The following is a 116,017-nucleotide window of genomic DNA, read 5'->3' as shown; positions in this document are numbered from 1 at the left end:
AATGTATGTAGGGATGTGTGGGATGAGTTCACTTTACCAGGCCCAGGTGCCAGGATATAAATGAATAATAGGTTTTATGGGCTCTAACGGGGAAAAAAGCACATACACACATAATCACACATGCCCTCTTGCTCAAGTGCATCTGTGGTGAAGGATGTTCAAATTCCCACAGCTAGCTTGAAAAGAGATTGGGCATGAGAATAGGTGGTGCCTATACATAATTCAGGGGTCCATGCTGAAACAATTATGTTTGCTTACCGCTAAGTACTTGTGCTCAATAGCCTGCTTGCTGTCTAGTTCGGTGCTTTCAGATGTAAGTGCTATGTGCTAAAAGTCGATGGAACACGGCTTTTTAATAAAATATAGAAGCTGACACTTGAATGCTTGAATACAAGAGTGGGAGGGGAAAAAAACAACAAATGCTCTTCATGTTTTTACTTGAGCTTTGCATGCAAACTAAATTGCACTTGTAAATCCAACAGTGTTGGCAGAAAACTAATTAGCAATGCCAGGAAAAAAAGGAATGCGGACAAAGAGGACATTTTAATGACAATATCACAGATCACAATATTTCAGTTTAGATTAATCTAAACACACTTTTAATCATAAGTCCAGTGTGGACCGTTTCTTTTGTTGCCACAGAAAAATGCGTGACCGAAGCTCAGGTCACTTTGTCAACAATCGATGGTGGGAGAAGCCACCAGAATGTTTTCCTTCTGAATAATACATCCAGACTCAAAAATACAGATACACATACAATTACACATACAAATATTTGTTCCAGCTATTAAAATAATCACTTTATCGTCTATGAAAAATAGTGGCTCACTTTGGCCGTGATTTGATTCAAATTAAAAACTTGTCCCCTACTTGAATTTCTATGTGATTTGCAACACAGGATTGCATTCAGACAGCACAAAATGTCATGAAGCCTCGTTGCGGCAGCTTTTACAGTGTCACACGTGCCTGGAACCTGCAGCCGTGGCGCTCTTTTCTTCGCGGCCTGTCTCACACTTGCACTCTTCCACCACCATCACTCGCTTCTCCCGGACGTCGGCTCCACAGCGCAGAGGCACAGTAACAGTCTGAGCTTTTGATGGTGCACAGCGGGAGCAGGGGGCCCGCCGGTGGAAGGCTCCTGTCTCAGGACTCAGTCCTTCAAACTCTCCTTCAGACGGGACAAAGAGGGAGCTGCATTGGCCGAAACACAGCTTGTTGTGTACTGTCACTGTTTCGCATCCATCTGCTGTCACATGCTGGGAAGATGACAGCGAGGGTCAGGTTTAGGGTAAACACAGCAGCTATGGACATAAATGTTTCCTTTACCTCTGAGAATGTAAAAATCAGCGCTTCAACACCACAGCTAATGCAGACTGTAATAATCATTTTTAAAAAATCAACACTAATGTGACTGACAATGAGAAATTTCCAGTATTCTGTGTAGCCGTGGAAGAAGTCCGTAAACCTGACGCTGATTTGCATGTGCATATTAATGGGGAAAGAACTGAAAACGTATGATTCTTTGGCTCTTACCTGAGTGAAAGGTACTGCGGTGCATGTCTGTTTCATGTCCTTCAGGTTCACTGGCAAAGACATCTTGCCGCCTTTATCAATGACTTTCTGCCACATTTGCAGGCCCTGCTTCTTCTTTAGCTCCAACTCAGTGGGGTTTTTAGGGCGCAGGTTGTGTAGTGGATTTACAGGAGCCTTGTTGCCCACAGCCTGACCTGGACGACCGCGAGACAAGAAGGAAGGGAAGGGCAGTCTGGTACTGTGGGAAGGGGCTCTTCTGGGGGTCAGTCCTCTTCTGAAGAATCCAGACTGGGTCAGGGTATGATGGTCCAGCTGCACAACCTTGACAATCCCCTGGACAGGTTCCTCTGGTCCGCTGCCAGATGACTCAAAATCAACCCTGGATCCTTTCACATACGAGCTGTAAGGAAGTGTAACAGCCGCCGCTGTCCAACTTGACAAAAAGATAAAGGCGATGAGGAGAGCCATACTCTGAGGAAAAGTTGGATAACTGTGAGAAATGACTTGAAACACTGAAATTATTTTAAAATTTACCACTATTGACTTTAAAAAATTAAATTAAAAAAGAAATCTTTGTCTGGTAGTTTGTGGTCCAAGGTTCCAAATGGCAACCTTGCTGTCAGTGCTTTGCCAGTATGGCGGAGGGAGTCTTTTTATGTAGGTAGCTGCCAATTCTCACCTGCGTTTAATGCAAAGAAGGTGTCACAATTCCCACACCAGACCAGACATCACACCCAGCTTAAAAGTCCAGGTCGTGGATGGTTGCCAGACTGAGAGGATTTTAGTTTCAAAGCAAGTGTGGAAAAGACGGTCATAAAAACATAACATTTGAAAGGTGAGCTTGATCTCGGAGTTCAAACTAATCCGATCTGGGCTGATTCCACAAACACTAATTATGCTGCGACTTTTATTTAGAATGCTTTTAATTAAAAAATAAGAGAGAATATTTACAACAACAACAAAAGAACATCAACAGATATAGAAGTTTTTTTCAACAGTTGAATGGAAAGACCTTCAGTCTCCTTCAGCATAGAGGAAGTATGAACGCCATTCTTGTAAAACATGGTCTAATGTTTGCTATTTGCTGCCTAACAGCACCAAATATCCCATAGGTATTCATCTGGTTATAGATAAAACATATAAGATATTAATATGTTTTAAATAAAAGTTTGTTCTTGTCCTATCACACAGCTGCATATAAATTTTTATTGGCAGAAATGACTGCAGTGCAGATAAGAAAGAATTAGAAATAAATAAATATAATAGTAAGAAAACATTAACAGTTGCGGGAATTTATTAGAATGAATCACTAAATTAGAATTCTTGATGCACAATTAACCTAAATTCAACCTGGAGGTCTGGGAATTTTACGTGTATGCGTAAACACACAAAGTATACTCGCACAGTTTCAGAAAGACTTTTGAAACACTATCTCATCAGCTGGGCCGGTCATTCAACAGGTGTTCCTGCTGCCTTTGACTGTAAAGCAATAATGAGTTTATGTTCCCCGTGTAAACAAACAGTCTCCTTCCCATGTATTCCCGCAAGCAGTTTCTTAGCCTCTCCCTTGGCATCCCATCATTGCACCATTAGACTTGATTGTGCTCTCTCACCTGTGACGTGATCACATGCTGGCTGTTGAAAGCAGACTAGCTGACAGTCTTATAACAGAACCAGTGTTTAACTTTCTCATATACAAACCTGGGCTTTAAAAGTCACTTTCCCCTCCCTTCTTCTCAGTTTCTGTTTCCCAGAATCACTATTTAACATTAGCGCATACAATGAGAAAGATTAGGAAAGGTAAATGAATCTGGTTTATTTGTAGTTTTTTTATCACATGTGCTCATGTGGGTGACATTTGTAGTATCAACTTTATTTACCAGCAAGATAAGTAGTAATTCAGGGTTATGCGACTGTGTTTAAAAAGCATTCAAGGTCTATTCCTCCAGCTACAGCATGAGCATTCTCCACAAGAGGGCACAGTTTACAAACTATTGCCTCCTTCTTCCATTCAATTGCCCCTCTTAGTATTTAAACAAACCTCCAGACTGTGACTGTGTGCATTTTACAAGCAGTATTTTTGTAGAGCCCCTCTGTTGTTTCACTGCTTTTCAACAAAAGGCTGTACTGACAGGTTAGATCTGCTTTTCTTGCTTCCTTATTCTCAAGGGTCGCCACATCAGGTAGCTCCGGATGTGTGATTTGGCAGATATCTAAAGGCCTTCCTGATATAACTGCAAAAGGATTTGTGTCTCCTCCCAGTATTGAACTGGGAATCTTTGGACTCCTGTTCATTTATACCATTCTCTAGAAAGACACCAGTAAATATTTGAATAAACCAATGCCACGTCAGCAGCTTGTTGTGGGGGTTAAAAGCTGAACAGGCGGCTTTTGTTTCTGTTTATTTAAATGACAAGTACACCATATAAAAGATGGCCTGTCATAAACTGTGACAATAAAGTTACTCCAGGAAGTACTGCATTAGAATTATTCACATACTGGAAGGAAACGGTCCATGAATGTGTAACTTTGTGAAAGCCGACTGCCAGCTTTTTCTGACAATACCAGATTTTGATGAAAATATGTTTATCTTCCAAGTATGCAGTTTGGGCATTAACTTTCTGGACAAATCCACTTTTTTGATTTCTCTATATGTCATATTAAATTACATTTTAAATCAAAGAATGGAAACGTGACTAAAAAGCAGACTTTTAACTTTTATTCAAGAGGTTGAAAGTAAAAATATTGCATTAACTGTTTCGGGATTGCAGTCATTTTTATATGCAGTCCCCGATTTTTGGAAGCTCGAAAGTAACTGGTCAGAGTAACAATTTCAACACAAGGAGTGATTGAAACCATAAACATCACCAACTGCTGTGTTTCCTTTCTTGAAATGCTCTGTTATGCCACTGCGGCCTTCACCTTCAAGGGCTGCTTGTTTGTGGGTCTGTCTGCATTCACTTTTGCCATCAGAAACTGAGCATGCTCTGTTGGGATGAGATCAGATGACTGACATTGACATTGAAGAATTTCTCTTTTCTTTGCCTTTGAGGACTTCTTGGGTTACGTACATTTGTTTTGCATCATTATCCATTTGCACTGTAACACAAAGTCCTATCAGTTTTGCACCAGCTGGTTGCATCTAAGCAGAGAGTATAGCCCTGCATACATCACAGTTCTTCCTGCTGCTGCTATCGACAGTCATATCATCAATAAACATTAGTGACCCGATTTCACTTGCAGCCATAAATGCCCATGAGCCGTTTCTTTTCTTCTTCATACTTCTTCCTAGGTAAACTTTGGTTTCAAATGCCCAAAGGTTCCTTTTTGTTTTTAGAGCTGTGCTGACTCTTTAGATGATGTCTGGCAAAGCCTAATCTAATGTTCTTGAGTGTAACCAGTGCTCCCTACTGTAATTCCTCTGTATTTCCATTCATGATTCATGTTGTGATTGTAGATTTTGGCACTGGTACGACTTTCAGGACTTTTGGTGCTGCTGTCCAGTTCATTCCTTTTTATGATTGCAGATTGTTGATTTTGCCACTTTTAATGTTTTTCTCTGTGATCATTTATTGTTTGTTTTTTTCATTATTTTTTTTTCAGTCTAAATGGCCTCATTCACTGGCAGCTATATGTCTTTTGAAATCATATTGAGAGTTCCAATCAACCACCAACAAATTGAGACTTAACATTTAGAATCAACTGGAGATGTTATACCTGCTTAATTTGTTATGAAAAACTCATATGGCCATTAAACTGTTTGTCGGAGACTTTGTCTCTAAAATTTGTCCTCAGGAGATTTTATTCCTAAGTGTATCTACTAAAAAAGTCTATATTTTATAAGAATTTTATAAGAAATCAAACAAACAATCAATCTATGATCTATGACATTTTGAGGTAGTATGATCACATTGTACCACATCAAGATGTTTTACATTTTTTATGTCATCAGGACACCACAAAGCCAGCTAGAAAACATAACATACTGTACTATAGAATACTTCTGAAGTTTATAAGTTGGGGACATTGATCAAAACTCTTCACTACTGTCTGTAACTTTAATCCAGTTCATATTCAACAGGCCGGGCTTCAGTCTTCGGTGAACAAAGACGGAATGACTGTGCTTAAGAAGAGTTTTATTTTCCACAATAAAATGTTCAAGGTTTAAAGTTATTGTTATTGTCCCACTAGAAGAAAGTTGTTGCCAAGCTCATATAACAGAATACACAACAACAATGTAAGCCTGTTGTACAAATGCATGCAGTAAATGTAAAATCATACTAAGCAAAAGTACAGAAAGTAATATAATCAGGTTGCAGATAGGTATGTAAGTGGGAAAAAGAAAAAGAAAAAGACATGGAGTTGTTTAGTCCTCCAGGCAGATTACTAGAAAGACAACCTCAGGGCAATAACTGAGGTTATTATAGTCAACTAAAACTCAAACTCAAAATTGAAAACATTTAGGAAAAAATATTAGAAAATTAAAACTACAACACACCAAATAAAAAAAAAATATAGAAAATGTTGTTACTTTTGGTAATTTTGGTCAAATTTGTCAAAACAACCTGCATGAGGAGACATTGGTTCATATATTTACTGAAAAAGGGAAGGCTGTTTGTGAGTCAGCTGCCTTGATAAAACGTTGTGTTTGTATGCATGTCTTTAGTTTTTTTGACCTGTGTAGCTAAAAGACAGATGGCTCTATGGTATAGTGGTTGACACATTCACCTACACATAACATTTCCCCGATTTGACACAGGCACAGCAGATTGGTACTCTCAGTGTTGATACGAGTCCCAGATAAAAGGGAGGGTGGGATCAGGAAGGTCACCCTGTGTAAAATCTGTGCCGAGTCAAACTTGTGGATCAAATAAGGGACTAGGTGAAAGTAACTTAGACAAAGGAGAGATTCATTACACTAAGTCACAAAGCCATCGTCTAGTGCAGGGGTGGGCAATCTCAGTCCACGAGGGCCGGTGTCCCTGCAGGTTTTAGATGTCACCTTGGGTCAACACACCTGAATCACATGATTAGTTCATTACCAGGCCTCTGGAGAACTTCAGGACATGTTGAGGAGCTAATTTAGCCATTTAAATCAGCTGTGTTGGTTCGAGGACACATCTAAAACCTGCAGGGACACCGGCCCTCGTGGACTGAGATTGCCCACCCCTGGTCTAGTGTCTCACCTTCTGGAAGACCGAAAAAACACAGTCATCACAAACCTGAAAATGCGCCTGTTCTTGTAATTGGTGTTGCTCTCAGTAGTGTATATGATGTTTAAATATGTATTTTAAATCTTTAGGGCAACACTAATATTTCTGTGTCAGTGCTGAAACCACAGCTCATATGTCACATCACATTTAAACTTCTCTTACTTTCCATATGCTTGAAGTTCTTATAAGAACGTTGACCTAAAAAAGAACTTAATAATGTCATAACGCAAACATAATCACATGTTGAGGTTTATCTGTTTTATGATGTTTATGATGGCTGTGGCAGAACATGTGACTGTAAAACCGGCTGCGTCACCAGCTAGCACACACACACACACACACACACACACACACACACAACCCCATTCAGCTCTCTTAGTGAGGACCTTCATTGACATAAGGGTTTCCCTAGCCCCTAGACCGGTGTGTGTGTCCTCACAAGTGACTGTTGGTTCTCACAAGTATAGTAGAATGCAGATTTCAGTCCTCACAAGGATAGCTAGACAGGAACACACACACACACACTCTCTCTCTCTCTCTCTCTCTCTCTCTCTCTCTCTCTCTCTGTGTGATCAGTCCTGCTTAATATAAATTGAAATGTATCAAATAAAATTAACCTGTGGAAATATAATTTACTTTACTTATTAAAGTGTTTTAACCACTTGGCTACACCATACTGATCAAATATACCTTTTCATCCCTCATGCAATTAAACACCTGTTTGTTGATATTAATATGTAACTTATACACTTTGTTAAGTCTACTTATTACCTGCCACTATTTTTTTTCTTAATGCCTGAATACTAGACATTTTCCATAGCTTGAAGCAGACTGTTGAACCACGAGATTTAACTCAAAAGATTAAATTGGAGTGGATATACTGAAAAATATGAGTTAATTCAACACTAACATGACTGATGTTCAGGGTTGTGTAAGGACTTCATACATAGATTACTTTTGAAGTCTGTCTTATCACCAGTGTTCATGATAACTTAACTGCTTTCTGTGTCCTGCAGATAAAAGCAGCAGCATTAATGGAAAATTCAACTCTTATCAAGTCTTTCTTTAATAATTAGCTTACGTGTTATCTCCGGCCACTTTATTGGCACCTCTTACTAAAACCAGGTTGGCCTTACATTTGCCTTCAGAAATGACTTCAATCTTCATGGCATCAATTTAAAAAGGGACTATAAAAACTTTTTAAAGATTTTGGGGCTTATTGACATGAGAGCGTCACATAGCTGCCTGAGATTTGTCAGCTGCACATTCATGATGTAAATCTCCTCTTTCACCACATCACAAAGGTGATCTACTGGATTTGGATCTGGTGACTCTGGAGGCCATTTGAATACAGTTAACTCATTGTCATGTTCAAGAAGCCAGTTTGAGATTACTTGAGCTTTGTGACATGACACTGTGGTCATAAAGAGAAAGAATAGTAGGGTGTGGCATTTAAATGATACTGAGTTGACACCAATGGGTTTGATTCAATGCAGAATGGATCCGTGGTCTCATGATGTTTACATCAAAATGAGGCCCCACCATCCATCTGTGTCACAGTAGAGATTGAGACCCATCAGAATTTTAGTCAGAAAATTGTAGTTTGTTTCCTGTTCTTGGCTGACAGGTGTGGCTTTCTACTGCCGTCACCCATCTGCTTCCTACTGCCGTCACCCATCTGCTTCAAGGTTCCACATGTTTTCTGTTTAGAGATGCTCTTCTGCATTTTTGGTTGTAACAAGTGGTTATTTGAGTTACTGTTTCAGCCAGAAAACTGTTGCTCACTGGATATTTTCTCATTTCTGGACCATTAATTGTAAACCCTAGAGACGGTTGTGTGGGAAAATTGACAAGCCTGTCTGGCACCAACAGCTATGCCATGTTCAGAGTCACTTAAATTACTTTTCTTCCATATTTTGATGCTCAATTTGAACTTCAGCAGGTCGTCTTGACCATGTGCATACGCCGAAATTCACAGAGTTACTGTCATGTGATTCATATTCGACTTACCAAACAACTGAGAAGGTGTACCTAAAAGGTTGTAAAGTAGTAAGATAAAAAAATTCAAGTAAACTACGATCAATTATGGCACAAGTTCAGTTTGTTCTTTTTATTATTTAGAAGTGATCATACATAAAAAAATAAACTCATAACATTAATTTAGTGACTGTAAACCACTGACACAAAGAAACCAGAGTTCTCTGCACTGTGCATCATTTCACATTTTAGGTTAAGTGTATCAGCACATACAGCAGGAGACCCTCACACAAACATAAATAAATCACAGTATAAGTGTGTACAGATACATAGTTTTAAAAGTAAAAAGATGTTACTACCTTCTCCTCTATCTTTGTATGAAAGCTTTAAAAACCAGAAGAGGCAGAGCATTCAATCTTCAGCTGAAAATCTGCTTTCAATCAAATACTAGAAAACTTTCCACAGACAAAACCGCTTAGCAAAATTTCTCCAAAGTTGAATTATCAATTTTTTCCAGCCTTGCAGTAGAGAACCATTGAAACCACCATGGCAGCGATCTGCAAAGACAACAGTTAATCAACATTAGATCTAAATACAGTGATCTGAGATGAGATACAAGTTACAATGTGGACAAATTCTGTGTCATATTCTGTACTCTGTAAGATGCAAATTGCTGAACAAGCTGTGGACTTTGCTGCAACTGTCATGCCATTTATAAGGTTAGGTTGAGTCAAATTATGGGATGTTAACTGAACTGTTTATTTTATTCAAAAATAAATAAGGTGTTCATTTGGGCTGAAACTATTTCCCCTTACTTCAAGAGTCAAATCGGTATGAAAATTCACTTTTTTTAATATGTTGTTTCACAGTAATAAAATTCAAATGAATCACCCAGAAAAAAAGACACACACACTGTGTCTTCTAGTATCATTTATAAGTATATGTAAGGTATATGGCCATAAAGAAATTGAAGATAAAAATATACACAATAGATGATAACTTTGTGGTACTAGCTTGCAGTATATAACTGATGGATGATGGAACGTGAACAATACCTCGAGAGCAGCGATGCCCATTGCCACACCTGCAATGACCAGAGCGTTGTCCTCTATCAGCTGCAGCAGTTTGTCAAAGCAGCCATCGATGTTCTAAAAGTAAAACAAATGCTTTTAGCTGAGGATGGGAAACACTGCTGTGCACTGTACATTGGATTAATTCTGTTGCTGACATGCATAAAATTAGGCCAAATGTAGGCTGGTCTCATACCGAACGTTGCGCTTTAGCTTCATCGCATTTCTCAGCACTGATGGTTGAATTACAGCATGGGGCTGGATAGAGATCTCTCCCACCGTTATTATAAAAAGGTGAGGCTGTAAAATCTGTGTAGTTCCTGTATCCACAGCATTTAAGCTAGAAGAGAGTAAAAAGTGTTAATGCAACAAGTTTTTAATTACCATAACAACAAAACAAAGTTACTACAAGTTTGATAAATGTGCAAAATGTGAAGTAATTCAAAACGTTAGTCTCAAAAGTTTGATCAAATAAACTTCCATGTGCAAATAGATCACAAACCTTTCTCTTAAATAAATAAATGGGTACAGTACCTCTTCCATTGTGTTGTTCCAGACAGAAGTCAGCTTCTTATCGTTTCCATAGTTGGTTTTAATGCTCTTTTGGACTTCTTTCTCCAGTTCCTGAAGAAGCTCACCAGCCTGAGAGACACAGACAGACAGTAGCACGTTATCATACTTTTTAGTTTCTAAATCTGACCATAGGCAGCTCTTGCCATATTTTGCTCTTCAGAGCCACTTACCACATCTTTGAAGACAAAGAGCACAATGGCTCCTGCAACCTCGATGAGGAAGATAATCAACACAATACTGAAGAACTAAAAGGGGGGAAACGAAAAAGCATACTGTAAAACATTTGATTCTTAACAGCATACTCTTAAGGTGTCAATAGAGAAGCAGATGTATAGTTACAAGAAAGTACCTGCTCAAATATGAAGCTAAAGAAGAATCACAACTAAGTTTTTAAGATGGCCATTTACTGTGCATTTCTATGTCAGTGTAACAGCAAAACCAGCCCTAAAACACATTTATTTCCCGCAGTGTTTGTTTTTTTGTGTGCAGTACATTAATTGGCTGTTGGATATGCCTTTCCACACTAACTGCCATTTGTACACTGTGAGTTTTGTCTTCTTTATCCACTCACATCTATCATATTGCCTTTAGCCTCATTCATTTGACAAGAACTAGCGCCAGCAGTCATAAAGTGTTGGCTCTGGTAAATCAGACTGTTGAAGAATCTTTCAAGAGCACCTGCACCTGTTTTCAAATGTATCGATAACACACGAAGAAGAAATTTACTGATGTGTCAGTATTTGGTCACATCATGTGTGAGGACACACGTCTTTAAATGAATGGCAAAAGGAAATACTAAACACTTCTTTTAAACACTTTTCTGACTCAGCTGACTTCAATATAATTCTCTCTACTCCCCAGTTATAAACTGAAATTGTCATCTCAAGGAAAGACTTTGGTGGCAGTTATATTTTATTGATTTGGGCAAAGTTTCAAACTTTATTATCCTACTATTACAGACACAGAAGACCATATCTGCTGTTCTTTCTTTCTTTCTTTCTTTCTTTTTTTTTACAAATGTTTTATTTATTTATTTTTATTTCAAACTTTGCTCACCGTCAGCAGCATGCACTTGCTCTCCCTGATGGCACCACAGCAGCCCAGGAAGCCAATCAGAAGTAGTACAGCACCCACGGCGATGAGCAGGTAGCTGACGTTTGCCAGTTGTGATAACGAGGAGGCGTCTTCCACCTCATCCAGTATATCTAGAAAGGAACTCCTGTCCACCTGCACCCAAATTCCCACACCCAGAATGACTGCACCGGCTAACTGCAGGTTTATGAAGAAAGAAAGGAGAGAAAGAAAAAAACTGTAAGATAATGTACACAGACGATTAAAACATGGAATGCTAATGGGAAATTAAACTAAAAAACCGAACATGAATGATATGAACTGCACTAACTTTTTTAATAAGTAACAGTGGCAAAATAAATTATTTTATTTATAGCTGTCAACATTTTAAGAAAAACTGTTTCTTACTACATGTTAAATTCATTTTCTGATATCACTGAAGATCCGAAGGAAAAAGACAAAAATAGGGAACAACAGACGTAAGAGGAAAAGTTGGCAACAGGATTTCTTTAGGTTTGCAAAGACATTTCACCTAAAACTACTCAATCTACTGAAAACTACTCAAGACTTCCAGTTGCCTCTTTTTACGCTTGATCGGGGTGACTGATAAATTACACAGACATAAAGAAAAATACTCTGGAAATGAGTTTGTTCATTCTAGCAACATGAGTAAAATAAAATGACAATGTAAGAAGTGACACTGTTACAATAGAAGTAATGGGAGCTGTAATTTTTCTGCATGCGCACAAAGTAATCATAAAAAGAGATTGATAAAACTGTTATAGTGATGAAAAACTGTCATAGTGGAGGAAAAATTGTCTCCAAGCATGGAGGGCAATCCACAGATCAGCGCTCCTGTCAGTTAATGCTCACCGAAACTATTCGACCTGAATGTGACATGTTTGCATTGAGCTGGAGCATAATTGGTGTTATGTTGTAAGTTAGTTAGCTAAGGCTAAGCAGACCATCTTTTCTCTTCGACCTTACATTCAATAGACATAATGTTCAGTGGTACTGTTCATCTAATCTGATTTATGGGGAAAAGCAAATATTCATATTATTGAAAACTCTGGCTTAAAGCCATATCTGAACAGAGAAAGTGGGCTAAAATGTATGTCTTATTGAGACTACCTATAAAAGAGAATAATTCATACAGCCAAATGAAACGGTTTGGCCTTTTTTGATTCACTACTCTCTGTAAAGTCTTCTTTGTAGTCTGGTGTAGGATGTGAAACCAAGCTGTTGAAGAGATGCAGAGAAACAGAAGTTCTCTTTTTTCCAACTTACAAAGATGCCGCCATTGAAGATGAACATCATAATTTTGAGAAAGCTGGAACAACACATTTTGGCTGATTTCTGTTTTTTCACTCTGTTGAAAAAACAAGAACAAAAAAAAAATATGTCAGTTCAGGTGAAAACAACTTATCTAGTGTAATTACAATTATTCTTTTTCAGCATTTAACATGGGGGACGTTTCTTTTACTTCTGAAATTCAAATCAATAGCAAGAGGCAGACAACACAAGCAGTGGCCAACATGGGTCACTCGGCATTCACTTGGGTTAAACATTAACCAAAGTAGCTGGCAGCAAAAGAGAGGGGGGTCGTAATCTTCTTTAAATATACCAGTCGTTTCATGCTGAGGTCATGCAGAGTTTCGGTTGAAGCATTGCCCAAGTCTACATGTTATTTTTTATTCATTTTGCTGCTAGTTATTTAAATCATCCTACTCTAGGCACCTCAGCTGGGTGATATGTTTGCTTCTTTTTTCCTTTCATTTAAGTCTGTATTTGGTTGAGTTGGGGTAAAAAAAAAAAATAGCTTCCTCTAGCTTTGAACTGCAAGTGTGTTGAAATATTACAGCTGAGGTACCTTAGCAGGTTAGTGGTTTCACAGTTTAGGTAGCACAGGAGTGCCATAAAAGACACACACACAACCCCTTGTCCATTAACTTGCACAACCTAACATGCCTGTTCCTGGTATCAGAGAAATAAACTCAGTTTTATAGTGACTGTCATGTTCTTCCTTATTGCAGCTTTGACAACAGCAATCAATTGGACCTAATTTGCAGCTGCAACCTTGTTTCCATGAGGCAATAAAGTTCCCTTATAACACCTCCGTGTTAATTTGTGAATACATACTCGAGCAGCCACAGAAGAGGGGAATAAATTACTTAAACTCTAAGAATAAAAGTTGTTTCTGCACCAACACTTTTAATAGAAATGCAGCAGCTAAATAACTCAGTTTGATGTTTTTTGTACCTGTTTTTATACAAAATAATAACACCTGGACATTGCTAAGGAATAGTAATCATGTCACTATAACTTGCCTAATGTTAATAAAATCCTTTGATTACAGAACAAACCATTCATCATCCGGATGAGCTTTAGATTAAGGAAGATTAATAGCAGTGTAGTTATGGAGTTTGAATTAAAAAGTGAAGAAAGCAACTATACCTGTGTTGTACTGAGGTGTGTGTGTCCGCTGAGGTCTGAGGAGTGTCTGTGCATCGACGATTTGGACTGCCCATTTAAGTTCTCACAGGTCGCACAACCCCATGACCAACACACCCACCATAGGACACACACACACACACACACACACACACAGGGTTCAACGTTATTTTCAATCACATTTCACAACTTTCCATGACATTGAGATAAGTTTTTATGACCAAACGTCATGCAGACAAAAAAAAATCAGACAACATCATATAAAGCAATTTAATCTGACAAGAGATATTTTCTCAGGTGACGTAATTCAGTCACAAGCTCCTTTACAAGGGTATCTGGGAAGCATGTTTTCCAAAACTTCCTGGTTTTATTGTTTTCTTGCAACTCATCAAGGGCTGAAAAAAATACTAATTTAAAATTCAATTAATAATCCAGGTTTTTCATAACAAACACGACTCACGCAATCACAATTGTGCTCTACACAATAAGATCTTTCTTGGTGATCAGTCCAATCAAAGAAACCATGGTGATCAAATCAATACAGGTCATGGTCAAAGTAAAAGGTTCACTATTAAAACACAGTAGGAAGTCCAGTGTGATGTCATTGAACAATTAAAACTGTCATGATAAACGATAACTGATTTACTCGTGGAACATTTTTACGATAATATTTATGACTATTGATTTGTCGTGCTATTGATTATTGAATGATTTCAACACTGCATGGAAACTTTTGGGAATGTTTTATTATTAACTTTGTGGATCATTAGGAAGTACTTAATCTGATTCAGCATGGTTCCTTCCCGACTCCCTCCAAATGACATTTCTTTTGTATAATAGCTTTAAAATATCAGTGCGCAAAATTTACCCTTCATGCATTAAAAGCTACCTTTGAAGCACATACGCTATATTGCCAAAAGTATTTGATCACCTGCATATTAACTTGAGTGACATCCAATTCTTAATCCATAGGGTTTAATATAATGTACGCTCACCCTTTGCAGTTATAAGTATTCCGTAAGGGTTAGTTAGTGTGTCCATGGGAATTTTTGACCATTCTTCCAGAAGTGAACCCTGAGAAGGTCTGGCCCGGAGTCTGTGCTATAATTCAGCCCAAAGGTGTTCTGTCAGGTAGAAGTGTTTGTTCTAATACCATCCATCCGTTCGCGCTCACATTCACACCTATGGGCAATTTGGATGGGCAATTTGTACTAATACCACCTAAGCAAAACGACACCAATTAAATGTCTATAACACATAACACAAAAGTGTGCCGGTACTCAGTGTTTTATCTCCTTTCTGATAATTCACTGGAGAAAACTGTCTTTCCAAGCAATGACCCATCCATTTAAAAAAAAAAAAATTACAAAAATATACATGAAATGTTTTCATACAAATGAGGCCAACAGACATAACATACATATTTCTATCTTTTAATTTCAACTTTATTTTAACTTTGGACTAACATTAATAATTAAATGTATAAAAAGAAAAAACAAATACATTACTTAAACACAACAGATGATTATATTCCTATAAAACATCCAACAAAAAGTGTGGTTTTTTTAACTGGAAGTCACGCGGGGCTATCAGGCGTGTGTGAGCTCAGATTTCAAATATGTTAGACTTTGTACTGTACCTTCTTCCTCATTTGGATTACAACGGGCAATTTCAACAGAAGTCACAGTGATGCAGTTTTGTGCGACGCCCACTAGGGGGTAGCATGACACAAGTCAGTCGGGGTGAGTCCCCATGCAATTTCAGTCTGGCACATGGCTTTCTTTCACATCCTGACCTGCAACAGGTGCTGTTCACTGCACTGTGTGAACAGGAAACGATAAAGAGAAAAGGCTGCTCAGTGGAGCTCTTTGGCATCTTAGTGTAACAGTTACATTGGGATTACAAAGATGATCCTTGAATCACCACCGAGTCAAGAAAACCAGGAACAAAAAGAAATATATAAAAAAAGAAACTGAACGCCAGGCATCCATGATTGCGCTGCAGTAACATTTGGTAAAGTACAATCATAATGAAAGATTTATGGGCAATTCTGGTCATCTGTGTAAGTGTGGGCACCTATATTTAATTATTAAACCTGTTTTATCAGGTTTTACAATCAGTAATCAGCATGCACAGCCACCCCGACTGCTGTTGGGTGTGTCCTTCAGGCTATCTCCCTTGTGATTGGTTGCCGGATTGGCATCACCGTTGACGCTCTCGTTCATCTTCTCGCAGATGACGTCCACCAGCTTATCAAAGACCTGCTTCACGTTGATGTTATCTTTGGCACTGGCCTCGAAGAAATGGAAGCCTGGCGAGAGAGCAGAGAGAGATAAAGAGCTTATGAGTGATTATTAAATAATGTTTTGTTCACGTGTTTTCATGCTGATAAACACCAGTGCGTACTGACCGAGCTCTTTGGCCAGTCTTTTGCCATCTTCAGTCGGCACCTGCCTGTCATCCTCCAAATCCAGCTTATTGGCCACCAGCACCACCTGAGCGTTGTCCCATGAGTAAGTCTTGATTTGTGTTGCCCTGAGAAAAACCAAACCATGTTCACAACTCTACTGTATCACCTACAGAGACCCTCAGTCCATCACAACAATGAACCAAAGTTCAATGAACCAAATGAGTCTCTTCTGATTTCTAGCATTCAAGTTCACTTTAATTGCAATGAAAAGGTTATTAATCACTGAAGGAGATCACTGAAGATGCATGGCACAAAATGATAGCACACTGTATAGACAAGTATAGACACCAAGTAGTGCAAGATGGCAAACAGGATTGTGATAATCTCAACACACTGATAAATGAGACTTAACCGGTTTGAATGTCACATGATCTCGTCTTCTCATTGGTGTTGCTGTGAACACAATAGGCTCTGCTGACAAAGGGAAGCAGCATTAAGAGATTTTTGCTAAAAGGATTTGATCATCAAATGAGAGCTTTCACTTGAGTCCAAAATTCCGGTTGTGTATGTTATTAGGAGGACTGTTTATTGCGCCTATCGATTGGTTTCCTTTTCATTTCTATAGGTTATGCAATGGAACATTATGTGCATTTTTTATATAACACAGCAGAATGATTCTGCTCCTTTGACATTATTTGTAGTATTATTATCAATCTGTTGCTATATGTGTTGATTTTTTGATTGTTTCCAGGTCAAAGACGGAAACCCCCCCCCCCAAAAAACAGTCTTTTAGAGGAAAGCCATAAGATGAACGTATCCATGGCGACACTGAGAAATTCCCTTCCTGAAGCACACTGAATGTTTTCAACATTGTTACGGCCCTAGCAGTGCCTCCTCCTGAAGGTGCCTGTGTGGGAGTGTCCTTCAATCGCTTCTGCCTGAGGTGCCACCTTTCCCTTTCACACAGCTGACTCTCGTCAGTAATTAAAAGTATTTAATCCCAGGGAAAAGTGAGCTCTGTGCCAGAGTGGGATAGCCTTTGTAAACTGAACATCATGGTCAAAAGACAGATCTAATTGCAAAACCTATGGACACACCTGCACATCTACACAGTGGATGCCCCAAAGCATACTGTGCCTTTTTTGTTCTCGTGGACCTTAATGAGGGCTGTCATTAATATAATGAAATTCACTGAATTTCTAAGGACTTGAAACCATACACTCCTAAGGGTAGAGGTTACTGAAGTTACAAAGCAAACCAAAGGGAACCAAGAGCCATTTTCACACATATTTTTCTGAGGATTCATTAGTCAAGAGTTGTCTGCAACCACTGGTTGCTAGGGAAAAATGTGTATTCCTTAACTGCTCAGCAGTGATTCATGGAAGCTACTGGCTGTTGCTGGATGAAATGAGATGCAAAGAAGGTGCAAAGAAGGTTCAGTAAGTTCATTTTAATTAGAATGAAAAGGTTACTAATCACTGAATAAAATCCCTAAGGATGCAAGTGGAAACATCACAAATGATGAAAGCAGTATTCAAAATGAAAGACTGAATAAACTGGAACTGTATGGAACTGTAAACTGGAACTGTGCAATATATAAATGAATAAATAAACAGAAATATCCATTAAAAACAGTGCACTGCTGTCATGTCAAGTCAGCTAAGAGCCCAAGTAGTGCAAGCTGGCAACCCGGATTAAGATAAATGAGACTTAACCTGTTTGAATGTCACATGATCTCATCCCCTGATTGGTGATGCTGCGAACACAATTAGCTTTGCTGACAAAGTGACGCCGCATTTACAGATTTTTGCAAAAGAAGAGTGTTTTGGAAGAAGCTCAGAGTGGGATTTAGAGAAATGTGAAGCAAAAGCATCTGATTATTGAAAACAGACAGAGCTTTCACCTGATATCATTTTCTCACTTTTGATGAAAGTCGTGTTTCAAGTCTTTTGTATCTGAAGTCTTCGACTAGAGCACTGGTAATGATAACATAAAGTAACAGTAATTATAACACACACACACACACACACACACAGTCCTTTTTGTTTCTACAGGTTATACAGTGGAACATTATGTGTATTTTCTTTAATTAAACATATTGTTATATCCAATTTTTTATGCAGCATCTATTCTTGTGAACAAGAGTGCTGCTTTTTTATTTTCTCCAAGTGATCCAAAAAAACAACAAACAGTTGAAGAAAATCATAAGATGAATGTATCCATGGCGACATTGAAAAGTTCCCTTTCTGAAGCTTATTGACTGTTTTCAACATCATAGCCTTTTAAACTAAATGTCACGATCAAAAGACAGATCTAACTGCAAAACCTATGGACACACCTGCACATGTACACAGTGGATGCCCTAAAGCATACTGTGCTTTTTTGTCCTTGTGGACCTTAATGAGGGTCGTCATTAATATAATGAAATTCACTAAATTCAAAAGGACTTGAAAGTAGTGACTGAGACCATACACTCCTCAGGAAAGAGCTTACTGAAGTCACAAAGTAAGGAAACCATGGGCCATTTGCCCACAAATTTCTATTGAGGTTTCTTTTGTGTCGTCATGCACACATTGCTCAAGAGTTGTCTGCAACCACTTGTTGTTAGGGAAAAATGTGTATTCCTTAACTGCTTGGCAATGATTCGTGGAATTTGCTGGCTGGAAGGAATCAGATACAAAGAAAGTGCTGCACCAAAAACCTCCTAGTTATCGCTGGTTTTCCTGTAGTTTTTCGTGTTTGTCTACCAGCCCAACAGTAGTAACACTTGAAAAAGTGTGATGCAAAAGCCTTGAAAGTAAAGGTTGTGTCTCTGCTCTGCAGCCAGCATGTTTCTAGAAGAACAAATCTTTTACTTTGAAGGCAAACGGGTCTTCAATTCTGGTTCATGTTGCACTTTTCACAGTTTCCCTATAGAGGATAGCTGGACAGGCTTTGTAGACAAATCTGCCACTTGCTTTAAAACTAAGACCGCAGCAAAATTCCAGCAACCAAAGCAAGGAGATTTTACTAATTGAGGAATAAACATTTTCCCTAGCAACAGCTAGTTGCCATGGGGGTTACTGACCAGTCTGTAGCGCAGCATGAGTGGGATGAATTAACATTTTCCCTGTCACTGCCATCACATTCAGCAACCACTCACAACCAGGGAATATCCCATTTTTCTTCACCATTGCTTGTTGCCAGATGGTCCCTAGGCCTATGTGACTGAGGCCTAGACGTGGCTACTGTTCACGGGTCTGTAAAACCTCAACACAACCACAATGTTTTTTTTGCAATCAAAGTGTCACCTCTGCTAGCCATTAGAAATAAAGAAAGTTTAAGGCACTTCTGTGCAGGTATCACTTTTTAGACCAGTGAAAAAAAACAAACCCAAAAAACACATGCCTCGGAAAAATGCCTTCAGCTACTGAAAAACACACATGCCTATTCTGCATTAATTATATGCTTCATCTACCCACCAGTCCTGAACAGCACAGAACGACTCCTGGCTCGTGATATCGTACATGAGCAGAAATCCCATGGCTCCTCTGTAGTAAGCTGTGGTGATAGTCCGGTAGCGCTCCTGCCCAGCTGTGTCCTGTAAACACATATTGAATGGTGGATGAATTATTTTTACTGGCCCAACTCCAGAAATCACACAAAAATGAAGAAACAACAACCCTACTGAAATTCGATTTCGCCACATATAACAAATTTCTCAAAAGCAACGTGAAAGCTTAAAAAAACATTTAAAACACTGAAAGTTGTTTGCAAAATGAAAACATGACAGGGAAGTAAAAGTAAACAAATGGTTAACTCTGCAGAAAATGTAGCTTGCCATCACCAGTGTGTGAATGTGTGTGTGAATGGGTGGATGACTGAATGGGGGTCCATAGGGACTAAGTAAAGCCCTATACAACTACAGGCCATTTACCATTTACCAAAAGCAAAGGTGAATCATGAACTTTCTTAGAATAGAATAACCCCTCCCTTTTAAAATGTTGATGCCGCCACACCCTGGAAGCACACTAGGACACACTCTCAGGTCTTGCCTACATCTCCAGATGGTATTTTTACTCTTCATGTTGCCTTGGGAAAAACCTTAAAGTAACAAATGTAACACTCCTTTGGATTCTTTGAAACTGCAGTGAGAAAACTAAGACTTTGAAACTAACTTCTTTAAACTTTCTCCCATGTAATGTGATGCCAGTAGCTGCTATGGACCTCATTAACACCACTGACTCTAATTGTACACATTTTTGGGCTTGTCAGCAACCTACAATTTATGTCACATGTAGCTGCGCTTATTTTAATGGTCCTAAGAAATCCCATTAAGTCCCTCAGCAGCCAATAACCCCGATTTTAAAGTGAAGGGCTCATAACAAAACATTTTCACAACCAATATACGGCGTGTCTTTTCTGAATATAAAACCTCAAGTCAACCAGCTGGGACGTTAAAAATCTGCTTGCTTGTTAATGCATCAGTAATAAAACTTTTACTGTTATTTATCTGAATTTTAATATGGTTATCTTTTATACTACTGGTTCATCATTTCACTTGGCACCTTCCTTGTGTGAAAGTGTGCAGCTGGATCATTGTAAAGCGCAGCCGAGAAGGCATGGCCCGCTGAATACATTAACTTCAAAAAAGATGCATTACTTTCATCTAACAGGAGTACTGTGGGTGAGTCCTCGCCTTCCGCTAACATTCAGTAATAGATCTGTCCTGGGTGTCAGTCTGCGCGGTAAGCACATTCGGCTCCTGCAGCTCAAACCCATGCATCTTTCATGAACCCCGCCGTCTGGGGACAATGTTAAACATCAACTGTTATTAACTCCAGAGAGTGAGAAATTAGTTCACATCCATGACAGGCTGCAGCATGTAAGAGGGCAAATCAGGGAATGGGAAGAGGATAAACACTCCATGTTGTGTAACAAGGCTTTGAAAAGCTCTATTCATTTGGCCCCCTCCTTTGGTTGAAGATGTATTTTGAAACCTCTTTGCCACAGGTAACGACCCCACATAAATTACCACTCCGACTTTAAAGAGACTGCAGCATTTTATAGTCAATTTTGTTGATATATTGTGTGTCAAAGCTGTTCTCTGTACAGTAGATTTTTACTCCGGTGTGGGGAGACCGGAGTAAAAATCTTCCTGAGCATTCAAGTGGAAATTATTAGGGACTTTTAAGATCTCAGTGATGTTCACATGGAGCTACCTCTACATTAAGTGCCTCTAGGAGCATCCCAGACATCTATCACAGTCAGAGTAGTTAAAAAGAGAACAACAAAAAACGGATAGGTTTTGTGTGACAGCTTGATTAAGATTACATTTGGTCAAACTCCAACACTGCCAGCGAGCTTTTAGTTCTTGGCTGCTGCAATGAATAAACATCTTTCAGTGAGTCAACAAACCTTGTTCTTGCCCTAATCATTATAACTATGTGCATGTGGTGACAAACAGTTTGAAAGCAGGAAGAAAAAACAGGTGTTTTTCTTTGGTTAGAACCCCCCCCCCCCCCCCCCAAGTAAAATTAGTGCCTATTATTCCAGGTCTTCAGATTAAAAAAAAAACCTCTTGGTTAGTACTTCAGCAAAACGCCACAAACTATTATTTCAATCATGAGGACTGAAGACATAATTACACTAGTGCAGTGGTTCCCAAACTTTTTTTGCTGGGCCCCCCTTGTTTTACAAGAAAAATGTTCGCGCCCCCCCTCGCGCGCGCACGCACGAACACATCCTCCAACCACACACGCCCATATTTTGCTCCATTGCGGTTTATTTCACACCTCAAACATTTAGTAAACAATTAAGCAAATACAAGTAATCTGCAATAAATTACAGGTAGTAAGAAAATAAACTACTAAGTCTTTTACGCTACGTCCACACCTACACGGGTATTTTTGAAAACTCAGCTGTTTCGTCCACACGTAAACGGCGTTTCAAATCACCGAGAACAGATTTTTTAAAACTCCTTTTTTGCATTTACGTGTGGACGAGGAATACAGAGTTCGTCACGCAATGTCAAAGGTATGTGCCTTTTTTCACCTCACGCTGTGTGCACGTTATTGTTTACATGAGATGAATTGCAGAATGGCAGACAGAGACGAAATACTGTTAATCTGACTATCTACAGGTTTTACACGCTTACATATACACGCAGTTACTGTCCCTCCATTTAGAAAGGCAGAGGCGTCATGGTGTAATTATTTTACATGTAGTTGTTTTTTTTTTTCCTGTGTAATAATATTCAACATTGCTATCAATACATTTTTTTAAAAAATCCCTCTGCAAAATGGGTTCAAAAACATAAACAACTGTTGGATGCTGTTTGTCCGTGATTTGAACCGGGGAACAAATTGTGGCAGGATGAGCCTGTTATTTGTATCCCGCTGTAACTTTACTGTATAAAGAGCTAACATCTCCAAAATGTCAGGAGTAGTTAGTCATTACAACAAGTGTTTATGAACTACAAATCAAGAATGTGGGATACTGTTTGTCCGTGATTTAAACAGCCCAGCGCTGCTCCCAACGAAGGGAAAACCAATCCTGCAGGGAGACCTACCTCGGCACTTGTGCAGGTGAAACCAAAGGGAAGATATGCTTCACCATAGAATGAAGTTGGTTTGGAAACATATTCAGCTATGCTTCATCTCCTGCTTTGCGTTCGTGTGGGCGCCCGTGCTAGCAGTGTCCAAGCGTTGTTTTTTTTTTTTTTTCCCCTTTTCATGCCGCGCCCCCCCTGCAATGGCTCTGCGCCCCCCCTAGGGGGCGGGCCCCACACTTTGGGAACGTCTGCACTAGTGTATAAGCTGCTATTGTGCTCCCAATGGCCTAAACCACCTCTCCTCTTGCCCTGTTAATGGAGGTCAAATACCAGGTAAAGAAGTACAAAAGAAAGAAAGAAAGAAAGAAAGAAAGAAAGAAAGAAAGAAAGAAAAAAAAACAGCGGATGAGAGAAAAGAAATCCTTTGCTTAGAGGGTTTAGGGAGTTTTCTATCCTAAGGACTTCTTAAAAATACTACTCGGCAGTGCAGAGGCTCTATCTCATGCCCAATCTCACCCAGATCTGTAGCTTGACCCGCTTGTTGTTCCTGTAGATGGTCTTGACTTTGAAGTCGATGCCCACCGTGCTGACAAATGCTGAAGTGAATGAGTCATCTGCATATCGGAAGAGGAATGAGGTCTTTCCCACGCTGCTGTTGCCGATGATCAGCAGCTTGAACATGTAGTCAAAGTTTTGGTCGGCTGGATCTCTCTGCTCGTGAGCCGCTCCTGGATCTCTGGCTAAAGCCATCTATCAAATGATGACAGACAAAAAGGAGAGGCACATGTATGATCACTGAGATGGACTATAAAGCATCTTTCTTTTTTGTTGTTGTTGATAAATGTTGTCTTTTGTGCTTCTTGTATTAAATATTGTTTGCAGCGGTTTGTAGTGGTTGTGTGTCTACATTTTGGTTTTCTGTAGTGTCTGTTGTTGATTGCTGTCCCTTAAAATGCCTAAAAATGGACAAGTTCTGCCAGTTACCTGTGGTTGGTAATCCTACATATACTCACTGACCACTTTATTAGGTATACCATGCCAAAAATGGGTTGGACCAATTTTTGCCTTCAGAATTCCCTTAATTGTTTATTGCACAGATTCAACAAGATGCTGGAAATATTTCATCAGAAGATGGGTACACGATGGTCATATAGGGATAGACGTGGTCGACAACAATACTGAGATGGGCTGTGGTCTTTAAACAATGCTCAGTTGTGACTAAGAGCTCAAAGTGTGCCAAGAAAATATCCCCCACACCATCACAGCACCACCAGCCTGAACTGCTATAAGGTAAGATGGATCCATGCTGATCTTGCAATCGATTTCTGCTGTGACTCATCAGGCCAGGCAACATTTTTTTTTTTTTCAATCTTCTACTTTCCAATTTTGGCGAACCCGGGTGAACTATACCCTCATTTTTCCTGTTCTTGGCTGACAGGAGTGGCCAATCTAAGTAAACCCTAGACATGGCTGTGCAGTCCCAGTAGATCAGCAGTTTCTGAGATGCTCATACCAGCTCATCTGGCACCAACAGTAATGCAACATTTAAAGTCACCTTTCTTCCCAATTGCAATGCATGCCATGTACCGCAGCAGCTCATCTTGATCACGTCTACATGCCTAAACGTACTGAGTTGCCATGCGAATGGTTGATTAGATATTTGCATTAATGAGCAATTGAACAGGTGTACCTTACACCTGTTCAATTGCCAGCAGCAACCAGCAGATTAGATGGAAATATGTTGGCTGTATTTTTCCATAAAACATAAATAAGACAAGTACAAGAACAACACAGAATAGGTGTGGCTGTAAGGCAGATAAGGACAATTACGTAATTGCATGCTCAGGGTGCTGCACTGGGTCAACTGCTGGTAAATGCATACATGTACAGGAAGAAACAGGATTGTATCTACTAGTTCCTGTTTTTAATCAGTCACATAACTGCTTGGCTTTAATGCATACAAAAATAATCTAACAGAGTCTGACTTGCCAGTAATCTCAATATATTGCGCAATGATGTCTTATAGCAAAGACAGGAACATGTGACCATGGTAGGGAACGTCGATGCCGATGTCAGACAGGTCATCTGCACAATCAAATGCCCATTGCCAATAAATTTTAAATAAAGAATTTTTAGACAAAGGCAATGCAGATACACTCCTATAATTGAACATAGTCAAATTTACTGGTTAATCCTTTCAGTGTTAGATGATTAGCTAATATATGAGCTCATGTTAGTTTCTCTTAAATGTTAATATTGGAGGTTTAATGTTTGTTTGAATTAAAAAACAAAAGATGGCAACTGAAAACAAAAAAGGAGGGGGAATACTAAAGTTAAGAAAAGCACTGGCTTTCGCAAAATCCAGGATTACCAGTATATCAGCTGTGGTGTCACAGTGATAAATATCAACTATTTGAGAATTCAGGTTAACACTCAGACGTCTGAAATCCATCCACACTAATAGCTGAGCAGATGCTGATGTTGGTAAATGGAAGTGTTATTTTAAAAATGGTCCATCTTCCTCCCTGATTCCTCTTAGCGCTTATCACTGTGCTATGAATCACAGCCAGGGCGTGCTCCTTACTCTTTTTCCTCCCTGGACCGGTCACCTCCTGCTCTCTCCATCCATTTGTCACAAGAACACATGTTAAAAACTTATAGGATCGGTAGAGACTGAGCGGTGGGAAGGGGGCAATAGATTCTCCCCCGCTTGTGTATTTTATCTATCACCCATCTGGTCATTCATTCACCCAGTGACACTACTACTTACATGCACACACAAACACACTCCTTACTCTCATTTATCTTCCTTCTCTCCTCACATATTCATCCATCTATGCATCCCTCCTGTCATCATCCGGCCAGCCAGCTTCCCTCCCACTCTTAACTCTCTCCTTCCTCCATCACTCGGCATCAATCCATCTACATTCATCTACCCCCCCCCCCCCCTCCTCCCTCTCCTCCCCCCCCCCCACCCCACCACCACCACCCCCCTCCTCCTCCTCTTCTCTCAGGGGTTGAGTCCTGCTCCTCTTTGGCTGCTGAGAAGTCTCTGGAGACCAGCTCAGCATTACAGCTTCCAAGATCATAAAAGAGGGGCTGAGCGGCATGCTGCTGTACACACTCAGCAGAACATCAATATCCGCGCATGCGCCTACATCAGCATGAAAGTACCTGGCACACACTGAAGTATGTGCGTGTGTGTGTGTAGGGTCGTGTATTTACTTTAGCTTGGGAAAACATGTCAACTCTCATTAATGCACATTCAATATTTGACTTCAGATCATCTGACGGCTGGTTTGTAACTGCTTCAGTCAGTCAATGCAGTGCACGAGAGCAGCTGTTTCACGGGACACTTCATTGCCCCACTTGTTGACACCGAATCCAAATATCTGTGTACAAATTAGCCCGATTAACCACGAACACAAAGTTCATATTCTGAAGCCACCGATGACACTTGTAGCCGATAACTAACTAAGAGTCTAAGTTGCCTACACCGCCTTACCATACGGCAGCTCAGCTACAAACCTGATGACATTTAACAGCCCCCGTCTGCCTTTGCATACAACTGTGAGTGAATGCAAATTACCTCGGGTGTTGTTTATGGGTCTGTCTCCTCTCTCCCTCCCGAAGTGTTCACACGTCTACCTGAAAGTCGATGAGTGTGTGCTGGCTGCTGCAGCTGTCTGTCGGGCTCTCCTGCTCAGGTGTTCCTGTCCCGGATCTCCACACTATGCATGTGCATATCTATCACTGGGACGTCCAACACGCAACTTGTCAAGTCATGCCCAATATGAATCACGCACTTCCGGTATAAACTTTCAAAATAAACATAAAAAAAAGAAAGCTGACGTTTTAGGGTAACATACATCAGAGTGCAAATTTATGGCAGTTGGGTGTATTTGTTTCCAGGAGTTTTCAGACAAAGTTGGCTCACCCTCTGCATTTCTATGTAAATTAATAAAGGATACCAATTTGTTCATCTCGGGGTTTTATATAGTAGGCAATCTGCACCCACTGATGGCAACCGAAGGAAACTAATAAATAAGTTGAGGGAGGGCTGAAGGTGTTGAGAAATCTTCCAACTCCATTTCATAATGAGCTGAGCAGTGTAGCTAAGCAACAAGCCGTGCTCCTTGATACCGGTACTGTTTTCTCATTACTTGGCCATCTTGTGCAAAGAAAAAAAGAAGAAGAGATTTTTCAAACTCAGTAAACACGAAGGAATCATTTTGAGTCAAATGCAACTAAAACATTCAAAATCAAGCGATCATTTATTCAAATAATTAAAGAAATTAAGGAAATCATGAAGGAAAATGGGCTTGGTATACCAATCAAGTAAATTTCATTTGATCAGGTTCCATTAAATGTAAACTTTTACATTGTACTCATATAACAAATTACACGGAAAATTTACATGTAATTAAAATAGTTAAAAGCAGAATTTTGGGCACAATTATTTTACTTTTTCTTTTGAGTGTACGATCAGTTCTCGATGGTCAAAAAACGAGTTTATACTGGTTTATTTTGAAGGTTATTGCTAAATTTCCGGTATTCTGTTGCCTAACCTGCTGGTGGACGCACTTTCAAGCCTTCCGATAAAACAAACAGAAAGTGAAAAATAAAAAACTAGAAAAATAAATAAACAAAATTCCCAGGGCAGCTAAATAATGTGTTGACTTGAGCAACAGTTAGGCATCCAAATCTCATGAGCTCCCAGGTTTACTGGACACCGACACGGTAAATAAAATGGTCTGCTTTTGTGGAGCTACCAGCCTTGGCGAACCCTTGTGTGAATAAAGGAAAAGTAGCTTTTTCTCTTACCATTTACAAAACTGCACTTCAAAATATAACCTTCTAAAACACTTCAAGTGTTAGGTCACACAAACCAGCTGTGGTCTTTATTTACATGCATCAGCCTGACTATGAGCAAGTAGTCATGCACACCAGGGCACATTAATCATGTCCCGACCCGATTATCTTCACTCGTTGGGAAATCTCAAGTGATATTACTGTTACAAAACGCTTCAGGTGAAATGAAATGAAGTGAATCATGTCAGAAAGGAAGAACCCTACACCTACAGGATCATTTTTACAACAAACAAAGACTTTTATTCAGGTTTTATTGGCGTTTGCCTGCAATAACAAACTATAATAAACAACTATCATTTACACTATAAACAAAGAACTGTATGTAGATTTGACAAAGGACATTAAACACAATCTATATTACAGATTTTCTCTTTACTTCCATGGAATGAACCACCTATTAATATTATTGTTTAAATGAGAAACGACGTCAGCTTGATAATCTAAGATCCTAAAAATTAATTTTATTAATTTTATTAATAACTTTTGTCAACCTGTGACAAAACCTATAAAAAACAACACTGAATATATAAAGTAGAATAACAAACGAAAAACAAGTATTCAGATCCTAAAACAGAGGAATACACTTCACAAAGAAAAAACATTGTAGACCATAAACGCGTTAATGTTACAAGGTTGTGAAAAGCAGCGGAACAACAGCAGGCCAGTCAAGCAGTTAGCACCTCAAAGGCTTTGTTTTCATCTAAAACCCCATAACCTTTAACTTCACACTTAGCCAGCTAAATCACATAACAGTGTTATGAGTCATACACATAGAAGTATTAAAAGTTAGATTTTTTTTGTTATCTACACACAGTAATGCTGTTACATTAACATGAATGAAGTCTCTCGAAACTTAAACATAGCCTCTGGAAAAAAACAGAAAAGGCCACTTTTATTTTGAATCCTCACTCAGTATTCATCATAGCTAATCAGCCACTGAACTGAGGTACTGGGCCGAATCATTGAGCCCCCATAGCCTGCAGAACTCCTTGACGAAAGGCTGAACCAGGTCGGGCTCCTCGGTGATGATGATGTTCTCCATGTTGCTCTGCACTGCAGTCAGCGTCCAGTTGAGGGAGCCGGTGATGAGCATGCGGCCATCCACCACTGCAAACTTGTGATGCATGTGGACGGCGCTCGCATCGCACCGCACGCAGATCCCTGGGGAGCAGAGGGTGGATAGGCAGGAGGAAGGAAGGGAAACTCTTTAATGCCTTACAGTATACATCGCTTGTTTCCCTTCATCTACTTACTGTGAAATTCTGCACAAAAATTCAATGCGCCTCAAAAGGGAAAATGGTGGTTTTTAAAAGTACAGCATGTATGTAACGATCTCTTTAGTGCTACACCTTTAAAGATTGAAAGACTGTTACATATGTGTTTCTAAATGGATGGTGTGGAAAACTGAGGACCCAGAGGACCTGTAAAATACAAAGGTATTGTAAGTAGACGAAATGTAACTGCATTAAAACCTGCGCACTTTGACCACATATAGGATTACCTAACACCACATCAGCCTCTCATGAAATATTTAGGACACTCACTACTTATTTCCATTATGGTTACCTTTTCTTGGAATATAAAAAAATATATAACATGCAAAGACTGTATATTTTTTGTAAATGTGACTGTTATGTGCATCTGAAAGTCTAACATTAACTCATATGCACTGCAACACAGTGAACTTGTGGGTTTTAAACAGGCAATATAAAGTAAAAAATGTAAAACATTCTGATCTAAACTACAACACTGAGACCGAGGTTTTTTTTTTAATGCATTAAGTGTTTCTCTGTTCTTCAGTTGTGTCGTACGGAAATGATCATAAGGAGGATGTTGGATCTCAGTTTGCATTACCCGGCAGACTGCAAATTTTTAGATTGCCCTGCAGATTACTCTCAGAGATTAGTCATGCAAATCTTCTCTTGAATTTGGCAAGTGCATGCCTCTTAAAAAAAAAAAACACATTACGAGAAATGGCTTTTTAGCAAACCGAAGAAAGACAAGATCTTTTTCAGAATCTGTTTTATCATCCTTGTTGAAATGTTTAACAAATGAACTCTTGACTATCTTAAGTGATGATAACCTTTACCCCTGTGCTTTATTTATGTACAGCGGTTCAAGAAGCTCCACAAGATAATGATGAAATATAATAAGAAGAAAAGAGACGTTGACTGTTCTTTGTGCCAAAGTGGTTTTCGTGTGATTTGCAGTCAATACGCACATACACACAAAAACACACACACTTTCTCTCTGAAGAGACACACTTTGCTGTCTGGCTGCCAGTTTTGCACTTACTTAATTCTTGCTTAAAGCTTCTGTCTTGCAAAAAATAAAAAATAAATAAAAAAGGGTTACATTGTATTCAAGTTGAGTGTCTCATTAAAGAACCACAAAGATCTCCAGTGCCCTGCAGTTGGAAAATAAAATACACTGGTGAAGATGGTGTCATTTTCACCAGTGGATGTACAGCTAATATAATAGTTCAAAGAGTATGAGCGAGAGCGCATAAGGGACAGAAACAGAAGAAAAGGGACAGACTCAATCAAATATAGGTGTGATATATAGTTAGTTAGCTAAGTGCAAAAAGCTGCAAAGACGGCTCAGACTTATTAGGGCAGACAAATCAAAAATGGAAAGGTTTTGCTGATTGGTTTGTGGAAATAATTGTGTGTGTGTGTGTGTGTGTGTGTGGGGGGGGGGGGGGTTCTAGCTTACTGACGACAGGACCCAAAGTTCAGCAGTAAAAGGGATATTGTTGATATACGTTTCCAGAGGCTGATATATGTTTGGAGTAATCTATTAAATGCAGAGTGGGTTGCAGAGAAAGTGAGACAGCATGAGTCAGACACGTGACACAAAATCTTTCAGAGAATGATTAGTCTGACTCATAGGAGGGCTTGTAGCAGCAACCTCCATTCACACAGACAGCTCCTTTTATCTCTCTCTAATCACAACTAAGGAACCCAGTGATAGTAACAATGACACTTAAAGTCAAAGAACATAAACTGAGCACCATTTCTTGAGCAGGACCTGAGTCATCCTTCTCGTATCTCAAAAGAAATGTGTCTATAATAATGATCTCAGAGGTTAGTGTGACTGTTTTTTTTAACCAATAACACCACCCAAAGGACTACATCCAGTATGTCTCAGTGGCCTGTGTGAGATTTATGAGACACTTTGCAACAATCGCACCCTGAGTCACACACTGACTCAAGTTACAATATATATGTATGCTTCCAAAACATTTCATATATAGAAAAAAAAATCTCCTCCCTTACCAGCTTTGCGGAGGACGCCGATCTGGGAGCCACTGATGGCCGAGTAGACCTTGTCAGCGAGGACTCGGATGGTTACGCCCCTGCTATGCAGCAGTAGTACAGCCCTACTCAGATCCATGTTGGAAAAAGAAAAAAGACACAAGTCCAGAGAAGAGCAAGCAGACAGGATGTAGTGGAGAAGACGAGAGAAAGAGGTGTCTACACCATGAGGCAATGAGCAGACATGGGAGCTGGAAGAGCAGAAAACAAAAGATCACCTGTCATAATTCATGACCACTTGAGTAAAGTTTAGCTTTCAGGGTTCATTTCATGTGAAAAAAATACTTAAGTAGATGAAAAATGATTTTAAAAAGAGGTGAAGTTAATAGACATTATAACACCTTTGGCAGCGATATAGGAAAACAATAATTACTTCAAGTTTCACTGATGTTCCACTTACTGAGGTAATGTGGGAGAGAAGATGTGCTCCACACAAGCCACCTCTGAGGGGAAGAAGAGGACCTTATTGGTGATTCTTTCAGACCGGCGACGACTGAAGAGCCAGAAGAGCATCTCCAGACTGAGGGAGAGGGCCACCACTCCCAGGCTGACCACCTTTACTGTCCACATTGCTACCATGTAAAGAAAATAACTTTAAGAACCAAATGTGTAGCATAATGAAAACATCCTTGTCCTCATGCATGATCATAACGTGTTTTAATGTAGCTTCTTTAACAGATAGAAAACAGAAAACAAGCTGAATTGTGGAGGACTCCAGCTTATCAGTTCTGACGATTCACGCCCTTTTAAACAACCTTTTCTTATTTTCTCGTCTCACCCCTCATTAGATCAGTAGTGCAATGTTTGTAGCTCCACAATGTTTTTTTTTAAATACATAGCATCTTCAACTCTGTAGGAAACCTCTATGAACGCTGCTAAAATAACGCACCACAAATCATACATTTAACACATGTAGCTTGAACACAAAGGCTTGTTTCATATTTGCCAAAAACATCTTGATTATCTCAAAGACTTTTGGGAAAATGTTCTGTAGACTGATGAGAAAACAGTTTGGGTCCTGTTACATCTGATGTAAATATAACACAGCAGTTCATTAAAAATAACATCATACCTACAGTCAAACATGGTGGTGGTAGTGTGATGGTTTGAGTTGCTTTGGTGCTTCAGGATTTAGATGACTTGCAGTAATTGATTGAACCATTAATTCTCCTCTTTACCAGAAAATCCTGAAGGAGAATGAACTGGCCGTCAGTTCATGCCCTGAAGTTCAAGTGCAATTAGGTTATGCAGGAAGACAATGATCTGAAACATATCAGCAAGTCAACCTCCAAAGTCCAGATTTAAAGGAAATCGAGATGCTTTGACATGACCTTAGACTGTTTATGCTTGAAAACCCTTCAGTTTGGCTGAATTTAGAGCTGGCCAAAATTCCTCTACAGTAAAGTTAAAGTCTCACTGCCAGTCAAGGGCATAGATTTGGTTTTGGCATTGGTGGGGACGGATGATTCAACCACCGAACCCTGCCCTGTTTCTTTTTTTTCCTTTTCATCTTTGCTTCTTGATTAAAAAAAAGGAGAAATATACTTGCCTACATATGCTATTCAACATCCTTTTAAACCATTTAAAATTACAATTTATAGTTTTATATGTGAATTATATAATGTTAAGTTACTATTAAACAAATGACTAAGTATTTTATACTTTAGTTTACTTCAACCATATTCCATACAAAAATAAAAATAGCTTAAAATACTGTCATGACAATAAAAGAATATGACTTCCGAGGGGGGAGGGGGGGGGGTAGGACTTAACAACATTACTTCAGTTATACTACACCAACATCTCTTATACATTAGCACTAAGGGAACACTGAATGACCTGGTGGTTTTTGTCCATAAAACTACTCATCTAAGATTACCACAAAGTAACAGATCTCCTAGCAAAATAATGCAACAGTTTAGGCACTATTGCCCCGATCAAGTCAGTGAGCTGTTTTACTCTAAACATGAACTACTGTTACAGCAACAGACATGGACTACTGGTGTCCCACACAACAACTCAATGTCCACTATGTGAAGAAGCCACACACATGCCTGCTCCTCTCATTAACTGAGATAAACTGCTGGCATATTTGTTTTACATCTATACTGTCCAGTCTCTCCTGCTGGACACTGTAACACGTTATTCATGGTTACATACAATTTTAGACTGATGTGGGCCAAAGCCTAAAACGATGTGCCGGGAGTTTGCTGTTCTCCCCGGTTCAGATATTTGAAGTTTGCACAGCTACATGCTCGCCTGAAAAATTTTTAAAAGTTTATTTTGCAACCCAGAAAGAGTAATAAGAGGGGCATGTATTGCCTTGCATAGCCTGTAACGTTATTATGATGGACAGATTTTATGAGTGAACTTGACTTTAAGTGACTTACAGGTTTCTTTGAAAAATACTTTCTTATATCCAGGTTCTTTTTACTGCCATCCTCCTCTTCCTTGCAGGTCCTCGCAGCGCAGGTTTGCCGCTGCTAAAACTAAACAGAGCTCCCTGAAAGGCACAGCCAATCACATTGGCCATATTTGTCACATGATATAGGACTCCGGTAGAGAACGTAATTTAACTCTTTCTGCACCGCTGGGTGAATGAGACGTTGACAAATCGTTTATTTTTATTGTTATTTCTATTGGTTTTGTTTTTCTTTACTCGAAGAGATCAAATTATTGGTGGGGACAATTCAATAATCGATGGATATTGGTGGGGACATGTCCCTTCCGTCCATAGCCAAATCTACGCCCTTGCTGCCAGTTATCAAACGCCTCATTGCATTTCTTTGCCTTGTACTTGTGACATGTGCAATGACAATAAAATTGAATTCGAATACGAATTCTGATGCCAAGGGTGAAAAAAGCAGTTATTAGACTTTGGGGCAATTATTCTTTAAATACAGGGCCAGGTAGGGTTTAGATAACTACCCACTTTAATAAATTAAATTATAATTTAAAAATATTATTTTACTATATGCTCTATTGATTTTATTTGAAAATAAATGATGTACAATATTAACATAAATGTTGCCATTATGACACATTATATCAGAGTTAGCCTAAAGCTAATTTTCACCTCCAGTCATGCGCTAGGTTACATTACAAATAATTATAACAACAATAAAACAAACAATATCTTATAAAAGGTAAATCACAAAACACACACCCACATGCCCATGAGCGCCAAATAAGAAACAACAGGAATTATCTCAGTCTGATTAGAGTACTGCAGTTCTTAAAGATGTCAGGCTTTTATACCCTTACTATGGTTATCTTTGTCTAGGAATTTTAAAAATGATCTGAAACATGTAAGTGTGACAAATATGCCAAACAAACTGTTGTTCACTGCACTTTGTTTTCGGCTTTAACCAGTAGAGTGCAAATTAGCTCCCTTAATCGGTTAACCAAGCTGAACTGAGCGAATCAAACCAGCATCTTAACAGTATTGAGCTACTGTTGCTGACTAGAAATCGACGCACGCAAGCACATTTGACCAGTGTTAGCCTTGCGAGATGTGGAGCATGTCAAAACAGCAAAACTGAGGTTTTTATTTTATTTTATTTTATTTCTTTAGTAAACAAAGGCAAACCTGAACAAGCTTCTGTCGCCACCACGTGGGAATAGGCAGCGCCAAGATCTTTGTCGTCACCAGTTAACAGACACGTCAGCTAGCCAATAGCGGGCCACGACGCTCACACTCTTCTCCAATTACGTAACGCGAAGAATTACGGGTGCTGGAGCCAACGGAAGCCGTTTCCGCAAAACGGTAACGTGTGTTTTCAACAAGAAGAGGTAAACACTCGTAAACTACTAATACATAACGTTTACCGGTCATTGTGTGTTTAATATGTGGGGATAGTTGAGGTATAATGAAATAGAATATAGCATTAAGTAATTCTTTCTATCGCGAGACGATTTGTATTGCACGAGAGAGCAACAACAAACATGCTAACGTTAGCCTGTTAACAACAGTGTAGGGCACCAGCAGCAACTGGCAGCTGGTGTTCTTTTAGCAAGTATTCTCACATATATATGGTGCTGTTGGTCCAGTGTACATGCCGTCTTTGTTGAAGCAGTGTGATTTTTGTTTCTTTCACTCAGACTCGATTCCCTTTGTGTACAATGGGTCGTCGCAAATCCAAAAGAAAGCCTCCTCCAAAGAAGAAGATGACGGGGGATCTGGAAACTCAGTTCACATGTCCTTTCTGCAACCACGAGAAGTCATGTGATGTCAAAATGTATAGTGCCCACCTAAACGCACCTGGTCTATGGTTCGTAGGTAGATTTCTTAGGTGATTGGTGGTCTCTGACGCTTCTTCTCGCTTTGTCTTTCAACAGGGAGAGAAGCAGAAACACTGGGATAATATCATGTACAGTCTGCTTGGAGGAGTTCCAGACCCCCATTACCTGTATCCTTATTGAGTTTTAGGTGGCAGCTCTCTTTCTCATACAGCAGCAAAGCAAATATAAGGCAGAGCAGTTTCTTGTTATTCTATTATCTTTGCACATTTAAATTAATTTTTTATATGAGGAAAAGTAGTTTGACAAAATAAAATATTAGCTCATACATTATTCAGGGGTTAAAGAAGTTCATAGGGATGTACTATAAAACCGGTTTAATGGCTTGGTGAGCTATGTTGCGCTTAAAGTCAGAGTTTTCTGTGTCACAAAAGTGATCTCGTTTTACCTTGATAAAAACTTATGCTGAACACACAACCTGGTTGAGAGCAGGTTATCTTTAGAGTTTTGGTGTAAAATTTAATTATTCTTAAAATTGATTTATTCTTCTGCAGGAAATCTACGTCCTAGCTTACGTTGTAACCAGAAACTCATTTTATCCCTGCACTGCAACCATGCAAAGTAATCGTGGTATGCGTTGATCCGACATTTAGTTGCATTTCTCTGGAGGTGCACATCAAGTTACCTAGAAGGTTGTGGCATAGGTTTAAAATGGCACTGAGGCTCAAGCGGTTATTATATAATTAACTTAATTTAAAGTGTTTGTTTTACTGCTCTGTGCGATTAATCCCAAGATTTTCCGCAGGAATAATCTCCTGACTTTTTCTTTTGTACCGGTCTTGTTCTTTACTCTTATATGTTTTATGTTCTTGGCGGATTTTTAGACAGCATTGTATTGTCATTATCTGATAACATCTGTGAAGTGTAGGTGGCACTCACAGGTATCATTTCACGTGGAAGAAAATCCACATGATTTTATGTGAGCGCCCACAGAGCCTGAAGCAGAACACTCTTAATGGAGAAAGTTTATAACGTGCATCACAACAGTGGTTATCTAGGGTTATAGGCTTTGACAAGCACATTAAAGCAAAGAAACTCTGGCTGTATTGAGCTTAATTCATTGTATACTGCCTCTTTGAATAATATAGAGTGGCATTAGGCTAAAACCTTGGTCATACATATGCAGGTGGTCAGGTTGTTGGTCATTTCTTTCTTTCTTTGTGAGGCCCTATATGTTTTACTAATAGCTCGTCTTAGGAAACCTGTCTTAAATGTCAATGTCAACATTTGCCTTCATATACTGTGCATGTGACCATAGCTTCTAACTTATCTCAGGTTGACTATGTAAAAACTAACTGGTGCATAACTAAATCAGTATTTGTTTTGGGGTTTTAGAAATTCTTAGTAGATCAAAAAATAATACTGTTATCTTGTTTTCACTTGGCCACAGTAACCACATAGATTAAATCAGATATCTTGAGAGCTTAATTGTAGGTCATATGAGCAATTTAATGATATCAAATGACTGAAATACTTGGTTGTTGACGGCTGGGAGACGAGGTTACATTATCAGGAAAAAAGAGGTGGTAGGCTGACTTTAAATAAAGGTTATATAATCAAACTATATTGTTATACTTTAAACAACAGCAGCTCACGTCATTTTTCCATCTCCGTGTTGTCTGAGACCAATATGAGGAACTGTTTAATTTTATCAGAGTAATAAAAATGTTGTGGTACAAGCTTAGAAAGGCAGGAGACCTTTGGAAAATGTTAATTAGTTTATTTTACTTCCAATAAATAACCTGGCTTCAGAATGTGATTGCTCAAACACACTGTAATAACTGGAACTTTGTATTGATTTTTAAAGTTCACGTCATTCTCTGTCTGTGGATGTTTTTATTTTTAAGCAACAGCATCGTTTTTTATCCTTAATCCATTCTTCCTCAGATCTGTCAGAGCCAGTTGATGTGTATAGTGATTGGATAGACGCCTGTGAAGCAGCCAATCAATAGAACTCATGAAAATGGTTAGAAACAGAGCGCAGTTAAGTTCTACCCACACTGAAGAGGAAAACCTATTTTTTTTTTCCTTTTTCTTTTTGCATTGCTTGATGCATGCTTGTCATTTGTTCCTGTTCACAAAAAGCTGTCAATTACCCAATGGCCACTTTGCAGGTTCTTGAACTCTTTATAAGCTGCCAAACAAAAGCTTGAATCAGCAGCAGAAATGGGAGAAAATGTGCAACTACTGATAAATAAAATATCCAAATGTCAAATTTGTGGGTACTCTGTTGCCGACACATACCTGGCATTAACGTTCTAACAGCTAACTAGACATGGATGCTACAATAATTAACCTGATAGTAAAATCTAATCTATTTTAGCTAGCTACAGGCATTTTGTTGCACATTGTGAGGCCGGCTGTTTTCCTTCTAGCGGGCCTGATTTTCAGAGTATGACATGTTGCGCTTTGTCTCTACACCTGTCAGAAAGGTGGTGAAGAGTTCTCCCCTTTCTGTTTAAGGTTTCAGCTCACAACTCTAGTTTTGACTCTTGAGATTTATTACATAATTTGTTCTGTGCAGTGTACCCTGATTTATCTTTACACATTTAGCAGAGCTGTCTGTTTTAAAAATACAGCTTCTTTTTTGGGTGGGTGGGTGGGTGGGGGACCTTATTGGTGATCATGTAGGTCCATTCTTTTAAAATAAAGTATTTTGCATTGAAAAAATGCTTCCAGGTATTTAGTTTCTAACTGCTAGAGATATCTAAGAGATACAAAAGATTATGCAAGTGAACATATTCACATCTTAGCATTTGAATATTTTAATATGAATATTTGTATCATGAAAGAAACTACGAATATGGTCAGTAGGTTGATTTAAAAAAGGACAACTCTTGAGTATTATTCCTACAGTTTTTCAAAGTCTGACACAAGCAAAACAATCTAGTTGAAGAGTAAACATTTTGTCTTTTTTTTTAATGATTTATACAGTCTTGGTACAAGAAATCCTGAGCCGGATGTTTGTTCAGTCCAACTGCTGTGCTGGAAAATGTCACTGAAATAGCTAATCATGAGCTTTGTGTGTATGTGTGTGTGTAATCTATAATGATTACTCAGATTTAAGTATGATGTTACAGATTCTGGTCATAATGCAGTCACTCAGACATCTGTGTCACAGCATTAGGTCATTCCACTCTAGAGAGGAACAAGATGTTCAAGATTCATGCTGAGCTGCTGAGTTCATGAGTTTTGAAATGTTTTTAATCCATTCAGTTTTTGTTTCTGATGTCTTTAGGTTATATGTTCATGAAATAAAATAATTTTAAGATGCATAAATGTTCTTTTAATGGGCATGTATATGCAGTAATGTGCAGTATTTCGATGCCTTGAAGTCAGTAGTTTATGCTCAATGACACTCTCCTACACAGCCATCTGTTTTGGGTATCATGAATCAGAGCTGTTTTGTTTAATGTTTACTTAATGGATATGTTTGATTTTGATCCCGTGGTAGAGACTTAAGGGTAACCCCATCAATATTACATTTCTTATTACGCTCCACAAATCTGATGAAAATTCCAAATCCAAGCAGTATGTTATGTTTTCTGACTTACCTGTCCTGTTGATCTCACGTCTGCCGTTTAATGGGAAGAAGCGGTTTCGTTTTGTAGAAATACTCTGTAAATTATAGAAACAGCATGCTACTGTAGCTTAGTAAATATTACAAAAACAAATTCTTGGATTTTCACCCACATGTTCATAAACACTTGGGGTGCTAATAAGTATTTATGGAAGCAAGAATGTGTGTGTGTGGGCTTGCCTCCAAATACACCACATTGTCCAGATCTTAATGAGAAAAAACACACAACCCTGTTAAAGTCTGGCTTATTAATGTGATTATTTTCTTGTAACATTTTTACGGCAGTCGGTGGCTCTACAAACAGACAGATGACTTAATTAGTTTTTTACTAAGAATTGTTAAAGTAATTAGGCTTGCCACCATATATATTTTATGTGATATTAAAATATTCCAACAGAATAACAGAAACGTAACATGATAATCGACATGACTGTGTGTGTGTGTGTACAAGCACAATTAGAAGAGATTTGCTTCCTTGAAAGGTTGAATGATTGAAAGATGTTTCCCCACATTGTTAAAAAACACACTTATTTACAAGGCCATTTTATAATTTCAAATTATTATCTTTGAAATAATTTGAAAGGCAGTTTTAATTAAAAAATGGTACAAAGACAACAGAATGATGAAAATTAAAATTTTTATTTTTTTGAATTGGACAGCAGCAACATGTTTTGTGTTTTGCACAGTTTCACAGTGGTCGTATACTCGTGCGTTTAATCCACACCGTACATACGGCATAACGGCAAACACTTATATAAAGATGTAAATGCTGGAAAGGGCGTCGGCAACTTGCATATGCTACACCGTAGGCTTTACATAGAATCACTGCATAAATATTAATAACGCATCAGTGCTCCTGAGGTTAATTAGTAACATGAATGGTTACAATTAGCATCTTAGAAGCAAACATAGGGAGTTCACCACTGACGCAGACTGCACTGGAGAAATCATTTTAGGATTTTTATAATTTATGGTATATGATATCATTAAGAGCATCCACAGAAAAGTGTATACACAATGGGCACAGCTAATTTTAGGAAACCATTATTAGAAAATATAGTTAATCACTCCATCCACAAATCGGGGTTAAAACTACCATGTGAAAAAAAAAGGAGAAACAAACATTTAAAAAATCATCTTGAATAAGAGGAGAGGGATGTGATCTGATTTGTGATTAGCATGCAATCCAAGGGGAAGGCGTTTCTGCGAATGACATCTGTTAAGGTGCCATTAATAGTGAGCAACATATGCTTCGATCCAGACAACATCTTTTCAGGGAAAGCCTTGTTTTATTTCAGCAAGACAATGCCAGACCACATTCAATATGTATTATAACTGCAATGCTGTGTGATAACAGAGTCCTGGTGCTAAAACTGCCTGCAGCCCAGAGCTGTCACCTACTATAAACATTTGGCACACTAAGAAACAAAGAAAAATATAAAAGAAAGAAGCCTGTAACTGCTAAAATCTTAATGTAAGCAAGTAATGTAAAACACCCTGCTTTTAAAAATGGTCTCCTCGGTCCCAAATGTTTACAGAGAGGTGTTTAAAAAATACAACAGCAGCAAACAGCACCTTGTTGCAGCTTTTTTGAAAAGTGTTGGAACCATTATGATGGTCAAATAATTGCATTTCATTTTTAATTGGCCATTTACACAACTTTACAGAGCCTTCATCAAACTGGGTTTGTATTGTACAGTATGCTTCGCGCTAAAAGCAAAACAGGTTGTTTTTTTTGGAGTTTGTGCAGTTTTGATCCTTTGATATCTTTAAACACAGAGTCAAAAATATGATTTCTGATATATAGGAAATTCTGCACAGCACAATGAAACCCTCCCTCAGCTAACAAAAGGGTAGATGGAGAAAACCAAAACGCTGATTTAATCAATTACAGTAATTTAAATGTTCCAAAGACAACGATGGCACCTATTTGGAATTAAACGTCTCTGTGTGCAGCTCCTTATCTACTGTCTTGTGGCATTTGTGACCGTGACGCATTTTAGGAGTCCAGTATCCATTCATCCCCACGGAGTGGAGGATGTAGCAGATCACAAATGAAAGAAGACACAGCGTAGCAAGGTTGTGCACCAGGCAGGGCTGAGTGATAATAGATGAGATGTGGAGTGCCTGCTTGGGCTCTCCACCCAGGAAGAGTGTGTCCATGCATGCGAGCACTGTACTGTGTATTGTGTTTGATGATGGACCCCAGCTGGAGAGGTATTGACGACGCCTTATGAAACATGCTGGAGGATGATTACAATGGAGAATGATTATCACTTAGTCTCTTCTCTGTCTCTGCACGTCCCCTCCCACTGCCTCCCCCTCTCTTCTATTTCTCGCTTCTTCTTTCTCCTCTTCCATTCAGCACGCGAGGTCAAGTGTCACTCCGTCTCCGTTGTCAAGGCTGCCAATCACCCACACAGTGAGTGCAAGGCAACTGTTGCCAAGGAAACAGCGATTTGGTTGCTAGGCACCTGGAGCTGTGCTCACAATAGTCATTTTGTTGCTTAGAAGCACACACACAAATACACGCCAAACCGCAGAAATGGCTTTGCCCAATCAACAAGTTTATGCAACCTCGGAGTGAAATTTGTATAAATTATAATTACACACTCTTAAGAGATTTGCTTACACAGTAGTAAGAAATCGTGTAAATGATAAGGGTGTAATTTATCACGGACATAACCAGATGCTAATGTATTGCTGAATTTGCAATGAAATGCTGATTTTCTAATTTATAATACTTAGCAATAATGCTAATGCGCCCAAAATGTAAAATGTTTTATTCGAACACAGCTGCTACCTGATTAATCAGCACGCCCAAACGTCGGGGAATTTTTCAAACCCACACCTCAGCTTGATCAATAAAGAACATAAACATCCATCATTCTGACTAAAAATAGTTAACCATATAATCAGTCAATCCCTTATTTCCTCACTGGCACGCGGACCCAGTGAACCTACTAGCTGCACCGTGAGTGCAGTCATATATGTCAGATCTATCTATATGCCTATTTTTGTGAGATCCCTCAATCCCCGATTTTCCTACCAGCATCTAGATTATGTGAACATTCAGGCACTTGAGCGTATGTGCGAATGTGGGTCTGGATCTCCATCGTGACAGCCAGTCAGCTGAGCTGAACACTGAAATGTCAGCCATGGGTGCAAGCCTTGACATGTCCTCATGTGGTACTGTCTACTGTTGCTGCTACGGGCATCAAACACACATTTTTAGCAAGATTTGAAAATAGGAATGCAACAGTGGTTGCAAGTGCAGCGGTACGATGCTTATGCACAGTTATGATATAATATATTATCCCCTTGCCTGGGGGATGTGAAGTCCAGGAACACACGGCTAGTTTTTTTCTTTTAACTTGAAATTTCTTCAGGAAAATGTTCAGTGCAGAGTGTGAAGGTCTGTGAAAGACACCCATCAACTGATAAGATTATAGGATCACTTGTGTGCACGACTGAATGACAAGGATATGCAATCAAGAATTTGGAATTAACGTCTAAGTCTGAAGACTTTTGTGTTAAGCTCCCTGAACTAATGCCTGGGGGTTTAGCTTAGTGGCATGGTACAAGTCTTTCCCACCAGCACCTCTGCAGGGGAGGCTGAATCTAGCCAATGACACAAACTCATTTCCTCCACAGGTGTAAAGGGTTGACATGGTTGATAAAACTGCGATGATAAAACCCTTTCATTGGCTGGATTGGATTTGGGCTCCTGCTAGCCCCGATTGGATTCTATTTAAAAATAAAAACCCTTTCTGATTAAACAAAATAAGCCTTTGCCATAAAAAGTCACCTCTGGGCGCTTAATTAGAAATCACCAAATGCCTCAGTTTGACTATACATTTAAATGTGTCTGCCTGGGCTCTGAGCAATGTTCTGTTTATGGTCCAGTGCTGATGATAAAGCTTCCACTCGACTACGCGTATTCTCAAGCAATAACATCCACATCTGTATTATCAACCCAAGAATACCCGTGGTCGAGACAGGAGCAGAAATGCCCACCTCCTCCCCTCTATTACTTTCTTTCTCCTCTCGACTGTGGAGCTCACTTTCCTTTTCTGTGTGCTTCCCTTCAGCTTCTGCACTCTGAATAAGATTGCAGTGTTGAAGTAGGTCTGTGTGGAGGCACATCTTTTAAGGACAGCACCTGGGATAAAAGAGACAAAAGAGATCATTTTTCTTTTTCATTTTTTATCCTTGAATGACAAGGGAGTGGCATTGCTCTGAGGTTATAATACGCATTTAACACACGCAGTCACATCTCGAGCACACTGTTAGACTGATAACCCGACTGTAAGCAACAGCAATGCACACATCCATACACAGACACGCAGGCAGCCTGCTATGCGTCTGTACCTGAGCTGCACCAAGTAAACAGATTACACTGCCAACAGCTAGTCCCTGTGCTCTCCCCAGTATCAAGCAACCATTTAGCCAAGCGCTGAGGGAGAGGGCAGGCTCACCAATTATCAAATAGGTGTCAGTATGTGTTACACTGCACTGAGGGGAGAGAGTGATTACCAAACAGATGTTTAGTCCTCACCTCCATCCTCCCCTCCTCACCCGCTGTCTTCCTTCATACTGTTTACGACTCCATTTGACCATCTATTTCCTTCTTCCTTTGCTTTTTCTCCTCTCCCCTCAACTATTGTTGGACCACTTCCCTGGATACGTCCCCCATCTCCTCCCCACCTCAACACACACTCTCTTTCTCTCTTGCTTGGTCCGTCCCATGGAGAATAAGCTCTACTCTCCCCTATCCACACTTGCCAATTAGAGCCACAGTAGCTGTCAGTCAATAGCTGAGGAGGAGAGAATGAGGGAGAAGGAGATTTTATTGGGAAAAGAGGGGGTGGGAGTTGTCGGGTTGGTGGGGTTACATCAGCACCACAGACAGTTCCCCCCGGAAACAAACTAGTTTACAAACCTGACTTGATGCACTCTCTTTTCTTTTCTTTTTCTCCTCTCATCGCTCACTTTTCCACTTAACCTTTCCTCTCTAATCATTGTGATCCCTCTGCTGCCTTTCCCTCTCTTTGCCACGCATTTACCCTTTTATCCCTTTGTTATCCTCGGATCAGCTTGTTTATCCATTAGCACACACACACACGAACCAATCACCTATCAGAGGTGCACTTCAGGGAACCTGACACCCCTCAAAAGTTCCCATTTGCCACTGACAAAACCCCTCACCTCTCAGACTCTGGTGATAGTCTACTTCCTATCCTGCTGTCATTCTGCGAGAAGTGCCAAAACTAGCTAGGGCCATCACATCGACAAGATCTTGACGCCTCCCTCATTACCTATACTTCTCTAGTCTTCTCGCCTCATCTCTCCCCTTCGCATCTTGCCTCTTCCTCCATCCCAACTGTCCATGTCTGGGCTGCTGCTGATGACAACTCAAGTGGACGTGTCTTCTGTTCTCACCAAGAGCTGTGAAGAGATGTACGTAGGTGTCAGAGATCTGGTGTAAAAATACACCCTGCTGCTGCCCTCTTCACTACTCAGGACCGGTCTGTGTCTGCTCGGTGTCACTGGAATGTCTTCGTGTAATTTGAAGACATGCTTCAGTGTGGTTTTAGCCGTGTATGCGGGGGTTAAACTATGATAGCAAGACACTCACATATGGGTGTGCCTGTGGCAGCAGTTTTGAGTGTACAGACAGGCAGGCCTTTTTTTCTCGCCTCCCTTTTACGTTCACGATCATATGAACTTGCCCCGCATGCACATTTTGTAATTCTAATAATTTCTGCATAGACTTGGTAAGAACTTCATTTCGCAGCAAACGACATCTGGCTCGCATTTATAAGAAAATCCATTTCCTGAATTGACTTGATTGAAATTGAACTGGCTCCAGCTGGAGGGCCTAATGAAAGAAAATCGGTCTGTGTTTCATATTTATGTCTGATGCAACAGACTTATCAATCATTTAATGTACCTGGTATTTCAGATAGGATGCAGAATCACAAGTGGCTGTGCCAGGGGCAAAGACAAGACAGTCTTGAGATGGAGACAGACTAAGCGGATGCTGAGCTGCTGCTTGCACATTACTGCTTAATTGCTTGGAACTAAAGGCACTGTTATGAGGATGTTTATGCTTATGCCTGCAACAGCAAATCTTTCCAGTCATTTTTTTCCTTTTTTGCTACACTGTGGGGTCTTATAGTCACCACACAGACAAAAACTAAACGACCCAGCGATGGCCATTGCAAATAATTCAGCCCATAGTGCAGAATAAGAATCCAACCCATCAGCCTTGGGCCAAACTTTTAGTGACAAACTTAAAAGAGACACTTTGGTTTCTTTAATCTTAATGCATAGGCTCCAGTTGGCCTACTAGCCCAGATAACCAGACAACCACACACACCACTGTAAAAATTGCAGATAGCCAGCACCTGTCCCCTACGTGACAGGCTTGGATATTAAGCTTTCTTTGTTTGTAAATACATCCGCTTCTACTGACAAGGAGAACCCAGTTCAGAGTGGCAGGCGTGGATTGAATCCTTAACCCTTTGCAGGGAGCGTGAAAGAGATTTTTAAGCATCTTTTCTTTTTTCTTTTTTTCTTTCTTCTTCTTCTCTCTCTCTCTCTCCCCCCCCCCCCCCCCCCCCCCCCCAACCGGATACAAAGGAGGAAGACACGTTGGCATGCTGTTGTGGTTAAATATTACCCTAAACTGCATGCAGGTACAATTCGCATCAAGTAATCTGATAGGCACTTGGGAGTGAGGCTGCTGGGACCAACCTGTTTAGTTATCAAATCCTAAAGCGTGCCAGCGACAAATTGATAGGGCGTAATCTCATGCCATGCTGTGCTGCAAAGCGGCTAATGAAGCAGAAATCTACAAGTCTTGTTTTCTTCACTTCAGGGATTATCAACAAAATATCTTTAATAAACAGGACAGTGTAAAGTGACGGGACCCTGAACAACAACGCCGTGCTGCGAACTATGCCCAAATCGCTTTTCGTGGTTAATGAAAGCGAAAAAAACAAAGACATTTAACTTACCGCCACGTCCACCTTTATGTCAGCTGAAAAAGCCGCTCCATATGCTGTACAACGTATCCATGCTCAAGTGTGGTGATAATAGACTGTGCTGTGCAGGGAAACGCCCCCCTCCCCGCTATTCCTTTTCTCCACTGTGCGCTCCTCACCCTGCATGTGGGGAATCACATAACCACTCCTTGTTTTTTCCATTCTCTCCGAGGGAGGGATGGAGCGATGGAGCCTATGCAGCAGCATCACTATCCCATGCCATGCAACTCATCTGCAACCTCTCACCTCTCTTTTCCTCCTCCTCTGATTCTTATCCCCTCCTCCTCTTCTCTGTCTTTCTTTCTTGTCCATGCCTCCATAAAACCACGCCGACAAGGACCAATGCCCCCCGCCCATAGTGCAGCGGTCCCCAAGTCCAGGGCCATAATGGACCACTGGTAGGCCCTAGAGAAAGAAAATAGAGATATTGGCTTTACACATCGAATGCAACACTGGTTGATTAATTCGCCCCGCTGGCTGTAGCACACGGTGCCTTCTTGTTGTTGTTGTTTTTAATTTTCCTATGCAAAAGATATTATATGTGGGCGGCTTTCACACAAAATCTGTATTTATCACAGGTGTCACGTTTTGTAGTTCATTGTTCGTGGATTCGCGATGCTTTGAGCCCGCAGCAGTCTGACTAATATTCTAAATAATGTGAGTGAACAAACCTGTAAAACACAAAGCAGTCTGGAGCAACAGCCAGGTAATAAATCACCTAAAACCTGCAGGTTTTTCAACAAGGCGTTTTAATCTTTCACGATATTGCTTCAAGCCCATGGTCATTTTAGATTTTAATTTGTGCTGTTATTGACTTAAAGGTCTGGGCTGTTGCAGTGCGTTACATTTGGCATTACATATATTTACCGTTGGCTCAATTTGTTTTAAAATCTCATTTAGCTGCGTCTCTTTGGAGGGGAAACCGAATGTAGTACTTATTTTCCCACTTAAAAGAGGGTTCTGTTGTTTGTTATTGTTGTTGATGTTGATTTAATGGGACCATTTTAAAATTTACTGCCCGCAACACATTTTATGTTCACTCTGTGTTTCATTATTCTTCATTAAATAACACTCCTTTTGGGGGAGAACTGAGGATATCTGTAGTTGTGGAAGTGATATATTTCCTCAGTCTTGCTCAATAAGGTATTTCAGCTCCTCAGCAGTTCAAGGCTTTTAAAATGTTGTATTTTTCATTGCACAATGGGCCAGATGTTTTATATAGGTGACAGATATGATATGCAGCCAGCCCAGTTTTGCACCTGGACGCTTGTACTGTGTGCACAAGGTTTCTTGGCATTACCTTGCTTAAATAAGAAAGGCCTACACTGGAAAAGATTTTGTCGTTATTGCAGCATACGTTAGTCCAAAACACACATATCCTGTGCCATGCTAGGTGGTCCCCTTGGTCTTTGGGCTGCAGGGTGTGGCATCCACCGTTTCTCAAAAAGAATTTTAGCTTTTGATTGGTTACCTGATAGTACAACTTTTCTGCCCATCTAAAGTAAGCTTGGACCCAAAAAAGGGAGTGGCATTTCTGGCTCTTGTTCATATTTGTTTTTATCTTTGCTTGACAGACATTTAACTTTCATTCATGGATGCAGAGACCAACTGTGTTCACTGACAGTGATTTTCGGATGTGTCGCTGAGCCCACTTTTCAGCGGTTTTCAGTAGAATCCTCACTGCAACCCAAACGGATAAAAGATTTGACCACTTAGTGTAGATTTACAGATTTCTCACTACAGAGAATGAATCTGGATTCTCAGAGTGTTTTAATGACAATGTATACCGCAGACTACATATTCTTCCAATTATCGTGTGTGTATTTATAGTTGCACTTCATTAAGGGCGTTTGCTGCAGAGTCTCAAAAAGATTTCTACTGTATATTCCCCGGTGGCGTGTCTGTGTTCCTTTTAACAATCTTTCTCTTATATATTCAGCGGATGGTCTTCCTTATTAGACATGCTGGATAGGATTGGTGGTAAAGACATTTTTGCTCATCTCCTCATTTGGTGGTGTGTAAAAGGGCTGACCGCTCAAAACCATTAGAGTGTGTGCATGTGTATGATTGCCAAGTGCTCAGTAATGGCCGACACACGAGATAGTCTGTATACACCCTTTTCTAGTAACTTTTGTGTATGATTTGTTTTTTAATCCATTTCTTTCTTTGTGCCTTACTGTCTCTGATTTGGTCAGAGGCATCAGTAACAATAGCAGAAATGCAGCAAACATGTGAATTTAATGTTTGAGAGCCCAGAAGTTTGATGCTGTAAGGCACTGGAGCCTCCAGGGCCATAAAATAAATGAAAGCATATTTCTTCAAATCAGCAGCCATAGCGTCTCTGTATCTCTCTCCTTTCTCTTTTGGACACACACATATATATATATATATATACACACACACACACACACACACACACACACACACACACACACACACACACACGTGTACATATGTGCACTCACACTCGCAGTGTTAATGGCTTCATAATTGTCAGAGGCAGACCACTGAGGATAATCAGGAGACTGCAGCAAGGCAACAACCACTATTTGGAATTTACTATGACAGATAGTGCCTTTTTATTACTCAGAGGCCTCTGGTTTGTTTTGGGATGCGATAAACCACACTCATTTGACTACCCCCCCCCCCCCCCCCCCCCTTGATACTTCTCTTTCTCTTTCTCTCTCTCATCCTCAGTCTCTGCTTCTCTTTCTCTGTCTCTCTCTCAAACACACATGCATAGCGGTTCAGTCCCAGACAGCGTGTGACTCAGGGATCAAGGCCATTACTACCAAACACTTAGTCAGGGAGTAAAGTTCAGCTTATCACAGGAAATCACAGACACGCACACACACAAAGGCGCACACAGACAAGCACGAACGTACTCAAGGAAACGCACACATAGAAGTGCAGTCAGTCATACATGACCCTTTAATACATAAATTGAATGCCTATGAGCAATTTGGTCTCAGGTGAGAGCCAGACATGTTTTACATTTTTCATTTTTCATTTTTTTTTCCCCAGAAGGTTTAATGGTGTAATTACATTTGCACTTATTTAAAACTGTCTCAGTCACGATGAACAGGTAAAAAAAAATCCAGATCAAAATCCATGCATCAGGTCCAGATATTTAGCTGAAGCCTCAGCACAATACAACACAATAGCTCTGCACCAAATTCTACTTTTATAACCCTTCCTCATTTTCAGTTTTTTTTTATAGTTGATTGCTCTGCTATATAACTGAGTGGATGGTCATGGCGTTCTGATAAATTGCATCACTACATTTATAAAAATGCTCATTTTCTTTTGTCCTTTTGTGTATGTATGTGCTGAAAGTAGTATATGTAGAAGAGCTGTTGCACTAGCCAGTATTAGATTTCACACTTGTATTTTGATGTTAATGTAACATCAGTCTGCTCTCCCAGCCTGGCTAGCTCATTCTTTCTAACTCCACCTCAGATTTGTTCCATTTTCAAGCTTGTTGTCTTCAGATCCAAGTGCTTTGAGGCAATTTATAAAACTTCACACTCCCTCTGGAACCACAAAAGGCTTTATACTACTTTTTTTTTGTTTTTTACACTTGTAGTACTCCTCCCCAAGACATTTAATAAGATTTTGATGTTTAAAATCAGTGGAATCCTTTCTCTTTCACACAGGTATCTTAACGGATATGCTTCTCGTGTTTGCGTGTTTACGTCTCGCGCATTATGTTCTGTCATAACCGCTGATCTATCTCTGACTGCACTTAAAGTGATATTAACACATTCTAATCACCCAAATCAAGTTCATCATTCATCTCAGATGGCCTATATCAGCTCTAGTGGCTTGACATGTTACAAAATATCCATCCTGTTTTCTCAGTGTCTAGCTTTGAGAGAGAATTACTCATGTCCAAAACACTAATTTAACAGTCACAAGTCATTAGAATAGCACACGTAAATTATTAAATTGAGTGGTTTTGCACTCTGAGGCAGAACTTCAAGATGTAAGTGATTCATACTCTAATTGGAGTGGATGTGTGCTTTTGCTCAGTAGCCAGTTTGTACGATTGGGAATGGGGATGCTGGCAATCAGGATGTAGAAAATGTGTGTGTGTGTGTGTCTGTTAGTGTGTGTATGTGTGTGTCAGTGTTAACAAGAGAGACAAATAGGAACAGAGAGAGAAGCAGGTGCATCACTAATGGCTTTTTAAAAAGGTTACAGCGTAGCGCTCTTCTTTTCTAATGGGGCTCTGGCTGTGCTTGAGAAGCAATTTCCGGAAAAGATAATGTTGTCGAGAGAGTGCAGAGAGTTCTCTGTTTGCGTGTGTGTGCGTGCGTGCGTGCGTGCATGTGTGTATTTGTGTTGTTATTAACAAGACTGACAAACACAAACTCAAAGGAACACAAAGAGGGGCGGGAAGAGATTGGGGCAATTGAGAGAGAATAGAGAGGGAGAGAAATTGCCTTTGTCTTTATTGCAAAGTAATTGTGCCATATTGCATTGCATTTATTAGTTGATGAATAATGCCTGCTCCCGGGCCAGCAGAGGTCTCAAGCCAAAGTAAATAAATAAATAAAATTTCTCTTTTAGCATATTTTTACATTCATAATGTGGGGTTTGATTTCATAAACATTAAAGCTGGTGAGTCCTGAAAGCCCCTCTCTTGCGCTTCCCTTTCCCAGTAACCATGGTAAACAGTGCCACCCTGTGTCCACAGTTATCTGCTTCAACGTTTTGAGCCACGTTTCTGCAGATTCATGAGGAATAAAGCTGCAATCCCGATATGCTGCAGATGTTAATAGTATATTGATAAAGACAGATTTAGACAAATGTACTTCCAAGTGCTCATTAGATAATTAAATGCAAGTGCATATGTAAATACATTTCATGTGTTGATTAGTACATCTTAAACAAGAAGTTCAATTAAGACCACTAAGGGGCAGTACTTTCCCATTACTGCCTGCATGCTTTACAACAAACCCCGTAGTGTTTACACTGTGAAATTGACAAAATCAGTAACAGTCGACTTTTCAGAATGTGATGTTGATGAGAATTTTATTATTTTATATTTATTTATTATTTTCCTAAAAAGGAAATGAGTGAAGCAATCACAGATGCAGATTAATTGTGGTTGCTGTGGTATCTCCAGAAACCCTTTTTGTGAAGCGTAGTGGGAATCTAAGATCACAGTTTGAGTCAAGCCCTCCCTGATTTCTAATATAAAGTCTTTTTGTGTCGAAATAGCAAAGCGGTGTGCTGTACAGTACACTGAGTACTTGTAGTATGTATTGTGCAGATGTGTGAAACTGGATCATGACTCCAGAACCTGAGCACAGACAGATCTTTCCCACAGATCATCGCATGTCATGACATACAGCAGCAGGAAAAATGAAAATTGAATTCCATCTAGTGGCGTGCTGGGTCACAGTCACACTGTCCCGGCTAGAATTCTTGTAATCAGTCACGCCGGTGTTTCATTTAAAATGTCTAACACCAATCAGCTGCAATGTTAAAATCACCAGCCTTATATTCTGTCCGTCTAGTTCTGACTCTAGACACCTCTAGCAGTGCCCTGTGGTTGGATAACCACTGTGGATCTGGTTCATTTCAGTTAGAGACATTATAATAGAGAGACATGGCACTCATATTCAAATCTATGGCACAATTACACAATGACAAAAATGGTGATATTAGTTTAATTTCCAGGGGAAAAAAAGGAGTTTTTAGAAATTATTTCAGGGACAAAGTCAGCACACCACTGCAGCTGCTTTTATTGAATTTGTCCCATGATGGGTTGAGATGATTTGGGCATGTAAAGAGGAGGGATAGTAGATTCATTTATTTCAGCCTGTACTACTTGATTATTCCAGCATTGCCCATCATAACATACACTGGCATCAAAAGACTTTACTTGTAGCCCTTCACTGGCTTAATATAGTTTAAAAAATATTATTGCTGGTTTTTAAATCCCTGCACAGTCGGTTTGTGGATGCGCTCTGCATCCACAAACTGCTGACGCCATATAATCTTGACTGAGATCTTCCAACATGACCTTTATAAGTAATGCCAAAGACTCGTCAGGTCACTAAAGGTGATCAAGCCCGTGCACTCTCAGCAGCACGACTGTGTAATTCCCTGCACGAAGAACTCTGTGAGATAAGTGTGATTTATTTGTATTGTTTTGCTTCTTTAAACCATGTGTACATGTTTTCGCTTGTTTCCACTGAATTTGAAATTGCTTTAAGTTCCAGTGAAGTTATTTTTGCATTTTTCAAATTTGTACATTCTTATTCTTTAGCACTTTGTATCTTTACTTTGTTCTATAAAAATCCAAAGAAGTCAAAGCAAAATAAAGGGTGCTGTCAGGGAAGAGGAAAATAGGAAGACCACAGTGACGCTTCATGGATGTAATGAAGATTGATTTTTCTGGTCACTGTTGTCAAGATTAACAGAAACCATTTGTCAATTTTCTTCAGCTATCTAATTCAGGGTCACGGGGAGGCTAAAATAGGGCAAGTAAAGGGTACACCTGGGACAGGTGTTTCAGCGCTAACACAGAGAGAGACCTATGGCTGGTTTAGTATTGCTAATAAACCTAACCCTGTGCATGTCATTAGACTGTGGGTGGAATTACACAGAAAAGCCTGTGGATTTGAACCCAGGACTCAGGGGTGGCTGTAGATGGGGGTAGTTGGGTTTGGCTAGAATAGGTCATCTACTAATTGGTGGTTGGTTGGTGGTTTGATCCAGACTGCATGCAGAATTCTTGTAATGGGGCAAGATACTAACCCCAAGTCGCTCTTTGACACAAAGTATGAATGTATGTTAATGTTATATAAAAAGCACTAAAGCATAGTGAATATTTGTGTGAATGGCAAGTTATATAAAGTGCTTTTAGTGCTCAGGCAGAGTAGAAAAGTGCTATATAAGAACCGGTCCATTTACCATTCTTGCTAGCTGCTCAACTGAAACAAATTGTCCAAAAAGCGTCACTTGCATGTGCAGCATGCACCACTACTGAATGTCCGATATTTCAAATAAGACCATGTAACAAAAAAAGAGTAAAACATAAAATCTATATCCTCATTAACGGTAGCAAGGAATTCAACTAAATCACACACAAAACAAAGTGAAAATTAGAAAATGTAATTCACCAAGCGGTGTGTTATAATTGTGATTTATTTTGGTAAATAAATACAAAACAGTGACATTTCAACATGAAAATAACATTATTTAGACAGTTATGGTATTCTCTATCTCTTCAGTTATTTACAAAAAAAATTCCGACTGAAAAGTTTCACCGTAGGTAATCACAGAGCTATAATGAGCACCTGCTATAACAGGCATTGTTAAGAAGCCTTGGCAGGGGTCCTTCGAAGGCCTGCAGTTACACACATGCACAAGTGTGTAATTATAGCAGCTACTTTTGACAGTTTAACTTAAGAAAACAGATTGCCAAATTAACAGTTATGCTGCCATACAATGTGCTCATTATAAACATACAAACAAATATGCACACGCACTCACGCACACACACGCTTAATAAAACCTTAACAACGTCTTCTTTATATAACCCAGTGTGTAGGGTAGTATACCCTCCCTGGAGTGTCCTTTTGAACTGAGCAGAAGCAAGCAAGTTGTGAGCCAAACACCCCAATTTTATGCTTTTAGATTTCACACACTTCTCCACTGCGCTACATTCCTGCTTTAGATCAGGCTACTACTCATGTTCGTACAAGACAGCTTCAGGTAGCTTCACATTTTTCACACAATAAATCATAATACGGTATATACTGTGTAAAAAAAAACCTATATTCTGTACAAAACTATACACAGCTCAGAGGGCTTACCTCTGTCTTACACACTGGTCTGTGCCATCACTGTTAGAGAATCGGTGAGAGGAAACACTGATGGAGCTAGGAACAACTAGACAGGACAGATGCATGAACTGCAGCAAACTGATGTCATAACCACTCTTATTACAGACTAGTTTTGGAAACACCAGCTGATATAAATGTAGGAAACATCATACAGGTGTCCAGTATTTAGATAAATGTACTCTGGAATAAAAGACGATGCATGGAAGTGTTAAAAAAGGGGACGAGGGAAACAGACAAAAGGGATTTTGTTTTTACAGACTTTCACATTGGAACAGGCAGTATGTCAAATCACAGAGTTCTCCATAATGTTTCACAGGATGGAGATTAATCCTACAGTACATTTAGAACACACACCTGAATAGAAAGGAATAAGGATATTTGGAAAGTTGGTGAAAATCAAATGCTGTTCACTTCGAGGATGAATTAAATGATGCCAGAAAACACGTGGCATCACGAGCACAGCTGTGGTGTGTATAAATCTCTCTTCTATCACGTCACACAATATAAAATAAAAGAAAATAGGATACAACACAGGTTCGTGAACACTGAGTCGGTTCATCTGTGCTATAATTTACAAAAGTGCTTTCTCTTTGACAGCATCTCTTATTGACTTTGAGGATAAAAGAAAATGTTAATACTCTCGATGGTACCTGTATTCTTATTATAAAGGTCTTTGTTCTTATTCTTGTCCTCTGCTTGTTTCTATTTAATCATCCTGAGTGTTACAAAATGGTCTTGAGGGCAATTCACTTGTGCCCGGGATTTTCTTCGATCCCCAAACCCTCAGCGCTGCTGAGTTGTTTTTGTAATTGTTTTTGTTGTTGTTGTTGTTTTTAAAATATCAAGTCATCACCAGCCAACAGTCTTTATAGTCTTTGTGGAAAAACTGGACAAGAAAGCAGGAAACAGTATTGCTTTAACAGCTCTGGCTTTGGCGAGTCATGAAATGGGTCTTTTTCACCCAAAGGAGAAGGTAGGCCACCGTGGATGACAAACAGGACAGTGCAAGGTAAGGAGGGCAGGTCTCTGTCTCCGTCTGGTCCTTAGCAGATGGCGAATTTTGGCCAGGCTCGCCGCGTGTGATTTTTGCTGGTTTGTCTCATGTGACGGGTGGACCTTCAGACCTGGGTGGATTTGACTCGTCTGAGAGGCTTTCGTCCTTCGGGGTGGGCGTGGCAGGGCGGGGGGCACTCAGTGGGCAGGTCTAGACTGCGCTGGTGAGGCAACGTCGTGAGGGGAGGAGCACATCGGGAGGGGCGGGGGACGGGATTGGCTGATGGTCATGTGATCTCAGAATACGGTAGCCCTGGAGCCTAATGGGAGGACACAGGAAAGGGAGGGGAAGACGAGAGAGAAAGTTCATATCAGAACACATTGTAAAATATTTGGGAAGTTAAATTTTAGAGAAAAGGGCAAATGAACTTGACTAGACTGAGATAATAACAGTAAAAAAAAATTCCCAGTGATGATGTCTAGACAAGAGAATGGGTACACAAAGCTGGGATATCAGACAGCAATCAGAGCATCTGGTACACATTAAGACATAATGAGTCAAACAAGACAGGAGGATCATTCCATAAAAGATCCATAAAATCTGACCCCTCAAATCATCTGACTTTTTTTTTAGTATATAAAAACAAAGCCTTACAAAGTTGCTCCTTCATACTGATGTATGAAAATTTTCTCTAATAGGTTGTCTTGTTGCACATATGCTTTATGAAAATATCAATTCCACAGGTCTCTGGGTGCGTGTTGTTTTGTCACTATGGTTTTTGTATATTCACGCCAAATTGCAATCCAACCTAGACTCATGTACACATGGTCACGCTGACGTCCTGAAGTATAGTCAGACTGCTTCGAGGTAATAGAAAGTAAATAGTAACTTTAATAACCATTAATCACATCCAAGCTATGCAGAAGAGCATATCTGAACACATGTTAAACCTCAAAGCAGATCAGCCACAGCAGTAGAAGATCACCTGGTGTGCAACTCCTATAAATTGCACAGGAAACAGAAGATTGGAAAAATGCTGCCCGGTCTGATCAGTCTTGATTCCTGCTGCGACATTCAGACGGAATCAGAATAATATATCAACAACATGAAATCTTGCCTTTGATCAACAGTTCAGACTGCTGGTGTAATGGTTTGGGGAGTATCTAAGGGAGCCAAAGACTCCCTTAGAACCAATTGAGCATTGTTTCACTACCACAGCTTGCCTGAGTATTGTTGCGGACCACGTCTATTCCTTTGTGAGCCGAGCAGCTATGTTCTGATGGGTTGAACATGACAATGACATCACCGTACTCCAATGGTCTCCATAGTTACCAGATCTCAATCCAATAAAGCACCTTAGGGATGCGGGGAATGGGAGACTCAGGATGTGGATGTGCAGCCAAGTAAAAATCTGCAGCAACTGTGTTTCCAGCACCTTGTTGAATATATGCGATGAAGAATTAAGGCATTTCTGAAGGAAATGGATGTTCAATTTAAAAAAAAATGGTTACTTGTTAGTAATGATTAGTAAAGGATTTCAACACAAAGGAATCAGAGCTGGAAAATGAACCTGGTATCAAAACAAAAGACCTTTTATATTCTACTTGTTGTGACCAGCCACCTCGATCACTTGTGGATATGACCCATAAAAGTAAATGCTTTTTTTCTGTTCTTCTACATTACAGACTACATCCCATGATATTAATGCTCAAAGCTGGTTATAGAAATAAGAGAAAACATGCATAACAATAGATAAGATCTGGGTTTAGACTGTAGCACTCAAAGTGGGTGTAAAATTGATCTGAAGCTCAAAAAAAGATCACAAACACTGAAAATATGTAATATGATGGCATGTAATATGTCAATTTTTTTTTCTATAACGTTAAAAATGTATATAGTTTTTCTAAAGACACTACATGTCAGGGCCCTGGGTCTGAGCGACCCAGGATCCCTGAGCAGTTATAGACTTATGTTACTTCATATGTATTTTTGGTGTTGCTACCCCTCTTCTCTATGCTTGTACATATGTGTGTGTGGGTGTGTGTGTGTCTGAGCACTCGTTTACAGGCGCCTTCAGGCCTGGTGGGTGTGGCCTTGCTAGGGGACTGGCCACACCCGAAACCACACACCTGCTGCTGATCAGGGCTCGTCGGGAGAGTCTTGGAGCTCCCACCGACGCGGGATCATTGCGTGATACTTCCCGTCAGTTCTCCAGTTGGTCTGTTTGTGAGTGTGAGCTTACCAAGTGTAATTGAGAGTGCTAACTACTGCATCTATTTTCCCTGGAGGATTGCTGGACAAGAGGGCGGACACACGGAGCACAAACACTGGGAGAAGACACGGAGTGGAAGTCGGGGACACACGGGAATGTATTGTTGTGTATCAGTTTCGTCACTGTAAATAAATGCACTGTTTACACACAGAGCAAAGGACCGCGACTGGGTCCTTCTTTCCCCACATCCCCACCATCTGCCAGCCAGACCGTGACACTACAGCTGATTCTGAGGAGGTCAGGTTGGACGTACTCACAGATTTTTCATGGAATGAAAATGCCCAAACCTTTCGATAAAAAAACAAGTACATGTACATTTGAAACATTGTTTTGATCGTTTTGGTACATTTCGTTTCCCCCACCCCTTACCTGGAGGCCACTTAACTTTTCAAGTGGACTCTCCACGCGGGGCAGGCTGAGAAGAGGCAGCCCAACGGGGGGCTCTGAGCGCTGTGGAGGTGGAGGAGTCGGCGCTGCTATCTGGGTTGGCCTGAAATTGTTGATCACACATGACACCTGGTAGAGAGCAGACAAAAAAGGTGTAAAGGGAAAAGGAAGGGATAAATTCGCTCCACTCCACTATAGAGATAGATGATTTTCTGCTGCATGAAATGCTGAAGTGTGCATGGAAACAGATAGTGAAGTGGGAGAGGGAGAGACTGAGATAAAAGAAAGAGGGATAGGCAATGAATTTTGGGGGGAGGCATGGAAAGAAATTTATATTCTTAGGGACACACAACAGAAATGACTTTGAAGTTAATACTCATCCGAGAGGGTTTTTTTTGTTGAAAATAGATTTGGGTCAAGAGGTCCAACACTAAATGACATTATTTGAATTATCAATATAAAAGACTGTTTAGTCCACGCTTTTTTTTTTCTTTTACAGTCATGTATGAAAGTGCATCCTTTTTTGTAGCCTTAATCATCAGTAAATCCTCCCACCATCATTCCTGTAACCGTATTTTACCACATTTCTCCCTTCAACATGTCCCACACACAGAAAATGGAGTGGAACAGATCACAGTTTGAGTTTTTATGATGGTGAAGGCACAGAAAGTACGACATCCACAAAAACAGCATGTAAACTCGAGAATGACAAGAAAATGAAACTAAAATGCAAACAGACAAAGGACAGCGACATACAAAAAGCACGCTGGTGACACCGCCGTGACCACGTTATTCATTTATTTTTGCAACGGTTGTTCTCTGTAACTGTAAAATGGAAATACAATAAATGTGAATTCAAATTCTACCTTTAAATCACACCTTTAAATACAATAATACAAATATTAACAGAACATTCAGTCAGTTTAGTCAGACAAGATTGTGATGTCCATTGACAGTAATTTATATTTGACAGCAAGGCCTGATGGCTACAGAACAGAGCAGGCATCAATGACAGCAGACGTGGCATTGATTAAGTCAGGCACAGAATGAAAATAAGGAGGCTGGAGGATGTAGGCAGGTTGCTGAGCAGCTTGCAGAGATAGAAGCAGCTGTAGGCAGCTTATAGCAACTGACAGCATATAAGGTGACTGTGTTCCTATCTGGAGGTGTATAAATAGGCTATGATCTATCGCCTCTTTCACCCTACTTTCTTTTACTACCCCTCTCATTGTTTCCTCCCTCCCTTTCTCCTTCTTACCAGAAAGGCAGCAATGGCACCACCCGTTACGAATCCAGCCAGAACATCGTTCCAGTGGTTCCTGTGTTCAGTCACCCTCACCACCCCAACCAACACAGCCAGAGACAGCAGCACCAAGCATAATGTGGGCTTCATCAGGCGGGTCCCTTTTGTCCTGAACACCAGAGTCACATACATCTGGAAAGCAGTAATACACTGAATTAGGTACATTTTTAAAATGCTATGTTATCTTAACAAAGTAAAGAGTTGAACAATGTGTTGAAAGCTCAAGCAGCAAGCTGAGATAATGCAAAATATTCTAGACACTGACTAGCTTAATTGTTCAAACAGCTTGAGCAAACCACAAGAGGCTGCACTCTGCAGAGATTTTTGAACAGCTGAGTGGTTTATCCGCAGGGAAAGCAGCATAATAAAACCACTGCAGCTGGTTTAAAGGTTCTAAAATGACAGGAGCAAGTTAATGTAATTACAGAGAAAAGAGGCAGAAGGGTGTGCGTTCTTTTTGTCCAACTTAGGTAGTTAAGTGAACGTTTTTTACTTTATAATCTTTTACATGAACATATGTTAGTTCTGAATATTCAAAACTTCGAAAGTCGGGTATAAAACTTGCCAGTTTGCAGAGGGATTGTTTTAAGAAAAGATGATTTTTGGTTTGCTATGCTCTATGTAAAGACTGTGTTCAAGCTGATGTTTATTTCAGTATGTTCGTAAAATGTAGATTTATCTAGGGATAATCGGGAGTTTTACTTCTGTTTTTTATTTGTGCACATACCTTAAAATGTGGTTGAAAGAACTGCCAGACTTAACCGTATATTTGTCATAACTGATGTAAAGTGGTAGCACTGGCTAGTGTTTGAATCCCGACACATATGATTCTGTACCCCAGGATCTCCAACGTGGAGATGGAAATGGACGGCTGCCCCGTGTTTGAGGAGCAAGTGACTCTGGGATGGGGTATAGAGCCACATGGCCATGACAAAAAGGAAGATGCACACAAATGCCAATTTAAATACAGTTTATTTTAAAGAAGAAAAGAACTTTAACCAACTATAATGGATGTAATCAGTACAATCAGCGGTGTAAGTTAGAGCATGGGTAAAGAAATGGTTCATGCAGTGTTGTTTAGTGTAAAAATCCAAACCACAGAGCCACCCAGCAACTGAGCTCAGAGGCATTTCATAGAACGCTTGTGTGCTCAAAACATCACTTCTAGATGCAATAAATCAGAAAACTGGAGTTCTGCAGTGTGTGAACCTTTCATTCTTTTCAGTGTCACTGATGGGAAACAAGCCACACCAGCCCTCCAGTGCCTGTGGTTAAGACCAGCCACACAAACAGGTTGAAAGGAAGGAAGGGTGGAGGTGGTTGTCACGGGATGAAGATCAGTTCATAGAGGTACATAAGGCCAAGACTGTGGAGGGACTTGTAGAAGATCTCATATTTATATCAGTGCTCTCTATTGGGAGCCAGTGTAGGCGGAGAGTAGGGTTGATGTGCTGCCAGGATTTAGTGTGTGTCAGATCCAAGCAGCTGAAAAATACTTAACAGTGGAAAAAAATAACCATGTTTTCAACCTGGTACAAAAACCTGTTTGGACATCTATACATATACAAATATATGGGGGTAGTCTATTCTATTATTAGTTTTTTAAATTACAGACTGTTGAATTACAGGTGGCTGAGGGCTCCAGCTGCGTGCTAGTGTTTACGTCAGCTGTCTGAAACCAGCCATGTTTTCATTTCACTTCCTTTTGAAGCATTTTTACTGTAATTATTTGACAGATATGTATGATTAATTGCACAGCCAGTCCAAGTAACCTATACTCCAAATTTAATGAGTAAAATTATAGTATTTCATTTATATTTCTTCTGGCACAAATTGGGAGGTGTATGTGTCTGTGCAATTCACCTATACAGTCTGTGGATGCACCTTGCTTGCCAAGCTCAGCAGCTGATAACTCAGCGTTCAGCATTAGCTAGACTTGAATAATAGTAAAAATGTGCTAATGTTAAACAATATAAACAATATTAGTCTGCTTTACGCCACTTATCAGAAACTTTTCTGGTGCTTTGTTGTGTGTTATAGCTCTTCTAAAGACTCTTCATAAAAGTTGCCTTAATATAAAGTAAAACCAGATCATCAGTCATCTCATCCGGTGCATCTCCCTTCACCCAGACTCAAAAAAGAAAGTCTCCTACCACCGTGTAGATGGCTGAGTAGAAGCTGAGCGCTGCATCTTTGGAGGGGAAGGATTTGCGGGCGGACACCACCAGATACGGGTTTCCTGTGCAGGCTCGGTGCTCTGCGATGTACTGCAGTGGAGACTGGCAGCCCAGAGCTGTGTAGTTTGGCTTACAGGCAGATAGGAAATGAGGCGTCTGGTTTCCTGTCACCACCTGACCGGCATTGGCAAAGATGGTGGTGGTAAAGAGGCCGAAAGAGTACACACCTGAGCGAAAGACAGAGTGAAAGTGAGGGAGCGTGTACAAGAAAACAAGCACTCTCCTGGGATTTCAGCTGTTATTGTTGATTTTATGTGTTTCGCACCAAATGACTAGACAGAAACAGTCTTTGCTTTTATGCTTCAGAACCTCAGTCTGTCATACGGATGTGGTGAAAAAGATCACAGAGCATCAACAGAATGGGACATAAAAATAAGGCTAACGAAAATGCGTCCAGAGGAGACTCATGTTAAGGACAAGGGCTTTTTGTGTTTAGTCTACATACTGTAAGATAGAGATGTAGTGGTGTAAGCCTTAATGAGGCTTCACCCCAGAGAAGAGAGGCTTTATTAGTTAAAGCAGAAGAAGCTCTGATCTTTAAGACTGTGACTGACCCAGAAAACGTACGATCCTACGGAGGAGAGGGTTGAAGTAACAGCAGTCAGCCGTCACTATGGTCTTCTCCTGAGCGCCTTCTGTCTTCACAAAAAAACTGGTCACCTCCCCGATAAGAATCTGGGACACACACACACACACACCAAAAGAGGGAGACCACAAACATTTTTGTCAAACAGAAAGCTTAAACTGTGCGCTTAAGTATTGATCAGCCTCGATGAATATTCTGTCAGTTAAACATGGTGCAAAGCCAAAATTATTCATGACTGTTTCTCCCTCAGCCTTGATTAAAATTTCCCCTCATCATTTGGCTGATTTTATGCTGCTAGTAAATCCCGACACCAACACCTCCCATTCCTTGTCATCAGCGAAAGTTTGTTTGTCAGCGTCTATCCAGTTTTTCCGCTTATATTTTACTGCAACTCCATAAAATCATGGATGGACTGGTTATGTCACACAAGTTAACAAGCTCGGTCTGAAAGATAAGATCAATAAAACCCATTTTATATGGCTTTCTTGAAATGCTTAAAATTTATGAGCAAACGCTTTAGCTCGCACTGGTCACACCCTATCACCCATCACTGTATATATCAGTATTTTTACATTACAAAACTCATTTGAAGAGCGCACACCCCAAGCATCTGGCAGCTGTTTGAAAAGCACTTTTAAGTCAAAGCAGCACGACCTTGATCTCTTTTGACAGGAGAATAAATTGACTAAACACTATAATACACACTCCAGGATACCATTAAACTCTGCACACTGAACCTGTCTGATCAGGGGACCTCCGCTGACAGAAGCATGGGTATATGTAGGTTACCTGCTCATACAATATGCGTGGCCCAGGGCCAAAAGCGTGGGACGATGCTAATGCACTAAAGCTCATTGCCCTTAGTGTGGCAGATGAAGGCTGGGGTTTGTGTTACGGAGTAAGAATTACCAATAGAGGACTCGGTGTGACATGTAGTAGTGTGTGTGCCACCATAAATTATCTGTTTGCAGCATAATGTCACCTGAGTGCCGCAAAGCTATGCAGCAGGGGTGTGCAGGTTGTGAGTGTTGCTCCTGCATCCCTGCGATCACCTTCAAAGTTTAGCATGAAAATGAAGACGACCTACTACAGAGTTCTAACTATTTATCGAGATTAATTCAGCAAAAAGTGTAAATTCATTTTGCCTGAAGAGAGTTCTAGTCCCAGGCATTTTTCTTCTTAGTGGAAATTTTTCCCTTTCAAAGCAGTCCTAATGTTTGCTATCCCGTCGCTCTGAGCTATCGAGGAAATCCATTTAATGATAGTAAATTGTATAGTGCTAAGTGCAAGTGATCCTGGATCTACATCAGAAGAGTTGGCGTGTGACTGAATAATAGATGAATAATAGATAAAGAATTAAAAAATCTTTTAAAACAAGTATCATAAGATAAATCTGACTCAGGATGCACGATAAAGTTTTGATTTTTCAGAACTGAGTACCGGTACTGATGCTAGAGTGAGTGACAGGTGTGGGTAGGTAGAGCTATGTGTCAGACTGGAGCTGCTGTCAGTTACTGACCTTATGTGCACATCATTTCTGTGGACTTGATGGCTGTATGACATATTTATTCAGTATTTATTTATTTATAAAGTTTTGTTATGTATGTAAGTGTGTTATGGTCATTCTTTGGGTCCGGATTTTCTCTAGCTCTTGTGGACTGACTTGACATGTATGTGTGCACATGGCAGATTTCACCCTGTTGTGTTGCTTTCAGGCAGAGACTTGTACTCATTCATCCTATCCTGTGATGTCTCCTGCAGAGATTGAGGTGACACCCACCTGTCTCATAGTGCAAGCTTCTTGTCATTTTACTGAGGCAGAGATGTTGACTTGATATATAAAACTCTTTTTTTCCACATGGAGAAATACAAGTTTAACAGGTAAAGCAGTTACATGTAAATTTGTGTCTGATGCCCAAACTTAAAAAGCTCTATCAAGCCTCTGTTGGTGGTCATAAAACTTGGATCACAGTGAGTTTCACTGAGAAAGCAACACTACAAAGGAAAGGCTTTCTTGTATTTGGTTTAAAAAATATGGTCAGAATCCACAGAGGCCGTGGCAGAGCTTTAGAGAAGAGGAAATGAAAGCAGTCTTTCTTTGATTCTCTGAACTGAACTTGGGTGTTGCTATAAAACTGAAAGAGAGCATCTGTCTGACAGGAACATGTGTAGTGAGGTAATTATTTAGGTTGCAAGGCAATACATAGATTTAAGCCATCACAAGGAACTACCTTTGTAGTGTTTCTACAGTAGAATCATGATAAAACTCTTCTAATGTATTCCTGTGACTTGGCTGTGTGAAGTGAGTGTGGGGAGAATATGTAGAAGACCGGAGGAGACAGCACCACTGATGATAGATACAGTAGCTAGCAGCCAACAAGGCAGGAGGCAAAGAGACTTGCAAATGGTGCTGGCAAATAATCATTGTGAAGCTGAGATTACAGATTAAAGAGGTCTGTAACAACATAATTAAAACTATCAAAAGGCTCAATCTACAATTCTCAAATTAGTTTTAGCAGCTTTCTTTCTAGTGTGCAGTGCAAAAAAGATTTTCTTTTGTTTGCTTTTATTTTTATAACAAATCAAGGAAGCATGCCACGTGTGTGGTTTACGAGTGCTCTGGCTGCCACTAGCACGACCACAAAAAGGAAGACATCTCTGCAGGGCAGCAGGATGTGTAAGCAGCGTGACACAGACCTTATAAAGAACAGCATGCGCTAATTGGGTTCAGCACGTTATTTGGCCATTTTTAAACTTCAGCAAACCCCACAGAAGACAGCTGCATCCCTATTTGTACATATTACACACACTGTGTCTCGAATCTCATAATTCCATACTTATGCTCACACCATTAAGGTCCTACGCGCATTTGCGCTGACAATTATATGGCTACATTAAGTACTCTACGAGAACACAAATGGTGGACTGACTAATTGTCATAGTGGAGCAGTATACATTTCTAATCCTTAATGGTTGCCATCTTGACAATGTAGCAAAAACTTTCAGCGTGTAGAAGCAGGACACAGCAGCTGTTACGGCCATCAACTTATCTCCATGACCAAAAGATTTCTTTTATTTAAATGGAGAGAGAAAGAGCGTTAAAAAAAAAAAGAAAAAATCAAGGTGAAATGGGTTTGGGCCAGAGAAACAATGGGGTCTTGGACCCAGAAACCCCTGCCCTGAAGAAAGAAAACTAAACTAACAAGTAAAGCTGCAGAAAAACAGACTACCAGGACCGCTATCCCAGTCATCAATCATGCCATGAGAAAGAAAGAAGAGATAAGTAAGGGAGAGGAGCAGAAAAGAGGAAAAGTGGATAGAGGAAACAAGTACAAGGAAAGAGCATGTAACACTGAGCTAACTGTAAAAAACAACACTGAAGGTGGTTGTGCTGGCTCACAGAACATCACATGTGTCGTGCACATTCAGACCTCCAGAAACCTGTTCTAAAAGGTGTGTTTGTGACATTCAGTAATAAGCTGGTAAACCTAAAGGATGGATGTTTTTTTTATGAATAAGGACAAGTAGTTACAATTAAAGATCAAATCAAATCATGGTGCTATCAAGTCACTGAAAGGATTAAATAAATTAGAATACCATCATCTTAATCACTAATACATTCACAATTATAACATTTTCGTTGTCTTTAAAGGTCACCATGCTGGAATCTAGTGTAACACAATAAATATCCGTCCACGCCTCCAGCTGGCATTTTCTGTTTAGCCACTGATGTTACACGTGTTTTTTTCTTATTCATTAATGTTAAATTGTCATCTTCACTTCAGAAGAATTCAGTTCTAACTTCACAAATGCTCACAAACTGCAGAAACTAGCACAACCATCATTTCTGGTAAGAGGACAACTACATCTGTTCAAGACAATCCACCTCACAACTGAATACTTAGTGAAAATGCACAAACAAATATCCTAATTAAGACGATACAAATTTCCACTCAAACAACCACCTGGTTTAATTCTTTCTTATTTCTAACAGCAAATGACATTTTGTGTAATTACTGAGGGAATATTAATCGTGCACAGCTTACTCAGACAGCATACCGAGGTTACACAAACAGTGTTACTTAATGAATACTGATTTGTCAGTATACGCCTCAGAAAATCTTTGTTACAGACCCACCTCTATATTTTTTTTAAAACATTACATAGCTTTTCAGATTGCACAGCAACAAAAACAATTCAGGAATTTATGTGTCTGCTATCTTATTTATATTCCACAGCATTGAACTCAAGTTTCTTGATGATCCCTTGAAGGCAACATCAAACTGAAGGAAAATAAAATACAGTTAGGCTGAAGGGCATGTGGGAAGACAGAGTGGAGGACACTTGTTGAAGCATGTATTTGAAGGTTTACGTTTAAATAAATTATTCATTTCTGATGTGATAGCAGTGCAATGTTCAGTGCTGTAGGAAGTGTGGTGTTTCATACAAAGCTGCAGCTACAGCTAACAACTGAATGGGCTTGTTACCCTTCCTCTGCCATGTTTTTTCCCCCTAATTCTCGCTGTGAGAAAATCAAGACTGCACACCAATTAGGGAAGTGGTTGCCATATCCACTCCATTATCATTAATTTTTTTTCAGCTACTCCAAAGCTGTGTTCACACTGACATTCGCAGGAAGGTTTCCAACTGAATTGTTATCCCCTACATGTCTCCTGCTGTCATCAGAATTATGTGGTTTCAATCATTTTCCCCCACCCTGACCTCGCTAAAAGTAACTTCCTGCTGCTCCACAAAACCCTGACTTTAATCACAGTGAAACTTCTGAACGGAAATTTTAAAAGTAGTCTTGGTTTTCCCCAGCTTTTAACAAAGAAGTCTCTTTATAGGAATCAGTAGGTAGTCCAGCTTCACCAGGACTGCACATCAATATGTGGCATTGCAAGAAGGTTTGCTACTGTTGCAGCACAGTCTCAAGAGTGTGGCAGTTTTATCAGGACACATGCTGTAACACAAGGACAGAGCACCAGCAGCAGACTTACCAGTGTTGGGATTTTCTGGTGAATGCTGATTGAGCTGCGAAGTGTGAGCACAGGACCCACTAAGGATGTTAGCACTTGTTAGCCACCCTCATAAAGACTATTTCTCAGAGTCTGATTAGGAACATGCACATTAGTAGCCTGCTGGAAGCAATTTTGTTTTCCTCGCACAAAGGAGCAGAAACTGGTCCTACTACCAGGTTAATGCCACTCTGTCACCCCAGCTCTACTCATGTAATGGCACATCTCCTGCTAAACCACTTCCTTTTTGGTTGTCTTGTAGCTTGTCCAGTCACTTTCATTTGCACTGGGAGGAGATAAAATGGATTCACAATGGTTTCTGCTTCCTAACTGAACAGACTGACATCCATGAAGTTTTGTGTAACACTGTGATGATCAAGTATTCACTTAATTTTGTTGAACAAGGTATGTTTGAAACATAGCAATATACAGTACCTTATTATCACAGCACATATATCAAAGCTACACTTGTAAATATTTTATAATAAAAAGACATGGGGATTGTTTGCAGTTTGAGAGGGCTCCCCTCAGGAATACAGAGTTAATTTGTATTTGTCTCATTGTCATAGCTTTCCAACATTTCCAACGATGCAAAAAAAAAAAAAACATTCCCCGTATTCAGCCTGCTCAGCTACAAACAGCAGGCACACAGTTAGCAGCTATGGGCTCAGGAGAGACAGCAAGGTGTTGACTAATCAGTAAATCTGTGGTTTGATCCCCAGCTCATCCAGTATGTATTCTGTAGAGTCCCCAGGCAAGATACTGCACACGAAACTGCCTCAGATACATCCATGAGCTTGATGTTTGTGCATGTGTGCGTGATAGATAAAGTGCTTAGAGTCTGCAGAATAAAGTGCTGTGTGACTTTTTTTTTTTTTTTTTGGATTGCAAAAGCGTTAAAAATGTCACTCAGTTTACATAGTCCAGCATTTAACAGAGCCACATATTTCTCTTAGTAGTTAATGGACACCGGATGCTTTCAGATTAAACAGTTATAAAAGAGAATGAATAATGGAATTAATATTGCCAAGTATATTACCTCAAATGAATGCTAATGTTGTTTTTTTAATGGTAGTTGCTAGCTGTGTAAATAGGCACCTGTTGTTGGTTGTTGATAATATACTAGCACTGTGCTTTTACTGAATCTCATTGAGATTAAAAATCAAATTTCCAAGAGAGACCTGGCATCATGGCAGCGAAAATTCAAAAACACATGCACCACATAACAATTAAAACAAATACAATATTCTGTACCAGTATGTGAGAAATATACAATAACAGATCATTAAGAGCGACGTTAAAAACAATCACTGAAAGAGTGATGCCAGGTCTCTCTTGGAAATGAGATTTTTAAATAGTAAATAAAGGATTAATAATATTATCACAGGTTTAAATGTGTGGTGTGCAACACATGTGCATGCTTTTGCTTATCCTTGCAGTCGATCACTTTCTCTCTTAGACTGTAATTCTCACTCACAAATATCTTTTTTTTTACTTGTATCAGTAAAAAGTCCTATTTTTTTTCACCATAGGCTCTAAAAATCTGGCAGTGCCGTACCCTAATCCTTCTTCACCAATAGGATTCCTTTCCTCTTCAGCTCAGGCAAACCAGTCTTTGCTTGCTAACAAAAGAAGCACTGGGTGGGTCATTGCACTGTGTTCTGAGGGTTGTTTTGCCCAGGTGTGACCGGTCACCTTGCCCAGCTTTCACATTGCAAACAGGAGTTCAGAGCTCTTTCAGAACCCACACATTGCACACGACTATGTCAGCACGAATCTCTTGCTGCATAGTCAGTTCAGAGAGTGAGCGAACACTAAAGATGGACATGGATGGACAAACCAACTGTCTGCCTGCTTCTCTTCCGCAGGAACACTGAAGCATTAATTCAGCAATATGCCTCCATCCCAGGCTGCTCATGCAAACGAGCAGACCGCTTATTTTGCTGCACTACTTGTTGATGTAAAGGGTGCCAGACTATGAATGTGGCCATGAAATGGACAGTCAGGCCACTTACAAATATCCTGATGGGCTGTTGCATTTGTTCTATATCAGCAATAAAAAAAAAGAAAAGGCTCTTAAACCAGACAAAGCTAAACGCTGCAAGGTAGGAACATTTAGGGTGAAAAAATACACGCTACCGTAAAACATACACACACAGGCACGGATGAACATATCACTGATATTTATAACTAGTCTGTCACTTATTACATCAACCAGTTGAGCTAAGCTACAGAATGAGCGGTCTGGTGCTTTGTATGAACAGGATGGCCCAGCATGGAGAAAAATCCTTGGTTGAATTGTTGCTCAGCATTCGGCAGGTGCACCACATCGGAAATGCAACTGCAGACACAAAATTTAAAACTGCACTATATTAAAAATAAATAAATAAATACAGAGAGATTTATCTGATGCTGATAGACTTACTCAACATTGTGTGAAATTGTTCAGCAAGGATTGGCACATACCCAATGCTTATTTACATATATACAATACCACACTCTAGATTTAACTTTTGTCACACAGAAGTATTTCAAGGCTTCCAGTGTATCAGTGATAGCAGCCAGTACTGAGTGTGTAAAATGCAATTGAACAGTTGTAATGTAAAAAAAAACAGCTGAAACAAAGTTAATGTATGGAAAAATATACTGAAAACACACAGTTTGCTGTCAGTATAAATGACATTAATACATAGAGAAAGCTTGAAAATGCTGAAAATGCTTTATAATCAAGCAGCAAGATCTTCTGTCTGCATGATTTGATTCTGACAACAACTTCATGTCAGCAGAATTTCTGTGAAACTTCAAAACTCTGCTAAAGCAGCAACAGTAAATACCCTCTCGCATTTACAGCAATCCAAGTTAAATCCATAGAAGACATCGCCATTTCGTAATCTCTGCTTTTTAGCAATAGCAAATACTCAACCACAAGGACACACATATGGTCAACCAAGCCAAAAGAGAGAGAGAAAAAAAGAAGGGGGTGCAAATATGAAAAGGGTGAAATATTATTATCAGACAAACAGATAGTAAAGCAGGTGACAAGGTTTGTGAGGAGGTTCCAGTTTAGAGGAAGGTAATGAGGTGAAACAGCATTCAAAAATACAAAGCAACTGATTCCAAGCTAGTAATCTGACTTTAATGGTGCTAAGCATCGTTGGGTAATTTGAAAGTATTTGTGAGGTTCAATGAATTTGTTAAGATCAGAACAATGTGGTTGGGAGCTGCCAGACTGCCAGCATGCAGCCCAAAGCAAAATATAACCTGCTTTCCATGTTTTAGGTGTCTGGTGCCATTATGTTGATTGAAAATCAATCTGATTGTTTATGGGTTGCTTTCAAAGCCATCATGAGGTCTATCTGAAAGGTATTTTTGAGGCAACACATACCATATGTATTCATGCAAAAGTGGGATATAGTATAACAAATTCCAACATGCACTGATTTGATTTGATTTAGGAGACTCCAAATGAGCAAGGCTAGGCTGTAACAGTATGAAAACATAAGTACACAAGACAGGTGTCTGAGTCCTGCCAACATTAACTTTAATTCACACAGTCTTGGTGGACTGAAAATCCACTGAAGCAATGTGAAAATCTGACTTGGCAGTCAGTTAGTTTTGAGCAGATGTTGGCTGTTTTCTGGAGGCAGTTGCTGAGGTTTTTTTTAGGCCATATTTATTTTTTGTAGGACTATTCAGGGAGGGATAAAAGAGATCTCAGGTAGTGAGAGGAGATGGCAGGATACAGGCAGGCATTTGTGTGAAAAATACCTGAAGAGAGATAACGCAACAGGGTGTGGGAATGAGACGACACGGAGATAGTGGAGGGCAGAACATGGGGTAGCAGAGAGGGGCACTAAAAAGAGAAATGATGAATGAGTGTCACAAACTGCCCTCTCCTGTCACAGAGACCAAACAACTTTCCAAACAGAATAGGCACATTTATTCATGTGTTGTGCACATATGTGTAGGTGTCTGTGCACAGCAAAACCCGTTAGTGTGACTTTGCGAGTCAGGGAGTAGCTGTGGAGTCTTTGATGTGCAGCCCTGACAACTAGAGGTTGAAAAAGTTATAAGGACATCCAGGGAAACAGAGGTGGCACAGGAAAGAGAACATGAATGTGTTTGCTTGAAGTGAGGGAACAAAATCAAGAAGCTGAGATGATCTTAATTGGCGTTTTTGGGCTCTCTGTGACCAGTTTTGGGTGTAATGTGATCAGTGGTGGGAATAACGGCTTTACTTTTTTCAGTAACGAGTAAACTAACTAATTACTGTTCCTATCGTTACAACGCCGTTACAGTTACTAACAACAAAATGCGGTCCGTTACTGTTTTTCAACAAACAGAAGGTTGAAGCTGTGTTCAGCTTACCGCATCTTATATCAGTTGCACGGAGGTAGCTGACTACGTAAGTAATCTGGACGCTACAGCTTTAAGCAGCTGCGTGTGCTCCCGCCACCGGTAATCACGATCACTTTCTAGCACAACACCTAAGTCACATGACCACTTAAAGACAAAGCAACAAGGTGATATATACCAGTTTTTAAATTGTGTTGATAGGCCATGTAAAACCAGAGTCATGATAAAATGACTCTGGTTTTTTCCTCAATAGCTTAGTCGCGTTTACTGTCTAAGGACAGCGCTATAGCAAGCACTCTGCTTATGAGAGAGAAAAAAACGGGGAAAGTTTTAGGAGTGACGGAGAGAGAGAGAGTTTTGAGATGTGAGAGATTTGTGTTTAGTGTGTTTGGAGTGTGTAGTTAATGTGTTGTCTTGTGTAGTTAGTGTGTAGTGTTGTGGATAGTTTTGTGTTGTGTGTCAGAACAATGAGGCGACTGCTGTCTCCAGGTAGAAAAAGGAGTGATACACCTGCTGCTGTCAGACCTGCAGGTATCAGGCTGTGATGTTCTCCTTTATAGTGGACAGAAATAATTTTTTTGGAGTGGCACAAATAATTTGTGTGGCATCTTATTGAATGCAGGACAGCAGATTGTTCTGTAAATAGTTTGAAATGGTTATTTAGAAAATCAAGGTAAAAGGTAAATGGATGCAAATAACTTGCTAATAACTGCATAGGATTTTAAAATTGACAATTTATATTTGCATTTAAAGTTATGAAATATGATTCATTAAACATGTTTGTGGTTGTTACAGTAAAAAATAAACCTTTTTCTACTCTGATTTTATGTTTTTGTCAGATTTTAGATCAGTTGTGTTAATACAGTATGTCAAACTGAAAACACAACTGTAAATTCAGACATGTGAGGTTGTGCTGAAAAGGATGATATCAAACAAGGCAAAGTAAAACGTTTTTAAAGGTGAAATGTGGAGGGAAAATCAAAAGCAGTTAAAAAAGCCAATTATACCCTGGAACCCAGAGGATTAAATGTCTTTTTAAAGTAACGCAATAGTTACTTTTCAAGTAATTAATTACTTGTAGAATATTGTAACTCAGTTACTACTTTTTTGAAGAAGTAACTAGTAACTATAATTAATTACTTTTTCAAAGTAACTTGCCCAACACTGAACGTGATACACAGTCACACATTGCGCTAATCACATGACATTTTTCAGTAAGGCTATAATGTAGCAAGTTACTGTACTAAATACAGTAATCACATTACCATTATATCAATATCACTATTTGTGTTACAAAGCTGCACCAGACGGATACATATAAAAGAAAATATCAAACAAACATGATTTTTCCTTCTTCAACTCAGCTAAAGACTGAAAGCCAAAAAACCCAGAGTGATTTTAAAGGTGAGTGTCTGCTGACCCCAGCCCAGCAGCTAGAGCCTGAACTTCAACAGGTAACAAAAGCAGTGACGAGCAGTCAGGCTTGAAGCCTAAAGAATCACTGTGGAATTTGCTTTGTAGGAAGTGTCTTTGTGCTGGTGTTTATATGTAAAAACTGAAGAAAAGATGGTATGTGTATCCTCATTAGGATAGGAATTTGTGTTGGTGTGTGAGCCTGTAGCCTCAGATTTCTATTGTTAGCTGGTTATTATGTACGTGTTTCAGGTCCTTTTAAAGAGAAACAAAAACGTAACGAGTACTTGTGGCTTTCTCTGCTTTTAATTATGCAACGTACTTCATTGCTTTTCTTGAGTAACGACCAAAACACTGCCTGGGTCTGAGTGACAGTTGATTGTGGGATGTGCTTTTGCCTGCTTTTGTAAGCATGACTCTTCACACTCATTCTTGCTTCACATGCGAGCAAGCATCAAAAAGGATGAAAGGGTGATCGTTATTATTTAATCATCAGAGACAAACAGCCTGTTGAAAACCTAATTGTTTTAGAAATGTATTGTAAGACAACGGAGCCGTTAACAGGTATCTAATCATCAGCTTTGTCTGTAAAGGCAGGACCTGCAAACTCATGTTTTTCTGTAACATCAGATGTATCCAGGGTGTTCAGTCAAGCGTCACTTTCAATTTCTCAGCCCCTCTGCAAAGAAATATACGAGAGCTCCTTCAAAAAAAGACATCAGATCACACACAGACACACAATATACGTAGAAAACAGACACACACACTCGTTCGCAGGATGCACCGTGAGTAACAACAATCAGGAATCAGTGATGCAGCATTAAATGTTGGTTTGACGTCATGACGTATAAAAAGCACGTAAAGCTTGAGGCAGAGTGTGAAAATGTAAACCGATGCATCCATTCCTTCCTTTTTTTTTTGTTCTAGATTTGCGAGGACTTTTCTTCGCTAACACCTCGGGCACATCGTGAGAAAACAGTAAATTTAGCCATTTACACCGTGAAATGCTCAGAGTGACTCACATTTGATGCAGTGCTACATTCCTGCTCTATGTATTTACGGTTTGTGTCTATAACGCGTGTCTTGATAGATGTCCTTTACAATTATCCACAGTTTAAAAATGATGTAATGCTGAAAACGGCTCTCCGTTGGTTAATGTGGAAAGAAGCAAATTGAAAGAAAAAAGCCTTCATAAGGATTACACTGAATCTACATAAGGCTTCTGCAAATATCACATGACATCTGTTGACACTGCAAGCCCAGTGCTCTACTTTAAACACACACACACGCAGATACACGGCCAGCCTTCACACAGACTAGCAATGGTAACCATGACAATTTAGCTTCATCATCACCCACACTCTCTCCATCCTTCTCTGTATCTCTAGCTCTGGTTTTAATCTGTTTTTATTTTTTTGCTTTTTTTTTATAGGCCAGCTTTCTCAGGTCTTTGTGGAGGAGAAAGTAGGCTACCAGAAGCATCTCCCTTTTTCACTGTTTTTCTCTGATATAAATTTAAAAAAAAGTCCTTTCTTGCCTTCTCTCAATCCTCTAAGATTTTAACTATGACCCCAATATTCTTCCTTTCCTATTTTCTCTATTGATTCTTTTGCATTTTCATCTCTCTCGTTCTTTGAGTCTCCCCCTCCCTGTCCTCTTCCTGCTTTGTCTCTGTTTTTTCTATTTATTTCTCTCTCCATATCCTCATAATCTTCTCCCCATATAAGTTTCCTTCCATCTGTGTCCTCTTAAGAAGAAACTGAGGGATCCTGGCTCAGTGTGGGAAGAGACCTTGCAGCTAATCTACCAGAGTGCGAGTATATTGGGGGATTAGGGTTCTCATCTGCGGGTTAGACCATGTCTTACAGGCTATCACAATGGGAGCAGATAGCTGGTCAGGCGTATCAGCATGGGCCCTGCTGTCTTCATTTTTCAGACCTCAACCGAGTATGACTGGCAGTGACAGGATAAAGCTGTGATTATCCCTTATTATCCCTGCCCTTTTTTCACTGCTCCACCTCATACACATGATGATGCAATGATCTCGCCATCTTTCCTTCACAAACACATACAAAGTAAAGAGCGATAGACACGGCTCGAGACACTGTGATTTGATGGTCACTGGTCAAACAGCTTACAACTTTTTTTTACCAGTGCAAACCCCTTTAGATTATGAAAAGTAGCTTATAATTCTAATAATTCCCCAGTGACAGTCAGATAACTGTTGCACAGGAAGTAGAATGGATTATCTATAAATCGGAAGACTTCTCTATAAGTTCAATCCACACATATAAGTGTCCTGGAGACCCTGCTGCTAACTAAACATGTGTCTTTGTCAGTTTAAAGGTTTTAAGGATCAGGACACAATACAAAACATCAGGTCCATTGCATGTCTTAAAATTAGGTAAATACATCCTCAGGTGAACAACATCACATCACATATTAAATTGTTATTATCTCTTAAACAAAAAAACTAAACCAAACGCAGAAACAGTGTTTGCCCAACTGATACAGGATTTTAAAGACATAAAATTTAATTTATGGGCAGATATTTTTTTCCCAGACAAATAAAACATAAACTGATTTCCCCAATATTTGTGTAGTTATGTGTCGTTTTATGAGTGCCTACTAAGATAAAACAGTAATGCCATTTAATTATGTTTTTAGATTTGAAAAATGAAGGTATGTGTTAATACAATAGTAAAGGAGGAAAGACATCTGAGACAGAGCCATTTCAAAATAATTGTATACTTATCATTTAGAGTGACAAAGATTATTTGCAAGTGGAAAAAGTTCACCCCCAATGTCTGACCATGCAATGCTCAAAGAAACTGCAAAGATATAAACAAAAACAAAACAAGAGCTGCTTCTCAGACACTACGAGCCTCAGTTAGTTAAATGTTAAAATTCTTGACAACTGGAGAAAAATGTGAAAAAAAAATCTGTTGTATGAAAGTGTTGGCAGGAGACGCTGTTCTCTCGAAAAAGAACATGGCAGCAGCTGCAGAGCTGCATCTGAAAAAACCACAAGACTTCAGAAACAATGTCCTTTGGACAGACGAGACCAAAGTGGAGATGCTTGGCCATAATGCACCGCACCATGTTTGGCAAAAACCCAAATACACAATATCAGCACAAACACCTCACACCAACTGTTAACTACAGTGATGGAGGGAGGATGATCTGAGATTGTTTCACAGCCACAGGACCTGAGCACTTTGCAGTCGACGGGTCAACCATGATGTCAAAGGGTTCTAAAGTAAAATGTGGGACCGCTATCCAACAGCTAAAGCTTGGTCATAACTGTGTGATGGAACAGGACGATGATCCCGAGCACGGCAGTAAATCTACATCAAGGTTTTGCAATAGCCGACTTAAACCTCAACGAAATGCTATGTTGGGGCTTTGAGAGCGCTGTGCATAAATAAATGTCCATTTTTCCTCATTGCTTCTGCATTTTGGCTTATTTTTTGTTAAATAAATAATGACAGCGTGATTTGTTGCTGTTCATCTGAGGCTGTACATACCCAATTTTAAGATCTGGTGAGAACCAGGTGAATTTTTTATGTGCTGATATGTAGAAGGTTGTGTTTCCTTTTTCACAATTATTAATGCCAGTCTAATTACACCTTTTGACAGTTTAATACCTTCTCTAATACTGATCTATGAAAAGGAGAAAGTACAGGGCTATTTTTTTGTGATTTTACTTACTTCTTGTCCTTCTGGTAGTTCCAGACCATGCCATTTCCTCACCCTCAAGCAGCTGTCCTGAGTTTTTCCCAATGTTCCCCAGCCCCCTCATCTACACATGCCAACAGTGCACATTTGCCCATCATTTTCCTAATCAGTGTACAGCCACTTTCACTCTGTTCCCTGCAAGAATGTCTTCTGTGCTTTTGCCTTCATATTCTGTGCTTATCTCTGTGGAGTCATTTTAACCAGAAAAATATTTATACTGGACTGTGTGCAGGAAATTTTGTTTCACTTTAACCTGGTTCTAGCATTGATAAGCACGTTTTCAGCTCTAAATGACTGTTGTCGCAAACAGACACTGCTATGTGTGCTTTGTGTGACCATTAAGTCACACCAGAAACGCTGCTGCCTCTCAGGGCCCCAGGAAATATTTAAGGTCCCGTTCACAAATGAAGCTACTAAGGCATACATTACACTGGTCAAAGCATTTTGTTAACCTCTGGGGCTGAAAAATGAAGCCAAGACAGAAATGCCAAAAACTACATTATTTGAATGGCCACTTGAGGCTGACTCTAAATGCAATCCCCATAGATTCCCACGTTAAAATAAATAAACAGATTTATAGCCTGTTTTAGGAAAAAATGGTTTGGTGGAACCTTAATTTAAATGCATCTGTTTAAACTAAGGCTTAAAGTTATGGATTATCTGGGTCTGACTGCTTTGACTGACAGGTGGATGCTGACACAGGCCCCTGATAGTTGTCAGCTAGGCTTCACCTCCAGTAATTCAAGTCTGGGCCTCTCTGCAGTGGTGTTTGGTTCATTTGAGCTGTTTGTTACACTCATCTGACATACACACTCTTCCAGTCTGTGGATGGAAAGCACTAACCAAGTTTGCTGAAAACTTCACATGCACTCGGTCAGCAAAACGTGGTGACTTCTAGCTCTGAAAAATCAACAACCACAGGCTTCAAAAGTTAACAAACAAAATATAGGTGAAATCATAGTGTCCACATCTATGTGTTATATACAGTTTAAAGCTCTCATGCACTGCAATTCAGCAAACCATGGCAACAGACACAGTAGGTAGCAGTGAAACACACAAGATTAATCAAACATAATCAAGTAAACTACAGAGTGCAAACAATAAGCACTGAAAATACAGTGACGGCAGCATTACAAGCACCTTTTACAAGCAACTACAACATCCATGGTTTTGGAACGAAAATACTGGAAGAGTTTCAGTGTCACACTCAAATCTGTCCTCTCACCCAGTGGCTCTGCTTAGTCTTCTTCTGTCTTTCATATGTGACTCCATTATTCATGAGGGATTGTGCCCAGGCTTAGCAGTATGCAAACTTCTGGTCAATTTGTATATGATTATTTTGTTAAGTTAGGCTTATGTGTGCACGAGTGTCCAAAAAATACAGACTGCAATCAATCCGAAATGTCTGTACAAAAGTACGAGTTCAGAGCCGTCGTGATCCACAAAAGACGCTCGTTTCAGCTTTTCTTTACAGTTTATGAGTATGTAGTTGTATGTTTCTGTGCATTTGTGTGCATGTGTGCGAGCAGATTTCTTTTGGGCTGCTTGTCAAAGATGACAAGTCTGATTAGAATAACAATAGGAAGTAAATATAGAATAGAGAAAGGCAATAAATGGGAACAGGAAAAGCCCGGATTTTCTGAACATCATAATTTTCGAAACATTAGCATAACAAAGGCTCTGTCAAGGAGTATGATGGGGACCGTTTTCATACATGAGAACTCCACTGTTGCTGGGCTCACCCACAGCCTTTCACCATTTTAATCTGCATGTCTACACCTGAGCTGGGAGTAAAGAGGGAAACCAATTTCCACATCCACAAGTGTTTATGACGGAGAAACAGAGGACTAGTTGTTGCCGGCTGCAGTTACAGCTGACATTTCCATCTCTTTTCTGAGATCTAATTGAGCAGATTGGCTGTTGTGATGTAGCCGCATGTTACCACAGGAGGAAGAGTTTGGTTTGTGGTTACAGAGAGCAAACGTCTTCTAAAGAATTCACAGGTTAGAGCATATTTAATGACTTTGAGCCCAAAAAGATCAGCAGGGAAGGAGTTCAGCTTTTGTGTCTGACACCTTTGACAGAAATAACTCTAAAAAGATAGTTTGCTGAGGGAGAAGCTATCTTATTAGAGGCGTGAGAACATTACATTTGACAAAATCATGTTCTCTGAAATGATAAGCAGCAGGGCTTTTTTTGTAGCCACCTTGTCACTGAGAATACTAACCAGTAGTCACGATGTCATCTGTCAAATGTCCTAATCTGATACGTCCCAGCACACAGACTGGAAATATAAGCACTGGCGATTTGTTGTTTTCTCTACAATCTAGGTTTAATTTCGTGTTTTTATTGCAACCAGTGGCAAAAACAAAAGAATTGACACTAAAAGACTTGAAAGGCATTTAATTTTTATGCCATTTCTTCATTTTATGGTGTTAAGCTCCACTGATGGAGCTCTTTTAATATCTCAAAATAACTCATTGTGACAAAAAGATAATTATCAAACAGCAAAAGAAAGGAAATTGACAATTAAAAAATAAAGCACTGTATCCTGTCTCTCCAGCTTCATCACGCTAATCTGCAAACACCCAGACATCTGACAAGCAGGACCATCTCCTTCCTCCGAATGCTGCATTTATTCAAAGCTACTTTGCTTTCGCCAGTCCTCTTCCACTCTTACTATTGTTCCCCTTCATCACTTCAGACCCTGTGATGGCAAAAACAGCACTATACAGATTTTCATGCATCAAGAGCTCCCCCTTGATAAGCTCTGGCATGACTGGATAATGTGGTCTATATCCCTGGTTTGCCCCAATCCCCATCTTTCTGTCACATGGAATTGCATAATGCATGAAGGTTTTTTCCCAAGGTTTAACAGACAGCAGAAAACAAACTTGGAACAGAACCTCTTGTTTCGTCTTTCCCTCCTCCTTCCTTTCTTTTTTGGCTGCCCTAACACTTCTTTTTCATTTTCTTTTCTTTCATTTCGCCATTTCTCTACCTTCGATGTTGTAGTTTGTATTTGGTGCGTTTTGAACTCGTTCTGTCTCTGCGTCTCTCCTCTCAAAGAGCGCCCTCGCTGTGCCTTCTCACACAGTTTGAGAGGCTTATATTTAGCAGCATTAGAACAGAACTCTCAAGGGCAAAGGTATTTAGCATTATGTCTCTGACCCACATAAAAAAGGTGGAGAAATAAACCTCCGCATTCAAAACTTCATTCATTTGCCGCACCCTTGTGTGTGAGTGTGTGTGTGTGTGTCCACGTGCTGTGAAAGCTCACACCAAGCCTGCAATTATCACTGGATGGATTGCAGTGTGATATCAACATGTGCACATAAGGTCTCCATTCACTCAAATACACTCAAATACACACACACATGCACGTAATTAGCAAATGGTTCAAATAGCACTTCACCTTGCTCTTTCAGCTTTGAGTGATGATTAAAATGAGTGCTGAAATGTCACCTGTAATGCATTTGCTACATGTATTGCACACGCGGGATGCTACATGCTCTGCACTGAATACTGTGTGTGTAAAAACAGAATTATCTGCAGTTGTGGAAAGTCATAGAGATCGCCTGCGGCTACTCTGACTAGTACTTAGATCCGAGCACACACACGCACGCCGTTTTCTATCTTCACACACAAAAATGATTTTCAGTGGCCGCGGAGGAGATGTGTGCCGTCATCCTCCCACACACTTACCTTCACCCTTCACTGATGCACTGAAACCTACAGCATTTTTGCAAAGTACCACACAAGTGCCTTTATTTCACTCACCCTCTCACTTCCTCTCTGTGTGTCCCTTTAGCATTGTGTAGCATTCACATACCGCACACACTCACACACAATCTGGTGTGTGTGTGCTATTCAGTTCTTACAGGTTGTTTAAGATTAACAAGATTTGCACTGCTTTTCAGCACCGTCAGCTTCAGGACAGACTTTTGGGTCAGAGAGATGGAGTGGACTCTGTTTTAACCAGTGCAAATCAAATTTTCACCAAGGCTAATGTGTGCTATTAGCTATTGCTTACCATTTTTCTAACAAAAATATGTGAAGGACTTGATAGAAAAACAAATGGAAAATAAATAATTATATTATGAAAAAAAAAACTCTCCTGGAGCTTTTGATTGTAGTCCAGTGCCTTAGTCATTCAATCACCCTTGCTTGGGTGAGATTGCAGAAAACCATAATGGAAGCCAAAATGTATTCCAGGGTGAAAAAACAAGCTTAAATAAACAGATAAAAAGAGAAAGCAAGGCTTAATTTTAAAAAAGTAAAAATTCATGGTCACACACCAGTGCAGAGGTCTGACAGATGTGTTGAATAGACCTGCTTAATCTTAAAACAGCTGAAAACTCTAAATATTTTATTTGTCTTAATTATTCGCAGCATAGTCTGAACAAAGCGCCGGAGACATTCCTCAGAGACTTTGGTTCATAATGACACAATAGCATCACACAGTTGCAGAGCTGAGGCCAGTGAACTCGCTGTCGTGTTCAAGAAATCAGTTTGAGATGATGTGAGCTTTGTGACATGCTGTGTAATCCTGCTGGTTAACATGGCAGTTACTGTTGCCTTTCTATCAGCTCAAATTAATCTGGCCATTCACCTCTCATAGCAACATGGCATTTTTCACTCAGAGAACCTCAAGAAATATTTGTGTGGGAAAATCCCAGTAGATCATCAATTTCTGAAATATTCAGACCAACCAGTCTGGCACCCATAACCATCACGCGTAGTCGCCCTTTTCCCCCCTGTTCTGATGCTCTATTTGAACTTCAGCAGGTCGTCTCGACCATGTCCACACATCTAAATGCATCGAGTTTCTACTATATGATTGGCTGATTAGGTAACAGTCAGTTGAAGAGGTGTACCTAATAAAGTACTGGGTGAGTGTATGTTGCTCCAGTAGATCAGTAGAAAAGAGCCATTTCCAGGAACGTGTACTGAAGGGTAGGGTACACATTCTGTGAAATGTTAATGGTGAGATGAATTATATAATGTTCAGCATATTGCCAGTAAGAGGAGATTTAAATGAAATTTGGATTCCTGAGTCATGCCTCTGACACTGTCTGACCTCACATATCTCTGTAGATGAAGACAAATGTATTCTGCTGAGCAGGTCCTCACTTCACTTCAGCTGAGTTGTTTAGTTAAAGTGCATTATATTAAGCATGTAGCACTTAGAAATGTGATGTGAACATCATTTCAGAACTTTATATCACTTTGAATGGTGACGTCCTCGTCTGAACAGAATTTGGCTTTATATGTGATACAAAATACAATACAATATATATAAAACATCACTTTTTAATTTGTAAGACATGTAAGGTATGACTTTACTAATCGTGTAGAAAATATCTTTTAATGCTCATTAACTTATTTAGCACAGCTCTGCAACCTCGCCTGAAATCCATTATTACATAATTGCCATCCTTACATATCAATGCATATGCTTTCCTGAAAACAGAGACGTACCAAAGAGCTTTGCACTTTGCCATCACATTCTTGAGAGAGCCTTTTCACGCACGTTGATGTCTCTCATGATGTTTTCTTTCTCTCTTTTCTTTCTCTTTCTTATCTCCTCATTATGCAGATAATTGAAGAAGTTATGCAACACAAGTGGCATAATTTTTGGATTAGAAAGTAGGATGAAAACTCTGAATCTAAGAAGACTAATGCATTTCTTTGTTACATTACAGACATATTTAATCTCACTACAGTAGTGCACTATTTTGTTTTGCTGCTTAAATGCTGTGTCAGCCAGAGGAGCACCTGCCCTGAGTGTCAGTGCAACACATGCCTTATCTTAGAGAGAACTAAACTAAACACATTCCTGCATGTGACAGATTCATTGAAACGTTGTGCAAAGTTATGCAAAGACATTTCTAGGGGCACTCAAGCTATTTCACTGTTTATCAAAGGGAGTATCTCTCATCTCACAAAAACTGCAGTAAAATGTCTTCAGTGACTCTGGAAGGAGTGTTGTGTAGTCAAAAAAATTAAATCTGGGGCTTTCACTTGGGTTATTCTAATAAATAAATGGACTCTAATGGAACAAAAAAACCTTCCTATATTCATTATAGAAAGTGTAGGTGTCAGCATTTCTGGAGATTCAGTCACACTAAGGGCTAGATGTCAGAATATCTCAGTCCTCATTTAATGGAGGGACTAAATGTTAATCTCCAGAGTTCTGTTTTAAATATTTTAACTTGGGCAAGACAAAGCAGCAAGTGTACACGAAAAGAGAGAGCAGCAAAAGAGAAGAGGGCCTAAAGGGAAAAAAGAAAAATCTGCACAGTTTCTGGTGAATTTGAAAAGAATCTTGAGCTATCAAAGATAGAATCCACACACACGAGATATGGATACTTTGTTAAAACAAGTGTTTGCACGGTCACTTGAAAGAGCTAGTCCATGTTGTGTTTGTAGCTAAAAGTCTGAGTCAAATTTGAGGGAAAAGTTAGCTAAATGTCTGCCTTTTTCATTGTTACTAAAGGAAGACTTGTGGGATAGAGCGTTATCTTCCAGAAAAAGAGAACACAGATGCTCTGACTTTTAAAAAAGCCGCTTCCCTTCTCCAGGCAAAATCACACCACTCTGCTCCCACTCTGTACCCCGACGCTTGGTGCCTGCAAGCATTAGAGCACACGCTAGGCTCCACCTGTGCATCTGTGATATGCATGTCAACTTTGGATGATTCCTAAACTGGTGGTAAAGTCTCACTCAACCTAAATATCACTTACACACAATAATGTTCAAGTGATACATAAGTAAAACAGGCCAACTAATGATATATGTAAGTTTATAAAGTATGTGTGGAGGATTTTTTTTTTTATGTGTGCACTGCCCTAATATGTGTTTCCTACTGCCAATTAATTGTAGGGCATCAAAGAAGTAGTCCCTAAGAGACAGAAGTCATGGATGCACAGCTTTGATGAGGATGTGAATGTTTCATTATTAATGATATTCAAATCTACTGATGAGAAACTGTGCATGCTGTGATTAACTTGGAGTAATTACATGAATTATAGCCACTATAAACTGATTGAGTGCCAATGAAAATTGATAAATTCCTAAAGATAATTACTAAAAGCACTTTAACACTGATTGGTCTGATCTGCTGTATTATGACTGACAGTATTCAATTCTACTCAGTTACTGAAGATGCTTCTATATGCATATTGAAGTAACAGGTGAAAATAATGAAACTGTGCTTTGCAGACCTAAATAAGTCAGACCACTCAGAGGTGATGTTTTATTCTGTTTTAATGCAATGTGGAAATAAGGACAGACTTTCTGCACACTGTAGCTATCTCTGACTGCTCTGTGGAGGACAAATATAGTGCCCGTTGCCATGGTTATTACAGAGAACGCAACCACACAAACTGAGCTGCGAGTCCACGAGGACGCACACCTACGCATCGCTACCCTGTTTTAATCCATAAACACCACGTGTAGATGAGGAGGTACTGTCCATGTGCGTGTTTATTTCACATGCTGTGGGTGAATGTTGTGTGCATGACTGTCATGTATATTCATGTAAGATATGTGTGCGTGCGTGCAGGATGGTCACATGTGGAAGTATCTTTTTTTAAATTTAAGTTGAAAACAGACTCACCGTCACAGTGGGTATGGCGGTGACGAGAGAGTAGACGAGGACAGGTGGAGCCTTGCTGTTTTCTTCTGGTCCTGGGTACGGCTTGGAGTAAGCTTTGTCAAAGCAGAAGAAGCCCTGGATGTGCACGGGGAACGTGTCCGTGTACTCAAAGTAGTACGCCAACAGAACGGTCCCTGCCATGATGACCAGCTGAAAATAAAACATATTGGTTCCAGCTTTAGGATTGGATCCACAGGAGAGTGTAGGAGTTGGGAAAGAGAAGACAGCCGTAAAGAAGAGAAGTGGAAAATACTGTTGCGGGTTGTTTTTTTGTTTTTGTTTTTTTAAAAGAAAAGGGGAAAAAAAGAAGAGATTTTTCCTCCACAGAGCAAAAATGATGGATGCTTCCGTAATGTGTAAAATGAATCAAGTGTGCATGGAGAGATAGCGAGGGAGGAGGATGACAGGGAGGGAGGAAAGGAGGGAGAGTGAGGGAGGGAGGTAAAGATAGAGACGGAGGGAGGCAAATAAGGAGAAAGACAGATAGAGAGAAGAATGAGAGCAATGAGGGAGACAGAGTGTGTGAGAGAGAGAGAGATCCCTTCAGCTGTGTCAGTATGCTGAGTGGGAGGGTAAAGAAACAAATGGAGAGCGATCAAAGAAAAAAAGCTGTATGGAGGAACAGAAGAAGAGCTGAAGAAGGGCAGGAGAGAGAGTGGAGGGTGAGACACAGAGAGGTGAAAAAGAGCAGAACAGTGAGGAAGGAGCAGGCAACAGGGAAAGGAAGAACCCGGGCAAGAGCAGAGAGTATAAGAACAAGCAGAATCATAACCAGGGTACATGAGTCTGGATCTCTGCATAACTTTGTGCTATTCTGACATTTATAAAATATCAGATTTATGCAAAGCAGAAGCTGCGAAGCATAAAATATGACCTTCATTGCTGTTAAAACATAAATAATAAATAAGCATTTCAAAGCAGATTGTATGTATGTGAGGGAGAAGACAGGAAGAGGCGATGATAAACATAGAACACATCAAAAAATGCGAGATATTCTCCCAAGATGAGACAGATGCACAAGTTCTAATTATTCATTTATACTCCAGTAAACAGCACACAGACGCTCTTTGCAGGAAAAAAAAGAAGTGACTGCAGTGTGAGCTCCTGTAAATCTGCAACTGAAAACTGGAGGTTTGTGCAATATTAGCTTGCCCTCGCAGATCAGCCCGAAACAAAAACAACACTGCAAATGAAAAAGGAAAATGTGAGTTTAAATATAGAGAGCTGCTGATTAGTTTCCTCTTAAGCTGCAGCCTAAATGCTTGCTAGATGGACTTGCATTGTATGCGAAGGACAAATTTATCAGCAGCAAAACATGAGGAGCCTCTGCTGGCAGGCTGAGCTGGTTTGCAGCTTCAGGGACAGTGAGACAAGGAGCAAATTGTAGCGGTTTTTGTGGCTGTCACGAACAATTTCTTATTTTACTTGAAGAAAGTTTTACTATTTAGCATTTGCACATTAACAAAATATAAATGAACAAATTAATCATGTGATGAGATCCTTGTTTTTCAACCACAACAACAGAGTACTACAAAGTCAAAGCAGATCTTCAGAAAGGACCCCAGCTGAGAGCTAATAATTATTACAGCTTATTAATGATTTCCTAGGTTTGTTTGTTTTTGATTATGTGCTGGACTTCAGAGTTTTCCGGTTGGTTACATTTCAGTTATGCTGCCTCAACTGTCTTGTTAAGTCTCTATGTGTGCTTGGTGTTTAGTTACTTCCTGTTTTTTTTGTTTGTTTGTTTGTTTGTTTTTCTAGTCTTGTGGACCCCAGTGGGACATTATCACTTTTTCTTCCCCTTGTTTTTTTTTTCTATTCAATTAACCCATGTCTTGTTTCCCCCCGCTGTTTCCTCTATCCCTTTTACCTTGTCTGTATTTGTTTTGGGGTAGGAGTAGTTTTAATGTTTTATTCTGTGTTTTTTAGTGGTTTAGTTTATACCATGTTTTTTGTATACATTTTGCATGCATGCTTTTATTTTGAAGTTTTTCTTTTACTTCCTACCCACACCTTAATCAAAACAAATTATCTGCACCTGCTAGTGCTGCATAAAAGATGGGAGGTGAGGGCAGTCAGACAGAGGTGGCACAGAGCATATGCAGAGGTGGCACAGAGCATATGCAGAGGTGGCACAACCATGACGATGGCAGAGCTTCACAAGAGCAACAGGATGGATTGGCCAGATGGATGCCAATGAGATTGGCCCTGGAATTGTCTGTGGAACTGGTGCTGGATGTGGTGGAGGAGTTGGAACCAGTAAGAAGGCCTTTCCCAGTGTGTTACGACTGGTGAAGAGTGACTTCTGTGATGTTTGGTGCTAGAGCATTTGTTTCAAGACTGCTGCATGTCATCTGTGTAAGTGGGACATCTAGCTCGCCGTTAGTTTTTTCATTTTTTGAAATGGTCTACTCTTGTGTTATTGTAAATAAATTATGTTAACCGCTACACTGAGTTTTGTACTCCTTGGCTAACACTGCCCTCATATTTTTAGCTGCTCTCCACCTGATGGAAAAGGACCTCCCCTCATTACATATTTAAGCTTTCAGTTTTCCCATGTTCCTTGTTGTGTCGAACTGGTGAGTTTCACTGTGTTTCTTCATTACATCTCTGTTTGGATTACTGGACTTTTCCCACGTTTCTCTTTTCTTGCCGCATAAAACATGTTACAAAGCTCAGTTTTCTAGCTTACCATGAGATCTACTACCAGAGGTTTAAAATGCACATAAGTGATCAAATGGAGCACAATCATTTGGTGTGCTTAAAAGAAAAATGGCACGCCTTCTTTCATTCATCTATCAGGTGTTGTTAATGAACAAAATGGGGTCTGGGTACATTATTACACAATACCTTATGTTGCCGTAATAGTAAACTGCTGAACTGCTGTCGTATTAGTGATATCAATAGTGTAGGTTTAAAAGAAAATCAGGCAGGAAGCCCAAATCTCAAATGTATTTATTTATTATGGAGATAGTCCATAATAAATGGGGTTTTATGGAGCTCCAGTAAACGTAGTCTTCCCTGAAGTTGAAATGCAGCCAAATTTGGTGCAATGGGATTACTAAGTGAACAGGCTCTCTGCCATTTCAAGAAAAGCAGTTTTGTTAAAACTTATACTTCATGTAGTTCATATATATTTCATCTTCACGAGAAACTCACATGAAGTATGACTTTCACACAAGTGTAACATGTAGACAGGATGCTGTGGTGGACAGATGGGTTGACAAAATACTGGATTTTACACAAAGTCCTTTATTTTTACTTTCTGATTCGCTTATTTAGTCTTACATCACATAAACATAAACCCTAAAAGCTGAAAATTGATACTTAGCACTACTCACTGCGTTTCAGTGAAGCATCATGAAATCCTCAACAAAGTTGGAAGTGCAACGTGCTTCACTGTTGATATAACCCCATGCATCGTGCCATAGACACTGATGGGCACCTTGCACATGTCTTTGAGAAGTTAGTCACTTGTAAATGTGCTGGCTGTAACAACATCTTGGAGACCAGTTAATGAGTGCAGTGGATTCCCGCAGTCTCAGCTGACTGTTGAGCAAACTCGCTGTTGTGTAAAGACTTCAGGGAGTCACCTGGCAAGGCAAACATGCCATCTACAAAACTCTTGCTTTAACTTCCTGCATATAATGTAACTTCAACTACACACAGAGCAAAAGATGCTTAACATGTTGAGTGCTTTTAACCGAAAGCTTCTAAAATGCTATTTTAGTTTATGCGATAATGTCAAGCAGACTTGCATTTATTCATTTTAAATGAAGAGATGTGCTGGAGGAGCTTCATCTTCCTTTACAGCACCAAAAGAGAAAGGTTTCACAGTGGCAGATGGCTGGAAAAGTGACATAACACTGAGAAACGTCCTCCAACACGTTTATGCTCTTCAGAAAACAGAGAGCCCACACGGATTAATGCTATGGGAAGGGGAGGCTTGTTATGTGTTAGATACTATTCTGCTTTATTACACAGAAAGGAGCACTGAAGATGGGATGGAGAGGGTGACCTAATTTAAACATTCATTACACGCCCAGCTCTGCTGTCTGATCTGCAAGTCTACACGTTTCTCTTCAGTGTTTTAGTAAACAGTTATTGAATTTCAATGAATGGATTCCCTTCATGAGCAACAAGATCAAATAATTGATCTGTTTCCTGTGGCAATATGCAGAAGTAATCTACATAACTCTGTTTATGGGAGACGTTTCACTGAGGGTCCCAAAGGAAGAAAGCATAATCATGTAGGCCATTCGAGCGAAATCTTTAAAACACACACACGTACAGGCACCCACAGCCTGTAGTTTATATATAGACCAATAATATCAAGCAATTTATTCTTCCATGGTTTTTTTTCCCATTTTTGTTTCCCTTTAGATGAGCTTTGTGTGTGTGTTTGTGTTTCAGCATGTGGGTGTGTTTCCGTGAGTGTCTGTGGGCATGTGGGTGCATTCCCATGCCTGAGCAGGAACTCTGACACAGATACGCTGTGTTGAACATTTCTTTCCATCATCCATTTCTCTCTTCTGCCCGAGCAACAGAAGGCTTGAGGCAGGGAGGTGTAGCTAGTGGGAGAAAGAGAGCGAGGGAGGTCTGCGAACAACCATCAAAGTTTAAAAAACATTTGAAAACAACCGCAGAAAACCTCCCTGGGAGATTACGCGTAATTTTGGTATCTACTTTTGCTCTATGCAACCGTCAGTGCTTGTGTACTATATGTCCCATCAGACTTATACATCTTGTACTATAAGAATTAAGCATCATGTTTGCTTGTAATCAGAACATTCAAAGGGGCATCATTTTCACGAGAAAGTCAAAGTAGATCATTGCAAGCCTACATATCCCCTTACTTTCCTGGCTTTGTGTGTGTGTGTGTGTGTGTGTGTGTGTGTGTGTGTGTGTGTGTGTGTGTGTGTGTGTGTGTATCAAGGGTGTATATCGAGGTGTTCACAAGCCAGTCTCTCCAGTGTCCTTGGTCCTGAATATGACTGAAGCCTGAAGCATCTCACCTAGGGGGCATGATGTAAGGGGGGGGGGGGGGGTTTGAAGCCCAAGTAATCCCAGCAGCTATGCTGTCTAAGGCAACTTGTCCCAGGTAAGATTTCCCAAGACAAAATGTATTCTCAGAGGCCAGACTAAGTGCAATTCAAAAGACTCCTGTGACAATGATACCTAATACCCACCCGGGGTATTAGGGAGGAGCTTATTCACGACCACCAGGTGGCCAAACCTTAGCCCATGGGGCCCTTTAAGGACTAAGCCAGAGCTTGCAAGAGGTCATGTGCTTTGTGGACTGGGTTGGGGTCAAAAGCTCTTGGTCTCTGCTAAACCACTCCCCAGTTTCTAAAACTGGCTAAAACGTCTCCATTTGGACAGATTGATATTCTTGAGTAATTAAAGTTCGTTAACTTGGTAAAAACAGGAAATATACATAGCATTCCTACTGATTAGAAATTCAGAGCTGATATCTAACATTTAATCCGTCTTTATTACACACAAACAAGAAACCAAATCGCTGCATATTCTGCAGGCACTGCCAGTTTGCCATAATATCTGTAAAGGTCAAAGCAACTTCAAGTTGATGGTTTCTAATTAGCATCGAGGAACATCCTGCACAAGTCACCTTGGAATATTAATTTGCATAAAATTATTTCTAAAGCATCATGAAAAGCACTGATGAATTAAAGTTGCAGGGTGGTAATGAAGGGCTATGGCAAGCCAAATGTCATTCTGTCACAAGTCATCTTCACACATGCTCTTTAACCAGGATACTGCCGTTGTAGATTCATTAACATCTTACAGCTACAGCTACAATAGTAACCAGTAGAAGTGCTTCAATTTTGAATTTTTACACAGTAAGTCTTCCTTGCAGCCACTGAAAATAAATTTCTTCTTTATTGCCCCCATAAGTCCTGACTCTGGCACCCTTTGAATCCAGTCGATCCACCTGTTTGTCCCACTTAAAGGAGTGCTCACCAGATGGTCCACACCTTCCCCTTTCAATTCTGTCCTCATTTTTGTTCAGGGTGTACACACATAAGACCTCCGCCTAATTCTCACATACAAAATAAAACAAAATGTTTTATTTCCTTTTTTTTTTAATTTTTAAAGTAGCATACTTAAATTTTTATTAAAATGTATCTTGCACTAGCTTTATATCTGCTACTTGTAAATGTTCAATGTTTCTCTTAGTAATTTATCAGCTCTTTGTTAAATTCTTTAGAGGCTATTTGGAAAACTTGCCTGGAAATAGAAATAAAGCATGGCAAAATTGTAATGAAACACAGACAGAACCAGCCTTAAGAGCTGCATTCACACAAAAGTCCTCCTAATCAAACAATAAAATATGTAATTTTTGCACATCTTCAAGAGCAACAACTATCATGTGGAGGATAAGACAAAAATTCAAATTAATTCACTTTCATTTTAAGAAATGTGACGGTAGAGTGCAGAATGGGTGAGCAACAACAACTCACTGCTCTAAACATGAAATGTCTCCAAAAAACTGCAAATACATGACAACACAAAGCCCGTAATGATAGACCTCAAAGCCCAAAGAGATGCTCAAATGTGTGTCAGCCCCAACCAAACAGCCAGAGCCTGAATTTTCAACAGGTCACCGAGGCAGAGATGAACAGGCTCGCGGAATTGAAAATAGTAGAGTAAATGTTGTCCTTTTCTTTAATACGAGCGCTGTTCACACAGCATTTTTAAAGTGCTCCTTGTGTTTGCTTTTATCAATTCTGCTGGTGGCTCAGTAGTATAACACTAAAAGAATGACCTTGTGTATCCCCGTCTTTTTTTCAGAGTATTTGTGTACAAGCATTTGTGTGGATATTTAGCAATACGTAAGGTTTAATGTTAATATTATGAATTGCTAAGCAAACCAACATCACTCATGTCATAAATAAGAGTGATGTATAAGGAGAATGATTTACTTTTTGAAGGGGATAAAGTAAAGTAATTTGTAAGCAATGGCACCAAACTTGGTTTCAAGGCACAAAACAACCAAATTATGTTTAGGGAAGGATCGTCGTGTTAGGTAAAATACCAATTTTTAAGATTAGATGAGCTTTGTTGGTTGTAATACTTGCTAAAGTTAATCACAGTCAGTTAAAACGGTACACAAACTGTGTCGCTCACACACCTTAGAGCCAATCAGCCATCATACCGACTAGTGAGTGATCACTAACTGCTGACTCACGTCCATTTCAGTGTTATTACTCGTTAACAATCATGGATATGGAGGATAATGATAGTGTGCCAAGAGCAGAGTGACAAGTTGCTGGTTTACTGTGTATTATATATATTCTATAAGAAATGAATCCACATAATCATAGTGTCAAGAGGGCAGAGAAAGTCTGTGGCTATCACATATGTTATCACAAAAAAGGGTCTAAATAAATTTGCTCGTTATCTTCTCTGAATGTGAAAATTAGCAGTTGGTTTTATGCCACAAAGCGTGTTCCTTTCAGTGCTCTGTCAGTCTGTTTCAAGAGATGTGAAATTAATCTTTCAGAGACTATAAAGGATAAAACACTAAAGCCTCCAAACACTGAATGCCAGTTCAACGACAGGAAATAAGACAATGGCTTCTGTTCACATATTTTTAAAAAAAATTCAAATATGACGAAACTAAATATTTCATGCATTTTTTAAGTCTTGGTGGACACTGAGGTTTGAAAGGCTTACTGTCACGCAAACACAACTATATGTTTGTAAATCTTTGGAAGAAGAACGTACAGCCGTACTGTACTGTACAGTAAATATCATAGCACAGCCAGGAATAGGCATCCCTGTTTATGAATCACATAGATTTGTTATTTCTAGCCTGCTGCTTCAGAATCTGTAACAATGTTGCCAGCAGAAATGATGATGAAAAAAAGGGATTACACTGTTATGCAATAAAACCCAATTTGATTTAGATACTAAAATCTGTCAGGATAAATTTAGCCACGGGATTAAATCAGATTTGTAAATTGCAAAAGATTCAAGAGCTTGACCTCTTTCCATATGACCCAGTAAACTGAAATCACTTATCAGACCATGTAATTAAGACTTAATGCTTACACCTCTGCACTTCAAAGGGAGAAAAAGCAAGAAATCAAAGAGACTAATACGGGACTCGTGACAGAAAATGAGGAAAATCTCCTTCCCCTAAAAGCCCTTTAACTGGAAAGGGGGAAATGAAATGTGACAATAATGGTGCATTATGGGTAGGGAAACTAGAGGTGAAAATAGAATGGGCATCACTAATGTCTCCTGGGGCCAAACTGTGAGTTCACACATAACTGCTGCATGTCTACCGTCGGCCTGTGTGGAGCAGCCAGATGGCAGAAAAGTCAACTGCTAAAGTCAAACATGTTTATAGAAGGTGAGAATGTGTGGATGGTGGCTGGTGACGAGATGACAGCGTCCTGCTGCAAGACGACAAATGTCACAGGGCTCAGGATGAACTGGAGGCATGCTGCTGCTTTTTGCTAACAGAAGGTCTGCAGTGTTTTTAAATGAATATACACTCTATACTATAACTGAGCACGGGTGAAGCTGGGTAAGCCTACATTTAAGAGATAATTTTCTATATTTAAGTATGGTTTTGCACATTTGAAACTTCATTTATATAAATTAGTTATGTTGTTTTTCATTTTTTTTGAGTCATGCATATTAGGTGCACCTGATGTAAATGTTCTGCAATAAAATCTACTTTGGAAAAGTCTAATTCCTTTGCTTCCAGGGAGCCAGACTTTATTGTAATTTTTTTTAATGTGCTCTTAGTTCTCCAGGCTTTCTAACTGAATGCTTTTTCCCCACTAATTTTCACTCCAGGCTGTAGTTTTTATGTCATTTATCACTGACCCATGAATCATTCAAGCATGAAAAAGCCCCCTAACTGAAAGGATGAAGTAGTACTGGATCTCCAAATAACAGAAAACTTAGCAGCCTGCTGCAAAAACACAGAATTTGTTCCCAATTATTTAAACGAATCTACAAAAAAATGCCAAACATAACACAGTTTGACAGGCATATAATAGTATTTTATGCACTAACAAGGTGATTCCCAAATAGCTATTAGCTGAAAACTTGGCATATCTCAGCGCATTGTGCAATGTGTCCTTGGCAGGGCTAAAAAGCTATCTGCAGCAGATAAACAGCATCTGGAAGTCATGTCCTTAAGAAAAAGGAAAGGAAATTCAGCAAAGACCTGACACAGGACCTGAAATATTTATCTCTACTGTTGACTGAAGCCTCATCAGAAATGGTTTTAGTGGAAGGGTGGGCTTCCCTTGTTAAGGAAGGGAAGCAGGGAGAAAAGGCTGAGGTATGCCAAATTACTCAAGAAAAAAAAAATCAGTAGTCACAGATCTTTTAAAGCTGAAATTTTTTGTTCAAATTGTTGTCATCAAAAATATCCATATATATAGAAGACGGCAGAGGTGAGTGTCTACAGCTATCTGTAAAACACAGTGGAGGCTCTGTCATAGTTTCTGGCTGCTTCTCAGGCAGTGGTTTTGGAGATGTTAAAAACTGATGAATTATGAATGCAGAAAAGTACAAGCAGATCTTGATCCATTATGCAATATCATCTGAAAAGCATCTGACTGTCAACAGCTTCATTTGTTAGCATGACAATGATCCAAAACACACAATGAAACACTATCAATCATGGATTGGCCTTCCCAGAGCCCAGACCTCAACATTACTGAAGCAGTGTGAGATCATCTTGACAGAGAACAGAACAGCAGCCAACATCCAAAGAAGAGCTTTGAATCACCTCCAAGAAACGTGGAGAATTATTCCTGAAGACTATTTAAAGAAATAAGAAGAAAGCTTTCCCAATAGAGTTAAGGCTGTGTTGGAGAAAAAAGACATATCAAATATTTAATTTCAAGCTTGTTAAAACTATACAAACTCTGTTTTTGTCTTATATAAAGTATGTATCTAAGCACCTGTTTCACTAACTTGCTACATACATTTTCTATTTCCCTAGCTTCATATAAATAAATGAGGGGTAGTGCAAGAGTTTTGCATCGCAATGTATGCTTTTAAAGGGAAAGTTTAACCCATAATCGAATTTACTTACATTTTTCCTCTGACTACCTCCCTCAGCTGACTGGTAATATTGGCTTTTTACGCGCTTCTTTTAACTGGCGGATGCAGACAGATAACTGTTTCTAAATGAAACATATCATGGTATCATTTAGTTCTATTATATTAAAGAGAAAACAAGCATTTTTGCAGCAGATACCTGCAAAACCAGACAACCCACACCAAAACAGTCTGTGTGAATGAACATCACAACAGGGCAGAAGAAAAATATGTAAATTTAGTTAATAAGGAAATTATTATCTTGATTCTTTGTTGTGCTGTTCCTTTAATATTTCATTGAATTGTTAAATACATTAGGTCCTCAATAATACCTCCTTTAACCTCGACCACAGTTATATACATAATATAACTGAATGAACATATTTTAATAATGTCACCAAAAACAAATCATTATGATCTCTGGCACACATTAGCTTGTGAAGGTGTTTCTCATAAAGTGGCTGCAAAATGTTCAACATTCTTCTTATTATACGTTACTAAATAGCTAAATGGTCTGTTTTTTTTTAATGTGCCAACATTAATCAGCCACAATTAAAAACACATCCACACAAATTAACCTCTAAACCAAAAGCTGGCATCTTCAGCTGAAATGCTTTTTATATTTGCATGGCTTCAGTTGACTTCAGAGTTACAACACACATCACAGAGCTTCACTGAAAACATTTCACCTTCAACACCTCTTCTGTTTTCCTGATGAGCCACATGATTACTCGCTCACGTGATCGGAGCCACTAAATATTTTACAGCGGCTGAGATCTCGATCTGTGCGTCTCTATGAGTTTCAGCAGATTTCCAGATAAAAAGAAGCAAAGGTGCCGTGCGCATGCAGCCTCTGGGACAGAAAAGGCTCAAGTAGAGCACCAATACGATACATCGCAGGGACACTGGCCCTTAAAAACATATTTGTTAAATAGATGAGTGTGATTATATGAGATAACAAAATAAAAAAAAACTCACTAAAGGAAATCATAATCAGCATGGATAACTAGCAAATAAATGGCCTTGACTGCCGCCTGGTGTCACTGGGTTGTATTACAACACACTGAGCAAGAGGACTACAAGATGGATTAGATGGAAAACCTTGGTCAAGCCAGAGGGATAGAGCCTTTAAGAGAGCACTGGGAGAAGCAGCAGAGGGTTAGGGTTAGTGGAAGTGGAAGAAGATAAACAGACAGATAAAAGAGTTAATGAGACATTAGTACATCACAGAGTGCGGCCGGGCAAAGCCGCTGGGAAATAAAACTAGGAGTGGAAGCAGGGAGGAGGGGAAAACAGGGGAGAGGAGGTGCAAGAGAGTAAATGAGGATATATGAGAGAGCGAAAGAGGGTGAAGTGGAGAGTGAGGTAAAATACAAAAAGGGAACAAGGGAAATGAAGAGGATCAAAGCAGGCGTTCATTTTTTATGTGGCGGGTGGGGGCACCCACATGTCCTCCACTCTTTTCCCTGTCTCTCTCTCTCTCTCTTTTCTCCCAGTGCTTTTGTTTCTCTGATGGGTTTATTTATCTTAAAATCGCCCCCCCCCCTTTCCTCGTCATCTGTCGAAAACATCTTTCCTCAATAATTTTCAAACCCACGCTTTCTGTGTCTCCCCTTCTCGCTGCATTTCCTTTTATGTCTCTCAATCATCCTCACTGTCAAAACATCTTTGTCTCTCTGTGTCCACAGTCTCTCACTGGCTCCCTCACCCCCTTTTTTTCCCTTTCAGCTCTCTGTCTCTCTCTTTCTCTCCCCATAGCAAACAAATGCATTTAGAGCTTCCTCTTGCCAGTGGACTACATATCCATGAATAGTGCGTTTAAATGTTCACTGCTACACACCAAAGAACAATCACATAATTCTATGAAATCCCCAGTCCTCAAGCACACATGCCCCCGCATCTTACAAACAGGGAGGAATAAAAGGAAGAGGCTCTACTCGCACAAACACGCTGCCAGAATAAAAGCCTACAGTGCAGTTAAAGGTTTTTATGCCAATGCTATCTTGCTTATGAATATACACATGTATTTGCTTTTTTTTTTTAAATAAACAGTTATTTGACATGCATCCCCCTTTTCTATTATAACTTCAGCCTTTAAAAAAACAGCACTTTTGCAGAATAATTTAAATCTAACTTGATTTGAATGTGTTCTGGAAAAAGTGTGTACAATTTTGAATTGAAGCCGAATCTATTTAGAGCTACATGGATAACCAGCACTGAGAGCCAACCTCTATATCTGACTCCTGTAATTGCATGTAACATGAATAGAAGGAAGAGTTTGTAAAGATTATATCTTAGATTTTATTGAAAGTCTTATTCCAGCATCTTGTTGTTCTATTTCTAAAACAGTTAGCCCTGATGCCGCTGCCCGGATATTCAGCTACTCTACTGATTACCTGCAGATGACAGGGACCTACAGTATATTGTGATATCCATACAGTACAGGATCTCTCTCCCCCCCCCCCCCCCATCCCCTTTCTTCCTCCCTCCCTAAAGGGATAAAAGGTGGGAAGCAGCACAGCTAACAAGTGTTTCAAACATCCACCCAGAATATTGAGAAATCCCAGAGCAGTAGACAGGCGGGCAGGTGCTATTCATGGAGTCAGAGAGATAATGAGGAGAGAACTAGGGAGAGAATGATGTGCCAATGAACTGTTACAGTGTCTTCATGGGAGTATGTGTGTGTCTTGAGGAGGGAGGGGACATAAAAAAAATGAATCTGTGCAGGCACTTTTTCATCACCCGAAAATTACCAGGAAAGTATGACGCTCTAGTGTAAAGGTAATGTGCTCAGGGATGTTACGAAACTGAATTAATTTTTTTCTTATCTTTCCTTTGTGGCATGAGGAAATGTTGATTGTGAATAAATGGATCATAACAAAGTTAAAAAGAAGTTAATGGCAATCATTAGCACTATTACAAAACGACTTACGGGGATGTACAGTACTTTAGCAATAACGTTTAATCTACCGGAGCGTTTTAATTTAAGTAAAGCTGGACTAAAAGCACGTAGGAAAAGGAACACTAATGGAAAAGGTAATGGGGACCCTCTACGCTCTTTTTAATTTCTGTCATATATAAACTGACAGCAATAGATGAGATGGCCATCTCAAGCACACAGCTCTGACTCGTAAACCAACCAATCAGAAGAAAATCGGGTTATTCTACAGTCATAAGGAAAACAGTGGTTGAACCAAAAGAATTGTGACTTGTGATCTGGCGATATTGTTACCTTTGAAATGCGATCTTCAAAGCAGCTTTGGTGATGACAGCGATAACACAGAGACAAACTGATGTCAGTTTACAATTAAATGGGTCAAGGTGGCAATTACTTGCAATCTGTTTTTAAAATTCAGTGAATAACTATGAGAAATGGTTGAAAATTGCAAATTTGTTGCTGTCTGTTCCAAATCTGTTCCCGTCTACATACACAAAGAGATTCAGACAGAACCTCATATAGCTGAAGACTTCAGAAATTCCTCCACAAATAGTTTAACTGCAAAATGACATAGGCGAGCGACATGGTTTGACATAGGAGCAAAACCAGCGGGCAACAAATTGAGTCAGGTCCCCTTTTACGCGGATGCCTGTCACAGATGATTTGCACTCAGTGGTGCAGACTGGATTAGGTCAGTTGCAAAGGCTGGGCAATCTGTCTGCATTTATAAATTAGAAGGCAATTATTTGCCTTCTAAGAGGGATTGATCAACCAATCGTTAATGGAGACCTTAAAAGAAGAGAAGCTAAAGTGGCTTGTTTCAGGCAAGACTTCAGTACAGGTTAAACAGGGATTGTTTTGAACTGGGAATCATGCAAAGCTGCTGCAATAGAGCCTAGTCATGTTTATTACTTTGTATCTGAGAAAATATTTAGCACAAATGAACCAAAAAGAAATATTTAGAAAAAAGCAAACGATATATCAAGCACATTGCCTGGTAGAAGTAGGTAGAAGATGTACTGAGATGATGTCATACCCAGCAGGGACTGTGGATGAAGTGAGCGCATGTGAGGAGAAGGCTTTGGTGGAGGCAAGTGTCAGTCTGATGTATTAGCAACACTGTTTATTATTAAAGCAAACTAGGCTAGGCTAGGGAGCTTGTTTTTAGAAACTGAAACAGTAAAAAGATTCTAGATTTGTGTCTGTCCTGAATAACATAACATATTAAGAAGCAAACTGATGCCAGGGCTGAATCCAACAAGATGGACAAAACAAAACAGAAATTTGCTCTGTCTTTGTCAGGATCAGAAATTATGGTGATATTTATGCTCTGTGTTTCTAAAAGGGATGAAACCATGTATTTGGAATGTGTTCAGTGTCTCTATTTTTCTGAATACTGAAAATATCAGAAGGAGCTAGTCTTTTTAAGACCAGAGATCTAAGTTATGATTAGGCGAGCACTCCACTGTTTTAGCAGTGTATTGTAACACTGTCAGAGATGGACAAAGGATCAAAACAGATGCAGCAGATTCAGAGATTTAAATTTTTCATTCTTGTCGCACTCAAACAACAACCGGCTCAGTGACATCACTCCAGACAAGTCATTTCACGCAGCTCCCTCTGAGACACAAAAAGGCTTTGCACAACTTTTTTACATATGCACGAACACTCCCCAATGCATGTAAACAAACTGAAGCGTAAAAACAGCAGTGCTTAACCAACCAAGAGCCTAAATATTAAAACTTTTGTCTTGCTTTGGATGCTAGAAGTGAAAACTGTTTTGCTAGAAAGAAAAAGCAAAGACATCTGTGAATGTTTTGAACTTTCAGTATCAAGAAATTTGTGACTTGCAAGATATCCTCAGTATGTTTTAGGATTGAGGATGTAAATTATTACAGTTGCATATAAATGCACCTATTTATTAAAACTTCAGAGTTTTAATAAATGGCCTCACTGACCTCTTTAAATTTGACTTGGCAAGATTGTTGTTGCCTAATGGGCGGCGGTTTAATGAGAATGGTCCAAAAAAGAGAAATCAGTTCTCTGGGCACAGATGCTTTGATTATGCCAGAGGAGAATTAGCAGACTCCTTTGAGTTGACAAGAACGCAACGGTTACTTGTTACAAACACGGCGTCCAGAAGAGAATCAACACAGAATGTCAAACCTCGAAGAAGATGGACTACAGCAGTGCACCACAGGGCAGCTGTTGCTACAACGTAGCTTGTCATCACCAGTGTGTGAATGTGTGTGTGAATGGGTGACTGACTGAATGTAGTGTAAAGCGCTTCAGGGTCCTTAGGGACTAAGTAAAGCGCTACACAAATACAGGCCATTTACCATTTACAGCAGCAGAAGACCACACCGCATGTCACTCCTATGAGCTAAGAACAGAAAGCTGATGCTACAATTCACATGAGGTCACCAAAATTGGACAATAGAAGGCTGGAAAAATGTTGCCTTGTCCGGACCAAATTTCTGATGGAACAATTAAATCGTTGGGTCAGAATTTGATGTAAACCACATTAAAACATGTCTTGTATCAGTGGTTCAGGATGGTGATGGTGTAATTGTGTGGGATAATTTTTTTCTTGCCACACCAACTGAGCATTGTTTAAACACCACACCCGACCTGAGTATTGATGCCCACCATGTCCAACACATCAAACTATGTCCATCTAGTGATGGACTGAGCTTCTCAAACTGGTTTCTTGAACACAACAATAATTTCCCTGGACTCAAAAGACCTCCACAGTCACCAGATCTCAATCAAACAGAAGACATTGGGATGTGGTAGAACAGGAGATCATTGTGGGTGTGTAGCCAACTATGATGTTGCCATGTGGACATGAACCAAAGTCTCTGAGGACTGTTTTCAGCACCTTGTTGAATCTATTCCATGAAGAATTAAGGCAAATTTGAAAGCAATAGAGTTTCAATTGGCTATTACTAAGATGTATATAAATAGATGGCCTTTGAATGTATCACTGACCTTCCAAAAGTTGATTCTGTTCTGGACGTAGCGTTTTGTGGGAGAAACATTTCATCACTCATCCAAGTGACTTCTTCAGTCTCAGCTGACTGCAGGTTTCCCCAAATCTTATAAACAGTACATTTGCATAATGACTGAAATCAGCCCACTGAAGGAACAATGGGCTGGGGGGTCAGATCCTTAATCTTAATTATGCAAATTCTCATGACCATTGATCAACAACCACTGATCAAAACCCACTGATCAATGGCCAATGGCCACGAGTATTACTGTATTATGAATATTACTGACTATTAACTAACTAAGCAAACATGTACTGGTGTATGTACAGAAAAGCTCAGCTATAAGAGCTGCAAGCTGACATGAACTAACACCTCAGAGTATCATCAGACAGCATAAGCTGCAGACCTGAAATATTATGTGGTCTGATGCTGAGCAGTCTGTTTATTTTACAGAAGTTGCTATGCCACAGGAGGATGCAGCCAACGAGGCGTGAGGAAGGAGCGAAGAGGAGGAAGCTTAGCGAGCCCGAGCTGGCCGAAAAGTAAAGCTGGAAAGCCCGCGCGCACGCTTCACAAGCTGTGTGCCATAAATTAATAACCACAGCACATTAACAGTTGACAGTAATAATTATCATATTTTACTATTGTTGCAGCTGATACAACGCTACTATTTGACGGCTGCAGTGAAAACAGTCAATTTGTAGTCACTCCTACTTCGACACTATGTAACTCGACTTCAGTACAGATTTTCACAGTAGGCCCGCCTGGCCTAGATCACACCAAAGAACAGCCCTCCTCCCACCCACCAGTGTCTAAAGCAAGTCAGGAGCCAGTCGTATCAAAATGACTTTTTAAAGAGGATCCTTTGAAGCCGTGCCTCTGTTAGGCCCCAGACCAGCCTCTTGTGTGGCTTCACAGCTGCAGAAGCAGCATGAAGCAAAAACAAAAGAGAGCAGCAAGGACGGAGAGATAGAGCGGCGAAGGAGGACGACTAATCTGCTGTCCATTATGTTGTTTTCATCACATGCAGTTTAAAGGAAAATGGTGTAAATGCTTTCTTGTTTTAACAGGAAAGTGATAGGGCCAGTTCTCACATTTTAATCAAGCAGAGGGAGAGAGAGAGGGAAAAAACAATCACTAAAGGGGGGGCGACACAAGCACGATCACAGGGGAAGAGAAATACAGACAAGCGTGGTGAGATGTGGTAGACAGGCCTTTAAAAAAAAAAAGGAGTGACGAACTGACAGAGAGACTGACTGAGTAAGAGGAAAAGGGCCATCGTCATAAATAAAATTATAAGGAAGGAATAAAAGAGATAGAGCGGCAGACAGTGATAGATAGACAGTTAGATTGTGGGGGAAATGAGAGAGGGAATCGGCAACAGGATCACAAGAGTGGAAGGGAAATAAGACTGGGCGTTTGGATTGAAAAGAAATGGGTAATGAGATGCTAATGTGACAACAAAGGAGAGTGTGCCCTCCGGGGGGAGCTATGCTACAGCAAGCTGCTTTAGTCTGAATGCAGCAGAGGGGGGAATTTAATTTTAAAATGCTCTTTATTAAACTACTGTAATGCACGCAGATTCATTCAGGTGCACATACAGTCATTAAAGTCAGACCAAATCTCCATCTCCAAATCCATCTCTAAGCTGAAAAAAAGAGGGGTCCTCAGAAATGGGGTAATAAGGTGGCAAAAATGGGAAGAAGCGCTCACACCCTGGTACGTAATGCCCTCCTGTCTCCATTCTGATATGAGGTAAGGTTGGGGACGAGGTCTACCGAGGACAAAATCTATCCTGAGGAGGAGCAAATGAACAAAACCAAGAGGAGCGACACAAAGAAATACCAAGAAAGGATGAACACTCACGGGAAAACACGGACAGAGTGTTGGTGAAAAATGAGGAGAAGAGAGACTTTGTGATAGCAGACTGGCTTTTGAGTGGGAGGAGGAGACGAAGCTTTACAATCAAAGGGGAATAATGGAGAAATCTATGGTACAAACAACGTACAGTAATTACTCAAGGGACTGAGTGCTGAATAGGAGTGATGCAGAGAGGTAAAGAATGACTGGGCAGTACTCAGGAGACCATCAAAGAGAATATAGAAGGAGATGAAGAGCACATGTGACAGATTCAAGCCTAGAGATATTACAAACGCACTATGAACAATTTTTTAAAAAGGTGGAAAATCATTATAACATGTCCTCAAGAGGATCCCGAGAATGAACGAATGCTAAAGCGCAATGAATGAAAAATAAAAGCAAGCTTAAGGCCGCGTGTAAACCTGGAGGGATCGCGAGATATTTGAGCTATAAAGAGATGCAGAGGTAACTGAGGTGTGTGTGTGGAAACAGTGCAGGCTCCGTGTGTTGGCTGAGGCACAAAGAGCAGATAAAAAAAAAAGTTATAGTCACATCTCAAGAGGTTGTTGTGTTTTTGAACATATAGAGAGATGAAACACAAGGCTGAGGAAAATCCCTTTGGAGATTCAGGTGAAGAGGTTGGGCCGTGTAGAAAAGAAAGAGTCAGCTTATTTTTTTTTTAAACTGCAAATCCACAGCACCGAAAAAGACTGGCGACCTGTCTAAGGTATACCCCACCTCTCAACCGATGACAGCTGGCTAACTGGAAGAAAAAGGATGGATGGATGGATGGATACCACAAAGAGACCAGCTTTTCACAACATCAGTGATAGTTTAAATCAGAAAAATGGCCATATACATCATCAGCTCTTTGCTTGACTGAACAGCCAAGTAGTCTCCAAAAAAATACAAATAAAAATACGTTCCCATATAACTAAATTGTTTTCTCAGTGATGTTTCAAGAGAAACCAATTTTCTCGCCGGCAAAACACCTTATAATTTAAAAGATCAATAAAGACTGCATGAGGGGGCGGATAAGCAGAATGGTGGCAACATAATCCATGAGACTAGGGTTCATTTAAAGGGACTGTCATTATTTCACTTACTTTAGTGTCTGTTTTAATTTGCTGTTTACTTTCATTTTCACTCGCCCTTTGATTACGTTTAGGCACAAAAAGCTGTACGTAAGTACCCATCAGTTGGATCAGACATTAAACGGCTTTTGCTTTTGCTCCAGGCGCTACCCCTTGCCAAATCCAAATTGAGTATTTCCAGTAGTGAGAGCACATCTGACACAGCGAAGCGCCTACTGTGTGATGCATATGAGAGAAGGAACCTGTGGACAATGTCTGGGCCTGATTTTCCCAACACTGTCCCGATTTCGTGTTAGCTTCCTGAAAAGGGGAGACACTATGAAAGCAAGAACACAAAGATCAAAGATATGTTGGTGACACACACGCACACAAAAAAAAATGCTTTCCTCAATTTAAAAATGTATATTACTTGTTTAGGAATATCGTTTTTAGGATACAGGGCCCTACTGGAGGCACTATTGTCAATTGCAAAACCTCCATTTCTCGTCAGCTCTCTATGGCACTATTTGACTAAACAGCTTTCATCAACTTTAAACATTAACATTTGATCTCATGTAAGAGTACGAAATTATATTTCTAGGCTGAATTTAAATGCAAAGACCCTTATTTTAATGCTAAAAGGTGCTAATTTTGCATATTTTGCTATTTCTGCTGTAACTATGAGGATCCTCAGGCTTGGAGCATGTTAATAGTAGCACAGGCTAATTGGGTTTCCGTTCTTAATCAGGCCAATTAATTAGGAAATGCAGCTTGATCCATGAGAGCTTCACCGGGTCATTTAGGGATTACAGGGAAAGAAGGAGAGTTGTGGGAAGAGCAGGAACATATGAGGGAAAAGGTCTTTGTGACAGATCCCTTCACCCTCGTGCTGAATGTTATCACTAAACGGACTCATGGACGAGGGGGTAATTACCCATTTGTGACAGTTAATCAAAATCAATCACTTCCTTCGAGAGTCACTGAATTGAAAAGTGGTTCAGCCAATTTATGCGTTTTTTCCCCAAGGGACACATTTTGCTCTTCATCCACCATGAGAAACACAGGAAGAGATTGCAGAAAGCGATGCAGGAGTGAGAGAATAGAAAGCGAAGAGAACATCCACCAGCAGACGTCTGTAAAATGTGCTTTTATGTCTCCATCCGTTTGCTCTGTGTGACTCCAACTTCCAGAGGTTTCTAAAATTTCCAACAAGACCTAAATACACAGCTGAATTTAAAACAATTTCTTTTCTTTCTGCTGTGCAGCACATCATTTAGTTCTACAGCACAAAACACATTAAACCTCGGAGACTTTAGATTGCTGTAGATTTCTTTCAGTTACAGCTTTCAAATGATGTTCAGGCCAAATCAAGCTGAAATGTCCTGTTGTGAGTTAAGCCAGATGAGCACAGCAGGGGACCAAAGCACTGAAATGTTGAAGAAAATGTGCCTTAACAGTCACACTGACCTCCACAAAGAGGAAGCAGGGCACAATGTAGGTGCTGGTTTTCTGAAAGCCTCTGTCTGCAGGAAGGTTCCTCATTGTCCTCTCCTGTGCTGACAGGCGACTGTCCATCATCTGTTGGGGAAAAGAAAAAGTCTCTGTAAAGCTTCAGTCTACTGGATTTATAGTGTTGAACTGATCCTTATACTGAGCCTTTGTGCGGCTACTCGCTTCATCCACTGTCTGAAAGAAGCTGCTTTAGCTCCTCACCTCACTGCTTTCACTGACTGGCTGCCCCCTGCAAACAAATAGGTTTGAACAGCAGGTAGATGAGGGTCCAGTGCTTTATAGCCAGGACTGTGGCTCTGAGCACTGTGGCAATATTGCCTCTCACTGTCATCATACAGAACCAAGAGTAGAGAAAATGATCTGAAACTGAGTGTTTAGAGCAGTTTGAAGCCTGAATGTTTGGCTTACACTGACTATTTGTATACACACTGACCTCACGTTGTCTCATGTGTATTGAGGAGATTTTGGACAGAATCAGAGTCAATATTAAGCTTTGGCAGTGGTTAATAATTGATTTGAACTGTTGTATTTGCAAAAAAGAAACCCATCAAAGAGACTGACACTTCAGTTTGGTCACTTTCTTCAACTTTGTACCTAATATGAGTCACTAAATAGTTCTGGGTGATAAAAAGCGGTAGTGAACATAGTGCCAATCGTAGAGTGGACTGTTGAGGAAAAGCCTGTATAGCGGATTGTTGTACAGTTTTTTGTGTATCACTACATCCTTTGATGGTTTCAAATATATTTGTTTTACAATATGCTAGAGAAAAACCTCTGTAAGGCCTTACTCATAGAGAAAGAGGTTAGCATGCTAGAAAATCATTTTTATGCTGTTTTTGTTCAGAGAATGCTGAACAATCAGACTGCAATAAACTTCACAATGAAGCAATGTTCAAACACAGCAAAATACATTTAAAAAGCACTGCATGCTGCTGAAGTTCAGTTCAGATCTAGTGTTGTGCAAACCTTTTGAGCTACCCCTCATTTCTCTTTACTTTGCCTCTAATAACAATAGTTCTCGTACATTTTATAACTTTGTAACTGACCCTTTTTTGCTAAGCTACTTACACTCACCTATGAATCATTCAAGCTTAAGAAAGGCACCTAACTCAGAGGGTGAACCTGTGTTGTGTCTACAGACAACTTTCCAAAGAAACAAATGTACATTTTACTGTTAGACACTTTAATTTGTTTCTTTAATCGATTCTATAAAAATACCTGGGATAACACAGGCATAAACAGTATTTTTGCACCAACAAGGTGATTTTGAAATAGCTATTAGCTGAAAACCTGGCATATCTTGAGAAAAGGTCTTAGAAGAACTTAGAAGAACTGTCTAGAAGCCATTCTTAAGAAAGTGAAACAAGGAGAATGGATGAGGGATGCCAAATAAACACAAACTGGATTGAAAATCAGTTGCATCCTATGAAATGATGGATACAAATTTTTGTTTTAAATCATTGTTGTATGGAGGAGGTTAGGAGAAAGATACAGCAGTGACTGTCTATAGCCATCTGCAAAACATGGTGGGGACTCTGTTAAGGTTTGGGGCTGCATTTAAGCCAGTGGTGTTTGTCTTGTCAAAATTGAAGAAAGTACTGTCAGATTGTGATCTACCATGAAATACCATCTGAAAAGTGACTGATTGATATAATCTTTCATCACGTCAATGATCCCGAACATACTGGATAGAAAACCAAACACTGGACCACTATCAATCATAGACTGGCCTCCCCAGAGCCCGGACCTCAACATTATTGAATCAGTGTGGGATCGCCTTGACAGAGAGCAGAACAAAAGGCAGCCAGCATCCAAAGAAGAGCTTTGAATCTCCTTAAAGAAGCCTCAAGAACTTTCTTCTTATTTCTTTAAATAGTCTTAGGGAAAGCTTGTTTAAGACAGTTCAGGCTGTTTTCATATTAAATATTGACTTTCAAGCTCATTAGAATTGTTGAAACTCTGTTTTGTACTATTTACTGTATTTCATTTTTATTCCTACATTTGAATAAATGCACCATTTTCCATTTTCCTGGCAAAATATAAAGAAATGACAAGCGGCACAAGACTTTTATACAGTGGTGTATTTGCATGTTCAATTTATGCTGCTTTATAGTTCTACGAGATAGGATGTTTAGTTGTTTTTAAATTTCTTTCATTTACTAGTGTGATGATTAAACTGTTATCTCACAGCGAGAAAGGTCAAATCCAGTCTGGAGCTTTTCTGTGTGGAGTTTCTGTGTTCGCCCCATGTCTCTGTGGGTTATCTCTGGCTACTGCCACGGTCTAAAGACATGCATGTGGTTAGGTTAACAGGTATTTCTAACTTGGCCATGGATGTAAATGTGAGTGGGAATTGTTATGTGTTAGCCTTGTGATAGACGGGTGACCCACTCAAGTTGCACCCTGCCTCTCACCCTGGGATAGGCTCCCAGGTTGTTGCCCCCATGCAACCCTGAATTGGATAAACAGATAAAAAAAAAATGGATAGGTGGACACTTACTTGCCTAAAAATGAGTACTTATTTTGTAGAATATATAACTAAGAAATTGAAAAATTGTTGATTAACTCTGTGGTATATAAAGTAGATTGAACCCACCTTTACCAAGTCAATACCAAAGTGTTCTTTTACACACATCTTCTTCTGCAGCAGTCTGAGTCTTGACTGCTTACAGTCAAGGCTGAAAATGCCTCCTCACCATGCATGAATTGAGACCCTGGGTCTAGAAGGAGTATGATGTTTTCTTGAAGACATACAAGAAAGTGTATTCTAATTTCTCTTATTTAATTATGATATTTATTTGAGAAAATATACATCACATGAAAATATATAAGCTGCCCTGTCTCGTAAAGATAATAAATCATTAATCAACTCCAGGAATCACTTTGTTGTCGATCCCAGCCCCGCCTCTTATAAAATTTTCATTCAGCTTTGAATAATCTTGATTACAAACTGGCAAACAACCACCAATCATCTCCTTGGCAGACTAGTAATTTTTCATTTGACCTAAAACACAAACCCCCCTGACATTTCCCATGGTGAGTTTTTAGGGGGGATTTTTTCAAAGTAAATTCTTCTTCATTTAATAATGAAAAAAATGGACCTGAAAACTCCTAAATATAATTGAGGAAAGGTTTTCTCACAACTCATCTTGTTAGAGCACCGGTTCTCCTACCAAAAGAGAAAGCTTCACTCGCTATCACTTCATCAGCTCGGTGATGTGTTTCTTTAAAGATACGGTAACGCTTTTCTGGGACTAAATCTTCACGGTGAACAATAGAGGCACCAAGTGTTGTACTACTTAAGATCGTTAACTATAATGAGGACACTTTTTGCCTGATGCTCACAATGTGCCATCCATCCATTAATAAATTGGCCCCCTTGAAACAGCTGATAACCCCTGTGCTTCATATTTTCATAGATAATCATGTCTGAGCACAAAGAGGGAAACCATTTATTATCTATCATAAGTAAGAATACAAAAAGATTATTCCAAAGCAAACACACAACCACAGTTGTATACATCCACACCAGCTCACTCACCAAATTGTCGGGATGCTTGTAAAGACACTCTGCATGACACATCAAAAATGCACACAGGTACACACACGCACACAAACCAGTATGGGTAGGCAATCAAAAGAATTGGAGGGGAAATGAGGTTGAAAGGAGGAGAAGTAGAGTGGAAACAGAGGAGCGATGATCAAAAACAAAAGCCTGACAGTAAGAGATAAGAGCGAGACAAAGTCCTGATGCAGACGTTCGGAAACTCTTCAGAAATCAAGCGGGTGGGGTGAAAGCCAGTAGACTCAGCAATGGGAAATTATAGTGACTGAGGGATAACAGGTACACGCTGAAGAAAAACAGATCCAGTCCCCAAACTGAGAAGAGGTGGTGGTGGTGGTGGTGGGGGGGGGGGGATGATGATAAAAGTCAGAGTAAGAAGAGTAGCTTATGAGTTTCTCAGGGGTTTGTGACATGCAAATGACTGCGCTCATGCTAAATAATGACAGCTACTACTCTTTTAAGTTTAGGAGAGCCTCAAAAGGCTTTCCAATATATCCTCTGATTAACACAGTAAATGCATTTTTCAAGAAGTGTGAAATCCTGATATTATCAATCATAAAGCAAAAGGCTTCAGCAATCCTCAATATAATTTTACTCACTCGCAAACCAATTGGTTTTCCTCTCAGATATCGAGCTTAGCCCCCTCCCCGATCTCCCTGACAACAATTATCTTGCTGACTTTATGGCTTAGCAAGAGTCTCTGCTGCCTTGTCAGCCCTTTCCCCAATCAATGGTCATTATGGGTGAGAGGAGAAGGAAGGCACTTCACAAGTTTGGAGTGTGTCCATGCATTCATTGTGCACTTGACCCCCTATCAGTCACATCCTAAAATGATAGAAGCCAGATTAAAAATAAAATAAGAGTAAAAACAAGGTAAATGATTCATTCCTGTTTACACAAACACTAAAAATACACCATCTTGTTATTCGTGACGGCGATGCAAAGTGCACATTTGCATGAGGAACAGGAGCACGACAGTTAAACACTGTCATAGTATGCTTTAGAAAGAGATACAATATATGCATTAATAAAGAAAGAATTAAAGATGTAATACTCTGACAACCCGGAATTCATTTAGATCTTCTCTCATCTTTAACAGCTTTTTTTCCCCTAGCAGATAATTTAAGCTCATACATATATGCTATCAAAGCTTTTCCGACTTCTGAGGCAGCAACAAGATAAGATTTAAAGAACTTATTTTTTATATATTCATCTTATGCTGTGAAAGGAGTGAAAAAAATATATTTTTGTCACTTTAAACATGGAAGATTTCTAAATTAAAAATCCCAATTTGGGCAAAAATCACCCTCAGGTGACATTGTGCACAAACTTAAATAATCAGTGGTTCCTCTGCAGTTATCTAACGTCATGTCCCGCTATTTATAGACCTGAATGAGGCTTGTTAATGACCAAAAATTTTTATAATATTCAAGAATTTCCTTCAGACATGTACGCTTAATGAAGAAACGGACATAAGTATTCATGCTGTGGTTCATATAAATGTATTTGCTTCTTTAATTTCAAGGCCACCTGTCTGCTTCATTAATAAAACACTATTCCACCGCAAGGTTCTGCTTCTGAACCTTGTCTGAGTATGAAAGACAAGATTGTTTAGGTTATGGCAGGAGATCAAAAGACTGTGTATTGTATATGCATACATTCCCACACAGGGGGCTGCATGCTGTAAATACTGTATTTGGGTCTTCTTTTATGTTCCCATCTTCCAAAGCAGTGAGAAGCAATCAGGCATAAGGCAGCTGTGTCTGATTGTCTTTTGTGTTGCTGTCCATGTTGCTCACAATGATTTTTTTCACCCTTAAGCCTTGCATTGGTAGCACAGCACAAAAAGAGTTAGTCACTATCTCACACATGCACAGGTGCATTCACACATTTGCGCCGGCTGATATTCATGCAAATGTGTGCACGGGCTAATCCGTGCACGCATACAACTGACCAGTATTTCAATATTCATAGCATGTCAGTTTGGATGTCAGTCCAACAAGTGGTGTCACACAGCTGTGTGCGAGTCTGTGTGTGTGTGTGAGAGAGAGAGAGAGAGAGAGAAAGAGAGGAGAAGAGAGATAAGAGGAGAGAGAAGGAGAGAGAGGGGAGAGAGACATCCTACAGAGAATTCCTGCTGTGCTGCTCCTCAGGTTCAACAATGTGGGTCACACTGATGCACATCTGCACTCACACTTTTTCCCTTTCGCTCTCTCTTGCACACACACACACACCCACACTCACGCAAATTTAGGAACAAAATGTTTCCCAAAAGAGCCAGAAGAAAAAAACACAGCAGTAACTGGTTTAAAAAAAGTCTCACCTTCTATGTCTTTTTGTTGGAAGCAGTGCTGCTGCAAAGTAACGGCTGCCACCTCACAGTTTCTGTCTCTAGGAGGTTTTGCTCCCGCAGCGGACTTCCATTCTGAGGTTTTGTTGTGGTCTCAGCTCCGCTTCTTTCTCTTTTCCCCTTCTCGTCTCTTTCAAAGCAAAAACGCCCCTCACTTCCGCCGCTCCGCCACTGAGAAGCCCTCGGCGGTGAGTGTGAATAGAGAGAGATAGAGAGCTTGCCCGCTGCCAGGCACTCTGCCTCCAGCCAGCCAAGTCTATATCTGTCTGCACTCTGCCGCTAGGTCACTAAGCTAAATATGATGATCTTCAACAGCACTTCAAGGCTAATTAGTCAAGTGAAGGGATCCACGGGCTTGGTGAGGGAGCCTGCTCAGTTGCCGGTGGATATGAGAAGAGGGAGAGGGAGAGAGAGAGAAAGAAAGCGAGAGAGAAAATGTGTGTGTGCATCTGTATGCGTGTGTGGAAGAGGAAGAGGAGGAGGAGGAGAAGCAAAGAGGAGAAGAAGAAAAAACAGAGTTGGAAGAGGGAACAAGAGAATGAGAACGCAGGAGTGGAGACCGAGAGTAGAAAACAGCCAGAATGTGTATGAGAGAGAAAGAGAGAGAGCAAGAGAGAGAGCAAGAGAGAGAGAGAGAGAGAGAGCATTAGATAAAGAGAGAAGGAGGGACTGTATGTGTGTCAAGCAACACAGTGGCTAAAATGGTAGATGCTGTGCACTTTAGTACCCTAGGAAACCACTTTGACACAGGAAGACATCATGTACTCTGTGAGAGCGAGTGTACCGTTGTGTGTTGTGTAATTATGGTAAAGTGGAAAGCCAAAGCAATGGAGAAAAAAAATAAACTAATGGTATGGTGCCATTTCGTATGTGTGCGTGCGTGTGTGTGTGCTTATGTATCTAAATTCAACGGTGGGTTCAGGTGAGCTGCAGGGACTTGACTTTGGACAGTCAAAAGTAGGTTAATGATGCATCGTCAAGCGGAAAAGTGGGATGCATCCCCCACACGCTTCAATGTAGGTCACGGGCCTTCAGGTGAAAGTTCACGGGCAGCTTTCTGGGCCATTGTATGTACGCAAGAGCACACTGCATAATTTTTAATAAATTCTGCCTCCCTCAGGGCTAAAACGAAACCTTGTGCATTTCTGTGGCCGCGCATGCATATACATGTTGATGTGCTGGTAACCTTTGGTAAATATTTAGACATGCTGCAGTGGCTGAACTGTTGGACCACTGTGAAATAACCGGGCAGCACTGTTGCACAGGTCTGTACTTCTTTGTCTCATATAGGCATCACAATTACATTCATCAATGGGTGGACGTAGCCTGCACAGATTATATTGTGAGTTTATACTTTACTTCTTTATGCTGTAGTGTCTTGTCTTGGCTGGCTGTTCACACTGACAGAGGACGTGACGTTACGTCCACTGAAGATGCATTCGGACTACCGGCACATCATACAGCTGCGGCTTCACATTGACTGCAAAGACAAAAATGACAAAGAAAAGAAAAAAAGATTGTTGTTGCATTCACAGACACACAGAGCTCTGAAACAGAAGGAACTCCGATAATTCAATCATACATACTAGCACAAACACACACATGCACATACAAAACCAAACAACAAAAAAACACCTAAAATCATAACTTTTTCTAACTTGTTAAAATGCACTGTAACAAATTTGTGTTCTAAGTTTCGTTTTGTTGACTGGAAGGCTTTTTGTATAGAATTTGCTGATTTTGTTGTGGCTATGTGGGCTTCCTCTGGGGCTCCAACCCACACTAACTTGGATAAGAAACAAAACAAAACAGTGATAGATATATGTAAGTGTTTTTAGTCCTTGTCAGGCACACACACACACACACACACACACACACACACACACACAACAACAACAACAAAAACAAAAACATGATCTCAGAGAGATTGAGAGAGCTTTTGATCTGAAATTACCAATCCATTTTTCAAACCTCTTCCTTTTAAATTTCCACCCACTACTTCCAAAACTCCACCCTTAGATGACAAGCTGAAACCAACCTTGTTTACGATATCTGCATCCCTCTTAAATATATAAAAGCGAGGCAATAATAGCAAATTGCATCTTGAGACTATAGCATTATGATAATCTAATCTCTATGATAATCTAAAGAGAATAAATGCATAAGTAAAGGTGTTTGGCATCCCTATTGCTAACACAGTTTTTTGAATACATCTCCGTCGTTAACAGGAAGCCACCCACCTTTCTAATGCACTCAAACGAATCATTCACAGCTGGAGAGGGACAACGGACCACATGTGGTAAAGTGTGTTTCTTTTTTTTCTGAAAATCAGAGATAATATCACGTGGTGTCACAGATGTCATGGTTCCCATGGTAACTTAATACATTCATTGAATGGTATATCAAGGAAAGAAATGTGAATACGCAGAAACGTGTATGCTTTACAGCACAAACGCAATGTAGATTCAACAAGTGCCACTTAATAACGACCTTGCCTTAATGACACCACTTGTAAAACACAAACATGAAAAAAACACTTTAGCAACTAGCCTAACTCACTGCTCTCGAAGCAACAAAAAAGTGTTAGGCATGAAAAAAAAATTAAAAGAAAATCATATCAATAACTGCACAGCTAATAAATCTGAATAAAAAAAATAAGGATAAGTGGATTTTTTTTTGCACAGATACAAATTTCCTGTCACTACAGCACCTGCTTCCTGCGAGGACATCATAAGAACTGCAGTATTTTTTTGTGACTACATTAATATCTGTCTTTTATAACCTCCCAAAGGAGAGCTACTTTTTCCATCCCATCACTTTAGCCCAAACCCTGCAGGTGTACATTTTTCTGTAATATCTCTTCTTTGACAGCTGATGCTTTTAGATATGCCCGTCTGGTCTAATACCGCGATGTATGTCTGACAAAATAACTTAGATTGCATCACGCTTTCTAAGAACAGAAAAAGCACGAAAAGTTAACAAAGTCAAGGGCAAAACAAGCAAGGTAAGACACTGCAGAGCGCACAGAGGTGGGCGTGTGTAGCCTGCAAACACTGACACACACAAGTGCAGTGGACATGCACACAAACAGAAACACATGCAGTACACTTATCATCTTTACAGTCATTTTGAACACACTCCTTATAGCCCCATCTATAGGAACTACAGCTTTGTGTTTACAATAGACTTCACAAATCTTTATTAAGTTTGCAGCTAATGTTTTATTAGAGAGTGGCAGAATCTAAATCTAAAGATTCACAGGTCACAGGTTTGCACTAGAAAGGACTTTTCAGGCATGGAAGTAATGTAAAAACAGTCATGTGATGCTGATAGCCTAATCAGGATTTACATCACAAGTGGATCACATGACTGTTTGAATACAGGTGATGGTGAATACAGGTGAAGCTTAACATTACTTAAATGCCTGAAAACACACACATAAACACACACACACAATTGTTTGCAAGCACCAGATGAAGTCCAAAGATTTACTCCATCACTGTCACATCTTATGTCAGCACTGTTTTCAGCCCTAGGTTATACCTTTGTGCTGACAAGCGTCTGCCCTGTTAATGTTTGCCTTAACAACTGTGCTCACACTGGTTTGTTAGAAGGTGTTTTCACCAATGAACCGCAACCCCAATGTTTTCTAGATACAGAGCATCTGATGACCAGGGTGCATGTAAAGTCTCCTACTCAGTCAAATGGAAACTAGCCAGTCTTTATCCTGTCAGTTGTTTGTGTGATGCTGGATTGCCAAAAATGTATGAATCAAGTGTATTATTTCGTGCTGTTTGCTACAACTGTGGAAAGTACCTGATTATGTGTGAGAACACCTACACAGCAAACAACCTGACTGAACCCCACTGAGATAATTCTGTCTCTTAAAAACCACAAAACCCTGTCAGTAAACCGCCCATTAGAAACCAGTGTTCCCACTTCCTCTTTACATTTGTATTGTGTTTACATAAGCACGCGGACAAGAACAGCGCTTTTTCCAAACTATGCTATTAAAACAGATGCAGGCAAACAAAGAGCCGTGCTGGTACTTCTACATGTGAACACAAAGGTACAAAAAGCCTGTGCATGCAGTATTGTTAAAGAAACGCTGCTACCCTGCCAAATACCTCCCCTACAACCACAGACAAAGGACTAGTTGCTGTATTGTTATCTATATGATTTTAGCCTGCGTGCTCCCGCTCTCTCTCTCTGGTGTGGTGTGAAGACTGTGTCTTGGGGAATTAGAAGTAGGCCGAGTCAGTGGATGCGCTCATTTCATATGATATCACTGTAGGGGATCACAGCCAAGGACATTCTTACTTCAAATTGCCATGGTAGGGACTTTCAGATATAAAGAATTAATCAGATTTTAAGCAAAATGAGATTATAAAGAAGAGACAGCACAGGTCAGCTAAGCTGTGATTCATGAGGCGAAAATACATCTCTAAAGAACTTGTTACGCTTGGACATCAGGGGTTCATACCCTACATTTGGGAAAATTAAAAAAGCAATTAATGGCGGGAAAATGAGGATGAAGTATATGTAGTATAAATGAAATATGACTAAGCTGTAATGATACATAAAAATAGCTTGGCCTAGTTTTATTTCATGGGTCTATAGAGTAGCTGAATAGCGCCTTTGTTCTGTCCTTTCTGTCACTCATAAAATTATTTTATCACTGATATAAAGTGCCCTAAGACTTTTTCACACGTGAACTATAGATAATGTCATGTGAATCAGGTCAAGACACTGTCTGAAGCTGTCCTTTCTCACATGTGACAAAGAGCCGGAGCTAGATTGCATCAGCCACTATCTCACTAATGGGAATACATCGTTGGGTTGCAATGAGCAATGGGAGTACAGGAGGCCAGACAACTACTCAGTAGCTGTAAATTTACTGGACTAAAGGCACTATTGGCCCAACTTTGCACAACTGGACTCACATGTATTTTGTACTAGGGAACTGGCAGGTTAAAGACTGATTAATGGCCAGTCTCACTGAGTCAGACATTAGTATTTTCCCATGCACTTCCTCTTAATAATGTCTAGAAAAATCTGCTGCAGTGCACATGTGAAAACAACTTTAGTAAGGATTTTGGGCCCAGTGCCTACCAGCTCACCAAAAGTACACCTTGAAATTGATTCTGTCCAAATTAACACACAGAGCTGGTGACTGTGAAGATGATAGTGTATTAGATTTTTGGAGGTTAAAGGAAATTAGTCTTAATGGAGATTTTAGGGTGATGACCTTGGCTTTCTTGTGGTGCCTGGTGTTTTAGCTCCTTGATAGACACAAGGACAGCCTAGCTGCTTGCCGACAGTGCAGAGACATACTGAGCTTCTTTATCTGGAAAGCTGATATAAGAAGGGGTATGTGACACTGTCTGAGATTAGGACTTCAGAATGGTATAACCGTGCCTGCTTTTCACCCTTTTTCCTTGATATGAGGCAATATATCATAACACAAGCATATATTTTCTCTACGATTCATCTGAATCTCAACATTCACTTTTCTGCACAAGAGCCTGAATGATTACCAGTAGCAATGAGGCTTTGTTTGTGGGGCACTGTTCAAAACATAGTGTGGTTACAAAGTGCTGTACAGAAAGCAGGACAATAGATCACAATCCAAACTCAAAAAGAAAAGCAAACACAGTTAAAATAACAATATATGAAAGCACGGCATAAAACCTGGACAGACAGACTATGAGAGGTAGGATAAGTAATGAATTAATTAACGATAAGAAGAAATGGATGATAAAGAAATAATAGAGACTATTGTATTATTTATTTAAAAACAACTTTTGGTTAAAGTAAGCTTTGAAGAGTAATTTAAAAGTAGATGCAGAGTTTGTTAGGCT

The 116,017-nt window shown here is 39.8% G+C and overlaps 6 protein-coding genes across 14 annotated transcripts; 1 reads left to right on the top strand and 5 right to left on the bottom strand.

The window, feature by feature from the left end:
- Window positions 1-554: 554 nt before the first annotated feature.
- On the bottom strand, window positions 555-2,584 carry dand5 (DAN domain family, member 5). Its single transcript, XM_085162917.1, has 2 exons — window positions 1,534-2,584; window positions 555-1,256 (listed from the first exon to the last, which is right to left on the bottom strand). Exons 1-2 carry the CDS (start codon window positions 1,999-2,001, stop codon window positions 957-959), a joined length of 768 nt encoding a protein of 255 aa, XP_085019043.1. The 5' UTR covers window positions 2,002-2,584; the 3' UTR covers window positions 555-956.
- Window positions 2,585-8,841: 6,257 nt separating this feature from the next.
- On the bottom strand, window positions 8,842-14,015 carry tspan34a (tetraspanin 34a). The gene is made up of 8 exons (XM_085162897.1): window positions 13,892-14,015; window positions 12,725-12,806; window positions 11,423-11,635; window positions 10,537-10,611; window positions 10,328-10,435; window positions 9,990-10,133; window positions 9,779-9,871; window positions 8,842-9,280 (listed from the first exon to the last, which is right to left on the bottom strand). Exons 1-8 carry the CDS (start codon window positions 13,963-13,965, stop codon window positions 9,227-9,229), a joined length of 843 nt encoding a protein of 280 aa, XP_085019023.1. The 5' UTR covers window positions 13,966-14,015; the 3' UTR covers window positions 8,842-9,226.
- A 94-nt stretch (window positions 14,016-14,109) lies between these two features.
- Window positions 14,110-26,913, bottom strand: rab3da (RAB3D, member RAS oncogene family, a). Its single transcript, XM_085162908.1, has 5 exons — window positions 26,420-26,913; window positions 23,347-23,580; window positions 19,760-19,878; window positions 16,299-16,423; window positions 14,110-16,199 (listed from the first exon to the last, which is right to left on the bottom strand). The coding sequence occupies exons 2-5, from the start codon at window positions 23,578-23,580 to the stop codon at window positions 16,012-16,014; spliced, it is 666 nt and encodes a 221-aa protein (XP_085019034.1). The 5' UTR covers window positions 26,420-26,913; the 3' UTR covers window positions 14,110-16,011.
- Window positions 26,914-27,916: 1,003 nt separating this feature from the next.
- Window positions 27,917-35,181, bottom strand: pld6 (phospholipase D family, member 6). 7 transcript variants are annotated; one of them, XM_085162904.1, is made up of 5 exons: window positions 35,046-35,181; window positions 32,096-32,206; window positions 31,420-31,591; window positions 30,981-31,210; window positions 27,917-28,863 (listed from the first exon to the last, which is right to left on the bottom strand). In XM_085162904.1, the coding sequence occupies exons 2-5, from the start codon at window positions 32,103-32,105 to the stop codon at window positions 28,628-28,630; spliced, it is 648 nt and encodes a 215-aa protein (XP_085019030.1). In that variant the 5' UTR covers window positions 32,106-32,206; window positions 35,046-35,181; the 3' UTR covers window positions 27,917-28,627. The 7 variants fall into 7 exon arrangements, with proteins under 7 accessions (XP_085019030.1, XP_085019032.1, XP_085019028.1 ...); XM_085162906.1 differs by lacking the exon at window positions 35,046-35,181 and adding an exon at window positions 34,609-34,717 and having other exon boundaries at window positions 32,092-32,206; XM_085162902.1 differs by lacking the exon at window positions 35,046-35,181 and adding an exon at window positions 34,609-34,717.
- Window positions 35,127-38,597, top strand: LOC146516734 (transcription elongation factor 1 homolog). The gene is made up of 3 exons (XM_085162916.1): window positions 35,127-35,257; window positions 35,358-35,428; window positions 37,206-38,597. The coding sequence occupies exons 1-3, from the start codon at window positions 35,142-35,144 to the stop codon at window positions 37,268-37,270; spliced, it is 252 nt and encodes an 83-aa protein (XP_085019042.1). The 5' UTR covers window positions 35,127-35,141; the 3' UTR covers window positions 37,271-38,597.
- Window positions 38,598-51,153: 12,556 nt separating this feature from the next.
- plppr2b (phospholipid phosphatase related 2b) lies at window positions 51,154-110,930 on the bottom strand. Of its 3 annotated transcripts, none has more exons than XM_085162892.1 (8): window positions 110,130-110,928; window positions 104,197-104,307; window positions 83,735-83,923; window positions 61,557-61,677; window positions 60,919-61,169; window positions 58,721-58,897; window positions 57,461-57,591; window positions 51,154-55,122 (listed from the first exon to the last, which is right to left on the bottom strand). In XM_085162892.1, exons 2-8 carry the CDS (start codon window positions 104,305-104,307, stop codon window positions 55,014-55,016), a joined length of 1,089 nt encoding a protein of 362 aa, XP_085019018.1. In that variant the 5' UTR covers window positions 110,130-110,928; the 3' UTR covers window positions 51,154-55,013. The 3 variants fall into 3 exon arrangements, with proteins under 3 accessions (XP_085019018.1, XP_085019019.1, XP_085019017.1); XM_085162893.1 differs by having other exon boundaries at window positions 57,445-57,591; window positions 110,130-110,921; XM_085162891.1 differs by having other exon boundaries at window positions 55,007-57,591; window positions 110,130-110,930.
- Between the last annotated feature and the right edge of the window lie 5,087 nt (window positions 110,931-116,017).

Source organism: Neolamprologus multifasciatus, chromosome 6, assembly GCF_963576455.1.
Source record: "Neolamprologus multifasciatus chromosome 6, fNeoMul1.2, whole genome shotgun sequence".
NCBI lineage: Eukaryota > Metazoa > Chordata > Actinopteri > Cichliformes > Cichlidae > Neolamprologus > Neolamprologus multifasciatus.
The sequence above is the reverse complement of the archived record's forward strand: the minus strand, read 5'-3'. Positions and strand labels throughout refer to the sequence as shown.

Excerpts from the sequence above, each read along its gene's own strand:
- dand5 (XM_085162917.1), bottom strand. The coding sequence starts at position 2,001 with ATGGCTCTCCTCATCGCCTTTATCTTTTTGTCAAGTTGGACAGCGGCG. Across the intron at positions 1,257-1,533 it reads CCGCAGTACCTTTCACTCAG|CATGTGACAGCAGATGGATG; the intron begins GTAAGAGCCAAA and ends TCATCTTCCCAG.
- tspan34a (XM_085162897.1), bottom strand. The coding sequence starts at position 13,965 with ATGGGCAGTCCAAATCGTCGATGCACAGACACTCCTCAGACCTCAGCG. Across the intron at positions 12,807-13,891 it reads CACACCTCAGTACAACACAG|AGTGAAAAAACAGAAATCAG; the intron begins GTATAGTTGCTT and ends TTTTTTCAACAG. Across the intron at positions 9,872-9,989 it reads AAGCTAAAGCGCAACGTTCG|AACATCGATGGCTGCTTTGA; the intron begins GTATGAGACCAG and ends TTTTACTTTTAG.
- rab3da (XM_085162908.1), bottom strand. The coding sequence starts at position 23,580 with ATGGCTTTAGCCAGAGATCCAGGAGCGGCTCACGAGCAGAGAGATCCA. Across the intron at positions 19,879-23,346 it reads GGGTCAAGCTACAGATCTGG|GACACAGCTGGGCAGGAGCG; the intron begins GTGAGATTGGGC and ends ATGTGTTTACAG. Across the intron at positions 16,200-16,298 it reads AAGACTGGCCAAAGAGCTCG|GCTTCCATTTCTTCGAGGCC; the intron begins GTCAGTACGCAC and ends CTCTCTCGCCAG.
- pld6 (XM_085162901.1), bottom strand. The coding sequence starts at position 35,076 with ATGTACACTGGACCAACAGCACCATATATAT. Across the intron at positions 31,592-35,045 it reads ACCAACAGCACCATATATAT|CAATGTGGACAGTAAAGGTG; the intron begins GTGAGAATACTT and ends TTTACATGGTAG. Across the intron at positions 28,864-30,980 it reads CGGCGTCCTCCGCAAAGCTG|GGATCTGCGTGCGGTGCGAT; the intron begins GTAAGGGAGGAG and ends TCTGCTCCCCAG.
- LOC146516734 (XM_085162916.1), top strand. The coding sequence starts at position 35,142 with ATGGGTCGTCGCAAATCCAAAAGAAAGCCTCCTCCAAAGAAGAAGATG. Across the intron at positions 35,258-35,357 it reads AAGTCATGTGATGTCAAAAT|GGAGAGAAGCAGAAACACTG; the intron begins GTATAGTGCCCA and ends GTCTTTCAACAG. Across the intron at positions 35,429-37,205 it reads GTTCCAGACCCCCATTACCT|ATCTGTCAGAGCCAGTTGAT; the intron begins GTATCCTTATTG and ends ATTCTTCCTCAG.
- plppr2b (XM_085162891.1), bottom strand. The coding sequence starts at position 104,307 with ATGATGGACAGTCGCCTGTCAGCACAGGAGAGGACAATGAGGAACCTT. Across the intron at positions 83,924-104,196 it reads CCTGCTTCCTCTTTGTGGAG|CTGGTCATCATGGCAGGGAC; the intron begins GTCAGTGTGACT and ends TTTTATTTTCAG. Across the intron at positions 61,678-83,734 it reads CCGCCATACCCACTGTGACG|ATTCTTATCGGGGAGGTGAC; the intron begins GTGAGTCTGTTT and ends TGTGTGTCCCAG.